Raw genomic sequence first — 131,677 nt, 5'->3', positions numbered from 1 at the left:
TGCTCTGGAGGGTTCCATGAACATTGTGCTTGAACTGATCATTAACCACAAAATAGGTTCCATGGAGTGCATCCTTCATCGGGCCAAAAAGGTGATAGTCAGAAGGTGCAAGATCTGGGCTATGAGAGGGGTGAGGAAGAACAGTGCACTCCAGTTTTGCAGTGGCCTCCATCATGTGCAGACTGGTGTGGGGTCGTGCATTATCATGAAGAAGAACCCCATTAAGATTTTTGTCTGGTCAACCTCTAAAGATGCAGGCTTTCAACTTTTTCAATGTTTCCACATAGCTATCTGAGTTGAGTGTGGTACCATGCTCCAAGGAGTCCACAAGCAAGACCCCATCTTTGTCCCAAAACACTGTCACCATGACTTTACTGACAGAAGGCTGTCTTTTGAACTTCTTGCAAGGTGAATTTTGATGGTGCCACACCATCAACTGTCTCTTTGTTTCAAGATCATAATGGTGGACCCCAATTTCGTCACCTGTGATTATGCATGAAAGAAAAACTCTCCTTCACCCTCGTAGTGCTGGAGAAGTTCCGTAAGATGACTTTCTGAGCTTCTTTGTGCTTACGTGACAGCATTTTTTGGACCCACTGGAAGAAGAAAATTAAATGAACATACATTATCTGACATATATGTATCACAGTTTGTAAGGCATTTGTTCAGTTATTACTGTTTTTAATAAAAATTATGTTTTCGATAGTTATAAAAAAAATAGTGTATTTTTTGTTAGCTTTTGGAACATAACCCCCTTTTTTGTGCTGGTTCTTAGTTCCGTATAACAGAATTTCGCACTACACAAGATTTTATAGAAACCTAACTACTGTGTTATACGAGGGTTACCTGTGTATGCTGTTTCCCTTATTATAATATACTTTATTTGCAACTATAAGTGAGTTTTAACTATCTACCAGTAGATTCAATAAAATGAAATCCATCAGTAGCATTAAAATTATTCAGCCACTCTTAATAAGTACCTTTCACTGAAAATGGCTGCATGGGGTTAGAATTTAGACAAAAGGTTAATAATTAGTAAAACTATTGTAATTTAATGATTCCTTAAATCACCAGTGTGGAATTTCTCTAAAGTGAACAAGAAAAATGTAACCCAGAAAGAGATCTGGCTGTTTTTAAGCAGTTTTGGTAGTTTCCAAGAAAGGTTAATTTTTGAATGAATGAAATTATTTATTTGCATATCAGTCCTGTACAGCCATCTGGCTAGAAGAATAGTTCTAGAATAGAAGAATAGAAGGAAAGGTTACAGAGCAATAAAAAGTACTGAAGCCTATAACAGCTACAAGGTGATATGTAATAGAGCCACAGAAAAGGTTCGACAGGCAAAGGCAGTTTATGAGAAATCACTAGCAAACAGAGCAAAGAGGGGGGATAAAGAAATTCTTCACATATATAAATGCCAAGAAGAGCAGGACAAACCAGATCGGCCCTTTACGTAAGGGAAAGGGGATAGTAATAAATACACCAGCTGCCGTTGCAGATGAATTCAACAGTTATTTTGCATCGATATTTACAAATGAAAAGCCTTTTGTGGCAATGGGAAATTGTGGGAGCGAAGTTAAAAAATATGTAATTAATGATATTGAAATTTCGCAAGATTATTTAATGAAAAAGCTTTCGAGCCTACAGACCAGTAAGGCTCCTGGAGTTGATGGAATATACCCTATAATCTTAAGGGAAGCCTATGATAGCCTATGATAGATACCAGTTGATCTGTAACCAAGTTACAAAGGAGGTTAGGCAGGCGAAGGCAGATTACGAGAAATCTTTGGCAAGGGATGCAAAGAAAAACAGCAAAGAGTTCTTTACTTATGTAAACTCTAGAAGGAAGGGGATGAATCAGATTGGTCCACTTATTATATCGATGGGTCAACTGTTGATGATCCTGCTCAGGTAGCTAACAAACTAAATGAATATTTTGCATCGACATTCACACATGAGGAATTATTTAGCGAGGGGAAAGCCAGAGGTGTATTCAACTCTAGCAGTAAGCTAGAGAATCTTGTAATAACTGAGAGTAAAGTGGAGGAGAAATTGTTGAAGATAAACACAAGAAAGGCACCCGGGGTGGATGGGATCTATCCAGTTATATTAAAGGAGGCAGCAAAGGAAGTAAGCAAACCCTTAGCCACAATTATGAGAGCTTCCTTGGACTCAGGGGAGGTACCCACAGACTGGAGATGTGCAAATGTCACCCCAATTCACAAAGGAGGATCAAAGGCTGACACAAGTAATTATAGACCTGTGAGTTTAACTTCTGTTCCAGGAAAATTAATAGAGGCACTAGTTAAAGAAGCACTGCAAGATCATTTAGACAAGACTTCATCTATAGCTCGGACACAGCATGGTTTTGTTAAGGGGAAGTCTTGACTGACCAATTTGATTGGATACTATGATGCAGTCACAAAGGAACTGGATGCAGGGAATAACTTTGATATTATATACTTGGATCTTAGAAAGGCTTTTGATACTGTTGCACATGGAAGACTGCTGCACAAATTTGAGCAGTGTGGCATTGGAGGCAAATTGCTGCTGTGGATAAAGGGGTGGCTGAGGGGGAGAAGACAGAGAGTGGTAATCAATGGACACTGCTCGTCGTGGACTAATGTTATTATGGGGTCCCTCAGGGCTCAGTGTTGGGTCCATTATTGTTTTCTGTATTCATAAATGATATTGATGAGGGTATATCAAGCTTAATGTCGAAGTTTGCAGACGATACAAAGGTAGGCAGGGTTGTCAAGGACACTACTGACACTATGCTGCTGCAACAGGATCTGGAAAGGTTGAGCAGATGGGCTGAGAGGTGGCAAATGAAGTTTAACATTGACAAATGTAAAGTACTACAAATGGGAAACAGAAGCAACCCCAGAGCAACGTATCAACTCTGTGGTAGTACACTGACAGTGGTAGAGAATGAAAGTGACTTGCGGGTGGTTGTGCAGGCAAATATGAAGTTCTCTGAGCAGTGCAGACGGGCTGCAAGAGTAGCTCATGGTGTATTGTCAATGATATATAGGAATTTTTCTAGCAGGGATAAGGAGGTGATTATTCCCTTGTATAAAGCAATGGTCAGGCCACACCTAGAGAGAGAGGCGGCAAGCAAGTGCATTGAACCATTGAGGCTAATTATGCGAGCATCACTGGACTCTGGGGAGATTCCCTTGGATTGGAAAAGTGCAAATGTATCTCCCATACATAAGGGTGGCTCTAAAAGTGAAGGTGGAAATTATCGACCTGTCAGTCTGACTTCAGTAGTAGGGAAAATCATGGAGGCAATGATCAAGGGTGGAATTCAGGATCATTTGGATCGAATTGAAATTCTCAAGTATACTCAGCATGGTTTTGTAAAGGGAAAATCATGTTTAACAAATCTGGTTCGCTATTTCGAAAGGGTCACTCACAAGCTGGATTTAGGGAATAATTTCGACATTGTTTATTTAGATTTCAGCAAAGATTTTGACTCAGTCCCACATGAGCGGTTGCTTTATAAGCTGGAACAGGTTGGAATCACTGGGAAAATCCTTAGATGGATAGAAGGATGGCTTCAGGGCAGGAGGCAGAGGGTTGTGATAAATGGCTATTCCTCAGATTGGGTTGATGTAAGAAGTGGGGTTCCCCAAGGATCGGTATTAGGACCACTGTTGTTTTTAATTTTCATAAACGACATTGATGAAGGGATAGAGGGCGTGATGTCTAAATTTGCAGATGATGTTAAAATTGGTAGAGTAGTTAATGATCACTGTCAAGCTGAGCTTCTTCAGAGAGACCTAGATAGACTTCAAGAATGGTCAGAAAAATGGCAGCTGTGCTTTAATCCAACAAAGTGTAAGGTATTACACCTGGGAAACAGTAATCCCAAAATAACTTATTCACTTGGTGGAGTTCAACTAAACCCAGTACTGGAGGAAAGGGACTTGGGTGTTACGATACGGTCAGACATGAAATTCTCTGAGCATTGTAAACAGGTTGCAAGGAAGGCCCATGGTGTCCTATCGATGATCTATCGAACTTTTGCAAGTAGAGATAGGGACGTGATAATCCCATTATATAAGGCTTATGTTAGACCACACTTGGAATACTGTGTTCAAGTATGGAGATCGCACCTAAAGAAAGACATCGAGCTTCTTGAAAGGGTGCAAAGACGAGTAACTCGCCTGGTGAGATCGGCAAAAGGGCGTCCTTATGAAGAAAGGCTTTGAATATGTGGGTTGCAGAGTTTGGAAACTAGACACCTTAGAGGAGATTTGATTGAGGTGTTTAAGGCTTTGAGAGGCATCAGTAAAATGAATGAGGACAAAATTTTCATGATTATAAATGATGCTAGAACTAGGGGACATAAATTCAACTTACAGGGGAAAATGTTTAGATTGGTCTGCAGGAAGTTTTATTTTAGCCAGCGAGTTATAAATTACTGGAATAAGTTGCCTTCGTGGGTGGTAGAGGCCGACAGTTTGGGGAAATTCAAAGGTCATCTGGATAGTACTTTCGGGTAAGGGAAGCGCATAGGATGATAGGTTGAATTTCCTTTTTTTTTTTTTTTTATTAATTATTATTATTTAGTATTATTTATTTTATTTATTTTTTTTTTTTGTTTTTATCATTGTTTTGTTCGGATTTTTTTTTTGGGTGGTGCAGCATAAGCCATAGGCTTTCTTGCACCATGCAGCCGTTACTACTACTAATACTAATACTAATAGTTGATACATTGTTATACATTTTGGATATCTTTACTATTATTTACAAATAATATGGACAATACAGATAATCAATGCAGATTGGTGTTGTAGATGGTTAATTCTTTAACAGTATATTGGTTATAACTTTGTGCTTCTTACCAATATTGTGTATCTTATGTGGTCACTTGAAGGTCAACCTAGTAATTGGGTCATTACATTGGTCCATGTCATGTCATACACTTTTGTTAAATTACTTATATTTTGATTTTTTTTCTTACACTGTGTGTTACATTGTTATAAATTTATTAACATTTCTGTTTTAATTTACATATCAGATCTTATATTTCACATCTGTATTTGTAGTTTTGCCTATCTATATTTACCACAAATAGTAAATTAACTTGGTGTCACCAGGCAGATATGTATCAGCCAGTACTTCTTGCATGCATATTCTGTCATTGCAATATTTTTCTGGATCGGAATATTGAAAATTTTCACAGCATTCACTTGGAACATCCATTGCAGGCATTCTGGGTTGATCATCGTATCTTATTAGAGACACTTTGAATCGCTTGGTTGACAATCTGCAGTATGTGTGCAGTACGAACTGCAAGCGACTTGATACCAAGTCTTCTTTTGTTGGGCATGTATACTTTCTGTTATTGCCACTACTAACACTAGCAGAGGCATGGGTGCCAGCAGGATATTTTTCAAGGTGGTACATGTGGGAATAAATTTTTTTTTCACCAAATTTTCGAATACATGGAATATTTTAGTTAAGACAAATTTGATTTATGTGTACAGCCGAGCCAACGTTTCATGATCAGTGGGAGAAAGTAGTTTTATTTTGAAAGAGAGAATTTGTATTGTTTTAATGTTTCAATAAATTAATGAAAATATTATGAATTGTGTATTACTTCAAAATCCAAAAGTAGCAGTAGCATCTTGCACCATGCTGCTGGTGCCCATGATCACAGGCTGTTATTGCCTGTGCTAGTATTAGTAGTGGCAGATTTATTGAGACAATTTGTTTTCTCCTTAGGTAAAAAATGAATGTGGATAGTGAACCTTATGTGAAAACTATTCAGAGTTGTATAATAATGGTACAACTAAATATTAGGAAAACAATAAAAGGAAGTTATGGAACCAATAGTAAAAATTATGGAGGTAAAGGATATTGGTGTTGTGATATTCCATATTGGAATATAATGGTATTGTAATATTCCAAGAGTGCTATATCTTTAAAAGGTAAAGTTTAAGGTAAAGTTTATTCCCTCTGATACAGAATTATTTAGACAGGTGGATTCATTAATAATTTATCATATTTAATTGAATTACAATTTTGTTATCTTAAGTATTTAAAAGTAGGAAAACTGTTAATGAAAAGTTTTTGAATAAGGATAATTTTACAGGTCACTCGTAGAGTTACCTTTTTACGGCAAACAAAAGTATATTTTTAGTGTGATTCACTGTAAATTATTGGTGTTTATCAGCCAGGAAAATCGACCACAGAATACATGAAGTTACAAACACAATATACTGACGCCTCATAGCCTGATTTTCTTTGATGCTAAATATAATTTAAAAGTTTAGTTTTCATGGCTTCTGTTTGAAATGGATGTTACTGTTCATTTCCATTTACAAGGTCACCTGTTTAATGCAAAATCCGAAGTTCATTTTTTAAATCATGAAATTTATTTCTTGTTTTAAAATTGGGTAACCTAGCAAAATGAATTTCAGTGAACATGAGGACATGTGTTGTGTCTTAGGTAGGATGGCACCTAAATGTTACTTTAAATCCACCATGGTACACTGTGATGAATACAGAACTCTTTTAAATGGCCAGAAATGAGTATGGTATTATGGTATTATGTGAAGCATGTGTCTTGTGTGTTTTGTTGTGGCTGGCCATTTAGCTACTGGGCAACAGTGATTAGCAGGAAGGCTGCTCCTTAGTGCCCATCGAAGCCACGAGGAGATGGGCCACAACGATATGCATACTGTCAAAAGAAAGTGACATGGCAAGAATCCTGCATGCACTGAAGGAAAAATCAATTAGTATTAGTAGTGGCAAATGATGCAAGAAAGCAAGCTTATATAGCATGCGACACAAAGTAAACCCTTCCTATTTTACTAATCCATCTCCTCTACCTATTCTGCAGGCAACCACATATTCCAACTTGTGAAGGATCACAAGTTGGAATTTATGTCCCCTCATGTGCGTAATCTGAGGAAGAGGAAGAAACCCATCAGCACTGAGCTTGCTCAATCTATTCAAAGCTTTAAACACCTCAATCAGAATGCCCCATAAATCCCTAGTCTCCAGACAATGCACTTTGCAGAACTGAAGCCTTTCTTGGTAAGAGCACTCTGTTTCCCTCACCAATCCCATTACCCTTCTCAAATAGACTATAAAATTACATTTAGCATTAGCATTAGCATTAGTAGAGGCATTTGATGCAAGAAAGCAAACTTATGCAGCATCAGCCAAAAAAAAAAAAAAAAACCCACTTCCACTTCACCCCTCTGTTCGTTCAAAATACCTGTCCAGCTTAGCCTTAAACTTATTTAGGCTATCAACCTCCACCACAAGGGATGGAAGTCTGTTCCACCAACCAACCAACCAACCACCCGCTGGCTAAAGGCAAATTTCCGCACGTCTATCCTACATCTGTCTTTCCTCAATTTGAATTTATGCCCTCTCAGGTGATTTTTCTGAGCTAGAGGAAGAATCCCATCAGCATTGAGCATGCTTAAACCATTCAAGGCTTTATACACCTCTATCAGATCACCTCGCTGGTGCCTAGTCTCCAGACACTGTAATTTGCAAAACTTAAGCCTTTCTTCATAAGAGCACCCCTTTGTTCCATTCACTAATCTTGTTTCCCTTCTCTGTACTCGTTCCAGCAGCTCTACATCCTTCTTGAAATGAGGCCTCCAGACCTGTATACAGTACTCTAGGTGTGGCCTGACCATTGCCTTATACAATGGAATAATCACCTCCTTATCCCTGCTGGAAAAATTCCTGGATATCATTGACAATACTCCATGAGCTACTCTTGCAGCCCGTCTGCACTGCGCAGAGAACTTCATATCTGCCTGCACAACCACCCCCAAGTCCCTTTCATTCTCTACCACTGTCAGTGTAGTACCACAGAGTTGATACGTTGCTCTGGGGTTGCTGTTTCTCATGTGTAGTACTTTACATTTGTCAATGTTAAACTTCATTTGCCACCTCTCAGCCCATCTGTTCAACCTTTCCAGATCCTGTTGCAGCACATAGTGTCAGTAGTGTCCTTGACAACCCTGCCAACCTTTGTATCATCTGCAAACTTGGACATTAAGCTTGATATACCATCATCAACATCATTTATAAATACTGAAAACAATAATGGACCCAACACTGAGCCCTGAGGGACTCCACTAATAACATTAGTCCACGATGAGCAGTGTCCATTGATTACCACTCTCTGTCTTCTCCCCCTCAACCACCCCTTTATCCATAGCAGCAATTTGCCTCCAATGTCACACTGCTCCAATTTGTGTAGCAGTCTTCCATGTGCAACAGTATCAAAAACCTTTCTAAGATCCAAGTATATAATATCATAGTTATTCATGGCATCCAGTTCTTTTGTGACTGCATCATAGTATCCAATCAAGTTGGTCAGGCAAGACTTCCCCTTAACAAAACCATGCTGTGTCTGAGCTATAACTGAAGTCTTGTCTAAATGATCCTGCAGTGCTTCTTTAAACAGTGCCTCCATTAATTTTCTTGGAACAGAAGTTAAGCTCACAGGTCTATAATTACTTGTGTCAGCCTTTGATCCTCCTTTGTGAATTGGGGTCACATTTGCACATTTCCAGTCTATGGGTACCTCCCCTGAGTCCAAGGAAGCTCTCATAATTATGGCTAAGGGTTTGCTTACTTCCTTTGCTGCCTCCTTTAATATAACTGGATAGATCCCATCCACCCCGGGTGCCTTTCTTGTGTTTATCTTCAACAGTTTCTCCTCCACTTTACTCCCAGTTATTTCAAGATTCTGTAGCTTACTGCTAGAGTTGAATACACCTCTGGCATTCCCCTCGCTGAATAACTCCTCATGTGTGAATGTTGATGCAAAATATTCATTTAGTTTGTTGGCTACCTGAGCAGGATCATCAACACTTGACCCATCAATATCAAGTGGACCAATCTGATTCATCCCCTTCCTTCTAGAGTTTACATAAGTAAAGAACTCTTTGCTGTTTTTCTTTGCATCCCTTGCCAAGGATTTCTCGTAATCTGCCTTCGCCTGCCTAACCTCCTTTGTAACTTGGTTGCATATCAACTTGTATCTATCATAGGCTTCTGTGTCATGTGTTAATTTGTATGTATCCCATGCATTTTTCTTCTCTGCCATATGCCTCATTAGTTCATCCGATATCCATTTTGGCCTAAACCTTGAACAATATTTCTTAGTTGGTATGTAAAGCCTAGTAGCTTCCAAGATAAGTTCTTTGAATGCTTCCCATTTTGAATTTGCTGTTGGTAACATCATCAGTTGGTCCCACTGTATAGAATTTAAATACTGTCTCAGTCCATCGTAGTCGCCTTTACGGAAGCAATAACCCTTCCCTTTACCCCTAATGGTAGTTACCTCTTTGAGTAAATCCCACTTCAGCACACTGTGATCACTGCCATCTAGTGGTTCATTTATCTGCAGATTCTTAATGCATGAAGAATCACTGCTGATAATCAAATCAAGAGTATTACTCCCTCTAGTTGCCTCCCGAACATGCTGATGTAGAAAACAATCATCCAATAAATCCACAAAAGTCCTGCTAGTGTGTGAGTAACCAGCCCCCAAATTCCAGTCAATATCTGGGAAATTAAAATCTCCCATTATAAGACACTCTGATTTACTGGCCCACTCTATTTCCTTGTACAGTTCCTTATTATACTCATCAGAGTCATTAGGCCTATAGCACACTCCTACTCTCAATTTTGATCTCCCAATGTTTATGTCACACCAAACTGACTCCACACTGCACTGTCCAGCGATGTCGACTGGCTTCACTTCCTTGGTTTTTATGTGTTTCTTAACTAAATAGCATAACCCCTCCCCCCTTCTTATCCTGTCTATCCTTTCTGTAGACGTTGTACTCCCCAAATTGCAGTTCTGCATCCCTTATATCTGTGTGACACCACGTCTCTGATATCCCAACAATATCTGCCTTTGATGTTTTGAGCAATACCTCAAATTCATCAAATTTATTTACTAAACTCCTAGCATTGGTGTACACGCAAGTATACCTGCACCTGTTTCTATTCTTAGCTACCCTAACACAACCCATGTGTTTACTTGTACCGCAATGGCTCCCAGCAGTCTCTGAAATACCATGCATCTTGTTTTTCAGGCTTCTGCTCATTCTAATAGAAGCAGTGCAAGAATCTCTTTCACCTCTGCCAGTGGCTACTGTCAATCTATTGGTCTTTGTCTCCCCCCAAGCTAGCAGTTTTCCGACCCACCTAACACTGCCTCGATAGCATCAGCAAATATTCTTGCACCCTTTCTGTTTAAGTGTATCCCATCCCTGTAGAAGCAATCTCTCCTGTTAACAAGTACAGTCCAGGCTGAAAAAAATTCTACCCCTTGAGCCTTGCACAATCTTTCCAGGGCCGAATTGATCGACAAGGCTCTCATCATATACTCCCTCCTATCGTGTCTGGGCATTTAAACCATTTTAATGATTTTAAAAAAGTGAAGGCTTTTAAACATCTCATTTGGAAACTATTCTGCATAAAAACTGTTTTATTGCTGCTAAATTCTCTTTCATACAGTCTGCAAAAGGTACCTCATATTGCAGCTGTCAGAAAAGACAACTGTTTTTGGAACTAAGTAAAATTAGTCCAAAAATTGGTGGACGAAGTCCAAAACTCAGGGGTTTTGTATGAGGAATGAATATTTAATATATATATATATATATATATATATATATATATGGTGGAGAAGTTATTTCAAAAAAAGTGATATTTTTGCATCAATGTAAATTATTTTGTAACTTTACAAATTAATTGCTAAAATATGTAATGATTTTTCAACTTTGTTGACCACCTCCCTCATCACTGTATTCTGCAAATATGGAATTTAGGAGAGTAAACTTACAATAAACAATGTTTGCAGATTGATATATGTCCATATGTTTTGAAAGCTTTATAAATAATTTAACTAGTTTTGTGATATATAAGGTGTTATTCAGTTATCTTTAAGATGACCATCAATTATATTTGGCAGCATTTCATGGTCTTCCCTCTGACAGTATATTAGGGTACCAATGCCCTTCTATGAAATTAAAGACAGATTTTATTCTCTACAGATTTAAGCGCATAATTTTTAACCGTCTTCATTTTGATTTACTCATGCCCCATACCACTAAAAGAGAAACTTAGATGCTTGGTTATTAAGTTGTTCTTTTTGAATTTTGTATTCCAATACACGTAGTTTCAAAAGGAAACTGTTGCCTAAAGTGGCAAATAAGCTCAAACCCTACTTTAATTAGATGCACTTCATTCTAGGGATAGACTGTCTTATTATCTCATTACAGTTGGGTATAGAAGATACTGCATACTGCTGCAGAGGGGAACAGGTATCCTGTGTGTTATCAGACACTCAGTCTAAAATACTGATGGATCCAATATCTTTATATTACAGAAAATTTAGGAGACGTCCGTTGGCCTGCCTCCCTAAAATCCACTCATGCACACCTTCTCGATGGTAAGCCCTGTTACGTCACTTAGGTGGCAACGAATGTGTAGAGTGATTCTCTTCAAGACGCCTGGTCAGCGTGAAGAGGAAAAGACCATACCCTCCAGCATATGACAGCACGACAAAACAAATGGCCCTCAGTCCCCAGCGGCTTTCACTCCCCCTCTTACGGCAGCGAGAGGATCAGAGTGGAAACAGAGGGTGTTAAGAATCTCTGGGTACGACCAGACGGCCATGCACACAAATTGAACTTGGCCTGTCACAACGTAAGATCACTCATCGCTGAAGACAGGATATTAGATCTGGAAAAGGAATTAGAAAATGTGAATTGGAATATCATCAGTTTGGCTGAAACAAGAAGAAGAAATGAATCACTTTTAAGTTTATCAAGTGGAAATCTGCAGTACACCAATGGAAACAGTGAAAGGGGTGAAGGTGGAGTTGGGTTTCTGGTCCATAAAGATTTAAAAAACAACATTTTGGAATTCAAAAATACATCACCAAGGGTGTCAAGACTAATACTTAAGATTTCTAAGAGGTACAAGCTAAAGGTTATAACGATTTATGCACCAACATTGAGCCATGATGATGAAGAGGTTGAAGAAATGTACACCGAAATTGAGAGTCTTCTAGATGAGCAGAAAACCCACTACACTATTATTATGGGGACTTCAATGCTAAGGTTGGAAAAAGACAAAACAGCGCAGAAAGGGGAACTATAGGAAATTTTGGAATTGGTGAAAGAAATGAAAGAGGCAAAAGACTTGTGGAATTTGCAGAATCTCAAGGATTGTCAGTAATGAACACTTTTTTCAAGAAAAGGGTGAACAGAAAGTGGACATGGAAGAGTCCAAATGGATTAACAACCAATGAAATCGACTTCATCCTCACTAACAGAAGGTATATTGTGAATAATGTTACTGTCCTGAATAAGGTAAATGTTGGAAGTCATCACAGAATGGTAAGATGTACACTTGATATAGATGTAGGAAAGGAAAGGTAAAAACTGACTCGAGTAAATAATACAAAGGTCTTTGAGATAACAGAAGAGGAGAAAAAGCAGTATGTACTGGAACTTAAGAACAAGTTTGAGCTTCTGCAGACTGCTCAGGACCAAGATATCGATGAGGAATATTACAACTTTCTGAAAGTGATAAAGCCCATGAAACCTATAGGGAAAAAGAAATCCAAAGAAGAAAAAATTAGTCAAGAAACACTTGTTATGATGAACCGAAGGTGAAAAATGAAGAGCAAGATAAACAGTGACAAGGAAAAAATTGAGTATACTGAGTTATGCAAAGCCATTAGAAAGAGACTCAGAGAGGACATAAGAAGATTTAACACAAGAAAAGTAGAACAAGCATTAAGGGAAAACAAAGGATTTAAATCAGCAGCCATGAGCAGTAATACAGAAAGACAAATGATACTGAAACCAAAGAATAGCGATGGTGTATTTATAAATAGCAGAGAAGGCATAATTCAAATAGAAGAAGACTACTATAGAGAATTATACAAAGAGCGAGAGAATGAAGCCAGCAGTGGGGAAGATGGATTGCAAATTAGCAACACATACGACATATCCGATATTCTTCCTGATGAGGTTTTTTTTTTTTTTTTTATGAAAACCCCAAACACGAAAGGTATCAAAACCTATAGTACTTAGTACCGTGCATGGGTTGAAGGAGAAGTATGGGGGGAGGGGGGTGCCGGAAACATGGGTTTCACCACTTCAAGCCTCCAATAAGCAAAGTGGTGGTATTTCACCGGTTGATGAAAGTCATGCACTGAAGAAAATGAAGAATCAGAAAACCCCGGGGGAAGATGAAGTTACTGTAGAGTTGTTAAAATTTGAAGGAAGAGACATAACACAAAAACTGGCAAGGCTCTTCACAAAGTGCATTAGAAAAGGTGTGACGCCTAAGCAGTGGAATAATGCAATCATAGTTTTGCTGCATAAGAAAGAAGATAATCAGAAATTGGAAATTATAGACGAATTAGCTTGTTATCCCACATCTACAAGTTGTTCACAAGGGTCATTACTAACAGATTAGAAAGAATACTTGATGAGAATCAACCAAAAGAGCAAGCTGGCTTTAGGACAGGATTCTCAACAATGGATCACCTTCATGTAATATCACAGCTAATGGAGAAAGCAAATGAATATAAAACACCATTATGCGTGGCATTTGTGGATTATGAAAAGGCATAGATACCCCACATATTATGATTTTGAAGAAAATATATGAGAATGCTACCTCCTTTATTAGACTAGACAAAGACAGTAGGAAATTTAAAATGGAGAAAGGAGTTCGACAAGGGGACACAATATCTCCGATGCTGTTTACTGCTGCCCTTGAGGAAGCTTTCAGAAGATTAGACTGGTTGCAGAAAGGAGTCAATGTGAACGGAGAGTACCTAAACCATTTACGATTTGCAGATGACATTGTGGTCATAAGCCACTATCCCAAAGAATTAGAGGAAAATCTTAATCAGTTATGCACAGTTAGTAAGGATTTTGGACTAAAGATGAATATGGCTAAAACAAAAGTAATGATGAACAAGTATGCCACAGAAAGGGAAATAACGATTGAAGGAGCAGTAATTGAAAAGGTGGAGTCATATACTTATCTGGGATAAGTTAATAGCTGTAATAATGATAAATGGCTGGAAGTCAAGAGAAGAATAAATTTTGGATGGATAGCATTCAGGAAATATAGTCATGAAGAGCAATATCCCAGTTTGTCTGAAACTTAAAATAATGAACCAATGTATATTCCCCACCATGACTTATGGAAGTGAAACTCGGGCACTCACCAAAAGAATGGAAGAGAAGCTGAGAACTACACAGCGAAGAATGGAATGAATTATATTGGGAATCAGACTGTTAGATAAGAAGAGAAACACGTGGATTAGGCAGCAAACTCAAGTAAAGGACATTCTTATCAAAACTAAAGAACTAAAATGGTCTTGGGCAGGACACATAGCTCGAAGACATGATGACAGATGGACTAAGAAAATAACAGAATGGTACCCAAGAGGAGCTAGAAGAAAACCTGGAAGACAAAGGCAGAGATGGATAGATGAAATTCATGAGTTTGTGGCTAGTAAATGAATGGCCAGGCCTCTCCAGCAACTTTCCAGAAGGAACTGGAAAGTTGCTGGAGAGGCCTTCATCCTGCAGTGGATTGAAAATGGCTGATGATGATGATGACTGCTGCAGAATATTTCCTCTCCCCTCATCACATGACACCGCACATCCTACATGGTATAATGTGCTGGTCCCACAAGATGTAGTTATTGTCGATGACACAGGAAATATATTTTATAAGAAGGTTAGTTGGGATAAGTCCGTGGTATGTCTGCCAGGGGAAAGAGTTGATCATGCAACTATCACCTTTTAAGAGCACAAAATTGTTATATAGTTGTTCACATTGGTACTAATGATATTAAGAATTGATGTATGGACTTAACAAGTGCAAGCAATATTGAGGAAAAGTTTTGAGTTAGGATTAAATTTGAAAGCATCTACAATTCTGAACAAACATGACAGAAGGGAGTATGTGATGAGAGCTGTGAATTTCATCATGGGGTAAAATAATTTTTTTCAGCATGATCTGTGCTTGTTAGCAGGAGAAAATACAGGAGCAGAATACACTTAAAGTAGAAGGGGGTTCAAGAGTATTTTTGCTGATGCTATTGGGGCAGTGTTAGTTGGGTCAGAAAACTGTTAGCCATAGACTTAGAGATTAATAGCAGCTGCAGGTAGAGGTGACAGTAATTCTTTCACTGCTTCTGTGGAATGTATAGTAGCCTGGAGCATGAGGTTTCATTGATTGTGACTGTTGGTGGGGGCGGGTCAATAAGCAAGTGGGCTGTTTCAGAATAACTGAGAATAAAAACAGGTGCTTGTATTCTTGCATGTACTCTAATGCTAGGATTATAGTGAACAAATTTGAAGTACTGGTTAAGTCGTTAAATTTAGATTTTGTAGGGATATTGTAGACATGGTGCGACTCAGACATAAAATATGCAGAATTTTAATATTGGAATATGAGTAAGAAAGGAGACAGGACAGGAGTGAGAGGAGTATGCTCTTAGCTACAGAATGCATATAATCTGGTACTCCCAGTCAACAGAGGTAGCCAGTACTTTGGTGTGACGTAGGCACTGGTAAAACAAAGATGAGAATAAGAGTGTGCTATTGACCAGTTGACTGTGATAAGTATAAAACAGCACTATACAGACAAATAGAGTGGGGCAGTAAGCCACAGTGCTATAATGGATTTTAGCTTTCTGGATATTGACTGGAAATTGTGGATTATTATTTAAACAGTAGTAAGATTTTCTTGATTTCTTTGATGGCTGTTTTCTGCATCAGCATGTTAGAGAGACAATGACAGAAAGCAGTACTCTTGGCAGAAAAGTACTCTTGATATGATTATCAGTAGTCACTTCATGCATTAAGAATCTGTATATAAAGGAGCCACTGCATGGCACTAATCAGAGTGCATACCAACAGAAAGATACTCTTGAAGGTGTTGTTAGTACTAGTAGCAGTCAATGACACAAGAAAGAAAGTTATACAGCATCAGCCAAAAAAAAAAAAAAAAAACACACCCACACACACTTCCCACATCATGTGTCCATCCCCTCTAATAGTTTGTCTAGTTCTTTGAATTTATTCAAAGTATCCACTTACACAATAATATATGCTAGTTTATTATAACAATCAATCATCTGCTGGCTGAAGTCAAACTTCTGTACATCTATTCTGTAACTATCCTCCTTCGATTTGAATTTCTGCCCTCTTATTTGCATAGTCTGAGCAAGAGGAAGAATCGCATCAGAAATGAGCATGCTGAATCCATTCAAAGTCCTAAACACTTCAGTTAGATCACCTTGTAAGTGCCTAGTCTCCAGATGCTGCAATTTGCAGAACTGAAGCTTTTCTTGGTAAGAGCACTACTGCTCACTAATCTCATTGAACTTCTCTGCACTCATTCCAGCTGCTCCACATCTTTCCCAAAATGAGGCCTCCAGACCTGTATGCAGTACTCAAGATGTGGCGTGACAATTCCTCTATAAAATGGTATAATCTACTCCTTTTTCCTGCTAGCAAAGTTCCTGTATATCATTGATAAAACCACATGAGCTGTCTTGGCAGTCTGTCTGCACTGCTCAGAAAACTTCATATCTCACTGCACAGTGAGATATGAAGTTTTCTGAGCCCCAGGTCCTTTTCATTTTCCACTACACTGAATGTAGTAATTCACAGTTGGTAAGTTTCTCTGGGTTACTGTTACCAATGTGCAGTATTTTTCATTTGTCAGTGTTAAATTTCAATTACCATTCTCAGCTATATGCATAATTTTTATAGATCTTGTTGCAGTAGAATAGTATCATTGCTGTCGTTAACTAACCTGCCAACCTTGTATCATCTACAAACTTAGATATTAAGCCTGATACACCTTCATAAATATCATTAATAAATACAGAAAACATCAATCGACCCAGGACCAAACCTTTGGGGATTCCACTAATAACATTAGTTCACGAATAAAGAAGAGCAGTGTCCATTGATAACCACTCTCTCTTCACCCACTCAACTATCCCTTTCATAACAGCAACTTGCCATTAATGCCACACTTCTCCACTTGTAGAGCAGTCTTTTATGTGCAACACTATCAAATTCTTTCCCGAAATCCAAGTATATGATATCAAAATTAGTTTTTTGCAACCAGTTCCTTTGTGTTTGCATCATAGATTTCCCCTTAACAAATCCATGCTGTGATGATAGTATAACTGCACACCTGGTTATGCATTACTTCTTAAACCAGTGGCTCCATTATTTTCCTTGGAATGGCAGTTAAGCTGACAGGTCCATAATTACTTGTGTCACCCTTTGTTCCCCCTTTGTGAATTGGAGATACCATCACACATCTCCAGTCTATGGTGACATTCTGTGAATTTGGGGATGCTCACATAATTATAGGTGAGGGTTTGCTTACCTCCTTTGATGCCCCCCTTAATATAATTTTATAGATTCCACCACCCCACATTCCTTTCTTACATTTAACTTCAACAATTCTCATATACTTTCCTCTCAGTTATATAAAATCACATAGCTCACTGTTAGAGTTTGGTAAACTTCTGGCATCCACTTTCCTAAAGAATTCCTCACATGTAAATGTACAGTGGCAGACAAAAACACTGCATGACTTGTGAATTTTCAAATAATTTGTTTTGTGCTGCATTGTGGGTTGCAGAAATGTTCAAAATGCATTTGTTATATGGGATATATGTATATCTCTGTGAAAGAAATCCAATAAAAAGACTCCACCTGATATACCTAATTGCCATAAATATCTTTCCAAAGGGTCAATGCATAATTAATGGAAATATGAGAAATCATGCAAATGGCAATCATGACAACCAAACATACATTTTATTGCATTTACATGTACAAACTGAAATGACAAGTTAACATAATAGTATTATGTACTGTAAATCAGAAAAATAAATCCCCAATATTTTGTTGTTTCCTCCTCAAGCTGCAATTACAGTATTGCAATGATCTGGGATAGAGTTAATCAACTTCTGGATATACAGTTGCCCAATTTCGTGGTACCACACCCTTACAATGCTCTCCTGTAGCTGAATCTTACTTGTTGGTTTCTTCTGAGCAATTTTCAGTAGGGTTCAAATCTGAACTGTTGCTGGGCCAGTCCAACACTGTAATGCCAGCATTTCTGAGGTATGACCAATGCCGGATTAAGGCATGAGCTAGCAGGGCCCTTGCCCAGGGCACCATTCTTTAAGGGGTGCCAATTTTTACAAATCATGAAAAATATATATATATCCTTAGTAAAGGGGGCACTGAAAAATCTTTCAGCCCAGGGCACAAAAATACTTTGGTTCATACCAAAAATACTGGGTGTGACTGCACCCTTAAGGGAGAAAATGAGGGAAAACATTCGTGTATGTTTTAAGCCTTGTGAGACGAGAAGACAAACTTATCATTAAATCTAAATAGCATAAAACTTACCAATTTTGCTGTGTGACAAGGTGCTGAGTCCTGTTGAAAAATGCAGTTTTGGACATCTGTGTGGTGATTCTTAATAACGGGTTTTAGGCACTCTTCCAAGATAGCAGTGTAAGTTTCTGCATTCACCGTTCCGTTAATAAACTTCATTTGCCCCACCCCTTTGCTTGTTATGCATCCCCAGACCATCTGACCAGCGAGGGACTTTATAGTCGGTGTTATGCATTCAGGATGGTATGCCTCCGATTTTCGTCTTCAGACATATCACTTCCCATCCAAGCAATGCAGGTTGAATTTCGATTCATCAGAAAAGATGAGTGTCCCATTGCTCTTTTGTCCATGAAACATGCATTTTAGCCAAGCAAGTCGCTTCTTCCTCATTTGTTGGGTCAACAAAGACTTCTTGGGCCGATAGGCAAGAATACCACATTCCGAAAGCTGTCTTTGGATAGTTTGTGCACTTGTTTCAAACACCAGAGGCCATCTCAAAGTCCAGTTTTAGATCAGGAGCACTAGCATGGCAATTACGAAGGCATAGCCATTTCAAATATCGATCTTGGGAAGGCGTAGTCACTCTCCTGTAGCCTGATCCAGGTCTTCTCTTCACATCACCAGTTTCACGCTTTAATTTCAGCACCCGGGATACTGTTGACTGGTGGCAGCCTATTTTATCAGTGATAGCATGCGTAGAAAGCCCTTCCTAGGATAGAGCAACAGCTACACTTTTTTTCTTGGTGTCAACTGAACATATGGAGCCATGCTTAAACCTCTGCAAAACAGGATAATAATGAGTGTGCATACCCCTTCCAATGTCGTCTTTATAGAAACAGCTGATACAGTACCTTGCAATTACTGACTGATGCAATAGAAGCATTATCTGATGCAATACCTTTGCTTTGCAACAAACAAAATGAATGTAATCAAACAATATCTTATACGTTTCACTGCAAATGTTACTTTTTTTAAGGTGATGCAGTTTTTTTGTCTGCCACTGTAGATGCAAAATATTTATTCAGTTTGTCAGCAACCTGAGCAGGATTAACAACAGTTGAACCAGCAATACCAAGTGGACCAATGTGATCCATCCCCTTCTTTTTAGAGTTTATATAAGTAAAGAAGACTATTTTTCTTTGCATCCTTTGCCAGAGATTTCTCATAATCTGCTTTAGCTTGTGTAACTTCCTTTGTGACTTTATTACAGACTATTTTATATCTGCCATAGGCTTCTGGATCACTTGATAATTTATGTGTCCCATGCATTTTTTCTTCTCTGCCACAAGTATCCTTAGTTCACCTGACATCCATTTAGATCCAAGCCTTGAACAGCATTTCTTAGTTGGTATGAAGAGCCTAATGGCTTCTATGATTTTTTCCTTGAATGTTTCTGATTTAGAATTTGCTGATGGTAACATCATCAGTTCGTCCCACTGCATAGAATTTAAAGATCATCTGAGACTACCGTAGTCACCTTTACGAAAGCAAAAACTCGAGTCTTTACCGCTTGTTGGTAGTTTCATCTTTAAGTAAATCTCATATCAATACACTGTGATTACTGGAACTTTTTAGTTTTTTTTTATATGCAGAAGGATTAATGCATGTAGAATGACTGCTGATAAGCAGATTGCGAGTATCACTCTCTCTCTCTTGTTGCCTCTCAAACGTGCTGCTGTAGCAAACAGTCATCCAGTGAATCCACAAAAGTCTTGCTAGTGTGTGAATGAATAAGCAATCCATAAGTCCTATTTAATATCCTATTATAAGACATTGTGATTTACTGGTACACTCTATTTCTCAGTACAGTTATTTATTGTACTCATCAGAGTCATTAGGCCTATAACACACTCCTATTCTCATTTTTGCTTTCCCAGTGCTTTTCGCACTAAACTAACTCAACATTGCACTGCCCACCCATGTCACTTGAATGCCCTGCCTTAGTTTTTATGTGCTAATTAGCTAAGAGCACAACCTCCCCTCATATTCTGTCTGTCCTTTCTGTATGCATTATATTCCCTATATTCAAATTCTGCATACTTTATATCTGGGTGACACCACATCTTTGATATCCCTATAATGTCTTTGTTTGATGACTTGACTAGTACTTCAAATTCAACAAATTTGTTTACTAAGTTCTCAGCATCCGTGTATGTGCAAGTATTCATGCATCTGTTCTTACTCTTAGTTACCCTAAACAGCCCATGTTGAGATGAATATTATCTTATGTAGGGCAGCTCCCAATCACTAATTCAACTCTGCTGTGGTACACTGTGATGATACATGCTAGCAGTTTTCCAACCCACCTAACACTGTCTCAATAGCATCAGCAAATATTCTTGCACCCTTTCTATTTAAGTGTATCTTATCCCTCCAGAAGTAGTCTTTCCTATTAACAAGCACACGGCATGCTGAGAAAAATTCTACTCCATGAGCCTTGCTTAGTCTCTCCAGGGTCGAATTGAATGACAAGGCTCTCATCACATACTCCCTCCTATCTTGTCTGCTCCAATTTGCAGACATTTTCAAATTTAATGCTAACTTGGAATTACCAAGATATAATTGATTTTTTTCAATATTGACCTGAACTTGTTAAGTGAGTCTGCAGATCTACTGTTCTTAATGTGATTATTGCCAATGTGTACAATAATATCACCTTTTGTGCCCTTAAAAGATATCTGCTCTACAATGTCATCAACTTTTGTCACTGGTAAACATACCCTGGTCCTATTCCACCTTAATGTGTGTTTGAATGGCATAAAAGATTTTTAGGAGGAAGCAAGAACAGTCTCTCTGGAACATTCTCTGGAAGACACTGAACAACCAGGCCATCCATTATCCCTGAAATGGGATAATGGATGGCCTGGTTAACTGTTTCTTTGTCCCTGAGTAGGGACAAAGAAACAGTTAAGCAAATTTTAGCTGAAAATTTAGGCATAAGAAAAGTGTGTCAGAAATTGTGAATGAAGATTAAAGAATGAGAAAACTCCAAGTTTGTGAAGATGTTTTTAATAAAAATTGAAGAAGATGCAGACTTTCTGAGTACTGTAATTACTTGCGATTAAAGTTGGCTGTTTCAGTAGGACCTAGAAACTAAGACAGTCAAAGCAAGGGAAAACAAAACACTCCCCTAGACCAAAACAAGCAAGAACGTTAAAATCAAAAATGAAAACCGTGCCTTTTGTTTTCTTTGATATTAAAGAAATTATATAATGGCTTAATACATCCTACCAAATTGGACTTACCACATTGCAATTCTGACAAGGATGAGTGAAAAAATTTGAAGGAAGAAACCTGAATTGTGGAAGGATGGTGGATTCTCCATCAAGACAATGCTTCAGCACACAGTGCACTTTCTAGCCAAAAAGCAAATCCCTGTTTGTGGACATGCACCCTGCTGCTAGACCCAGCCCCACCATTTTGTGCCTTGTTTGTGTACAAACAAGGCACCAAATGGTGCCCTCCTTTAATTTTTTCTGGATCTTCCAGTGTGTACATATATAACACAAATAAAAATGTCATTTTTTTCATGTTATTTGTTAGCATCAGCTGGGCAGGTCAACTTATAATTAAGTCTAGTCATCTATTATTTTGTATCTTGCATAAGAAGGTGGTAGTTGACTCTCATCAACCGGTGCAATACCACCACTTTGCTTATTGGAGGCTTGAAGTGGCGAAACCCATGTTTAGTCTCTAGAGCAAAGTTTCTGGCATTCCCTCCAATACTTCTCCTCCAACCCATGCATGGTACTAAGTGCTATAAGTTTTGATACCTTTCGTGTTTGGGGTTTTCGTAAAAAAAAAAAAAGCATAATAAGCGGGGGGGGGAAAGATTATAGTGCCGCTGATGATGTTAGGTAACTTACGTCGACTATTTTAGATTTGATCCACAGTATCAATATCTTTAAAATAAATATTATTGACCTAGACGATAGGAATTTAGCCAGAAATGAAAGGCTTAGTTCGTTTGGAAAACACGTAGAACAACTTAAAGTGATATGCGTTTTTGGCAATGAGTATTTTACATTCTAAGCTATCACTATGGGTTTGAAAACCAGTTCCGTTTAGGTGACAGCGTAATGCAGTGATGGCGAGCCTTCTCTGTCCTGCGAGCCAAAAACAAGCTGAAACAAAAATATAACAAGTTTCGTGTGCATGGGGGTAAAAAAAGCTGAATGAAATTAGTAATAACTTTTTACTGATATTATAAAATAGTAAAGATAATTGAATTTCTTATGAGAACTTTGTGCTGCATAATTTTATGGTATAGATAAAGTTTGTTTTATGATATACTATAAAGCAAACTTTATCTTCAAATAATACAAAATATTTATGAGTGATCACGTTCCGTTATATTTTCCATTGCTTGTCACTCGCGACACGCGTGCCACTGGTTCGCCATCACCGGTTTAATATATATCATTCAGGGTTGAGAAACACACACATACATTGTAAAATAAAAATACATTCTTTTCATTATGACATTCTTTAAAATGAGTGACATTAACATAAAAACAGAAATGCTGTTTATAGTGTGTTCGCTATATGTGCATCATCAACTGGCATTCTCCTTTTTTAAAAATTACGTATGATCTATGAAATACTCTGAACTGCCAAAATTCAACTTCTTTGGGCCTTTCGACCATACGGTTTAAAGCATCAGATGTTAATGATTCTTCATTCTTTGCTCTGCAAGCAACAAGCGATGCAGCAGGTGGCGCAGATGCAGACTAATATGAATATCGCTACAATGATGAAAGATGAGGTGAGCAACCAGAAGGCAAACAGGTAGACAGTTTTCTGACAGTACTTTTCACTGCTAATATCGTAATAGTTTGGCTTGTAAATTCCGTAAATCCACACGCATCCTGCAAGGCAAACAAACAAACTATTAGAATTTAGGAACTGAGCATAGCAGTTCATTAGGAAAAATATATATACATATGCAGTAGACTGTCAAAATACAGCACCCCAAATAACGACACATCGGACGTATACACACAGCGCAGATGTCTTGCAGTGCCGAAAAAAAAAAAAAAAAAAAAAAAAGAAAAAAGAAAACGGCAAGTCGTGTGATTACTGTACTTGTTTTCGTTTGCCATTTTCAAAGTGCTGTACTGATATCACGGATTATACCACTATTTTACATTTATTTTAAATTAAAAACCCCTCACTACAGCTCCTAAGGTTAATAAACTGCATACAGAGAAGAAGAGAGAATTAAAGCTTATTGACAAACTTGATATAATCCCAACTATTACACCCGGAATGTTAATTCATATACCCATGTGTATTGTATCTGTAAATTGCATGTGTTCTCTGCTCGATTTGCCTGTTTTGCTGGACGAAAAAAGCTTACTATCTACGCCTGAAACCCACTAATTCAGCCACTGAGTGAAAAAAGCCTATAAAAATTCCTCGCGTCATCGACGGGATTTGAACCCGGGCCTTTCCCACCCTGCGTGGGGGAGGACGGCGATAATACCACTGCGCTACACGCCAGACTAAACTTGCTATCATAAATAAAATAGAACGGGCATAAGAAGTGTATTAATGGCAGAATATAACACTGGATCGTCAACGTGTTTATGTTTTTTTATGTGCAGTTAATAAAATTGCATTCTTAATTTCTCTATTTCTTATTTGGCCTCATTATTTCTACATTAAGCACATTCAAAATATGTGTTTAATGTTTTATACATATGTTTTATGTATGAACATCCTTGACGAAACCTAAATTTCGAACAGCTAGAACTGAAATCATGAACGATGTAATTCAGCGATTTCCAAACTGGGAGGCGCGGACTACTGCAAAAGGAGGCGCGAAAAGTTTAACAGAAATGTAATTTTCATAATATAACATATATAAAAAAAAATATATATATACATATAAATAAACTTTCATAACATAACATTAAATTTTATAACCTATTTTTTAAAGCATTTACCGCCACCTATCTCACTCTAACTTCGATATAAACATGAGATAAACATTTATTTGGAAAAAAATATTATATTTTGCTGAAATGGATTGATGAATTATGATTGATATGATGTAATGTAATATATATATAATTTAGTGTGTACTATGTATGACATATATAGGTAGATCGCATAGTATAGCATTAGCTGCATGATTGAAAATATGGTTTCAGCGGTGTGCGATTGTGTTTTTTATTGTTTTTGGCGTGATTACTTACTGATAATAACCGTGAGTAATTTAGAACTACAGATGCTTATTATTTCATGTAGTATTAATAATTATTGTATTAACATATTAAAAATAAGAAATTGCACAATTATAGATGCTTTACTTCAAGGGTGGCACCGGGAAAATTTTACAGGTCAAGGGGGGCGTGGGCTCAGAAAGTTTGAGAACCGCTGATGTAATTTATGCTTATGCCTGCTACTTACTCTACCGAATCAATGTAGTGATAAATAGGATACACACACCCGCTGCTTACTCTACCGAATCAACATTTGGAAGAGGTTAGGCCAATAGCCTGATTACCCATTTGATTGTAACCATTTGTTGAATAGTATGATTGCAACAATACAAGTACGGTATTCGTATTGTTACAATCAACTATCATGTTGAATCATGTTACTCTGTCATGCTTTGTCGCAAATTACACATGCAACGCTACGAAATCTGCAAGAAACGACAGTATCCACGCGTAATACGCTATCGAACCTATATGGCTTAGCTCAGCATCTCAACGAGTACAAGCGCGAGATGGTTACGCTGCACATTCCATTTCGCAATGAGGAAACAGAGATACTGTCAGAGATGAAATATGTCAAGATCTTCCACGGCAATGAAGAGCTTATACTAGATCGTAAATTGTATGAATCGGACTTGGACATCCGCAAAACGGTTGAAATATGTAAGACGATTTGTCAAGACAACGACGACGTTGACCCTGACGAAGCCTGGGGCAATCACCTGTATTGCTTTGTAACGTGAATGCGAGAAGACCCCCCCCCCCCCTTTCGAAACTTTTACAATCATCCAAAGAGCGAGATGAATGAGGATCTAAAGCTCGCCACGCTCAACCGAAAGCGCAAACGCAAAAACTTGATCAACGAGGACTTCTGAAACTTAATGAGAATGTCCAATGGCAAGCAAAAAATTCTACTCATACATGTAATTTGGAGTTTGTTATCTCCCAATCGCGAACCGATTCAAATATTCTTGACCGGCCCAGCTGGTTGCAGAAAAACGTTCATGATTCGCTTCTTGATGGAAATATACAACCGCTTCAGTAATACAGACGGGTATTGAAACCCTACATTATATGTACTTCAACTGGTAAGGCTGAAGCACATGCAATGTAATGATCTTGAATGTATTCAGTGCTGGTTTATTCCCTCAAGATATCCATTTCTCTGGTTACCAAAAGGTTTCTGCCACGGGTGGCAATGTTTAGCCCAAAGCCACCTAAGTGGTATGCCCCGAATCATAAGCGTTTTTCCGCCACCAGCTAGTTTATGCCAGCTCTAAGCACATCCAAGATCATTTCCCATGATCCTTTACGTGATCTCCTCTCCCGACTCCATTTTTTGTTATGAAAAGGAAATGACGTCAGTGACATTTCCGCGTCGCAAAATCTTGACAAATTGATTTTACTACCTTCCAAAATTTAGTAGGTGCCGCCAAAAATGTTTACACATCAATAAAACTTTCCAGATAACGGAAAAATCGAAATAACGACACCTTGAATCCCCGAAGGTGCCGTTATTTCGAAAGTCTACTGTATATGTACCCACACACACACACTATATATATATATATATATATATATATATATATATATATAGTGAATAAAATACAGGCTCCAGCAAAAGAAAACAGGATCCAAAAAATTTAAAATGAAAGTATACTCAGACTTTTGGCTTACCCTGTATATTTCTATTTTATGTAAGTATTGCAAAATTCTTATTAATACACTTGTTTCATATATTTTTAATACAGTTTGCATTTCTGTTATTTCTTCCTATATTCATAATTTGTTTCCCATTAAAAATTCATTGAAACTTATTTTATTGTTGCGAGCCTTGATTTCTTGGTTTACCAAGAAAAGTATATATATATAGTATAAAAAAATATTCGCTTTTGTTGTTGTGGAGCTTCACAGTGCATCCGCATCTTAAACATTACGTATTGTGATATGTGTATTTTGTTCTCTGAAAATGTATGTTCACAGGTCTATTGCATGTTATGCGGGTTCAAATATCCGGTGATGGCGAAACTCTAGGCCTAAGGTTTTAAATTTTTTTCTTTAAAAATTTGGTCTCGATTCGAATTTCAGTCTGTGACAGGTTTTGAATCCAGACCTCCAAACCAGCGACAAGTGGCGAATTGCTTTACTGTCACAGAGAACTAATTAGTGGCCTTAGTCTCTGTACTCATTCTAAGTTACACAACTAATCTTCTTTAAGCGATATAGAGTAGAATCTCATAAATCCCATTTGCTTTGGACCGAGCACACCGTTTTTGAAAATTTACGTTTTTTTCAAGGTTATGCAGAAAGCCGAAGTATTCATGAATAATTCATTATTTTTATTAGATAATGTAAAATAGTTCTGATCCACAGAATGATAGTAATCAGTATTAAGTCAAACTGTTAACCCATACTGTTGGAATGGTCTATTGAGTAACTACTTGCTTAAAAAATGATGCGAGTCTTGTGATTGTGCAATATTTTTAATATGAAGTATTTTAAACAGAAAGAAATTGATGTTTCGAAATTTTTACGTATAATATTTGGCAAATTTCACCAGAAGCTTAGAGACTTGAAATTTCGATGTGAGCTTCTGGTCTTGATTCGGTCCTTGTCTTTCGCTTTTCTCGATGTAAAATCCCTGGGCATTGGCCGTTAAGAGTCGTGTTATTGCACTGCAATGGATTTATTAATTGAATGCAGCACATGCGGCGCTTTTTTCTTTCAGTCCGGCTGCCTATTTCTCCTCTGTCCTTTACGGTCGACTACCCTCGGTCTAATACTGTATATAAAAAGTGTCAGATTTTTGAATGCCGAATGTTTGAGGTTCTACTGTACAAAAAAATTTAGAAATCGGGTTTTTACCTGCAATGAACCATGCAGTGTTGAAAAGAGATACAAATCCAAATCCTGCAACTTTCTTCTTTTCTTCTATTTCAACTCCTTCTTTATGTTTAACAGCTCGATGGCCAGAGTCTAATAGAATTTGCACGATACCAAAAACTCCACCTACTATGAGATATATAGGAACATACTTCTGAGCTGGACAGTCATTGATGTATATAGCACCTGTCAAAGAGAGGCATTTAATGAATTTTAGTGCAAATGAAAACAATTAAGTTTTTTGATTCGAAAAATTATTCCGATTAATAATTCTACACAACATGTACAAAGTGTCACTAGGTATATTTAAATGAAAGTACTCCGCTGTGTCAATTCATATGAACTTAGCGTACTGTGTACGCGCCTTCTCTGAAGCTGTACCCGGGGCAGCCTCGATAAGCTTTACGTAGTTGACCTCTCGCAGAATATTTATTTACAGCATTTTTTTCTGTTTATAGTAGGTCAGGAGAGTTTTATAACTGGTAATTTCTACAAGAATACAATCAAGTGAGCTCGAACAACGATCAACTCAAACGCGTGTGCTACTGCATTTGAGCACTAACCGATTGGCTGCGTATGCCAAAATCGTTAATAAACATTTAAAAATAGATTGTAAATCCATAGTAAATAGATCGTACCAGATCTTAAATAACCATTTAAAAAAAGATAGAGAATATGAAGATTTGAAATAAACTTTAAAAGGATAGAAAAGATTGTAAATAAATAAATATTTAATATTCTCTTTACTTCAGAAAATTTAATTCATTTTCTTAATAAAGAAAATATGTATTTATTTTTTCTTTTTATACTAGATTAGAGGAGTTTTTCAACTAATAATTTTGAAAATAATCAGTCACCGTATTTAGCATTATCGTGACTACTAAATACGGTAAAAATAATACAATTACAGCTTGTGCAAGTTTTTATTTTATTATTATTACTTTTTTATTTTCAGAAATTCCATAAAAATTTCAGACAGCTTATGCAGTTTAAAATTTCTTAACCCTGCATTAGTCCTCAAGTCCTGATGACGAGGTTGATTAGTGTTTTGTGTTAACTTGAAATGCGTCGCGTGTTTCGAAAAATACCCCGAAAAACACAAATGACGTACATTCATACGAAAACGTGTATTTCGAATTTCCTTAACCCGCGGGGTACCTATACTTTTTACTAAATAAATAAATAATCTTTAATATATTGTTAAAGGCCATTGCCTGGAATATATAAACACACAACGATCAAAATGTGTGAAAAGCATATGTGAGATATTCTATATCACTAAATCAAAATTACAAAGTTCCACGTAAAGTTTGAGCTTAAATTGTGAGATACCGAGCATTTTCTTTTGCGCTTAATGACTAATGACCAAATAGTAAGTATTCTGGAGTCTTTACTACAGCGGAGAGAGTTAATTATAGAAAATGTATCCCACCAAAAAGCTATCTATGCAACGAGGGGATGCCTCAGGGTGTGGTGATGTCGACCACCCTCTTTGCAATTCTATTTGAACCATTCCTTGCAGCAAATCCAAATTTCTGCTCCTTCGCCGATGATTTAAATTTTTTTATTATTTGAAAGGACCCCAAACAGATTCAAGAAATTAATAATCAAACCTACAATCAAATTCAAGAAGTATTAGGTTATTTACAGCTAGCGAGACTCCAACTAAACAATGCGAAGTCAGCCTAGATGACAATTAGGAAGAGGAAGTTCAGGAGTGACATCCGAGTTATAGTTAATGGCGAGACAATTCAAAAGTTTCATCGCATGCTGACCTTGGGCTAACGTGGGATGAAGACTTAAATTTCAATGTCACTTCCCCAAGACAAAGAAGAAGACTTATGCTGCATTCTGGGTTATCCGCCAGGAGCTCATAGGCTGTCACAACACCAATTTGATTTGTCAGTACATTGATAGGTGTCTCACTCCTATACCTTTATACACCGATGAGCCAAAACATTATGACCACCTACCTAATGTGATGTTGGTCCTCCACGTGCAGCCAAAACAGCTCGTACCCGGCGAGGCATGGACGCTACAAGATTTCTAAATGTGTCTTGTGGTATCTGGTACCAACACGTAACCAGCAGATCCTTTAACTCCTGTAAGGTCCGTGGTTGAGACTCCGCAGATCGGTGTTGCTGTTCCAACCCAAACCACAGATGCTCGATGGGATTGATGTCTGGGGATTTTGGAGGCTAGGGCGATACCTGGACGTCTTCCTCATGTTCCGCGAACCAGTCTCGAACAACCCGGGCGGTGTGGCATGGTGCATTATTCTGCTGAAAGACGGCACTGCCAGAGGGGAAGACCGTTGCCATGAAAGGGTGTACCTAGTCAGCAATGATGTTTAGGTAAGGTGTAAGGCGTATTTAGTGTCAGACGGGACCAGGGGTTTCCCCATCTCCGCGTAGTTTACTTTGTGTGGTGATACAGTTCGCTGTAGAGGCCAGAGATTTAAAAGTGTATGGATCTTGAAATGTATAGTGTCGTGTACCGTTGTTCATCTGGTCGTTTAGCCGCTGGACCCCTGCTGAGGCCCAACGTTGCCCCACCTTCGCCCCGTGGAGGCAGACCAGGAACCCAGTAGTTTTAGTTTTACTCTGGCAGGTCCTGCCACCTAACTTCCTGAGATTTCAGTGTCTAGGACCTAAAAAAAAAAAAAAGTATTCTTATATTGTATTATACATATATATACAAAGGGTACTAGGAAAGTTTTGCAATATGACGCAACAATGAATCACAGGAAGCTGCTTGTTGCTGCATGTTGAGACATGTTCATACGTGCATAGTAGCCGCCGCGCCAAGTCGATGGGCTCAGTTATTCATTAGTAGTGAGAGTGTAAAGTGCTTGCGATGGCATCGTGGTCACGAAATGAGATAAGGACAGTTTTGCGGTATAATTTCGTGCGTGGTTTAACCATAGACCAGTGCTTAGAAGAAATGACTCTTGCACTAGATGATGATTGTCCACATCGTACAATGATATTCAGGTGGTATAGAGAATTCCAAAGGGGAAATTTCACTCTGGAGGATTCTGAGAGGCCGGGAAGGCCACGAATGTCAGTTACGGAGGAAAACGTTACTGCTGTGAGGAAAATGCTTGACAAAAACAGGCGAGTGACCTACCAACAGATAGAGGATACTTTGGGCCTAAATGCACCAGCAATTCATTCGATTCTGCAAGATCATTTGCAAGTGAAGAAACTTTGTTCTCTCTGGGTGCCGCATCAACTGACTGAAGAGCAGATGACACGACGTGTGACTTGGTGCCGGGAGATGTTAAAAAAGTTTGATAAGGGACAATCTCGGTATGTGAACAACATTGTGACAGGTGACGAGCCTTGGCTGTACTATTACGATCTGCCGACCAAGGCTCAAAACAAAGTTTGGGTCTTTGATGATGACGACACACCCGTAATTGTCAGAAAATCCCGATCTGTAAAGAAGAAAATGATAGCTGTATTTTTCAAATCGAGTGGAATTGTGGAACGTGTCGTTTTGGACACGCAGAAGACAGTCACAGCTAAGTGGTATACTGAACAATGCCTGCCTAAAGTCATTGGATCTATGAAGAACCTGCGGCCAAAGTCAAGAATGGACACCTGGTACCTCCATCACGATAATGCTCCAGCTCACCGCGCCAAAGCCTGCACCGAATATTTGACCACGACAGGACTGAAACTTCTCGAGCACCCTCCCTACAGTCCAGACCTTGCTCCCTGCGACTTTGCACTGTTCCCGCATGTGAAAATGAAGCTAAAAGGGAGGCGGTTTTCCAGTGATGAGGACCTTCTACGGGCTTGGGACAACAAGTGTGCTTTACTCCCTAGTGAAACTTGGCAGAACTGGTTTAAAGATTGGTTTCGGAGGATGGAGAGGTGTATTGAATGTAGAGGAAATTACTTTGAAAAAAATTAAATAAACAAAGCTGTATTTCAAAACTTTCCTAGTACCCTTTGTATATACATACACATACGCACACGCACATATATACACACAACGTGCATACACATACCAGCTTAAATCGTGAGGGTTGATGTCGCTTGAATTGATAGGCTGGAACGTGGGCGAAGATATTTTGGATGTGTTTAAATTTAGGTGTGTGGGGGCATCGCTGGCGTGAAGATAGAGAGAGGGAGGCTGACGACTGGGAAGGGAAGAAAGACAGAAGTATGGGGCCAATAGGGAAGACGTGGACGTAAGCGTGCCCTGCACGTGGATGACTGGACCCAGCAGAACATCGCCCAAGGCATGACACCGCCACCACCGGCTTGTGTTCATCCCACGGTGCATCCAGGCGCCATCACTTCCCTAGGTAAACAACACACACGTACCTGGCCACCACATGGTGCAACAGGAAACGTGATTCATCGGACCAGACGACCTTCTTCCAATCACTCAAGGTCCAGTTTCGATGCTCGCATGGCCATTGTAGGCGCTGTCGCCGGTGAACTGTGGTTATCATGAGCACTCGAAGTGGCCTGCGGCTACGCAGACCCATTTTCAGCAGGGTTCGATGTATTGTGTGTTGTGACACATTACTCCCGTCACCAGCATTCCAATTACCGGCGAGTCGCCCTTCTGTTGCCACGTACCATTCGGGTGAGCCATCGCTCACCTCGAGCATCGATGAGCCGTGGTCGTCCAACACCTCGCCGGCGGTTCGTGGGTTTCCCCTCCTCGGACCACTTTCGGTAGGTACTAATCACGGCTGACCGTGAGCATCCCACCAGCCGTGCTGTTTCGGATATGCTCTGACCCAGTCGTCTGGCCATTACAATTTGACCTTAGTTAAACTCACTTAAGTCCGTTGCCTTTCCCATGTGAAGAACAAGAGTAACACTGATTAACGGAGCTCTGTATCAGGTGTTTTTTTATACCGTGTCCCGACCTGCGCACGCGCCGTAGTTCACCTGCAGTTGCTTCGATTTGCATAACGACCCGCTGGTCATAATGTTTTGGCTAATCGGTATGTGCATCTGAAATCTGGTCCTCAGCACCTGCCTCTCTGCATAACAGATTACTGACGATGGAATCCTGGATTCTGCGGTTGCTGAACCGTCTGGGATTGAACCCGTTCACCATCTCCAGATCTATTCTTCTGGTCAATCCAGGCATGACCCCCCCTGTTCTCAAAAAAAAAAAAAAAAAATCCGTCCTCATTCTCTAAGCTGCTAACCAGTCAGATTGATGCCCCATCGATAAAAGATATTATCTTATTTCCAAAAGCAAGCAATAGAAACCACCAGAGCGGGAAACGTCCACTTAGGATGAAGCTCACTACTCTGGACTCCTTAAAGGGAATGTTCCCGTGTAACATGATTCTACACTTCTACACCTCCGTAGATCCAAATAAGTTTGGAGAAAACAGAACATACAGAAGCCAAATTATGGACAAAATTTGGACCAAACCACCAGAACTACTATAAAATCTGAGCTTTATTTATATCAGAATTAGGCGCCTCCGTAGCCAGGTGGGAAGGAGCAGCAGTGCGTAGCACACGCTTCTCGATTTTTTTTTTTTTTTTTTTTTATGAAAACCCCAAACACGAAAGGTATCAAAACCTATAGTACTTAGTACCGTGCATGGGTTGAAGGAGAAGTATGGGGGGAGGGGAGGGGTATGCCGGAAACTTTGCTCTATAGACTAAACATGGGTTTCACCACTTCAAGCCTCCAATAAGCAGAGTGGTGGTATTTCACCGGTTGATGAAAGTCATCTACCACCGGGGTTCGAGCCCGTCACCACCAAATACGGAGGATGCGGAAAGGTCAGGGAATGACCACCGCATATCCCGGAGCAATATGGCCATAGTTGCTAATACTCCTAAAAACCAAATAACAAACAAACATATATCAGAAATGTAAAAATATATTGTAAAAGAAAAGCCAATTGTAATAACAGAAGAAATAATACGTAGAACAACCTGTATATATAATATTAATTTAATATCAATCTTATTTTAAAGTTAATCGTTACTGCTATTAAGTAAATTTTTCTAAACAATGTCATTTTAAATATGGAAAATTTGTATTAAATTGTATGCTGTATATAAAAAAGATATATATTTTTTTACACCCTCCTAGCCCACTGGCTGTTCAGGGGGTGAACCTAAGGTGAATAAACAGATGATAATAATAAAATTAATAATAATGAACAAATAAAGTACAGTAGACTCGTGGTTATCCGAGATGGATTGGAAATAATTTCTCGGATAACTGACGCCTAGAATATATCATCCGCAATATACGTTTCTGTCACATTTACAAGAAAAACTTGCAAATGTGACAGAAACGTATATTTATTTTCTTAAATACTGCATTCGTATTTATAAAAGTATATTAAACGTAAGAAGATTTAACAATACGAAATATTTTTTTGGAAAAAGAAAGCAGTGGAAGTTCAATTTTTAAAAAATTTTTTTTTTTTTTTTGATTTACATTCCTGCAGATGGTATTTGCCAATTTTAAAACAAAATCACAATATCAGCAGAACGATGTCTTTTCCTCAGCAGAAGATTTCCTCTTATAAAAATGCGAAAGATTATTTTTCTCAAAATATTTTGCGTTGAATTTCTTAACAATTTATAATGACTAAGAGTGAATCCATATTACATTAATACTTACCTATGATGATCATAGCTATTGGAATTGCGATGGAAACAGCTATGAATATTGCACACACCACTGCAAAGATAAAAATAAGTTAAGTAGCAATTTCGCAAAGATGGAGGAGAAACATGAGTAAATACTAAACATAATAACTAATAAATATTAATAGTCTGATGTTGCAGAAACAAACTTCAATACAGAAAGATACTTTCGTGAAATAAATGAATAAAAAAGATAAGCAGCTATAGCTCTGTGGGCCCATGTGGAGAAAGATTCGTTAGATTATGCGCGGTGTTTAATAACTGAGTGTCAACGAAAATTTGTCCTTTCCGTTTATAACTTGAACTATTTCTTCAAAAAGAACTCAAGTAAAACCTAGGTCTATATTTAGAAAGGCAGAGAAAGTTTTAGTCATTAATCTTCAACCAAAAAAATGGGCAAAATTCTCGCGAATTGTGTTCTCGTGAGTCACTCAACAACCACTGTATCGTTATATTTGTTTAAGTTACACAATTCCATAACAGTAGGAGGAAGTTTGCTCCAACAATCACTCTCTTCTGAATGCAAATTTCCACATCTATTTATTCTGCAGCCATCTTTTTCAATTTAAATTTTTAATCATTTGCGCGCGTGTGTGTGTGTGTATGAAGCCGAGTGGTCAGACGTGTGGGCACATAAATACACGTGACCACCTAACTAAGGTGCTGTTTTCTTGTATTCTCTCTACATTGTGAACTCCTTTGACCGTGTGTTTTCCTTGGGGTATAAACAGAATATTTATTTCTTTATTATAATGAGATCTGCACAGCTTCCAGTTAAACGGAGTGCAAATTTTTAAAGTTTATCTTTCGTTCTTTCGTATTATCATGGATTATTTTGGATTGTATCACATTTAAAAACAATTTTTGACTACCTGTAGAATTATGAATGAAAACCCAATTTAAGAAAAACTTTAGTTTAAAAAATATAAGAGATTACCTCATTCAGCTTCATAGGATACCTTCGATACGACACTCTCCAAATATAACTGACTAAAAACGACTTAAAATAATTTTAATGAATTCTTCCACTTTATTTATTTATTTATTTCGCATGATGTGATCAATACACGAAGGAACCAGTTTTTTCTTGCTTCCTTCGTGTATCGTGGCCGGGATATCCAACCAACCGGTTGGTTCGGCACCATCGTGATATCCAGCGCGAGGCGGGAATCGAATCCGCGACCTTTGGGTTGCCAGGCAGGCACTTTACCTACCCGGCTAGCCCGGTCGGCAATTCTTCCACTCATTGCTCATTAATGATTCGACAGCCCAGGGATCGCAGATGGAGACCTCACCCGACTCCAAACATATCAAACCCCCACGAAACTCTGAGTGATAGAAGACATTGTGTCAAATTCATTAAAACATAAGATCTGGACAATGATATAACTCGATGGGGAAATGAAACTATTTTTTCTAATGATTTCCTTTCCTTAAGCGGACAAACGTCTTGTTCACACGTTGGAAAATGACGCGAGGAGTGTGTGTGTGTGTGTGTGTGTGTGTGTGTTAAGATATTAATAGGAGATTATTTGTGCTCGCGCATGGGTGTAAACGACCATGAATCGGAAATGAGGAAGGGATGTCGAATGTTGATAGAATTACCATCAACTTCATTTCCAAGGCTTCCGCGATTAATAACTTAGTATACTTAAATAAATAAATAAATTTTCTGTTTATACTCCGGCACGACAACCAAGTCAGTAGAGTTTACAATAAATCGTCAATACAAATATTTATCGTATTTAGTAGTCACGGGCTTGAACCCCGGTCCACTCAAGGAAGTTAGTTATGCTGGGTGTTTATAATTTTTATTTATTAAATAGGAATGTATGATTTTCATTTATTGCATGAAAAGCCAATTCTGATGCCATAGCGCGTGAAGCACGAACTGACGCAGCATGTTGCTTCAATCTCAAGTTTGGAGTAAATTGGGTCGACCCTCGGTAAGTGGAGTCACAATCGCCACACGAAATGTTATATACAAGGTCTTTTATTTATACAGAAAAGGAAGAAAGGACAGTACGATTTCTTAGTATGGAGTGTAATTTTTGCATAGGTTTTGCTACCATTTTAAATTCCGTGTTCCTAAACAGTCTACTAAGTTGCTTATGCCACTGTTCGATGTATGGTATGGAAATAAAGTATTTTTTTATTAATTTTATTGCTAAATATGGTATTTTCTGACTTTTCCTTTGCCTGTAATTTTATTCGGTTAATAGCAGTGAGAAGGTAACCTCTGTTCAAAAACCTGTTGGTTAATTCTTCAATCTCTAAGTAAATGTAAAGCGGCCTGTGTAGTGGAATATTTATAGGCGTTGAGGAATAGGTTAAGTATGATAGATCTCTTATACGCGAACGGATGTTAACTGTTATAGTGGAGAAACATAACTGGTATTGGTCGGTTTGCCATAACTATTGAATTGTATTTTGTTAGCGTCCCGTGCGAGTGTAAAATTTAAGAAATTAAAGAGATTTTACCTCCATGTTCCTTTTTGCAGTGTAAAATGCAACCTCGTGTGGACATTATTAAATGTCTGTAAAACGTCATTAGTGGTATTATCATCAGTGATAATAAGAACATCGTTCAGATACCTCGCGTAATATGTGATCGGGGGAGAAACAATGTTAAGTGTATATGCTCAATATTAGTCAAATAAATTTCTGCTATAAGGCCACTAAGGCTTAAGCCCATCGGCAGTCCGAAAATTTGTTTATATATATATATATATATATATATATATATAGAGAGAGAGAGAGAGAGAGAGAGAGAGAGAGAGAGAGAGAGAGACTTTGTAAGAGAACGCTCAGTGTGATGCAGAGACAATAATTTATGATGTGCTTATGCAAAGAGAGAGATTAGAAGTCGGTAATCATGTCTAGAAATTTGAGTGTCAACATAGGAGCAGCATACGTTTTTAGCGAGTGATAAGACAGGACTGAGTTTTAGAACGGCTGAAGTTAACTAAACTTTCTTCGACCCCCTTGAAGAATTATGTGGAGATCAACATTTAAGAAACTGGTAGGTATATTCGAGACGTTGAGGTTGTTTGTGTAGGGCAAGGTTCCTAAAACTAGAAGGTGGAATGTGTGTTATCATCAGCACACCTATGGCTGGAGGGTGCTCATTAGTATACAACATAAAAAGAATGGGGGAAAGAACTGAACTTTGGAGAAGGCCAGCATTAGACCAGAATTTAGAAGACAGTGCCTTCTGCCGTCACTCCCAGTGAGCGTTCCGAGAGAACACTGAATGTCCAATTACAAAAAACAGTAGGCAGTATAAGGTGGGAGTTTGTTTAGACCTTTCTAATGGGCCTTTTTCACAACGTGGTTGAGTTGGTCTTAGGCGAGGAGTGCATTATTTCTGTGAAAACAAGAATGCTTTACGCCAAACACATTGAAAAGCGTCAGAAATATCAAGAACAACCGCTATAGTTTCACCAAAAATTTTTCCATCTAATTTGTCAAAAGATGAGTATCTATCAGTATCGATACTGATAAATACGGTAGATACTCATTCCATGTTCATGGAACGAACTTTTCTCCTTCCTCTTCCTCATGTGTCCTCTAGTCTAGTACAATTTTCCTTCACATGTATTTTCCGAAAATGACAATTTATGCATGACAATTGAATGTCAGTAAGTATATTCTCTTCTCAGCCCTTAATCTATGCACAGTACCAAGGACGGTGTCTAGGTTTTCGATGATAAACTTTTCGATGTTTTTGTGGTTATACTAGTTATGGCATTAAATTTCCTATAGTTTTTTATTTTTTTTTAATTTTTACTTTACTTAAATGACTCTTTATGCTGGTTAAACTATCACCCAAATAATTAATTTTATTTCAGTTTCTTAATCTATTCTTCAAATAGGCCTCTGGGGTTGGAAATGTTCTGATACATAATAACTGCAATAATACACCAACCATATAACTGAAACTTTATTAAAATGAGAATAATATAGTACTATGGGGCTTCGCCCACTGCTCGCTTTCCTCGCCAACCCCCGCGCACGCTTTTCTATGTAAAATGTAGAGGTATGACGGAGTAAGTGAAATCTTTTCTATGTAAAAGACACACCTGTCGAAACGCACTGATCGATATCTAAGCAGGAAATGACCTATGTAATTATTTACCTGTGCATTTGTAGTGAACGTTCCCCCCACCCACTTGTAGCACGTGACCTGAATCCCTCTTCTCTTATTGGCTACCCAACCCCACCACGCGGCCTTCCCAAGGTCGGATAAATATCACTATGTAATTATTTATCTGCATATACATAGGTCACTTAGGAAAAGGCCTTTTGCTTCAGGTTTCATTATGCAAGAGGAATATTGTTACATCTGAAAGAGCAAGACTAAAATATTTACAAACTATACAAATATGTATTTAAAATATTTACAAAATACCAAACTATTTCAAATATACAAACTATATCAGGTCCCTTCATCAGCTGACATTAAAATGGAACATCAAATGATGCCGATCGTGGTCATGTATTAGACATGAAGCACGTGCAAGAGGTTGGTGAACATTATGGAGGCATTTGTCTAAATGCAATGAATGTTGGCATGCGTGGCCCACGTACGTGCTCTAGATTGTCAACAGCAAGTGTCTCATTTAATGTTCCTTCCATTTAATGTTCACCAGCCTCGTGCACGTGCTTCACTTGTCTAATACATGACCATGCCGGGCATTATTTGATATTCCGTTATAACTTATTTGTATATTAACGTTAGTTGATGAAGGGACCCATCGTCCCGATATAGTAGAGGTATGATTGTAAATATTTGTAGTTTTTTTATTGTATAGTGTTATTATTTGTATAATAATATTATACTAATACACTAACATTATAATGCACTGGTCGAAATCTAATCAAGAAATGACATATGTAATTATTTACCTGCGAATTTGTAGTGATGTAATTTCCCCGCGCCCTCTTCTCCCATTCGGTCGAATAAATATCATTAGGGGGAAACGTATAGAGAGATAAGACCGGATCAAATTAAAATGATAAAATAAAATGATAATATAAAATACACTGATTGTAAAATAAAAGCAATAGGATAAAATAAAAAAATATATAAAGAATAGCAGTTACACTATACGGAATAAAAGCGATGAAAACAACCGTTGCTTTCAGAGGCGATTGTCTCCTTTATCAACAGTAAGACTTAACTTGTCATCGTACGTCCTTAAATAAGTGTAGGATCACAGCTCACAGCACGTGTTACCGTAGGAGCATGGGCCGTATCTTCCACGTGTGCACTGAAACCGGATCTGGAGCAGCACTAATTGGAGAGCCCATCGCTATGCCATGAACATAGTGTTTTGAAATAACATGGTAGTACTGGAGAGACATAGTTTTACCCCACTACAAATATCTTTTATGCCCAAGGGAGTCCTATCCCTTAAGGTGTCAGTAGTGCTGTTATGGCAAGCCTAGCCATGTAGGAGCTCGACTCTTAAGATGTTTGATGGGTCTGTTTTCCCCATGCGTGCATGGAAACGAAACGTTGACGATACGTTCGCCATTGTAAGGAGGGGAGAGAGGATGAGGTTCTCAGTTTTCTTAATAGCTTTACACCTTTTATTCAGTTTACCTCTGAGGTGGAAATGGATGGTACACTCCCCTTTCTTGATGTGTTGGTGTATAGAGATGACCTCAGAATAAAAACGAGTGTATATGGAAAACCCATGTGCTGGGGGAAATATACGCATTATAACGCAATAACGCGGCACAAGCCAACAATCACAAGAATAGTGTTATTAGGGTCTTGTTGGATAGAGCTGGATTCCACTGTAGCCCCTTCGAGGATAGAAAGGAGATTAAACGTGTCACAGCAAATCTCAGGAAATGCAGGTACTCCCAGAAGATCTTGAATAAATATGTTCGGGAAGCGGAACACGGACGAATTAAGCCGTTCGCACCCATTGCAACCGCGTACATCCCCTACTATCCGGGCTTAACCGAGCGAATCGCTCGAGTATTACGTGCTTGTCAGACACGCTGTGGCAACTACCGTGGTGAAGCTTGCACACAGTCGTGTCAAAAGTTAAAGATCTCGTAACCATGGAAGGTACAAGTGGGGTCATATATGAGATTAAATACCCGGATTTTGGGGAGTGCTACGTTGGTGAGACAAAACGCCGTTTCAAACATCGTATGGGGTTGCATATTAACGCAATAAAGGCCGCAGATTAGGAGAAATCTGCTGTGGCCGCATATTTTTGGGAGGAGAACCACCACTAAATTTTACCTGGCGATGCCGTTATAGTCGACCGTTCGCACGGATTTTTGAACCGTAAATGGTTCGAGAGTTTGCGGATTTGCTCTTCTGAGCATAACACCATTACCTCAGCAGAGGCCTGGCGGCTAAATGGCCAGAAGAACAACGGTACACAACACTAATCATGTACAATATCCATACACTTTTAAATCTCTGGCCTTTACAGCGTACTGTATCACACGACAATGTAAACTACGCGGAGATGGGGGGAACCCCTGGTGCCGTTTGACCCCAAACACACTTTACACTTTACACCATTAATAGATACAGGAGAATCCGTATTCATCCCGTCTTTGAAACCGTAATTCTGGGATGGGGTGAACGGTTCCGCCTGGCAGGCTCCCGAGCCATTTCCTGTTTCAGTGCACGTGTGGACGATACGGCCCATACTCCTACGGTAACACGTGCTGCTAACTGTGATCTTGCACTTTTTTTAAGGATGTACCCTGACAAGTTCAGCCTTACTGTTGATAAAGGAGGCAGTCGCCTTTGAAAGCTACGGTTATTTTTATCGCTTTTATTCCGTATAGTGTAATTGCCATTCTGTATATTTTATTTTTATTTTATCTTATTGCTTTTATTGTACAACCAGTGTATTTTATTTTATTATATCATTTTAATTCGATCCGGGTCTTATATTATATTATTCCTATTTTAATAAATAATAATAATAATAACTAGGGGACTCGCCCACTCCCGCGCACCCTTTCTACGTAAAATGTAGAGGTATACGGAGTAAGTCAAATCTTTTCTACGTAAAAGACACACCTGTCGAAACGCACTGGTCAATATCTAATCAGGAAATGAGCTATGTAATTATTTACCTGTGCATTTGTAGTACGCGGCATTCTCAAGGTCGAATAAATATCACGGTAAAAGCCAGAACGGTGTACACCCTACAACGTGTCGGCAAGCAAAACAGTGGGAAAGCCGTGATTGACAAGTTGTGACTCCCATATTTCGACAAACGGGCAGGAACAAAGCAGTGATTGGCAGACACCTCTGCTTTCCCTGCCCACTGTCCTAGGTTGATATGCCTAGGGTGTTTTTCACCAAATTTGCCGCTGTTTTTAAATCGGGAACTCGTTTTCCCATTTTAAAACAGCCAGATGGAGGGATAAACACTCTACCTAAGCTAAGCCCCCCTCCTCGACGACACAAAACAGTCAGAAAAGGGAGGTGCCTTCACCTGTCAATTATTATTCGGGCCGCCTCCGTAGCCAGGTGGGCAGGAGCAGCAGTGCGTAACACACGCTTCTTGATTAGACCGGGGTTCAAGCCCGTGACCACCAAATACGGAGGATGCGGAAAGGTCAGGGAATGACCACCGCATATCCCCGGAGCAATGTGGCCTTAGTTGCTAATGTTCCTAAAAACCAAAATAACAACAACAACAACCTGTCAATTATCGCCGTCTTCCTCGCTTTCATCGAAGTATCTGGCAGCAGGTACTATGCCTCTTGATGGTGGCTTTTACCGGGTTACGTTATTGTATTCGGAAACATACCAGCAGAAATTTTTGGAATTACTATTAACACTGAAGCTGATATTAAAAAAGAAAAAGTGAGATGCTATAATGAATTGATACATGTTTGCCAAACCAGATGGGATATACAACCACTACAGATTTAGTTACTAAAATATTTATCACTGCAGTGACGTGTATAATGGATTAAAAGAACCAGAGATGGTTTTTTATGGGGTTATATTTATCTATTATCTATTTATATTTATTTAATTTATATATTTATCTATCTATATATATATATATATATATATATATATTTATTTATTTATATATTTATCTATTTATATTTAGAGAAAAGGCCTTTTGCTTCGGGTTCTATATAATATATGAGGAATATTGTTGAATCCGAAAGAGCAGGACTAAAATATTTTGAAACTATACAAATATTTAAAATATTTACAAAATACTAAACTACAATATTTACAAAAATTTACAAAATACTAAACTACAATATTTACAAATATACAATATTCATTACTATACAAAAAAGGTTACAATGGAACATCAAATGTTAGACAGAGAATCAGATGCACGAGGTTAGTGAGCGTTATGGAGGCAGTTGTCAATAATTAATTGCATTTGTAGTCACGTAATCTCCCATTGGCTCGAATAAATATCACTAGGAGGAGAACTTTTTTAATGTACAGATAGATAATACCGGAATTAGAATACTGTCATCGTGAGGGATTGCCCTTATCACTTAATCCAGTTTCGGATAAACAATTACTTAGTTTATAATATACATTTAACTAATGTGAAGTGTAGTTTAACCTTAATAAGCTTCTTAAATTGATCAGTTGAATATCTCAAACTTGTGAGAAATTCAACTGATCAGTTTTCAAAAATAATTGCATTTTTATTATTTTTGTTGTGATCAGTTCAGCTTTTATTATAATATGTCGTTATATTTTTTCTAAATATATTTTTCCCTTTTTTAATAAAAGCTTCAATCATTACTTTATCCCATCTCTGTTGTTGTCTCCTGTTGCCCCTTCGATCCAGACACCATTTAATACAAGTCAAGTGAACCACAGAATAAATTTGTATACATTGGGTGGCTGTTTTATTTAGGTAAGCCTATTCTTTTCATGAAACGGAGTGTTCCTCTAGCATCACGTATTCGTGCCATTGCCATGCGTATAACGAGGTGGACAGATATTCTGTGTATGCAGTTCAGCGCGAAAAAGGGCTAGATGAAAGGTATGACGAATTTCTTCAGCACAAGATCTGCTATCGTGAGTGTCTCGGAAACTACAACCCTTTGTTTCGTTCAGTAAACAAATAAAATGCGGCCACAGGCAAACCTGTGGTTGCAAGAAGCTCGCTGATGCTTGAGGCAAACGTAAGGGTTCTTACGCATAGAACGCAGGTAGCCGCTTACCGGAAACCAGCAGCGACATGCATGTGAAGCTTCTCACTGGCTATGAACACATAGAAAGCAGTTGACCAGTGCAAAACTTTACCCCATCGCATACCAAGAAGTACTCACCCTAAGACAGGCCTCTCGCATCTGATGAGACTGCAGGTTAGGAGAAAAGTTACCGTCATAGTGGATACAGTGGGTTTGTAACGCGGTGCCAGTGGTTTTCTTTAGTGGAACTGTGGAGCTGCAAGACTGCAAAGCCAGACGAGTGACTTGTGTTGGGTACCGCGAGTTGTATGTTGGCATGTTGTTTGTGTTGTTTATGTGGCCACTTAGTTACTGGGAAGCGCAATATGTTAGCGCAGTCACCAAGGAATGCACCTCCCAGCATCTGTCCACCGCACGAGGAGCTGAGCCAGGACAGAAGCGGGACATTTACGAGACTGGCTCTGCTCTTGTCCAGAGCAGAGCCGGCCTAAACAGAATGATAAAACATATATTGGAGAGAGAAAAGTGGGGTTGGGATGATGCTGTTGTTGTAGTAGGGTTTTAGGAGCACCACTGACTAAAGCCATATTGCTCCGTGTTTATTGTCTGTAAATTCCATGTGTCTGAGGTCGATTTTCTGTTTACTGGACGAAAAACGCGAGTTTCCGCGAGTAAAAATCATGCCTTACCTGAGACCGACTAACCCAGACACGTTGTGAAAAAGAGCCATAAAAATTCCTCACATCATCAACGGGGCACGAACTCAGGTCTTGTCCACCCAGTGTTGGGAAGACGGCGATCGTATCAACTGTGCTGCCCACGAGAGTTGAGAATGATGACAGAGAAAGCATCCCCTGGAGAGTGCGGAGAGTGACTCTGAAGTAGGTGGGAACCGTGAAGAAGGGTGAGATAGGATGCCAATAAAGTAAAAAGCCATAGTGTTTAGAGAAAGCTATAATGTTTGCAGGCGATCATCCAACACCTACACAGGAAGGGCCCAAGGGACCTGAGCGGAGCGGAAAACTCACAGAGGGCAGTATACCGTTAGCACAGAGGTCAGGACAGCAGAGGTGTATGGCACGAGCACCGGCAGAGCAAAGCATCAGGGGTGCCAGGCACAATAGACCAATCCGGGCCACTCGGATTGGTCTCCTGTGCTTCTTGTTAGAAGCAAAGCCAAGAGACGGTGGTGAGAGCACAAGAGCCTGTGATAAGATGCATGGGCTGCAGGTGGAATACTGCACCCGGAGTAGTGCAAGCAGGCGCTAAGCGTCCAAAGTAGTTGCGTTCACGGTGGACGTAGTCTTTGCCTTTGAAAGGTGTGGCGTTGGAAGATAGCTTTAGCGTAGGAGGTAAAGGCTTGGAAGGCATTCTTTGAATGCGATAAGCTGATGTTCAAGCTGAAATGTTGTGATACCTAGCGCTTGCAGTAGGTTAAGTCTAAGGTCAAGATAGATTAGACAAATGTTCATGACGTGTTGCCAAGTTTACTCATCGCTAGTAGAACAGAGCGCATCTTCCTGGGTTCCGAGATTCCACAATTTACTGTTAAAGGCTCCACGAGAAGAAAAGCTGTCTGTAGGTTTGGATTCAGCTATGAAGTGGTTATCTTATTCATGATAGTCGCGTTGGGGAAAACATTTTCTGGAAATTTCACCTTATGGGCTAGCGGTCCACCTGTTCTGCCACGGCTGACAAGAGCCTCCGAGATACGTTTGTTCTCGTGACGGTTATTGGTGCCTGTCTTGGTTCTGATAGTGAAGAACTCTGCAGTTCGATTGTGTTTAACAGCATGAGAGAGCCCGCAATAGGGAACGTCGAGGTCAGTGGGGACTTTCCCCGTAAGGACTTGAAGTTCGACGGTGGCAGTTGTCTAACACGCTATGAAAAGTTGAAGGATAGTTCTCTGCATGTAAAGAAGTTGTTTAGCCACAGGTGTTTTATCTGTGTGGTGGAACCAAATCGCCGCCCCATACGTGACAATAACGATGGAAATAGCGTTATACATCAAGTGAAGAGCTTTGCCCTTCAAACCCCAATATCTTCTTGTAATTCTGTCAAGAAGAGTAGTGTACGTCTTCAATTTTTCTCTGGGGTGCTGGACATGTGGCATGAAGATGAGCTTGTTATCCAAGATAATGCCAATATGTTTGACAGAGTGGTAGTTTTGGAGAAAATTGTCTTGGAAGCGAATCGTGGGAGATCTGTGCACTTGTAGCTTACCTTCCAGCATTAATGTGCAACATTTGTTTGAAGAAAATGTAAGTTGTGAGTGCAGGCCCAGGTCAGAAGCTCCTTTAAGATGTTGGCAGTAGTTACCAAGGCCGCTCTTGAAGGTCCATCCACAACAATGACCAGGTCATCTGCCAGGGTGGCCGAGTGGTTAAAGCCCCAGAACCTGCCAAACCAGAATTCAAATACCTTCCCAGAGACTTAATAACAGGACATGGCAATATTAGGGAATGAGCGAGCCATCCACTCATCAAGGACCACGTTCCATGCTAATGGGCCAACAATCGAAACTTGGGGGCAACCCCTGGTGACGGGTCTGGAAACGCTGTGAAACTGCATTTTTTTGATGATGGTCATTTTCCTGTTGGAGAAATAACTCTGGAAACAGTGATATATCTCTGTAGAGTAGCTAGCATCACGTGTCCTCCGGATAGAAAGGTCACAGTCAGTCAAATAATAATCCAGTACGAAGAGTGAAACAGAGGCATCTCAGAACGCGCAACTTTTACCTTTTTACGGAATGGGTATCGCAGCCAACATCCGAACCAGGTACCACTCTTGTTTGAGTGGTACCTGGTTTAAGTGGTATCTTGTTTACCACACTTTAGTGGTAAACAAGAGTGGTACCAAAAAACTACATACCAACGGTGTTGGTGGCGGTGTAATAGTAGGGGAAGTGTTTCGTGGTGCAGCTTGGGTCTCTTAATACCAGTGGAGCAACATTTGAATGCCACGGGTTATCTGGGAATCGTTTCTCATCAGACGCATCCTTTAATGGCTAGAGTACGATGAGTTCTTTCAGTAGGATAATTCACTATCTCACAAGGATAGAATTGTACAGAATTGGCTCCAGGAACATGCGAGCTAGTGTATATAATTACTGGCTTCCCCACACTGGATGGAAAACGCCCAGGTTCGAATCCCATCAGTAAATCGAGGAATTTTTGTGAGCTTTTTTCACTACGTCGCTGAGTTAGTCTGTCTCAGGCGAAGGTTGCTTGGTTTTTCTATTGGAAACTTGGGCGTTTTTTTTTGTCCGGGAAACAGACAAATCAACCACAAAATAAAGCAGTTTACAGACACAATGTACTGTCGCCTGATTGTCTTAGTTGCTTTGGCGCTTAACACACACACACACACACACACACTACTCATGGCCTCCCTATTCATCAGATTACAGTCCAGTTTAATATCTGTGGAATGAGATGGAAACGTGCTCTTAGGCGAAGAGATCCGAACTCATCCGTTTGACGCAATTCAGTTAATGTGGACCAACATCCCTGTGACACGCTTTCGACACTCGTTGAGCCCATGCAAAGAAATCCAGGGTGTTCTGAGGATTAAAGAGGGAGGGACACTGGCTATTAGACAAAAAAGGTAAACTGCAGCCATTATCAACCCACTGCAGGATGGAAGCCTCCTCAATAATTCTTGTTGAGGGAAATGGACCATAATCTGCCACGCTGGTCCAGTGCGGATTGGCAGATTGGCCGTATTTAGCAGTTAGGGGCTTGAACCCCGGTCTACTCAAGGGGCGTGTGCTACTGCACTCCCGCTCTTGACCACTCGGCTACGGAGGCCTCTCTATTAGACAGATGTACTTAATAAAGTGGTCACTTAGTGTAGATCACATACTAAACGTCTCCCTCACAGTATAATAATTTCGTCGCAACACTTGATTGGAGAAATCTGGTTCGAATTTTGTCTGAGGTCGGTAAATTCTTAAAGGCCTCTTTAATCGGGGCTGTAGTTAGCTGATTTCAGGAGACGGGATTAGAGATTCGCTCCTCCCATCCTGTGAGTTGGCTTGACTTACCTAGTGTTCAACTTAGGAGTGCAGTCACATATTTGCTTGAGTTGAACATGGTTCAATCCTCAGTAACTAAATAAGATTTATGATAATATTCATGTTCAAAATGATTGGCGATATTGCCTTAGTATAAACAGAGCATTTTTTGGCGTGATGTAGCCGAGTGGCCAAGTGCGTGTCTAGCAGTAGACGGGTTTGAGTTGACCGTAATTTCGAGTTCACGTGAGTGCTAAATGTGGTTAATGATTGTGTTCATTGTCAAAATAATTTGCTATGAACTCCTGTAATTTATGTGATCGTGCCGGAGTGTAAACAGAACAGAACTTTTTTTTTTTTTTTTTTTCGGTGTTTTCAGCTTGCGCCGTATTCCAATCTGTCCGACCGGATTGAAAGAAAAAGAAAGTCGTATCAACTGGAATACCAAAGACCTGGTGCAGTGTAGACAGTTTATGGTAGTCTACTTCAACCATTCTTAACCTTTTTTTGGCCATGCCCCCCTCAGGGGTCTTCTCAAATTCTATGCCCCCCCCCCCTCTGTGAAGCAGTCAAGTTTGGTTGGTAAGTTTCTTCCGTACTTCTCTCCTACGGACTACAATACGTTCCAGTTTTTTTTTTTTTTTTTTTAAAGATTATTGATGTAATCACTTCGTGATAAGGTTTTAAGGTTTTAATCGAAACAAGTTTTGCATAAAAATCAAGGAAGTTCTGTTCAAGAATTTTGAAAAGTTAACTAATAAGAAGCAAGAAGTCATTAATATTATCCGTGAATATTTTATTTTTTACCGAAAATTTAATGGATATGTTTGCTGTGGCTTGTAAGTGTTTCCAATACAAACAGACAAATAGGAAATCATTTTTATTGAACATGTAGAAAAGAAGAAAACACGAACATACGTATTACAAAAAATTAAAAAAGATTTTTATTAAATGAAAATTTTAATGAGCTCCTTGAGCTTGATGTTCCTGTACAAGTTTTTTGATGTCTGGCTCCAAATTGGATAGTGATAGTCGAAGGTCACCTCTTGTGATATGTTGTAAGTCTGTTCCTCGATTTTGTCAAGGAAAACCTTGCTGAATCCGCATTTAACCAAATACGTTGAGGAAAAGGCAATGAAAAATATTTGGGCCTTTTCCCATAGTTTTGGGAATCTATTCGGCAGATCACTCTTGACCTAAAATTCTTTTTTAAATTGATTGAACTTATGGCGAATAATATTGGATTTCTGCCTCAACATCGGGTTGTTTCTCAAATGGATCTAAAATCCAATATGGGATATTGAGGTGTAACAGGTCATTAAATCTTTTCTGCAGATCTGTGTGTATTTGCTTTAGATGTTTCACATGAACAGTAATGTCATCGTCCTTCAGTGCCTCTGCGATTATGTACAGGTTTGGAAATTGTAAAAATTCCCGATCGGTTTGGAAATTGTAAAAATCCCCTCCGATATTGTTCCAATAGACTTTAAGCTTTTTAAGGAAAGAAACCATGTCTTCCTTACTACCTGTGAGGTTACTGTGTTTACCGCTGTTAAGGTTTTGTTTAATGAATTAAGATTGTCAAACATATCTGCTAGATAAAATATGTCCGCCTAAGCACCAACGAGTTTTTCTCCATGCTCGTTAAGAAAGACAGAGGAAACGATGGTGTCCCAAAGTGCCCCCTACCTAAAATTGGGAGAAGGAAAATATTACCCTAGCAGCAAAGACCTTTTCCTCCCTCTAAAAATGTTTAATCCGTTCAGTTTCCATGTCCTCCCCTTATTACAGTTTTCAGTCTGTGCCCCCCCGGGAAGGCCCTATGGCTCCCGCCCCCCTGGGAGACACAGAATGGCTGGTCTACTTGATATGACCAGTGGAAGCACCAAAGTTTCTGTAGTCATAATAGCACCAGCTTAGAATTGTTGCAATTTCATTCTCAAGATTTTATATTATCAGATTTTAGCAGTTGTAGATGAAAAACCAAAAGAGAAAAGTAGGAAGACCTGTTTATGCTAATACATAGAGTTACATACTCTTATAGGTGCAGTAATAAATTAAATAACATACATACATATACGGAATTTTAATTAAATGGCACTGGGTATTTCAATTAAATACGGTATTAAATGTCTTACTTATTTTTAGGTTTAGGTTATGTGTAAGGACCATTTTTTCTCATCTGGGGCGAAACTTTTGAATTTATGTTAAAATTGGACCAGGTATTACGGTTTAGATCCTACGTTCCCTCCACCAGCTGTTTTTTTCTGTGAGAAGGTTGTGGTTGTTACTTTTCCTTGTTTTAGTCATCGATTTGCTTCAGAAATGAACGTAAAGGAGCTTTATTTGAAAAATAATAATAAATAAATAAAGAAAGAAAACTATGCACACAACTGTTGTTATGTTTGTGTTCACGCCTTAATATGCTTGTTTTGCTATGTGCAACAGCCAGCTATAGAAAGTCATTTTGTGTTACTTGTCCTCTCGCTGCAACTGTTGCTCTATTTAATTTAATTTTTTTTTTTATTGAAATAAAATCGGCTTGCTTTCGTTTCAGAAGTAAACCGTTGACTTTTTTTAGAGGAACCGAGAACAGGTACAACTTTTCCATTGAGAAAACATCTGTTGATTAGACCAAATTTAAATTTAGAAATCGTAAAAATCTAAATGGTAATATTTAGTTTAATTCCAATGTAAACTACAAATTTTTCTGCTTAAATAAGACAAGAAAGGGCTGGCCCACATGACAAATATCCTTAACCTAACAATAAACGAGGTAGACCCCGGTGCCTTTTAACTGCAAAACCCTTAGTTAATACGAAGTTAAAATAATAACTAATAAAATAACAGCTAAGTTAAACTAATAATAATTAATAAAACAATAACTAAGTTACTAACAAAATTAGTTAAAAATCCTATCTATATAATTAGTTAAAACCCTATAGGAGCAGGGTATCTCCCCTTGAATTGTTTAGGTTTATCAGCCCTCAGATCATGCGGATAGGTCTATGAACGCACAGACATAATACTTGCACATATTAAAGATCATAGTGTCAAACGGCAACAGGGGTTTTCCCCATCTCCGCATATTAAAGATCATATGAAACTACGACACTATATGAACTGTTGGCATGCTATGGACAAAGTAGTCGATCTGCCACCCACACACAAACTTATTTCACGCCTGTACTATGCTCGTTTTAATTTGATAATGCTCTTTCACCAGTATGGTTAATCACCATTATTGTTACTGAATTGGTATGACCAGTTTTATATATATATATGTAACTGTTTATATCAATATCTTTATTTCGAAAGGACATTACGTTTGTCATTAGTGCTTTTCATTTTGTTTATAAATAAGCTATATATTTCTCGGACATTCACCTTTCCTCTCCAGTCGATATCGGACGCACGAAAGATTAAACCATGCTGTGAACGATCGATGACATTTAATCGTTTTGATAAGTTTTGTATTCCCCTCTTAGGCTAAAGACTTCGCCCTGAACTACACGAGTTCTCTAAAAATTGATTGCATAATGCTGGCTGAATCAATGCTGCAATGTTTTAAAACTGGAGGTATCGTATTATCGTATCTTTGCGTCTTAGCCGATCACGTTATTTCCATGTGGTCATAAGGTACGTTCCTGTGCTATTATGTCCCCCGCCCCCTCCTCCATAAGCGCCTCCGTAGCCAGGTGGGCAGGAGCAGCAGTGCGCAGCACACGCTTCTTGATTAGACTGGGGTTCGAGCCCGTGCCCACCAAATACGGAGGATGCGGAAAGGTCAGGGAATGACCTGGGCTCCTAAAAAAACAAACAAACAAACTCTCCTCCATGAGTAGTTTTATCTCAGTCAGCCCACAGAAACTCATTTAATTTGCCTGTACTTAAGTATCGATTTTAGATTTTTAGCATGGGGGTGGCTTCCAAATTCAGTCGAAAATATGCATTTAGAAACAGAAAGGAGAGAGTGTGGGGCGAATGCCTTCAGTTAAACCGATAGTCCGGGGCTGAGCTGAAGTGTATATCACATTAGTCATTTTTATCAGTTTCCCGGATAATTTGAAGTAGTCTTCAAGAAAAGCCATCACTACTCACTAAAATGCGTACGAAGCTTAATGATTAGAAAATTGTTGAACGATTTAAAATATTGCCCTCCATAACAATGTAGTGGGTTCACCCGAGTTACTCGAGTAAACGAGTTTGGGGTTAAATCCTATGGAGACTAGAGGATTTCTTAAAGACTTGTGTGGTGGCGATGGTTAGCTGATCTCAGGTGAAGGAAGTACGATTGTCACCGTCAGATATTCTAAGTTTTTCAGCTGCACAACATGCAAATTGATCCTTGAACACACATACACTTGTACAAACCATCGCACTATGATCGAAGAATTCGATGCGTTAAGAAATGGCCAAACGACCAACCAATCCAAAATACTTTGTCACTGTTATGTAAAAAGGCGTTTTGTAACTTTACATAGTCGCATATCCTTAAGGCTGCCTCTTCATAGATGTTTTTAAAACTAAGCAGAGCAGCTGTATCTGTGATAATAATTTAAATAACTGTCAAGAGTTGTGGTTTCCAAATGCATTCCAGACTACAAAATTTCTCTGAAAATATACAGTCAAAAGTGTTATATTAAATATAAACATTTATTTTAAGTATTTAATTAAATTTGGTATTTCTATTGCACTAATAATATGTTTCTTGTGTTTCAGTTACTGTATTTGCTTCTTGTTTTTATAAGTAGCCCTCCAAGGGCGATGTAACTTTTCCTCGTTGTTGAAAAGGGTGAAGATCCCTGTTTTAGATTATATGAGTTGTCTTCTTCTTAATGTCTGAGTACGAGGTTATTTAACCAGGTAAGTGATATTTATAAATCGTGTATCCAAATTTCAGGCCTGTGGTAGATGAGTCGTTAGTGAGAGAGTGCAGTAATATACGCTTTTAAATAATAAATTTTCTGTTTATACTCCGGCACGACAACCAAGTCAGTAGAGTTTACAATAAACCGTCAATACAAATATTTATCGTATTTAGTAGTCACGGGCTTGAACCCCGGTCCACTCAAGGAACGCGTGCTATGCACTCTGGTTCCTGACCACTGGGCTACGTCAGGCCTTAGTTGACCGGGTCCGGCCCACTTTAACCCTGAATACAGTTAATGATTACATTTTTGTCAAAATGGCTACGTGAACCGAAATATGCAATATCAGAAAATTGTGGGTAATTTTAATATTACGAGTGGTATTAAAAAAGGATAATATTTAAAAAAAAAGGATAAAAAAGATACCAATGAAAATAAAGGATAAAAAAAGATAATATTAAAAAAGATAAAAAGGATAATATGTATAGAAATATTTCATAAAAATATTTAATACTTTATTGAATATGCTTTATTTATAAGAATTCTATATTTCATAATCAAAACAGCACTGGATCGTAAATATTCTGTTAGTGGCATGGTGCGCAGGTTTATTAAGAAATGAAAATTGATGAAATAATGAGCACTTCAACTTATGTGGGTGTGGTGTTTCAGACTTCTCGTGGTACTTCCTGTACCACTTCTTCAGTGACTGTAAAGAACAGCAGAACTGGTAAATTATGGTGATTTCATTATAGTGATTTCATTAATAAGTAAGAAATGTTTAATCTAATTTGATTACACATTTCTTACTTATTAATTAATATTTAGTCTTTAGTAATTATATTCCTAATAGATACTGAAGTAGTCAACAGATAGCTAAAAGTAAACATCAGGTAAAGATTCATTTTAGCAGTTTAAATAAAGTTTTAAATCAGTTAATAATTTTGTTAGTGAGATTAAGTTTAATAAAATGAAATTGCCCGAAAGTAAACTTCATGAGATCCAGGCTGCTGTTATTACCTGTTTTGTGTCCCTAGTTCTTTCTCTCTTCTACTTCTGATTTGAAAATATACTTCTTTCTTCTAGAGATAACGTACCTTTAAGACCAAATATGTCTCTATCAGTATTCCCTTAAATATCTATTTACCAAGCTTTGTAGTCCCCAGCTTCTATACCGTTATTCGTATAGATATCGATTAGCACCCCTTATCAAGCTTGTTGCTCTTCTTTGAGTCGTTTTTAGAAGTTCTGTATCTTACTTCAATTGTAGCCTCCAGACCTGAATAAAATATTCTAAATGTGGTCTAGCTGTCGACTTGATATAAAGGATAATGATATCCTTTTTTTTCCCCAACTTTCGAAGGTCCTATATATCATATATAGGATATCTCTTCCTAATCTAGTTTACACTGTATGGAAAAAAAAATTCATCTCTTACTGATTCCTAACGCCTATAACATTTTTGTATTGAATCACTTTGAAGCAAAATGGACTGGTTCTGGTGGTTAACCACACTTCCTGCCTTAAAATTATCAGGCTTCTCCTGCATTCCCTCATTAAAGTGTTTAACGGAGATAAGAAACAAAAGCGGCCTGAACACCGATTCCTGAGTGACTCCACTTGGTACACCGGTTTACCGTGAGGAATTTCCATTTTTGACTACGCTCTGTCTCCTATCTTTTAGCCAGCTGTAGAACCAATGAAGGATCATACCGACCTTACCCAGTTTCCTCCATTTTATAAAACTGCCTCTCACGTCAGGATAATAGCCTGTGGTAAGAATACAATATAGGACCATTTCGACAGGAATGTCCGTTATTCTTAATGAATTATAGCAGAGGTTCGTGAAGGGAAGGTTTGTCTGACAAATCTAATTGTTTTGACAAAGTCATAAAACACTTTGTCGAGAGACATTATTTACCTTGATATTTTACATTATTTACCTTGACCAGCTTTTCGTTTCGTATAATTCTCCAATTGGAATCCCGTCCTAGTAGAAACTTATATTCGCTATAGAAAACTAGGAAATTGACAGCGTTTCTCTAGTGTGTCTAGAAATATACTCAATTTCCACTTCTTACCTATATCATGGTTTCTTGAGGAATTTGATCAAGAAAAATTGAATGAATGGTGAAACAAATCACTGGAGGAATAGACCACGTTAACATCTATGATTTCGTAGGTATTAAAGTTTCACCAACCCGTTTCGGAACTAAGTTAATTTCAAGCCTGGACAGACTGCTAAAATTTCATCACTATTCATCAGATTACTCGCAATAAAGAAAATCAGTAAGTAACCTTGATCTTGATGTAGACCAGTGGTCACAAACACACAAATAGCGCAGAAAAATTAATTTTTTAAAATTTGCTCATATAAAAATGTAAATTATGCTTTATGTAAACTTTATGATTAATGATTTAAACTATTAAGTTAAACCTTGTTTTGTTTTGTTACGTCTTCCCATTTGTAAAGACTCCGTCGGTCTCTTTTCTGGATTCCCCCGATGAGATTATTATTTTTCAAAATGATGGGATTATTTCTGATTAAATTTATTACTTTGATTTGATAATATGAATAGTAATATAATAAATATAAAATTATATAGAATCGGGAACAGTTTTATGGCCTACCTGTTCCGAAAAGCAGCGCAATCACTGCACTTAGGAAGCCCAAAGTTCCAGTGGATGTCTCTCTTGCATTTTTAACCTTCTGGAAAACTGTTTGTTTAGGTGCATCAGATGACGATGATACTGAAGAGAATTAAGAAGAAATGTTGTAAGTGCGTGAGTCTGTTACAAATTAAGTTTAATTCTGATACAGGGACAAAAAGATAGTGAATAATGGCACATTTGTCAGCGTTACATAGTTTTCATACATACAAAACAAATGAAGCTCTTCGGAATCGCAACAATTTGTGTGCAGCACGATTTTTTCTTTTTATTTAATTTCATTACTTTGTATACGACTTCATTTGTTTTGTATCTTTTAAACTCAAATCCTTTTTTTTGTGGTCAGTTAAAAGTCTTAAAAATAGAAGCAAGTTTATATTTCGAATACACGCTTACAATGGGGACACTCAGCTTCAGCGTAATACAGTACAACCTTAAAAATCCAGCATTGAAAATGCAGAAAAATGAAAAATCCAGCATTTTTTTTTGACTATTTCTATTAATAATTTCCAAACACCAATTTCTTACTGTTTTATACCTACCACATGTCATTTTTACTACGTATTTACCAGCTATAAAATGAAACGCGACATTCCATATTAGTTCACCTTATAGTATTTAATAGAACAATAATATACACTGTGCTGCCACTTTATTGGGTACACCCCCTGTTGTGCACACAAATGGTTTGTCCCACAACACTGCAAGTTACATGACCACAGTAGTGGATATAAATACAGCAGAACAACCTTTCTAGTATCAGTTAAGCGTACAAACCATAGCAACAATGGGGAAAAGGAGTGATCTAGCGGCCTTCGAACGTGGCATGGTAGTAGGTGCAAGACGTGCTGGACAAAGCATCTCTGAAACGGCAGTTCTCCTGAATTTTTCACGCACCACAGTTTCAAGGGTGTATCGAGAATGGTGCAACGAACAGAAACCATACTCTCAATGGCACTCCTGTGGAAGAAAATCGCTTGTTGATGAGAGAGTTCAGAGGAGGATGGCTAGAATTGTGCAAGCAAAGAGACGGGCCACATTGTCGCACATCACGTCAGAATACAACTATGGTGCTCAGAACAAAATATCGCAACGGCCCACTAGTCGCACCTTGTCGCGAATGAGCTACAACAGCCGACGGCCACATCGCGTACCTTTGTTATCGATGAAGAACAAGAGAGCACGCTTCCTGTGAGCACAGCAACACCAGCACTGTACTATCTAGGATTGGGAAACAGTTGCTTGGTTTGACGAGTCGAAGTTTCTGTTGCATCATGTTGATGGAAGGCTCAGAATTTGGCGAAAACAACATGAATCCATAGACCCGTCATGTCTGACGGCTACTGTGCAAGGTGGTGGGGCCAGTGTTATGGTGTGGGGAATGTTTTCTTGGCACACGTTGGGTCCATTGATACCCATAGATTCACGTCTGAATGCCACATCGTACCTAAACATCGTTGCTGACCAAGTGCATCCGTTCATGTTGACAGTTTATCCTCAGTCAGATGGTTACTTACAGCAGCATAATGCGCCGGTGCACAAAGTCCGAATCACTATGGAATGGTTCCAGGAACATGTCAATGACTTTTCTTTGCTGCAGTGGTCCGCTCAGTCTATGGATCTCAATCCTTTTGAACATCTTTGGGATGAGCTGGAAAGGGCTGTTCGCTGCAGGCTACACCTCTGTCGAATCTCATCTCAAGGATCGTCGAATCTCTTCAGTTGCTACACCTCCGTCGAATCTCTTCTCAAGAATCGTCGAATTTCATCTCAAGAATCGTCGAATCTCTTCAGTTGCTACACCTCCGTCGAATCTCAAGGAACTGCGTGACACACTCATGTCTACATGGTACATGTCTACATGGTACTCCATTCCTGCACAACGTTTTCAGCATCTTGTTCAATCCATGCCTAGACGAATTCAGGCTGTTTTGAAGGCTAAAGGAGGCTCAACACGCTACTTATTTAGTTTTTAAGGCGATTCGATTACTGAAATCATATCACATTATTTATACCTCATCTTATAAAAAATATATTGGATAAACGCAACACCAATACTGAAGTTAGCATGCGAACCGCCACTGTTATTTCTTGGGCAACATACCGTAGGACCAATTCGGCATTATACGGATTAACATTTTAACTTAATCGTTCTGTAGATATATAGCAATCAGTGTTGCTGATAATGAATAAAATAATGAATTACCTCTGAATATTTAGGTTATGGTGCCATAACTCAAAAATACCAGAATTTTCAAAAATCCGGCATATGCTTAGACGTAGGATGCCATATTTATGAGGTTCTACTGTACATGCAAAGTATATTGAATATATCCCACTCCTTTACTATTCCCACTGTACTAGTCCCTCTCGGCTAGTATAGTGGTTACGGTTGCAGTCTTCTGCACCATGTGAAAAAAAGGCGTGTATTGTAGTAGTCTCTTCAAGATGGGCAGAATTTTCGTAGGCTTTTCTTTTCTTTTTTTTACCATTTAGTATTCGATTTAGTCGGTTTTTGGCGAAGATTGCTTGGTTCTGTCATTCGGGAATTTCATTTCTTCGTTCAGCAAAGAGGCAAACCGACTGTATTGGAGACTTTACTGTATACTTATGGCAACTGGCTGCTCTTTGGCGTTTCACACACACACACACGCTCTTTTGTGATCGATGGAGTTTAGTTAAAATTCTCGAATTCAGTTAAAATTCAGTTTTCATAAATCCGTCTATATTCCTGCAAAAGGGATGCTGCGTTAACCATAGAACTGCCTCGTTTGATTCTGAAAAGACTGTGAAACTCGGATCCCACAAAAATTTTTCACTCTATTCAGCCAAGTTACGAACAGTCCTCCATCCACGTCGTTAAAAATGACCCTGTGCATTTTAATCTCAGTTGCTGATGCACTAACAAATCTAACAACAAATTACGCCCATTTTGAACCCACGAGATCCGGCAGTATTTGACTTCAATGCAGACTAATTGCTCTGAGGTGCTTACGATGTGCTGCCGGCTAAGTAGGTCGAATTGTGCACTTTGGCCATTTAACTGTACACATATTATTGCGTGAAAAGAGAAGTTACAATTGTTTACAGAAAAATTATTTCTCTAGGTTGTTGGTAGATAAAGGTAGCAGCTCGTTAGTTTCCCTGAGGACAATCAATAAATGTATTGAGATAAATTTACACCACTACTATTTTAATTTGCCTTGTGCTTTATTTTAAATATACAGTATTGTTTAATTATAGCAAAATTGATTTAGTACAATATGGGCAAAAGTTTCGTACTCACTTGGCAGAGTTACTGTGCAGCTCTCTGGAGTTGTTACTGCCATTGGAGACGTCTCCTGTAACAGCAAAATTAGAGTCAGCATCATAAATATGCTCTATAGAGGATATTTAAATCTAGTACAGGCCCGAGCACCGGGCGATCGCAGGGGAGCCGATTTTTTTCGGGGGTGGGGCACCATATGACTGATTCTTCGGCTAAAAATTAACCCATGAGCGGGTGTGCTCTGTCATAGAGTACGCCAGGTGTGGTACTTCTCGGAAAACTCCGAAACGCGGTGCATAAAAGTCTTTCCACCCAGAACGCCTAAATGCTTCGGGCCCACACTGTTTAATTCAGTAAAGTATTGAGAGTTATTTTTGATTTTTGATGCTATGGCCTTTAGGAGAGTAATAATAATAGTGATCCAAGATAATTATAGAACTTTCTAGAGCAGCGGTTTCAAAGTGTTTCGAAGAAACCCATCGGTTCCACGGAATATACTTTCTGCAGAGGGATTGCAGAGGTTCTGGAAATGTTCTAACAATTTTTTATTATTGCTTTTTTATTTAATTTATGCATATATGTATTACTGTTTTAAATTTGATCTCAATAGTAAACATATGTACTATCTTACGTAGGGCGGCACCTGAACGTCAGTTCAGCTCCGCCTTGGTACACTGTGATGAATACAGAACTCTGTAAAAATACAGAAGTGTATGTAATGTTATGTTTGTGGAATGCATGTGTGATGTCGTCTTGTTTAGTTGTTTATGGCCACTTTGCCACCAGAAGGCCTGCCCAGTATTCGTCAACACTACGAGGAGTCTAGCCACAACTGCGCAGGTACCATGGTCAACTTTTACTATGACGTGCTGAATACCCAGAGCGAGTTTGGAATCATTCAAAAGAATTCCGTGCCGGCAGGTCGGCACCAGCGCAGCACACGTACAATCATCCCCTTTCACTCAGAAGACAGGACAGCATAAAACAAAGAAAGAAGAAAACAGCATAAAGGGAGAAAAAAAAAGTGGAATACGATAAAGGATACTGCACGATCATTTATTTATCTAGTGCTTCAATTAAACAACAGCAGTAAAGTTATATCCAAAAACAAGTAGAGTAGTAAAGCAGACAGAAGTTCAAAATTTAAATCTGTTAATCCCGAGTGGTATCAGACGTCACTAGTTGTGGATGACAGTATCACTGTGCAGAGGGACGATTGCATTGCGAATACGCTTAAAATGAACAGCCAGAGAAATAGAACATCTGTTAAAAACTTTGGGTGTTTTTTAAAAAAAAACAGCAAATATTTTGTATTATTGATGACCTAATGAGAGGTCATCAATACGGCGCTGTCGAGGGTAAAACAGTTGTATAATCACCGTCCTCCCAACACTAGGTGGAAAAAAAAGACCTCAGTTCCTATCCCGTCAATGATGCGAGGAATTGTTATGGGCCTTTTTCAGAACGTGGCCGAGTTAGTCGGTTCCTGGCGAAGGTAGCATGGTTTTACCTACCGGGAACTCGATTTTTTCGTCCAGCAAACAGAAAATCGACCAAGAATATAAGAATATACGCAATTTACAGACATTATATACGGCGCAATAGTCTGATGCGCCTAAAACCCTTCAACAACCATCAATATAACAGACGAAGCAACAGGATGTATTTACATTTATGACGCGTTTAAAATTTGATTGTTTGCATTAACAGTGGGGTTGAAGGTCTTTCTGCGATTTAAAACAGCATTGTAAAAGTCTGAAGGGCCTGGAAATTATTGATAGAACAAATGAGTAAATCCACATCCAGGAGACAAGTTTGCAGCTTGCCTTTAGAGACGACCTTAAGTCTTCATAAAGATGACATTTAAAAAAAAGTACGTGAGAAGAGTCTTGAGATAGTCTGCATCGGCAGAGGACAGTATGAGGTGTAAATTGGCAAAGTTTCGCAATAAGCGAACCATGCCTAGTCAGTGTATAAGAGGTAAAGAGCGAGGGTAAAAACTGAAAAGTTTTCACCATGGTAATAATAATTTTTTTCATGATGGCTCATTTTTCTATATGTTCCATCTATGCTGCCGCATGCCCAGTGATAAATTTCAGCATTTGGTTCGTTCGGTTTTGGAATCAGTTTGAGGATTAACAAGATTCCGAAATTCCGTAGAAATGCCTCGGCAAATGTAAAAACAAAGGCCATAAAAATGCAACCTGCAGGTCTAGCGGTAAAGTACTCGCAAGAATCTGTGGAGCTGGTGTTGATACTATTCAGCAAACGCCCAACTGGTGGCATAGGTTGTAATTGCCCTTTTACAACACCTGATTTAAATTTATCTGCATAAGAAACTGTCTGTTGTTCTCCAGTTGTTGACAGCTTGGGCTGATCTCTAATGAGATCATCGAATAGATTGGCTCTTAATTGTAGCTCATCAACCCTAGCTTCAAATGCCCATTATCAATGAGCAAAGCTGTAGTGGTTATCTCCAAGTCAACCCATTTATCTAGTATAAAATTTGATGCTGTCTTTTAGCATTAGCATTAGTAGAGGCATTTGATGCAAGAAAGCAAGCTTATGCAGCATCAGCCAAAAAAAAAATAAAAATAAAAATAAAATAAAAATAAATAAATAAAAAATAACTACTTCCACTTCACCCCTCTGTTCGTTCGAAATACCTGTCCAGCTGAGCCTTAAACTTATTTAGGCTATTAACTTCCACGACAAGGGATGTAAGTCTGTTCCACCAACCAACCACCCGCTGGCTAAAGGCAAATTTCCTCACGTCTATCCTACATCTGTCTTTCCTCAATTTGAATTTATGCACTCTCAGGTGATTATTCTGAGCAACAGGAAGAATCCCATCAGCACTGAGCATGCTCAAACCATTCAAGGCTTTATACACATCTATCAGATCACCTCGCTGGTGCCTAGTCTCCAGACACTGAAATTTGCAAAACTTAAGCCTTTCTTCGTAAGAGCACCCCTTTGTTCCATTCACTAATCTTGTTGCCCTTCTCTGTACTCGTTCCAGGAGCTCTACATTCTTCTTGAAATGAGGCCTCCAGACCTGTATACAGTACTCTAGGTGTGATTATTCCCTTATACAAGGGAATAATCACGTCCTCCTCCTTATCCCTGCTAGAAAAATTCCTATATATCATTGACAATACACCATGAGCTACTCTTGCAGCCCGTCTGCACTGCTCAGAAAACTTCATATCTGCTTGCACAACCACCCCCAGGTCCCTTTCATTCTCTACTACTGTCAGTGTAGTACCACAGAGTTGATATGTTGCTCTGGGGGTTGCTGTTTCCCATATGTAGTACTTTACATTTGTCAATGTTAAACTTCATTTGCCACCTCTCAGCCCATCTACTCAACCTTTCCAGATCCTGTTGCAGTAGCATAGTGTCAGTAGTTTCTTTGACAAACCTGCCAACCTTCGTATCATCTGCAAACTTGGACATTAAGCTTGATATACCATCATCAATATCATTTAGAAATACAGAAAACAATAATGGACCCTATACTGAGCCCTGAGGGACTCCACTAATAACATTAGTCCACGATGAGCAGTGTCCTTTGATTACCACTCTCTGTCTTCTCCTCTTCAACCACCCCTTTATCCATAGCAGCAATTTGCCTCCAATGCCACACTGCTCCAATTTGTGCAGCAGTCTTCCATGTGCAACAGTATCAAAAGCCTTTCTAAGATCCAAGTATATAATATCAAAGTTATTCCCTGCATCCAGTTCTTTTGTGACTGCATCATAGTATCCAATCAAATTGGTCAGGCAAGACTTCCCATTAACAAAACCATGCTGTGTCTGAGCTATAACTGAAATCTTGTCTAGATGATCCTGCAGTGCTTCTTTAACCAGTGCCTCCATTAATTTTCCGGGAACAGAAGTTAAACTAACAGGTCTATAATTACTTGTGTCGCCCTTTGATCCTCCTTTGTCAATTGCAGTCACATTTGCACATCTCCAGTCCATGGGTACTTCCCCCGAGTCCAAGGAAACTCTCATAATTATGGCTAAGGGTTTGCTTACTTCCTTTGCTGCCTCCTTTAATGCAAATGTATAACTGGATAATTTGTATAACTGGATAGATCCCATCCACCCCAGGTGCCTTTATTGTATTTATCCTCAACAATTCCCCTCTACTTTACTCTCAGTTATTACAGGATTCTCGTGCTTACTGCCAGAGTTGAATACACCTCTGGCATTCCCCTCGCTGAATAACTCCTCATGTGTGAATGTCGTTGCAAAATATTCATTTAGTTTGTTAGGTACCTGAGCAGGATCATCAACAGTTGAACCATCGATATCAAGTGGACCAATCTGATTCATCCCCTTCCTTCTAGAGTTTACATAAGTAAAGAACTCTTTGCTGTTTTTGTTTGCATCCCTTGCCAAAGATTTCTCGTAATCTGCCTTCGCCTGATTAACCTCCTTTGTAACTTAGTTACAGATCAACGTGTATCTATCATAGGCTTCTGTGTCACGTGTTAATTTGTATGTATCCCATGCATTTTTCTTCTCTGCCATATGTCTCATTAGTTAATTTGACCTCCACTTAGGCCTAAACCTTGAACAATATTTCTTAGTTGATATGTAAAGCCTAGTAGCTTCCAAGATAAGTTCTTTGAATGCTTCCCATTTTGAATTTGCTGTTGGTAACATCATCAGTTGGTCACACTGTATAGAATTTAAATACTGTCTCAGTCCATCGTAGTCGCCTTTACGAAAGCAATAACCCTTCCCTTTACCCCTAATGGTAGTTACCTCTTTGATAAATCCAACTTCAGCACACTGTGATCACTGCCACCTAGTGGTTCATTTACCTGCAGATTCTTAATGCATGAAGAATCACTACTGATAATCAAATCAAGAGTATTACTCCCTCTAGTTGCCTCCCAAACATGGTGATGTAGAAAACAATCATCCAATAAATTCACAAAAAGCCTTGCTAGTGTGTGAGTGACCAGCCCCCAAATTCCAGTCAATATCTGGGAAATTAAAATCCCCCATTATAAGATTCTCTGATTTACTGGCCCACTCTATTTCCCTGTACAGTTTCTTATTATACTCATCAGAGTCATTAGGCCTATAGCACACTCCTACTCTCAATTTTGATCTCCCAAAGCTTATGTCACACCAAACTGACTCGACACTGCACTGTCCAGCAATGTCGACTGGCTTCACGTCCTTGCATTTTATGTATTTCTTAACTAATAGCATAACCCCTCCTCCCTTCCTATCCTGTCTATCCTTTCTGTAGACATCGTAATCCCAAAATTCCAGTTCTGCATTCCTTATATCTGTGTGACACCACGTCTCTGAAATCCCCACAATATCTGCCTTTGATGTTTTTAGCAATACCTCAAATTCATCAAATTTATTTACTAAACTCCTGGCATAGGTGTGCACGCAAGTATACATGCACCTGTTCTTTTTCTTAACTACCCTAACAAAACCCATGTGTTTACTTGTACCCCAACGATTCCCAGCAGTCTCTGAAATATCCTGCATCTTGTTTTACAGGCTGCTGCTCATTCCAATAGAAGCAGTGCAAGAATCACTTTCACCTCTGCCACTGGCTACTGTTAATCTATTAGTCCTTGTATCCCCCCAATCTAGCAGTTTTCCGACCCATCTGACACTGCCTCGATAGCATCAGCAAACATTCTTGCACCCTTTCTATTCAAGTGTATCCCATCCCTGTAGAAGCAGTCTCTCCTGTTAACAAGTACAGACCAGGCTGAAAAAAATTCTACCCCTTGAGCCTTGCACAATCTTTCCAGGGCCGAATTGTTCGACAGGGCTCTCATCATATACTCCCTCCTATCCTGTCTGGGCAGAATTGCAGACACTTTCAAATTCAACCCTAATTCACGGCTTTTTTTCAACAGTGACCTGTACTTGTTAAGTAATTCCGGCGGTCTCCTACTCTTAATATCATTAGTGCCACCGTGTACAACTATATCACCCTTTGTGCCCTTAAAAGATGATATCCGCTCTACAACGTCATCAACCTTTGCCTCTGGCAGACATACTCTGGTCCTGTTCCCCCTATTCTTTTTAGAAAGCATGTTTCCCGTTTCCCTGACAATAGAGTCACCAACAACTACTAGTTCCTTTGGGACCAGCGCATTCTGCCTATATTTATAACCTTATTGGCTTTGTTCGTGGTGTAAACAACCACAATCTTCTTTAACTTTGTAATCAACTCATATATTGTATTTACATCCTCATTCCTGCGTCTTTGCTTATATATATATTGTTGACTATTATGTCACTCTCTCTGACATTGGTACCTATGCTTCATCTGCTAATATCCCCAAAAAATTGTTAACATCAACATTAAGAAATTCTGAATGAGCCTCTGAAGCATCTGCTATCTTTGGCTCTGATGTTAACTGTGTATCCTGTATACCCTCTCTGATCTCTTCAATCTGTATTCCCTGATCCATAACACCATGCTGAACCTCAGCAGCTGTCATGGAACCTACATCATCATCCTCATTCCTTGTACCACTAACTCCTGGATTAGAACTGAAAGTTGCACCTTGAATTGAAGATGAACTAGCTTTAACACTCTTAATTTTATGTTTTGGATCTGTTGACTTTTAGCCACCTCTCCGTGTAGCCGAGGAACTCGCGAGGGCGGGAAGTGCCAGGCTCTTCTCTTCCTCCCCACCTCTAGGATTTTTCTTCTTAAAATTTATCCATATTTTAAACCAGATAATTGATCAACCCAGTAACTCAGAAACACCAGAATACAGTGACTTTCTTGATCTATCAGCAGGAAAACTTGATTACGTTTCTCGCCAAATTCACTCAGACGTATGGGATGCCACAACGGACGACCCAAGAGACTCCCTCTCCTCACCGCTGATCATCGTTGACGTCCAATGCTGTGGTATCAACAACTCGCTGGTTGGATACCGGATGACACAGAGGAGACTCTAAAGAGTTTGCTGCTGGCGTAAATGCCTGTAAACACCTCGCGTAAATGCCTGGTGCAACACGCCTGTGGACGCCTTAGTGTGTGGTACAAGCAACACGAGTTCATGGATCCATCATGCTTGGTGTTCACTATCTAGGCAGGTGGCGGTGGTTGCTTAATATGTTTCATGTTTTGCTGGCAAGAACTAGACCTCACCAATGAAACGTCTACGGCGGCTCTTAGGAAGCTGTGTGCATCCTGCCATGTTGCATTTTTTTCTTAGAACAGAAACGGGATCTTCCGAGTCATTGGAACGCGATGCGCCGAGTCATCGTGCCGCACGGTGCACGAGTACTTCTATCAACGCAATGGAGATAATTCCAATTTTAATTATCATCCAAATTCGCCTGGTCTCAATCCTGTTGAACACTTGTGGAAAGTCTTGGAACAAGAAGTGAGGCATATGGATACAATAACCGTCATCTATTCCGACACTGTGGAAAGCCTTGCAGGCATCATGGCTGCAGATCCCTACAGACTGTAATCGAAGCACTAGTGAGGCTTTTTCAGACATATGGTGGAGTCATTGCCTAGGCGAAAGCGGCTCTTATCCGTGCGAACATGGCCGTTTGAAATAAAAGGAGGCCCTTTAACCTATTTTTTTACAATAACATGATTTTATCTCTATTCATATATACTGAAATAGTTTCATTATTATGTAATATACAAGTATATATGGATAGTGCACAAGGTTATTGGGCTGTTGTCTATTTATATACTTTAAAGTAGATAAATAAATAAGATGCATTTAAAAATTTGGCACTGCCGGATTTTTTTGGACTTTGATTTTTGCTTCGTGGACCTAGTGAGTTTTCTTACCATGCGTACTCTTACTTTGCACAAATTTTCGTTCCACTCAAACACAGAGGATCTACTAATACGATTCGTATTGAAATGTGTACGAAGGCTGCACTTACGTTGCTGACTTTCGTATTTTTGCATCTGTGAAACTGCCATCCTACAGCAGTACTGATAATTACAAACACAATTGCAAACCGATTAGAAACAATTCTTTTCTTGGGAGAATCTCGCGGGTAGTATTAGGCCTTCTCAAATGCTCAACTAATTTAAGTTTTGGTCTAGCCATAAAAAAAATTTAAAAAAAAGACACAAAAAGCGAGACATAATTTGAATATATTTTTTATTTAACAAAAGCTTTTCTAGCTTTTTCTGCCCAAATTATTATTATTATTATTATTATTATTATTATTATTATTATCAATTTATTTATCTAACACCCCTGCACAGACATTATCTAGGAGGATGGCTAATAAAGACATCCTACAACAAATTAGACGGCAACATACATTGAAAATCAGAATATTCATAAGAATAAATGCATCAATAAATACATCAACAGTCACTTGATGCAAGCAACATAAATACAAGCAACAGTCGTCACTATGAATGAATCTCATAGAATTTCTGCAGTACTCACAGAGTCTTTTGAAGACACAAAAATTGTTCATTACAGATGATCAACAGTTCAAATTCCACAGAAATGTACACTTTCCTCTTCATTAAATTTGTAGTGTAGTGTACAAGTCCGCTGCTATCAGCTTCCTGTAGGTTTTGTCATGGCAGTACCTGTTCGGGTCCATTTTGAAGACTCTAAAGAACTCCAGAGTGTTGGCAGGAAACAGCCGCCTTAATTCCTCCGTGTGATGGAGAGCGCTTCGGAGACTATGAGGGTAGTAGAGCCTTGCTCCAGGGCGTGCCTGACTACAGGATTATCAATTTGAGGGGTATCTAAACTCCCTGTCAGAAGTTATATATGTATATTTTATTACTTTCTTATCCTTCTGTTTTGATCTTAAATATTTGTTATTCTTTATTTGGCATCTAGGCTGTCTTCGATTGCCATTGCAAAACTTTGTTACTCCTTCAAGTTTTTGATAAAGAATTAAGTTCGACTTAGTCATTTAAATGTTTAGTGACTTTCTTGAGTTTTTTGATTATTTCCAGCACCATTAGATCTCGTCTGGATTTCATTTTAAAGGGTATTTTTTGAAAAGAATTACATAATTTTATTTATTTATTTGGTATTTGGCATGTTGAGAGTCTAGCAGCTCCTGGGATTTCTCCCATCTCCGCGGTGTTCTCTGTATCGAGTGACAGTACCCTGTCAAGCCAGAGATTTAGTATGTGGATCGTGTATAGTGTAGTCTGTTGTGTCCATCGTTCGTTTTTTTTTTTATTTTATTGTGAAAATTTGGAGTCCTTGAATAGGGAAACACAATTAAAGAGAATGAGAACACACACAAAAAAAGTATGTATACGTACTCGCGGGAGAAAGAATTAAAAGATCAGAATAGTTAAATTAAGATCGGAATAGTCGACAAGGGGAATTAAACCTGACCGAAACCGCGGTAGAATCAGATTGTTTTGACGTACAGATCGTGTTGTTTCTGCCCGGTTAAGAAATGACAATAAGCAGTTGGGAAGCATATTTGTGACCAAAAATGCTATACAAAAACAGGAAAAAGAGCGTACTTTTGACCAAAAAAAAAAAAAAAAAACGTAAAAAAAATGTCCCCCAAAATTTCTTCCCTCTCAATAGGTTTAGTTTGAAGATTGCTGTCTTCACTGAATCGAAGGTGTAGCGGATTCCGCCCTAGTTATTTTGTATGTTGCCAAGTGTGTTATTGTTAGCAGTGACACCACGTGTCATTTTGAGTAGTCACGCAGCTAGATTCGTGGAGGCAGATACATGCACTCCATTAGAATCGTTAGCGGCAAGATTATTTAACCACGTGTAGCAGTGAAACGCTACTTTTAGGTATTTGGCATCCTGCCACATCCTTGAGGGTTCAAGTGATCGCGATACTTGAGGTTTCCCGCAACACGACAGTAGTGAAACATCTTGTGTTTTCTGTTGCCTTCTTCGTTTTCCACAATTCATTAATTGCGATCGCCAAAAATTCATTCGTTAATGAACTATAACGGCGGTCTTCTGCTTCCTGCACGAATTACAGTTCGTGCAGGAAGCAGAAATAACTATAAATATTAAAATAATTTGAATGATATTCAAGCATTCTTTCATGGTTGTTAAAATCGAGAAATGGATGCAAATTTATTTATTATAAGAAGTCATCTTGTTAACTTTTATGTCGTGTATCAGCATCTTAGATTCTGTTGTGCGAGTGTTTGTGTGGTCATGTTGTGCATTCTGAAAGGACCTTTTCTCGACTGAAGAGACCTTTAAGAATTTCTCCAGTCTCCAACGGAATCCGAATACAGGCCCCCGTCAAACGAGTAATAAGAGGCGAAACCATCATACTGTCACGGAGAACATATATGCCATATTACTTTAATAATTACTTTATGCGGGGGGGGGTTCAAAAAAGATTTGTATTCACCCAGAAGTAATTGTGATAGAAGGCTGATCAATCACCATGTATTACACTTTTTCGACATAGTCACCAGACAAAAATATTTGCCACTTCTCAGTGCACTTCCGTAGGCCAGTTTTATAGAAGTCATCTGATTGTCCTTCAAACCACAACTCGGCAGTACAAATCATTTCATCATCAGCAGCAAAGCGTTTTCTACGAAGAAAGGACTTCAGGGCGAGAAAGAGATCCGAGGGTGCAAAGTCTGGGGAAATAAGCAGAATGCGTCAATATTTCAAACCTATATTCGTGGGCACGCCTCACTGCAGCATGCGAGGAATGCGCAGGGGCATTATCGTATAGCAGGCGAACGCCTTTTGACACCTTTCCTTGTATTTTTTCTTTTACAGCAACATCAAGCTTTATGAGGAAGTTGGAATAATACTTCGTCGTCACAGTACAGCCCTTTTTAAGGTAATCTGTTAGTATTACACCATGCTGATTCCAAAAAAAGACAGCATCACCTTGCCAGAACTTGATTGCACCTTTGCCTTTTTTGGAGGGGGTGATGATTCTGCATGCTTCCATTGTTTTGACATTTGTTTAGTTTCGGGATCATAGTGATGAATCCAAGTTTCATCGATGTTGACTAGCCGGAAAAAAACTCCTCTTGCGTTTCCTGGCAGCATCGACAACATTTCATGTTGTTGATGTTGCCTTTCCTTCTTCTGGTAAGGGGTCGGAAGTCTGGGAACCCATAATAGCAGACACTTTACTCATATGAAACTGTTGATGAATGATGTTTCTCCATAGATCCTACACTAATTTGGAGCTGTGAAATTAGTTCTTTGACGCTAATAGAGTGATCTTCCAGGATTAATGCCTCAATTTCTGGAAACCCTCTCTTCTGTTATAGCAGTTGCTCTGGGTCTTGGGATTTCTTCATTATGCACTGAGGTTCCACATTTGAATTGTTTATACTAGTGTGCAAAACGCTGTAACCTGGGCAGTCTTCTCACCCATAGTTACTGAAGCTACCATTCTTGGAGTGGTAATTGACCACAAACTGAGCTTCCTGCCACACCTCACCCATCTTAGACCAAAAGTCAAGGAGCTCTCTGGTTCCATTATTCGTATGTCCAGGAACGACTGGGGCCTTTCCAAGAGGACGCTTCGTCTCTACTATAAAGCAGTCTTCCTGCCAATCATCACATATGCAGCCGGTGCCTAGTTTCACCGAGTTGGCTTGGTCAAGATGAGAGACAGATTGAGTTCCATCCAACGTACAATGCTACTGGCTACCATTAGAGTTTGCAGAACAGTTTCTACAGCAGCCATCCAGGTCATAGCTGGAACTCTTCCTCTGGATTTGTATGCTGCTTACAGAGGACTAGTATTTAGAATTAAAAACAACATCCCCACTAAGTTCCTTGACATCGAGCTTGATCTTGACACCGACCCAAAAGCTGAGAAGGCCAGATGCTACAACGAGTTAGTGAACATCTGGCAGTCCCGCTGGGATACATCCCAGGTTGGAGTGGTTACTAGAAGATTCCTTCCTGATGTAACCTTTAAATCCTCTAATTTGGTCCAATCCTGGCTTTCCATCACCATGGAGACTTCCTTCCTAGTTATTGGACATGGCTCTCTTAATGAAAAACTGCACCAACTAGGCCTCTGCACGACTGACCTGTGCTACTGTGGAGCCAAGGAAAACTGGAGGCACCTCCTTTTTGACTGTATTCTGTACGAAGATTTGAGACAAGGTTTAGTGAACACCATCCCAATATCGGAAAACCAATTAGACCAGTTACTCCAAACCCCTGAACGTTTATTTGCTCTTCACAACTTTGCTACGGAAGTCTTTGCTCGAAGGAGGAGATCATATAGAGTGGTCTTCACCCCTGGCATTGGGCCTGAAGTGGATTAGACAATGGGGTTTTTTTTTTTTTTTTTTCTTTTCTTCTCCTCCTTGCATTCTGTTTGGAGTCAGCCACTCCACACTTACTTTTAATTATTATATTTATATATACAGGGTGATTCATTACCAGTGCGACAAACTTGCAGGAGGTGTAGGGGGCACAAAGACGAATCGGAATCACATAGCATTGCAGGGTGCGAAACGCCTTCGTCATGCGGTAGAGGACGTTGAACGGGAGGTCGCGTGAACAGCGATCCGGCTGGAAGTCAGCATTTGCGAACCGGTTCCCGAGGCAGTAGGATGGACAAGTATTCAAACCTTGAACTGGCCGACATGCACCTCGCGTATGGAGCTGCGGACTGTAATCGGCGCTCCGCTCTGCGCTTGTACCAGGAACGTTTCCCGTACAGGCATGCTCCTCATCATACGATTTTAATCGTATGATGAGGAGCATGCCTCATTTTAATACGATTTTAATCGTATGATGAGGAGCCTCCTCATCATACGATTTTAATCGTATGATGAGAAGGATACGTTAGACTGGTTGTTTCACGAGAGGTACCATGAATCGAGAGCGAACAACGAGGACGCCAGACAATGAGGAGAATGTCCTACGTCTTGCAGAAGGCAATCCGAGAGCGATAGGCCAACGATAGGGTATTTCCCAGTCCACTGTATGGAGGATACTGTCAACAAACCAAATGAGTTCATACCATCTGCAACGCGTCCAATCATTGGAGCCTGCGGATTATCCACTCCGGAGGACTTTTGCTACTTGGTTTCTTCAACAGAAACGGTTCGCAAATGCTGACTTCCAGCGGGATCGCTGTTCACGCGACCTCCCGTTCAACGTCCTCTACCGCATGACGAAGGCATTTCGGACCCTGCAATGCTATGTGATTCCAATTAGTCTTTGTGGCCCCTACAACTCCTGCAAGTTTGTCGCACTGGTAGTGAATCACCCTGTGTACAGAAGGCACATTGCTGTATACAATTCCCTTCACGGCTACAAGCCAGGGGTTATGTCCCTTTCTTTTTTTTTTGGAAATACATAACTTTATTGATTTATTACTTCAGTATGTGGTTAACTGCACATGGCTCTCTTCTTCTTCTTCTTCTTCTTCTTCTTCTTCTTCTTCTTCTTCTACTACAGAGTGGTCTTTATAGATAAGAATACTGTATTATATTAATTATGAAATTATTTAATTCTCTTCAAGTAGAGAAGCGTGTAAGCGATAACTGAGGTTATTAGAGTTATTTTTATTATTAGAAGTAAATATCATAATCATATGCCTAGTGCGCGGAGTTGAACTGGTGTTCTGAAACAGTCCTAAATAAGATACTATACATGTCTACTATGAAGACCTCACCAGTGAAACGTTGGTCCATACGCAACAGGGATGCTAGTTGTTGTCAGCAAAACGTAGTAGTAGTAGTAGTGGCATGTGATGCAAGAAAGCAAATGTATGAGCTTATGCAGCATGAGCCAAAAAAAAAATCACACCATTCCCTCCAAATGCCTGTCCAGTTCCTCCTTAAATTTATTTAACCTATCAACTTCCAGAACGAAAGATGGAAGTTTGTTCCAGCAATTAACTACCCGCTGGCTAAAGGCAAATTTCCGCACATCTATTCTACATCTGTCTTTTCTTAATTTGAATTTATGCCCCCTTAAGTTTGTAATCTGAACAAGTGGAAGGATCCCATCAGAATTCAGCGTGCTCAATCCATTCAAGGCCTTATACACCTCAATCAGATCACCGTGCAGGTGCCTAGTCTCCAGCCACTGCAATTTACAGAACTTAAGCCTCTCTTGGTACGAGGATCCCTGCATTCCCCTCACCAGTCTTGTTTCCCTTCTCTGTACACGCTCAACAAATCTACATCCTTCCTAACGTGCCACATATTAAGCAAGCGCCGCCACCTGCTTGGATAGTTGGCACCATGCACGATGGTCTATGGACTCGTGTTGCTTGCGCTACATACGAAGGCATCCGTAGTCATGTTGCATCAGGTGTTTGGACTCATCCGACCAGCATACTCGTTTCTGCTCCTGCGGTAGGCGCCTCCGTAGCCTGGTGGGAAGGAGCAGCAGTGCGTAGCACACGCTTCTTGATTAGACCGGGGTTCGAGCCCGTCACCACCAAATACGGAGAATGCGGAAAGGTCAGGGACTGACCACCGCATATCTCGGAGCAATATGGCCTTAGTTGCTAATGCTCCTAAAAACCAAACAACAACAACAACAGCTCGTGCGGTATCCAACCAGCTTGTTGTTGACACCAGAGCATTCGCCGTCGACGATTATCAGCGGTGACGAAAGGGTTGTCTCTTGAGTTTATTCTGGAACCCCATTTGCCTGTGTGCCACTCATCGTCACTGTTCTTGCATTCCCCATATTGTATTGCAATATCAGCGGTCGCACCCGTCGCTCACTAGGAATCTCCCCCCCCTTGCATAATCCATTACAGTTCTGTCGGCGGGACGTCCGATATGGATGCACCTGACACACGAACCCCAATATGCATGCCCTTTTGAAACTCGTAGATTTCTTTACTTCGTCCCGTCACTGCTATATAATCACTTTGACTTGCGCGACCAAATGCACATTATCACTGATCTAGCGTACGAAGCTGTTCAGCTTTTTATATATTGTGAGCTGTGCAGCATAGTATTTAACGAATGGGTGGTCATAATACAGTGATCACATGAGACAAAACATTATGACCACCCCTATCTCCATGAGTAGACATCACTGGGTGGCGCAGCATATGTAGTTACGGGGTGGGTAGTGCCTGTGAGTTCTTCATTAAAGGGTAGGACATGATAAAAGTTTGAACGGAGAATGATTTGCAACATCTCAGCAACCACAGGCATTGTTGGCTGTTACATGTTAGAGGGACAGACAACCACTCAACGTGCCGAGACGGGGAGACCACTATTGGTTGACAGTCGAAGTGAACAGCCGTCCGTCTTCCCGGATGGAGACGGACGACTCACGAACCCTTAATTTACAGCAGTCTGCAACTGGAGCGCAGAGAGAAACGTTTCCGAGCATACCATCTTATGGATAGGCCGATAGAGTAGGTGACCGTTCACGTGTCCATGTTGACCGACTGTCATCGACACTTACCTACAGTGGGCACGGAAGCACCGTTCCTAGACATTGGAAGACTGGAAAAGAGTCGCCTGGTCTGTTGAATCAAGGTTCCAGGTCTATCATGCCAATAGACGGGTCCGTGTTGGACAGCGAGGCAGGTGAACAGCTGCAACCAGACTGCACGTTTGGACGAAAACAGGTCGATGGCGGAGTTATCGCGGTTTTGGGAATGTTTTCATGGACATCACTGGGTACCTTCATAGGGTAACCTACCCTCACTGCCATATCCTACCTCAAAATTTCCATGCTAGAAACTTCCGCTACTCGTGCCATTGACACCTTACAGAAGTGGACCGATGAAAACAGTCTCCGCATATCCTCAACCAAGACCAACTCAGTACTGCTAAGAGGTATCCTGGACATCAGGAGACTACCCCAAATCCGCATCCAAGGCACTACAATTAAACTCACAAAGGAGCTAAAACATCTCGGGGTTATCCTAGATAATAACCTCTCATTCACCCCTCATCTGACCTACATACAGAAAAAGATCAGAAGATACTCTACTCTGTTCATGAGGGTCTCCCGCAAGGATTGGGGCCTGGTGCCGTTTGACCCTAAACACACTTTACACTTGACCTCAGCATTCCTTCAGGGCAAGTTTTGCCATACACGGTGACCTTGTATCCAGATGGCGCTGAGCTCTTTCAACAATACAACACCCCCATGTTACAAAGCCCGCATTGCGCAGGAATGGTTCGAGGATCATGTCCGAGTATTTCGCGTGCTCACCTGTCCGCTAAGTTCCTCCGACATCAATCCTATGGAACATTTGTGGGATACGGTGGAACACAGCTTTTGCCAGCACACGCCAGTGCTTCGCTCCGTTGCAGAACTCCAGAACGGCCGTCTGTCCAACTGTTCCTGGATTCCTGAGGCCACCATCCCCGGTTTCATCGAGCACGCTGTGCGCAAGTGGTTTTTACAGCGAACGGTGGCCCAGCACGCTATTAGGTAGACGGTCATAAGATTTTGGCTCCTGTGTGTATGTGTGTAAGTAAAGTTAGAACAATTAAGTGAAAGAAAGAACGAACTGAGGAATCTAAAGATGTGAGAACTAACAGAGGAAATGTAAAGAGCACAAGGTGCCAAACAAGTAGGGAAAGAGTAGAAAGAAAGAGAAGTATTAGGGTTGGATGGCAGGGAAAGAAGGTGAAAAACCTAAGTGACACATTAAATTATAAGAAATTAAAAGGCTGAATTAAAAAGCCAATAAGATGGATGAAGCTGAAAGGAAAAGTACGTATAAATAAATGATTAATATTAATGATTACAATAAAATAGCATGCACCATAATAGGGGGAGGGATTTTGATATAAAAGTGAATATAAAGTTGTGAAGAGCAATGCAATGCAATATGATGCGTGCTATAAATAATTAATACATAAATCAGGTATTTCTTCGGGATACTACACCTGGCTGTTATCAGTAAACTTCGTTTCTATGCCTACGTAACGTTATAGATGAAAAAGTATTAACTATAGGTATATTCTAAAGCAGGGGTCGGCAGCCTTTTTTGAGCGAAGAGCCATTTTTGATCTAATAAAAAAAAAAAAAAAAAAAAAAAAATGAATCCGAAGAGCCGCACCTCAGCTCAAGTTGGTGGGGGGTTAGTTTTTTAAGAAATGGACTAGAGTGGGAAGGTGTTTTATTAAAAAAGATATTTTTTAAATATTTATTAATACTGAAAAAAAAATGTAACAAACATCCAATCATATACGAATTAATGTGAATTTTGCTGAACTTCTTGAGCGAGTCTCTCAACATCAGGCGAGTATGCCGTAATTTTCATCTTTAAATATGCTGAGAGACTCGCAGTGTTCAGACAGTTTCTAGATTTATTTTTAATATACAGTAGGTCATGTTTCGAAAATATTGGCTCACAGAAATACGTCGCTTGTCGTACTTGTGGGCTAAAAGTTAAAGAGTCACAATTCACATGTTCAAAGAGCCGCAGGTTGCCGACCCCTGTTCTAAAATAATGTAAATAAAATGTAAAATAGAAATTATTAATTTTTTTGTAATAGGAAGGGTAAAGGCTACAAATTCATCGACAAAGATAGGGAGGGTAGTCCAGTGTGGTGTTCGTGACAAAATTAAGGTAAAATTAAATAAGTAGTATAATAAAATAAAATTAAAATAATAAAAAGTCAGTGTATGCGGCGATAAGTGGATTTGAAGGGATATTAAAGATGAATAAGGCGTATCTGAAGAAAGGTAAGTTGATAAAATAAAACAGGATTTTATATGTGATGTGACAAAGGCTCATGAGCTTACTTCAGAAGAAATAATCGTCCAACTTGGTTCGCTTCCTGCTGATATGCAGGTTTCTAGAGTTCAAGAGATTCTAACCACCGTCTGTGAGTCCACTCTAAAAAAGAAAAAACGAAAAATGAATAGTGTTTCATGGTGGACCCCAAATCTCACAATTCTCAGAAGAAACTTACAAAATGCTCGTCGTAATTTTCAGAGAGCAAAGAGAGCTAACAGGCCCAGAGATGAGATTGACAGACTTGGCGAGTTGTATAAATCCAATAGAAGGAGTTATTTCAATACCATTTTCCAAGAGAAGAAACATGCCTGGGCAAGGTTTGTTCAGCATAACATAAATGAAGATCCGTGGGGATTACCCTACAAACTTGTTACTAACAAGGTTCATCCCGGCGATGTTCTTTCTTCTATTATTGTAAATGGTAACGAAACCCTGGACTGGAGTTTGTCCATAAATGCTATCTTGGACGGCTTGCTCCATGAGGACACTGCTTCTTGTGAAAACACCATACAAACTACAATGAGATTAGCTCATTTATCTTACCAGGGGCCCCGAACCGAAGCTCCATTTACGGATACGGAGTTGGAATCTGCTATCTCAACCTTAAGGGATGGTAAATGTCCTGGACAGGATCTCCTTGAGGTTTCTGTACTTAAAAGATTTTGGAAAAATTGTCCATTAATTATATTAAATCTTTTGAATGCTTGTCTGTCTTCAGGATTATTCCCGCTGGCTTGGAAACAGGCTAGACTTAAACTCCTGCTTAAGTCCTTTGACAAACCCTCCAATGATCCGGCCTCTTACAGGCCCATTGCACTACTGCCCATCCTTGGCAAAGTCTTGGAAAAATTAATTGTTTCTCGTCTTCTAAATTATTATTTAGACAGAAACCTAAGTTCCCCACTTCAGTTTGGCTTTACACGTGGAAGGTCTTCTGTTGATGCTATTTGTCAGATCTTGAGTTCTGTTCAAAATTCCAATTCTAAATATGTCCTCGGTCTCTTTGTTGATTTCCAAGGGGCATTTGACACTATTTGGTGGCCAAGTGTCCTGGCGAGGTCCAGAGAGGCTGGGGTATCTGCTCCTATTTACCGTCTCCTTTCGAATTACTTTGATTCTCGTAGCATCACAGTTTCCTCAGGATTCTGCTCTGTCTCCAGATCTGTTTCTAGGGGCTGCCCTCAGGGCTCTGTTCTTGGCCCTGTGTGCTGGAACATGGTCCTTGATGGGTGGCTCGCGGTTGATCGAGACAACATCCTTCAGATAGCTTACGCAGACGACCTTGCTATTCTGATTTTTGGTAATTCCCGCCGGGAGCTAGAGTGCAGAGCAAATGAAGTTCTAGAGGACTTGGATATCTGGTGTCAAACACATAAACTTCAAATCTCGACTAATAAAACAAAACAAATGCTGCTAAAGGGCTCTCTTGATGTGAATAGACCACCTGTTATTAAGTTGAATGGAGTAATGATTAGGAGTACTCGGCAGCATAAATACTTAGGAATTTATCTTGACGACCGTCTTAATTTTAATTACCACGCAAAATATGTACTTCAGAAAATAAAAGCTATGACCTATAAAATTATTAAGATTACCAGGAGTACTTTTGGTGTAAAGAAATCTTCCATTAAATTATACTACTCTTGTATATTTATACCAATTGTGTGTTATGCGGCTGGGGCCTGGGGATACAGAATCGGTAACTCCCTTGTTCAAAAATATCTTACACAAGCACAAAGATTCTTTCTTCTCGCTGTAAGTAGAGCTTGTCGAACTGTCTCTACAGCTGCTCTCCAGGTCCTCAGTCATCGACTGCCAATCCAATATGAAGTAACGTTACACTATCTTTTATATTGTAGAAGAAAAAATGTTCCTGCGATTGTAAATGGTATAACGTATAATACTGACTTGCAAGAAAAGGTAGACATTAAAAGAATGAGAAATGGATGTTGTAGAGCATGGCAAAATACCTGGTCTACCTCTACTTTGGGTAGGGAGACCTTTAAGTTTTTTCCCGAGGTTGTTGATTACGACAAGAAAATGGACTGGTTCAATCCTGGTTTATATGTCACGTTTTTATATACCGGTCATGGAAGTCTCAACTTTAAATTGTTCTCACTAGGAATAAGTAACACTCCTCTCTGTAGTTGTGGTGCTCAAGAAACTGTCGAGCACCTCGTGTTTCATTGTCCTCTGTACGATGATTTAAGACTGGACTTTCAAATTCTCACAAATGTATTTGACTGCTCCGAACTGCCAAGATTGGTTAACTGTTCCGAATATTATACTGCCTTCTCCACCTATGCAGAGAAATTGTTTAAACGGAGGAAACGAATTCTTGCTCCTGAGGTTCAGTAAAATGCTAGACTGTCTCTTTGAATTACTCTTACCTGATGTATTGATCAGTCTGCTGGACTCCGAAGCCCAGTATTTATTTATGTATCATCATTGTATATAGTCTTTTTATGTACCACCATTGTATATAGTCTTTTTATGTACCACCATTGTATATAGAATTTTTATGTACCACCATTGTATATAGTCTTTTTATGTATAATTAACCATTGTACTCTTTATGTATAACTAATCATTGTACTTGTATGTACAATTAATCACTATAAATTGTACCCAATGTATAGATTACTTTCAGCGGTGAATAGGGGAAACCCTGGAGCCCGCCAAAAAAATATAATAAAATACTTTGAATACTTGTGATGTGACAAACAAGTTGAAAAGAAGATGAATTGAAGATGCAATATAAGTAATCTTCCTGTGAGTATCATAGACTATAAGAATAGAAAAAGGAAACATGATTAAACTATAAAGAAAAATGGATACATACGGAGGAAAAGTAAGTAAAGGCAAATGGTATTGGACAAGGAAATTGAAGTGTGGTAAAAGGAGGTGTAATGTAATACATAAAAAGGAGGCGAAGATAACGTAGAGAAAAGGATAGTAATAGCATCTACATATCCATCGTGTTACATCAATAGCTCAGTGGATAGAGAACGAAGTATAGAAAGCAAAAAGATAAAAGAAAAGAATGGAAATATAAAATATTAGGGCAAGCTAGGAGCGTAACTTCTCAACCTCTTAGAGAGGGCCCTGGCTAAGAAAGCATTAATAGAAAAAGATGTCAGTATCATATACCTACAAAAAAAGCACTGTAAAGGATATGAGGGTAAAAAATTTGAGTATAAATTACGTTAGTAAAGGTAGAAATATTTACTGTTGGAACTATTAGGAAAAGCCCAGTGAGGCAAAGCAATCCAAGTAAAATATAAAAAGAAAAAGTAAACATTAGTGAAATGAGATAAAAAAATAATAAATGATAGTGGAAATAGATAAAAATGAAAGGAAGGTGTAAGCTGATTGAAAGGTGAGAGCAAAGTAAATATGTCAAAGTCATAATAAACTAAAAGATGGTAGGGACATAGAAGTATTTAAATAGGAAAAAAACATCAGTATATGGAAAACGAAAGTATCGTAGCTACGTGAATATTTCCGATTGAAAACTAAAGACTAGAGTAAACACTTCATATTTCCAACAATTGATGTCCATATAGTAGTAGTAGAGGCATGTGATGCAAGAAAGCGTATGAGATGTAGCATCAGAAAAAAAAAAAAAAAAAAAAAAAAAAACACAATTTCACGCATCCCTTCCCTCTAAAAGTTTGCCCAGTTCCTCCTTGAATTTATTTGAGCTATCATCTTCTCCAACAAGAGATGGAAGTTTTTTCCAGCAATTAACCACCCGCTGGCTAAAGGCAAATTTCTGCACATCTATTCTACAACTGTCTTTCCTCAATTTGAATTTATACTCCCTCATGTTCTTAATCTGAGCAAGCGGAAGAATCCCATCAGAATTGAGCTTGCTCAACCCATTCAAGACCTTATACACCTCGATCAGATCACCTCGCAGACGCCTAGTCTCCAGACGCAGCATTTTGCAGAACTTAAGCCTTTCTTGGTAAGAGGACCCTCTTCGTTCCCCTCACCAATCTTGTTGCCCTGCTCTATACTCGCTCAAGAAACTCTACATCTTTCCTAAAATGAATCCTCCAGACCTGTTCCCCTCACCAATCTTGTTGCCCTGCTCTATACTCGCTCAAGAAACTCTACATCTTTCCTAAAATGAATCCTCCAGACCTGTACGCAGTACTCAAGGCGTGGCCTGACCATTGCCTTATACAAATGGATAATCACCTCCCTCCTTTTCCCTACTATCAAAATTCCTGTATATTATTGACAGTACCCCATGTTCTGGCAGCCTGTCTGCACTGCTCAGAAAACTTCATATCAGACTGTAAAATTACTCCCAGGTCTTTTTCATTTTCTACCACCCTAAGTGTAGTACCACACAGTTAGTACGTTTCTCTGGGGTTACTTCTACCCATGGCTCCTCCGTAGCCAGGTGAGAAGGAGCAGCAGTGCGTAGCACACGCTTCTTGATTAGACCGTGGTTCGAGCCCGTCACCACCAAATACGGAGGATGCGGAAAAGTCAGGGAATGACCACCGCATATTCCCGGAGCAATATGGCCTTAGTTGCTAATGCTCCTAAAAACCAAACAACAACAATAACTTCTACCCATATGCAGTATTTGCATTTGCCAATGTTAAACTTCAGTTGGCCTTGAATGGGTTGAGCACGCTGAATTCTGATGGGATCCTTCCACTTGTTCAGATTACGAACCTAAGGGGGCATAAATTAAAATTAAGAAAAGACAGATGTAGATTAGATGTGCGGAAATTTGCCTTTAGCCAGCGGGTGGTTAATTGCTGGAACAAACTTCCATCTGTCGTTGTGGAAGTTAATAGGTTGAATAAATTTAAGGAGGAACTGGACAGGCATTTGGAGGGAATGGTGTGATTTTTTTTTTTTTTTTTTTTTGGCTGATGCTGCATAAGCTCATACACTTGCTTTCTTGTATCAAATGACACTACTACTACTACTACTACTTCTCAGTCCATCTACCCAACTTTTCTAGATCCTATTGCAGTAGCACTGTCATTACTGTCATTAACAACCCTGCCAACCTTTGTATTATCTGCATACTTGGACATTATATTCCATGTAAAATTCGTTTGAAGGCGGGAAATGTTCAGAAACGTTAATTCCTGTGTTAAGGAAGTATGTTGTTTGTGCTTATTAAGCAGAGATGACCAAGGTCTCTTATCGTACCAGCTATGTGCATCATAGCTGTGTAATTTCAAATTTGCACGTAACTGGTACCTTGGTCATCTCTGCTTAATAAGCACAACAACCTACTTTCTTTACACAGGAACTATAACGTTAATATACGTTACTGTTTTATTTATGAAACACCCGTAGGTCTTAAAATTTGTAACTACGAAAAGCTGGCTACCAATTTAGGTAATATACAACTCACAGATTTACCTTGCCATTGTGATAATCAATGCTTTACACCATATGTTAACTAGTATCACGGTCACATTGTCACAGGCGATCTCAATATCATTAGTAATAATACACTCAGAATTGCTATGGAGAAAGCTTTAAGTTCAGACCCAAACATATGGCCTATCTAAGTAATATTAATAAAGATTTAAATATCTTTATTGCAGGCAGTGATTGGTTACATGATTGCCTGATGCAATAATACCCACAACAGCGACAATGCTCTCAATCTCCTACATTTCTCTAATAAATTAGTTTATAAATATATGATACCTCATAAAGCTTTCCAACATTGCATTAACACTGTCCACGCCGACATTTCTAATGAAATCTCTAAAGCTTTTAGACTTTTCAGTAAGCCATCCTGTCATCCATTCCTAATACTTCTTTTTCTTCTGTCTTTTCCCTACTTGTGTGGCAACTTGTGCTATTTACATTTCCTCTGTAAGTTTTTTCTTTCACTTAATTGTTCTAACTTTGCTTATTATTATTATTATTTTTTTTTTTTGGTAGTTGTTGGCGCATCGGCTTCTGTGGCCATAATGCACCTCCCAAGGTTTTTGCAGTACTTTGATCCAAGCATGAGGCGGGATTCGAACCCGCGACCTTTGGGTTGCCAGGCAGGCACTTTACCCACCTGGCTAGCCCGGTCGGCAACTTTGCTTATATACTTTTGTATCCTTTTTTGCTGCTTAGGAACACTGTTTCCATATTATATTTTTCTGCTTTAAACTTAAATATCTAAACTTATATATATCGAAACCTTTCACTGTCGTTTTTTCCCTTCAGTTTTCTTGTTATTGATTTCATGATCAACTAATTTATATATAATTGATTATTTCGATTATGCCCATCATTGTAATATCCACTGCTTCAGCCTGAACCACTGACTACTATAATTCGTGCTTGAAAGTAGTTGCATTTTGTTTGTTTTTTGTTATTAATCATGAACTATTTTTTAAGGCGTCAGAAATGTTACTATTTGTTAAGGCGTCAGAAATGTAATGTACCTCTTACGTTACCTAAATTAAGTTTACAGGCAAGCATATATAAATCTAGGAACGGTCCTTAAGGAATAAAGATGAAATTTTCACGGTATTAAAGATTTTAGAACCTGCACCATAAATTATGGGGAAAGTGTTCCCCCCTTCCCTTATTTTCTGTGTGAAGGCGGGATTGAGCCAGACTATGGCAATCCTGTCGTGTGTATGTGAAGGTTCTGTTCACAGAAAAGCCGATCTGTGATGTGGTGAAGGTGTCTGCGTAGTGTGGTGTTGGGTTGTGTAGTCTGTGTTAAATGATAGGCCTCTTAGACCACTAGGTTTCGTTTCTGCCCCGTGGAGTCAGACCTACAACGGTGGTACTACCATTATTCTAAGCGTTTTAGTACTGAAAGAAGAATTCTACTCCGTCTCACACGGCGACAGGATAATAATAATGATGTTTCCCAGTCAGGGAGAAATAATATAAAGCAACAATAATAATAAATCAGGTTCGTAATATAGGCGAGGTCTTAGGAAAATTCATGAGGTAGCTCGATTCAGGAAAAACACTTCTCTTGCGTTTTTTTTAAAGCCATATAACAAAAGTTTGGTTTCCTTGCACGATACTAAGGACAAGTTGAATACTATAAATTAATTAATTAATTAATCATAGTTTTCAAATCATTATGCAGTCAATTTAATTATTACACAATAATTTAATAATAAAATAAATCAACCTAAGTTACTTTAGTTATTAAATGCTTATTCATAAAAATAATGAAAAGCAAAGGATTTATGATATTTGCCCATAGCTGACAAAAATTCTAGTTATGCCACTAAAGCTGATGCTTTTTTATTCGGTCGGTGTTTCTCACTCTCCAAGAGGTAAGAACTTCTAAAAAACGTTTCAGTTGTGTGGAGCATTTCGTGTAGTAGCTGAAATGGTTTTTGAAGTGTTGTGTGCATAATACGACAACCGTCTGTTATGTTTGGTCTGAGTTCGATTCCTGTCATCAGCTTGCGGAGAAATTCTTCCGGTATTGAAGTCCTCTTCAATCACGACTATAGTTAGACGATCTCAGGAGGCTGGAGGAGGGCTCCCCAGCGAGTTATTTCGCGTTCTTCGGCCGCGCAACATACAAATCGCCCATGAACACACACACACAAAGTTCCAGTGTGCTGTAGTCGCTGTGCGCCTAAAATTCAACAATAACAACCGTCCCGCTTTTCGATTACCCCCTGCCCATTTCTATCGCAAAGGTACCACTTTATATAAAATTCTGTCCCACAGTCACGAAAACAGAATTGATTTGAATTTCTCGCTTTTTACTGAAGTTCATATCATTCCACTTCAGTGCTGTTGTTTAATGCGGTAAAACTGTGTGTATGTGTGTGTTTATGTAGGTGGAGAATACCATCGGGCTCCCCCGATGGTATTCTCCACTTTGTCGCGGTGGGGGGCTTGCGTGTCCCGATGACCCGGAGAGCTAAGTCGGCGGTTGCTTAGCTACTAGTAGGGCCTCCCAAGCCGGACAGGTCAAAGGGTAGGGGCCAGACTAAGAGAGATACCCCGGCCCTCCAGGTTGGGGGTTGCTGCAACGGGCTAGCTCCTCGTTCAGTGTTAAAAATACACAAATGCTAAAAGACTACAAGTGAAAATGAAAATGGACTGCACTTTCGGGAACGACTCGGCAAACGGAAAAGGACTATGATTTTGGGATGCTGGAATATTCAAGGCCTTTCAACTAAAAGAAACTTTCTTTCGGATGAACTGCACAAATTCAAGTTAGACATCGTCGTGTTATCAGAGACAAAGAAAAATGGATGTGGAGAGGAAATACTACCATTTTTGGAGTGGAGTTGATAAGAGTGAAAGAGCAAGAGCAGGAGTTTCTGTTGCTGTTAAAAAGAAATTGAGACACAACATCAAAAACTGGCAATTTATTAATGAAAGAATGATCTCATTGGAACTGAAAATATACGGGAGAGAAATATGTATTTTGGGAATATATGCCCCGACTAATGACACCGCCGATACCTTGAAGGATGAATTTTGGGAGGATCTGAGAGAACTAATAGAAAAAATTCCTAAGAACAAAGAGATATTTCTAATGGGAGATTTCAATGCAAGAGTAGGAACTGAACAAAATAGCAAAGTTATTGGAAGATTTGGAGAGAAAGAGAGGAATGACAATGGAGATAGACTATGCAATCTTTGTGAACAGTTCGACTTGAGAATAAACAACACATTTTTCCAACACAAGGATATCCATAAATATACTTGGTCACAGGAGACAAGACAAATTAGATCAGTTATAGATTACATTATTTCAAAACATTCAGGGACATATGTATTGAAAGATGTCAGAGTTTATAGAGGAGCTGAATGTGGATCTGACCATTTTCTTGTTAAAACAACACTGAGTTGGAACTGGATTAAGAAAATATGTGTGGACAACCAACAATGCAGGGAAGGAGAAATGCTACAAGTGGATCAATTTAACATTGACCTACTCCAGGACGACAGCATTAGAAACAACTTCACCCAAAGACTGGATGCTGCAATTAACATAGAGATAAAAGGTAATACTAAAGAAATCTACGAATATTTAAAAAATACTGTTAAAAAATAGCTCATGAAATCCTAGGCAAAAAGAAGAGACAAGGACCAAAAAAAACCTGGATTACAGAGAAAGTAAGAGCTGCTGTAGAGGAAAAGAAACTTGCATATCAGAAATGGCTGGGTGATAGAAATGATGCATATAGGAACATTTATGTTGAAAAAAAGAAAATAGCCAATCGGTTGGTAGTAGAAGCGAAAAATTAAGAATGGGAAAGGAAATGCGCAACTATTAATAGCAAATTGGGCTTCAAGCAATCAGCGGAATCGTGGAAGGTTCTTAAAGACTTGAGAAAACAGAATAAACACAATGCTGGTTTGCAATTAATACCTTTGAAAGACTGGACGGAGTACTATGAAGGACTTTTAAAAGAAGATCGGGAAGAGTTCAAGACGATGGAGGATTTTGGTGTAGAAGACTCGGGCTTAAAAGTTTCTGTTAGGGAAGTGGAATTCCTGCTAAATGGCAAATCACCAGCTGTTCAAATTACAGAGGAATATGCGTCCTGAACCCGCTGTTAAAGATCCTTGGAAAATGGATCAGGAACCATTTAGAAGCCCGAATCGAGGTATCAGAAGAACAAAGTGATTTTTCAGCTGAGTGGTCATGTATAGATCATATCTCAACAGTACGACAGATCCTTGAAAAATGCCAATCAAAAGGGAAAAAAATCTTTATGATTTTCATTGACCTTGAAAAGGCATATGACAGTGTACCAAGAAAACTCTTATGGGAAGCACTGAAAGAGGCAAATATTGATGGACAACTGATTAACATTATTAAGGCAATTTACAGGAATAATAGATGCAGAATAAAAGGCTTATTACCACACTTCAAAAGGCTTATTACAAGGCTGTTGCATGTCACCAACACTTTTCAAAATTTATATTGACATCTGCCTAAGATCCTGGTCAAAAAAATGTAATAAAATATGATTGCCGATTAATAAGAACACCTATATTCACAATTTACTTTTTGCAGATAATCAGGTGGTGATAGCACAAGACTTAGAAGATGCAAAGTATGCATGTCGTCAATTGTTTGAGGAATATAAACAATGGAGTCTAAAAATCAATTTTAGCAAGACTGAAATGTTGTCTTCAGGGCCAGGACACGTTCTAAATATTGCAGGTTTTAAAATCGAACAAGTCGATCAATTCAAATATTTGGGATCAATCTTACAGAGTGATGGAGCATCCCAAGCAGAGATCAATAAGAGAATTACAGACGGCAGAAAGGCTATCGGCATGTTAAACTCTGTTCTGTGGAGCAAAAATATCCTAAATAAAACAAAGAAACTTATATTTCAAACGATTGTACAAAGTGTTCTATTGTATGGAGCGGAAACCTGGACATTGAATAGGCGAGCGGAAAACAAATTGCTCTCCACAGAAATGGATTTTTGGAGACGCTCAGCAGGAACTTCTAGAAGAGACAGAAAACGGAATGAAGACATAAGGGAAAAAAATGGAAGTGAAAAAGACTATTATTGACACCATCAAAGAAAAGCCTAGGAGGACATGGATGGATGGAGTACGGGAGTGCATGACAGCCCGAGGCTTAACCGACCAAGACACCTTGAACCGCACTTTATGGCGGGAAAAAAATTCCTAACAAGAAATAACTTGTAGGCTGAGGAAACCCATTGTAAATGGAAACACTCCTCTTGAAGAAGTATTTTTTTTTATTTGTGGTTCGGCTATCCGTCGCGTTGCTGGTTGGTGAAGTTTACATGGTATTCTATGGTATTATTCTTGTTTTAGACAATTATTAATTTTTAGTATATAAAATTTTATAGATTTCAGAATGGAACATCCACATCAACAAAATCGATCGATGTATAATGGATGGATGCAATTTCGTATTTCCTGAAAAACGAAGTCCCTCATAAAAATTTAAAAGAAATAGCAGAGTACGCAATATGCTTGCCAGCAGGGGTGTAGCTGCCACGTTGCAAGAATTAGCAAAGCATAAAGCCCAAAAATTCTAGCTACGCCACTGCTTACCATAAACTGATGAAACTGTTGAACCCACTTTTTTTATGGTGAATAAAATTTGAGCTACTGAAACGATGCAGTTAAATGGGAATGATAATAAGCTGCATCCCTCTTCTTTTTTTTTTTTTTTTTTTTTAACAGCCGTCCCGATTTATGCAATACATGTATTTACAAAATTGTACACCCCATTATAATGCGATCGCATTAGCAAGGCATCCCGTTTTGGACACGAGACGATCTCGCCACTTTAGTATACAAAAATGTATTGCTATTTTCACCACAGGAAGTTCGTACTAAATGAAATGAATCCTTTCTCTAAATTAGTTTGATATGATTTTTCTGGAGTAGTTTAATAAAAAGATGGTTTAGCGACACGATTACGCTCTTATGTTAAGCTGTGTAGATAAATTATAACATCAATTACTGGGTCATGAATAAATTAAAATAATAAATATATTTAATCATAGAAACATTAATGTTTGTTAAAATGGTGTTTTATCCTTACACATTGCATTACCACGTTCATATCGAGTTTCCTCGTTATTTCAACATTAAACATATATATATATATATTTTTGCATACGCATAGTTTATTTTAACCGAATGGGTAACATTAATGGGCTTTTATATTAACTAATAACATTAACAAATATACGAACTCAATTATTGTTTCTCGCCACGTTCACAACGAGTTTAGGTAATATTCCAGCAAAACAAACGATTTTAAGATTACAGTATCTGTGTGTAGTACTCTTCTAGAATATTAAACTCTTCTAGAATATAAAATGTTAGCCTTGAATCCTCGTTTATTCAGAACACAACACGTTTCATACAAAAAATATCAATGAAAATATTTCTTTATATCAATCAATGTCAATAATAGTGAAATAGATAAAATTAAAGAATGAAAAGGGAATTTCCACATAAGTGTTAGTAATGTTACTTTTTTGCTAGCCTCCTAACTCAGATTTGAAATGTTTGGATAATTTCCAAAAATGCCAGAACTAATGCATTGAATTAACTGATAACAAATTTTAAACTCACTAAACCAAGGTATCTTCCCCCTTCTCTTTTCGCTGGCCAGACTGGAAAACCTAAACAGTCTAAAGTGGATATTCCCAGCAAACACCATACTGATAACAAACAGATTGATAATAAATCGACTTGGATAAATTTCGCGATACAGGGTGCGGCAGATGCTTGGGGGAACCTATTCACTAATAGAGCTTAGCTGCTGATTGCTACACTGGCGCTTGCGAGTAGCACATTTGGTATAATCATCATCATACCCATACCGGGCGGAAAAAGCCCGTGTTCGAATCCCGTTAATGATGCGATGAATTTTTATGGTCTTTTTCACAACATGGCTGAGTTAGTTGGTCTCAAGCTAGGGAAGCATTATTTTATCTTCTTGGAAGCTCGGTTTTTTATTTCCCAGCAAAAAAGGCAAATCGACCACAGCATACATCCAATTTACAGACAAAATATATTGATGCCTCATAGTCTTAGTTGCTTTGGCACTTAACATATATATACATACGTACATGCTGCATTCTGGCCGGGCGGCAGATTGTTAGAACTCCAGAAAGGATCTGGTTTAAGACAGACAGACAGGGGGATGGAACTCTTGGATTCTTACCATCTGGTTTGGTGATCACAGTGCCTTCATTAGAAAAATTGCCCTTTTTTGATCCAGTCTTTGGTGAAAATGAGTCTGTCATTTAAAACTACTTTAATCAAACATAAAATGTACAATATACTTTCTATTTCCTTAGAAATGTTTTTATTTCTGAATGAACAATAAAAAAAAAATCTCAGAGAGTTTTTCTTATAGTACCTTGATACCACTTTTCCATCGTTGATATGTCCTGATGAAAGCAGATGTAAGTGACGCGCAAGTTCTCTTTGCTCATCACTTACATCTCCCAAATTTTGAGGTAAAAAAAACTCAAATAGGAATGAAAATAATAAATAATTTTCAAAGATATTCAGGAGCTCACATCTTTATAATATTGCAGTAAAATTGACACCAGAAATTCATAATTGTCTTCTTTCTTCCTCCTCCTCCTCCTCCTCCTAAGAAATCCATGTATGTACAACTGCTTTAAACGATCGTCAAGTTGCTGGCTAAGTATCAGCTTTGTTTCAAATACATAATATTTGGGGATTTTCTTTATTTGAAGTCCAATGAAAACTTCCTTTCAGCTTTGCATCTGTTAAATTGGGAAACACTTCCCTTAGGGAACGGAATCCACTTCCTTCTTTTTACAATCCTTAACAAAATTCTTCATTAATCGAAGCTTTATATGCGAAGTTGAAGAAAAACTTTTGTTTTGATTTATTGCACTGATAGTTGCTATTATCTGGTCTTTTGTAAATTTAATGATGATTAATCCATGTTATTGAATCTCATTAGTGAGAATAGGAGATGTCACGAAGACGGAAGCTTGAAATCTTGTAATATAATGAAGCCATGCTTCCGACTATAAATTTGTAGAAAGGTTGAGCGTTCTGAAAGAGATGCTCTTCATCTGTCAAGGGTGCACTGGATGTAAGTTTTGATAACTAGTGACTTAGCTCTGTTGAAGGTTGCTCTGACTTTGAAGCCGTGTCATCGTGGCTCTAACCTTTGAAACAGTGCCGCCATGTGGATCCGGTGTGCTTTCCAAGTTTTGTAAAGTTCCTCTTTGTTTCCCACGAACACCTTAGAACTGTGCAGCGTGCCACATCTCGTTATACTTGCTATTCAAAACCTATGTAATGATAATTACAGGAATAATCTGATTATAGAAGTCTATGAGAAACTAGAAACTTCTACAACAGAGCTTGGCAATAATACTTCTGTAGAAGATAAACTGATAATTTAATATTATTATTAAAATTAGCCTACTTTAGTTCTTCAGTGTGAAAGGAGCATAAGCTGTCATTTGATATATTTCTGGTAATAGTTAATGAAATCCACATCTACTGTATTTTAAAACGTGTTAAGATCACCCTTCAGATTTATAGTTTGTAAAATAACCTATACTCTCCACCTCCTAGCCATTCTGGCCGTCGGGGTGAGTTAGGTAATTAAACTGACTTAAAATAGAAATAATACACCTTAAAAATTGATAAACCGAAAAGATATTTTCTGTTTATATTTTTATTATTTTGTTTATAAAGCCTATAAAGAGAAAAGTTTTTCATATTCCTATGAAGAAGTGAAGAAAGGTAGAAACTGATTGGAAAATGAAGATGATTATCAATGAATGAAAATGATATGATTAATTTAGAAAACTGTTTAAAAATATTAGGATATATTCACAAATTAGACTATGTACATGGATATTTTATATAAAATAAACTTGGTTAAGATTATCTCATAATTATTATTAGTTTGGTTATTCCATCGTAATTTATGAAAATCATTAAGAGACATTTTCAGAGGATTCCATCAAAATCCTGTAGGCATCATAAATCGCCTACTTCTGGGGGGGGGAGATTTTTAATTTATTAATTAAAGCGGTCCCAGCCAACCTATGGCAACACCGCCGTCATTTACTGATAATTTAGCAGTACTCTAATATACCCCCTCTCTTGTTTGCCTGGTAACAGGGAGGGAAAGACTGCCACGACCAAAACAAATACAAATGAAAATAATTACACAAAATAAATATAATTAAATATCAGACAGAGCCCAAACTCCTGTTTCAACAGCTCATCGCAAAGAGCAGAGCTACATCTGTTCAGAGTCTATCGGTACCAGGAACTCCGTTTAGGAAAGCCAGCAGCTGCCGAGAACAGAAATGCCAGCACAAGAAGCCGGAGCTGCAGTAGATAAGGAAAAATACCATAAGGAGCTGTGTTACCAAAAGCAGCTGTGTCTGAACAGCACAAAGAGATGTCGTGGCTATTTCTTCCAGTCTTGGCAGCACCATAAACTGCCAAAGAATGTCCGGTATTAACAGAAAACATTAATGATATGAAAGTTGAATTTGTATAATAAGTTGAAGTTGCCACAATGGCAACTAGATCTTTCAGTGATTCCTAAATCGTGCAACTTTGCATTAATCGAGCCATGACCAGTCAATAAGAACATAGTTTGTAAGTTTGGCGCAAACCATTTAAACTTCATCGATGCTACATTTCTTATATCTAGGAAAAAAAATTGTGTAATCTGTCCTTTATCACAAACACTCCAACTCTCCTGCCAAACATTTACCAGAGTCCCAGATTCTCCCCTTTTTCTTCCTGGGATCTGCCAAGATGTCCACCTCTATATTCAAAAAAGAACTGGTAATGCCACGCATGTAAAAAAATTTTCCATTTTTTCCCCCTCTTCCAAATTGACAAGCAGGAAACACTGAGGGACGAAGGGAAACTATTATGGTAATTAACAAAAAAAAAAAAAAAGGGTAGGAATTCAGGGCTTTGTCAATAGAAAAATTAAGCAGCAGAGAGAGAAGCAAACCGTCGTGACCTCGTTAAACAAGGAAGACCGGGAAGACAAAAAGAAATTATTATTATATTGAAGTCAATTAGTTGGTTGATTTGTATATGTGTATTCGCGTTCACCACATCCTGCGTCATTTCTTTCTGGTTAACAGTGAAAGACTTAAATTGATGAAGCAAGTATTAAAATTATTACTATTAATGAAGATATCACATTTCATTGGGCGGCCGTCTTATCAACTGTTATAATGAAGGCGGGAATTTCGTTCCTGAAAAACGTAAAGAGAGGCCCGATCTTAGACATCTTACTCATGCTACCTTCGCATGAGACCGACTAAGTCAGCCACGTTCTGAAAAAGGCCCACAAAAATTCCTCATGTCATTGATAGGATTTGAACTGGGGTATTTTCTACCTAGTGTGGGGAGGACGATGATTAACCAACTGTGCTAACCATGAGGACGAGAGAGGGACAAATGGCGTTGAAAAAGGTGGGTTAAGGGTTTTTGAAATGTTAACAATATTTTTATACGAATAAAGAAACATCCCAATATTGAACAATGTCATGTCTAAAGCAATGGTTTTCAGCGTATTTGACAGGGCCGTGAAGTTTCGCAAAGGGATCAGAGGTTCTGAAAACGTTCCATTAATTGTTATTGATTAATTTTTCCTATTTATTTGTAAACATATACTACTGTTTTCATTTCATTGTTATTTAGCATTAGCAGAGCCATATGATGCAAGAAAGCAAGCTTATACAGCATCAGCCAAAAAAAAAAAAAAAAAAAAAAACCCTTCCCAATTCATCCATTCGCTCCAAAAGTTAGTCCAGTTCTTCCTTGAATTTATTTAAGCTATCAACTCCCACAACGGCAGATGGAAGTTGTTCCAGCAATCAACTACGATCTAGCTAAAGACAAATTTCTGCACATCTATTTTACAACTGTCTTTCCTCAATTTGGTTTATGCCCTCTCAGATTCGTAATCTGAGCAAGAGGAAGAATCCCATCAGCATTGAGTCTGCTCAAACCATTCAAGGCCTTATACACCTCAGTCAGATCACCTCGCAGGTGCCTAGTCTGCAGATGTTGCAATTTGCAAAACTTAAACCTTTTTTTGGTAAGAGCACCCTTTTATTCCTCTCACCAATCTTGTTGCTCTTCTTTGTACTCATTCTAGCAACGCTACATCCTTCCTAAAATGAGGCCTGCTGCAGGCCTCATTTTAGGAAGTAATTTTAATAACATTTTAGTACTCATTTTAGTAACACAGTACTCAAGGTGTGGCCTGACCATTGCCTTATACAAAGTGTTAATCACCTCCTTATCCCTGCTAGCAAAATTCCTGTATATCGCTGACAAAACTCCATGACCTGCTCTGGTAACCTGTGTGCACTGCTCAGAAAATTTCATATCTGACTGCACAATTACCCCCAAGTATTTTTCATTCTCCACTACCCTGAGTGTTGTACTACACAGTTGGTACGTTTCTCTGGGGTTACTGCTACCCATATGTAGTGCTTTGCATTTGTCAATGTTAACCTTCAGTACCACCAATTAGGCCATCTGCTCAATTTTTCTAGATCCTCTTGCAGTAGCATACTGTCATCAACAACCCTGCCAATCTTTATATCGTCGGCAAACTTGGAAATTAAGCCTGATATACCATTGGCCTCCAGTGTTAACCATTATTTTCAACTTTAATATTGACAACCAAGGACGAAGACGTGCACTTCTACTTTCTTGCGCATATTTTAACTTCTGTTTTTAAAGGGGCCGCCTCCGTAGCCAGGTGGGCAGGAGCAGCAGTGGGTAGCACATGCTTCTTGATTAGACCGGGGTTCGAGCCCGTGAGCCACCAAAATACGGAGGATGCGGAAAGTTCAGGGAATGACCACTGCATACCCCCGGAGCAATATGGCCTTAGTTGCTAATGCTCCTAAAAACCAAATAACAACAACAACAACAACTGTTTTTAAACCCCAACTTACTTCCAATTAAAATTAAAATTATCATCTATCCTATTCAAACATAAATTGCAGATTATAAAAAAAAGGTGTGTACCATAATAAATTAGCTATGCTATGCTATCATATTAAGCCTGATATACCTTTATCAATATCATTAATAAATACAGAAAACAACAATGGGCCTAACATCCAACCCTTGGGGACTCTACTAATAACAGTAGTCTACGAAGAGTAGGGTCCATTGATTACCATTCTCTGTCATCTCCCACTCACCAATCCCTTTATCCATAGCAGCAACTTTCCCTTAATGCTATACTGCTTCAATTTGTACAGCAGCCTTTTATGTGCAAAATTATCAAAAGCTTTCCTGAAATCCAAGTATATGATAGCAAAAAAATTTTTTGTACCCAGTTCCTTTGTGATCACATCATAATATCCATGCAAATTGGTCAGAGAAGATTTCCCCCTAACAAACTTATGTTGTGTCTGAATTATTACTGCAGTCTTGTCTAGCAGATCCTGCAATACTTTTTTAACTAGTGACTCCATTATTTTCCCCGGAACAGAAGTTAAAATAACAGGTCTGTACTCGTGTTACCCTTTGATTCCGCTTTGTGAATTGGGAATGCATTTGCACATTTCCAGTCCGTGGGGACATACCCTGATTACAAGGATGCTCTCATAATTATGGCTAAAAGTTTGCTTACTTCCTTTACCGCCTCCATTAATATAACTGGATAGATCCCATCCACTCCAGGTGCCTTTTCTTATATTTAACTTCAACAATTTCTCTTTCACTTTGCTCTCAGTTATTACAAAATCATTTAGCTCACTGTTAGAGTTTGATAAGCTTCTGGCCTCCACTTCTCTGCAGAATTCCTCTTGTGTGAATGTAGATGCATAATACTCATTCAGATTGTGTCAGCAGGATCATCAATAGTTGAACCATTGATATCAAGTGGACCAATCGGATTCATCCGTTTCCCTCGAGAGTTTATATAAGTAAAGAAGTCTTTGATGTTTTTCTTTGCATTCTTTGTCAAAGATTTCTCGTAATCTGCCTTCGCTTGCCTAACTTGCTTTGTGACTTGATTACAGACTAGCTTATATCTACCATAGGCTTCTGTGTCGCCGATAACTTATATGCATCCCATGCATTTTTTTTCTCTGCCACAAGTCTCATTAGCTCATCTGACATCCTAAACTTTGAACAGTTTTTATTAGTTGGTATGAAAAGCTTAATAGCTTCCAAGATTAATTCCTTGAATGCCTCCCATTTAGAATTTGCTGTTGGTAACACCATCAGTTGGTCCCACTGTATGGAATTTAAAAATTGTCTGAGACCACTGTAGTCACCTTTACGAAAGCAAAAACCGTTCCCTTTACCCTTGTTGGTAGTTACATCTTTAAATAAATCCCACATCAGCGCACTGTGATCTCTGCCACTCTAGTGGTTCCTCTATCTGCAAATTCTTAATGCATGAATAACCATTACTGATAATCACATCAAGAGTATTACTCCCGCTGGTTGCCTCTCGAACATGCTGCTGTAGAAAACAATCATCAAGTAAATCCCAAAAGTCTTGCTAGTGTGCGAGTGACCAAGCCACAAGTTTCAATCAATATCCGGGAAGTTAAAATCCCCCATTATAAGACGTTGCGGCCCCCTATTTCTCTGTATAGTTGTCCATTGTACTCGTCAGAGTCATTAGGCCTATAAGACACTCCTACCCTCATTTTTTTCTGTCCTTATTTCACACCACACTGACTCAACATTGCACTGTCCACTAGTGTCAACTGGATTCACTGGCTTAGAGTTTATGTGCTTCTTAACTGACAGCATAACCCCCTCCTCCCTTCCTATCCTGTCTATCCTTTTAGTACACATTGTACTCCCCAAATTCCAATTCCATTTCTTATAATATGTGTGACACCACGTCTCCGATATTCCAACAATATTCGCCTTTGATGTCTTCGCCAGTACTTCATATTGTTTCTGTTTAATTTATTAGGGTTCCGCAGGAGATTTCGATTTGTAAAAGGGATCCGCTGCCAAAAAAAAAAGTTTGAAAAGGCCTGTCCTTTGACCTTCTACTTGCGACTTTTTATTTGTTTGGACCTCTCAAGAAAGCTGTACTGAACGCAGTTTCAATTTCTTGTTGACGTAAAGCCAACAGTTTGCTGCTTGTTACCAGGTCGGATTTAAGTTGCCACCCGTATACAACCGAAAAAATCAGGACATGACTGTCAACGGAAACTTTCATTTGCCATACCATTCATTCTGCGTTGGCATAAATAAATTCGTGGATCGTAATAGAAACTATATAGAAAAACAAGCGGTGGATATTTTTCACACATCTTAGCTGTTACTGTAATTATTGTTTTCATTTTCATTCACAAAAAAAAAAAAATTCTCATAAAAAATGGGATGGAATCATTACTTTTAAAATGATCCGTATAATGTGCTTTTTCCGGAAATTATACAAGTGAGCTTAATTAATTTATCCCAATTCTGATAAATTTCCAAAAAGGGTTTTCTTGTCGTCAGAAACCAAACTTTGCTGTTTGGCACTTTATAAATAAAATAAAATAAATAAAACAATAAATAAAACTGATCTTCACTTCTGAGCCTTTCGTAGGCTTCTGAGCCTCTGTAAGTTTTTGATGATACTACAAGTTTTGGACGGGGTAGTTTGGTTTGAGATTTGCTTTTGCGTTTCATTCTGACAGTAGATCTTGATTAAAAAAAATAATAATAATAAACGAAAAATGGATGCCGTTAAAGAGGTAACAGTACTTTGGTGCTGTGATGAAGACGCAGTTTGCGAATCTGGGACATAAGTGAATTACAACAGCTACAATACGAGTACGTAGCTGTCGTTCCATATGCGTCACTTTATGGTGTGCGGTGTAGCGTGTACTGTATTCAGGTATTTAAAAAGCCATTTCGTCTGTTACAGGGCACTCATGCAGAGAAACAGATGTTTGCAAATGCCAAAATATATTGAATATAGGATGTGATAAGCAGAAAATTTTAGACACAAAACATCAGTTTATATTCCGAAAATATTTCCCAAATGATACGACTGTTGATAAATTAATCTTTGCATCCACTGTCACCATATTGTTTCTGTGAATCCGTTTGCTAATGTTAAAAATATGAAGAGCTGCTTAATTGTTATAGGTATCTTTCATGCTTTGATATTCATTGTGTCTTTATTGTGCTGTTGCACAGGAAAGGCAATGACCTGATAACAGTAACTAGTTTTACCTCTTACCTGCAATACCAACTTCCTTGATATACTTCTGTTTCGTTTCTGACACACTTGAGACGTTGAAGTCTATCACGCATGCATGACACTGCTAAGTGTTACTAGAATATTCAGTACCGGTATAGCAAATTTTGGAGCTGAAGCCAGCGCTTAAATTTAAATATATTTGCAACCGAAATGCCAATATTTGGTAGCAAAATCAAAATTAAAACACTTTTGTTTCAAAAAGTTTATCCAAATGGAATGGAATTATTACTTTTAAGAATGCAAAAATTATACATCAGTTCTGATTGGTTTCAGTATTGGGATACCACGATTAATTTACGAATGGACTTGAACTAGTCCATCTTAAAAAAATAAGATGGACTAATTCATCTTATTTTTTTAAAGATGAACTGGTTCAAGTGGGTGCCAGCAAATCCCGTATCCACAGTTGCCCAAACTGGGGGCACCAACAAAAAAAAAAAAAAAAGAAAAAAAAGAAAGAAAAATAGAGTAGAGGGGAAAAAAAAAAAGAATAGAAGAATAAATAATAAAATTTAAAATAAAATAATAATAAATAAATGTAAAAAAAGTAGAAGGTGAGTAAAAGGTCCATGTGAGCTACAGTGCTGTCGGATTAATTCCAGTACGAACCCTAGCAGTCCATTTTGGAATGGTTTTTTTAGATTTAAAACGTCAAGGGTGTAGAAGATAAGATGACAGGGAAAGTCAGTCTCTAGAGGTAATGACAGACATTGCAGGAGAGTGGCTGATTCCATGGTGTTGTTGAGATGATCAACTCGAGAAAAGTTGCTTTGTTTGTTGTTATTTGGTTTTTAGGAGCATTAGCAACTAAGGCCATATTGCTCCGGGATATGCAGTGGTCATTCCTTGACCTTTCCGCATCCTCCATATTTGGTGGTGACGGGCTCGAACCCCGGTCTAATCAAGAAGCGTGTGCTACGCACTGCTGCTCCTTCCCACCTGGCTACGGAGGCGCCCGTCAAAAAAGTTGCTTTCTTTTAGTGAAAACAGCAAAGTTGAATTGTAAATTGTAGCGCTGTGAGGGATAAAGAATTTTCAGTCAGAGTTATTTTATTTCCTCAGAAAAATTTGCTAACAGCAGTTTACAAAGGTAGGAATACAAGAAGGTTATCACAATTATCGGACACCTGGGCTCATAACACGATTAGCTCATATTCGTACTGCTGTACTCTTGCTCTGACCACTCGGCTGCGTTAGGCCATTAAAAATTTAACAAGTTGAACGCATTTAGCATGATATTTTAAAGCAGACTGATCAACTGGAATTCCGGTACAATTTCAGTAGTAATTGAAGTGAAGTACGTGTCGTTACTTAAAATAGGGCCTTGTCAAAATAAAAGGTGATCCACTCAATTAATAACGGAGATTATTAAAAAATAAATGTTTAAAAATATAATAAATAAAACACTGAATCTTTATTACATTAAAATTTTTACTGTATTTAAAAATAAAGTTTAGTATTAGTGTTAATGGTGGCAGATGATACCAGAAACCAAGAAAGCAAGCTTATCATCAGCCAAAACAAAAACTTCCCACATCATCTGTCAATCCTCTCCAATACTTTGTATAGTTCTTCTTTGAATTTATTCAAACGACCCACTTCTATAACAGCAGATTGAAGTTTGTTCCAACATTTATGCTATTGGCTGAAGGCAAACGTCTGCACATCTGTTCTGCAACCATTCTTATATATTGACAAAATTCTTGTATATCACTGACAGAACTCCATGTGCTGTTCTGCAGCACCACTCAGAGAACTTCATGTCGGACTGTACAATTATCCATAGGCCTCTTTCATTCTCCATTACCTCGAATTTTGTACCGCCTAATTGGTATGTTATTCTGGAATTATTGCTGTCCATATGCAGTATCTTGCATTTACCAATGTTAAGCCTCAATTGCCACTCCTTAGCCTATATACCTAATTTATCTAGGTCTTGCTAGGTCTAGCAGTATGCCATGATTACTTTTATTAATCACCTACTAACTTTTGTATCTTTTGAAAATTTAGACATTAAGCTTGATATGTCATAATTAGTATCATTAATGAATACAGAAAACAACAGTGGGCCCAGCACTGAACGCTGAAGGACTCCGCTAATAACATAAAGAGTGGTGTTCATTAATAACCACTCTCTGTTTTCTCCCCCTAAACCATCCCTTTATCCTTAGGAATAACTTCCCTTTAATGCAACACTGCTCCAATTTGTACAGCAGTCATTTGTGTGCAACAGTATCAAAAGCTTTCGTGAAATCCAAGTGTATGATATCAAAGTTATGTTTTGCATCCAGTTCCTTTCTTACTATACCACAGTATCCAATCAGATTGGTCAGACGAGATCTTCCCTAAAAAACACCATGCTGTGACAGAAGTATAACTGCACTCCTGTCTAGATGGTTCTGCATTACTTCTTTAACCAATGACTCCTGTATTTTCCCTGGAATGGAAGTTAAGCTAACGGATCTGTAATTACTCATGTCACCATTTGTCACAGTTGGGGATACATTCGGACAACACCAGTTCATTGAGACCTCTGCTGAATCCAAAGACCCAAGATGCTCTCATAATTATGACTATGGATTTACTTACCTCTTTTGCTGCTTCCATTAATATAATTGGATAGATCCTATCCACCATAGGTGCTTTTTTTATGTTTAGCTTCGTTAACAGATGGCCTCCATAGCCAAGTTGTCAGGCACGAGGGTTCATAAGTACACGTGCTTTGAGTGACCGTGGTTGACGTCTGCGTGAGTACTGAATACAGCGATGTTTCTTGTATTCTCTCTGTACTGTGAATTCCTCTGGCTGTGTGGTCGTGCTGGGTATAAACAGAAACATTTATTTATTTATTAAAAGTACTTCTTCCTCCTCCTTTTGCCTCTCTGCTGCTGTAGAAAACAGTTATACAATAAATACACAAAATTTTTGCTAGTGTGCGAGTGACCAACCCACAAGATCCAGTCAATATGTGGAAAGTTAAAATCCCACATTATAAGACAATCTGATTTACTGGCCCACTCTGTACAGTTTTTCGTCGTACTTATTAGTCATTCGGCCTATAACACACTCCTATTCTAATTTTCATTTTCCCAATGCTTATTTCACACCAAACTGACAGCAGTGCACGGTCCACCTATGTCAACTGAATACACTGCAGTGTTGAATCCCGGGGTGACCGGGGGTGGGGGAGTTTCACCCCCGGTGGTATAAAATCTTCGCCTCTGCGAAAATAGTAATTTTTGTTTTAATATTCGTTCAGAGACCTCGGATGTTGAAATATTTGCCACATTTTTAAATTTTAATTAAAAATTAAATTTTTTTTCTTACTGCGCTCTTTAGGGGTCATATTATTAGATTATACAATGTTGTAATTATAAAACACGAATTCAATAAATTTATATCAAATAACACAACACAAAACATCCCATCAACTAAGTGTTGTACTTGTTAGATGGTTTACGGCAAAAATAAATCACTAAAATTTAAAAGACACGAAATTTTCAAAATAATTAAATGGCCAGTATTTCTGGCATCACAAATTGTAACTAAAAGCCACTTCAAGTGTCGGCATTTTCGTTTTATGGTTTTTCAGGTTCCCTTTATTTTCACATAAACCATCTCTTGATAGTGTTTCACACAAACGGCCTACTGGCGACTAATTCTTTGTTAGTACTGTATATCGCAAACAAGATAACGACTAGATCGCAGGTTCTTGGATAGGTTGGCCTGTATTGGTCACTCATTGACGGATGCCATTGTAATTATAAAGTGTCCCATGACTTTCAGAGGAAGGGCTAAACGATGTCTGGGCAGAAGAGAGTATTGCAGCCACTATTTCAACCGCCGGCAGTTTCGCTTTATGGTTTTCAAATTTCCTTTATTTGTTTTTTTCACAGAAGAATCTACTTGTGGCTAATTCTTCCCTTGTATACCGCAAACAAGACGGTTTTGTCGCAACAATACATTTTATAATCTTTTTATTATACAGTATATGTATCTATACTGTAATATTGCAAGATTGCATAAAGATACGCTTAGAAGGCCCGAATGAGTTATCGGAAAAATTAATAAATTAAGTGATTGATACATATTCAAAGAAAGAGAAAAGAAGAATAAGATTATTATAATACTTGCATGTTTGATTATAATTTGTATGATTTTTTTTGCGAATTTTAATCGGTAATTTTCATATTATTAAACTGTGATTATTGTCAGTAATGTGGTTTTTGTGAACTGGCTATTAGTATTTAGATGTTAAATAATAAATATTTCCTTTTGTTTTCTCATATTCTCTTATTGTAATATTCATAAATATACAGATTTGTTTGTAACATATACATACGTTGTAAATATTAAATAATAATAAAAATATACACATATGCTACATGTACCCCTGAAGTTTACATCCCTTCCCCCGGTGCAAACACTCTAAATTCAACATTGATGTACTGCCTTAGATTTTATGTGGTTCTTAACTAAGAGCATAATCCCTCCTCCTGCTCTGCCTGTCCTTTCGGAGTTACAGTGTCAGCATTTGATGACTAATCAGCACTTCGAATAAATTTACTATGTTCCTAGCATTAGTGTACATGCAAAAAAGTATACATGCATCTGTTACCCTAACACAGCTCATGTACTCACTTGTTCCATGTTGATCCACAGCAGTGTTTGAAATCCACTGCACCTTGCTTTTCAGGCTGCTGCATGTTCCAATAAAAACAGTGCAAGAATCGCTTTCACCTCTGCCTTCGACTCTAGTTAATCTATTAGTCTTTGTATCCCCCAAGTTAGCAGTTTTCTGACTCACTTAACACTGTTTAGATAGCATCAGCAAATATTCTTGTAACCATTCTATTTAAGTGTATCCATGCCTGTAAAAACAGTCTCTCCTGTTAACGAGCACCGAACATGCTGGTAAAAATTCTACCCATTGAGCCTTTGCATAGTCTCTCCACGGCCGAATTGATTGACAAGGTTCTCATCATATACTCCCCCCCCCTATCGTGTATGGGCGGAATTGTAGACACTATCAAATTTAATCCCAACTTGCAACTTTTTCCCAACGTTCCCCTGTACTTAAGTAATTCCTCAGACATGCTCTTAATATAATTAGTGTCAATATGTACAACAACATCACCTTTCGTACCCTTAAAAGATATCTCTCTACAATGTCATCTACTTTTGTCCCTGACAGACATAACCCTGGGTCTATTCCACCTGTAATTTTTTGCACAATGTATTTCCAAAAGTATCTCTATGCACGTACATATCCATTTTTAAAAACAGACAGAACAGAGAAACAGAAAGCAAAAAAAAATATTTCTTTCAAAGTGGTGAAGCGTTTCGAGTCTCTTAGTTCACTTTCAACCAAGTGGAGATTTTTTTTATACTGTAATTTAGTATATAAATTACTAATAATGTATTTTTTTAAAATAAAACTGATCGTTATAATCAGTGTGTAATTATTTCACTATATATAATGTCTCTAAACTTCCACGTCTGCTTTCAGTATTATTGAGGCATCCTTAGTACTTTTGAGCTGTGGTTGAATAGAAATCCTTTATATTAATGAAAATAGTTAGGAATATTTAAACGAGGTTTTGGATATAACAATGCTATAAAATTGTTGCTGAATATCCTAAAAGCAAATTTAAACTAGAACAAAGAGGAAACAAAATTTCACTTCGAGTACTTTATAAAATTGCCAATAGTACAAACGTCTCTAGAAATACCTAGGTATATCAAATTTAATTTATTTTAACCTATAAATTATTAAGAACTCACTTTATTTATTTAACCTCTCGCACTAACTACGGGAATAAACAGGCCTTTATACATTATGCGAACTGATATACGTGACCTTGACCATTCATTAAAGTCTCCGACTTCTCGAAATTAGATAATATCGTCACTTATTAAGGAGTTGTTCCTGCTTATATTTCTTTATCTGCAACTTGTGTTTCGAATTGCCATGTTAGATGCATTATGCGGTCGGTAAATATTTTCTTCGTACGTAAACGATCTGATTATGCAATCAGTGGTCTAGACGCATTTGGCTTTTGACCTTCCGAAATAATGTCTCCTTGCAGATTTCAAATGATCTTTCTGGCTAAGAGGAACTTAGATTTTTAGGAATAGTTTCGTGACACGAAAAATTGTATAGATATCGAAGTAAACCTTTTTTTACAACAATAATATCAGTACGAAATTAATTCGAATCTTAACAACTGGATCACACTTCATTTTTTCATTATTTAAAATTGGTATAAAAGTATCTTTAGAAGTACATTGCTTCTACCTAAAAGTCCTCCATGACAGTATAGCGGTTTCGCCACTTGTCAGCCGTTTGGAGAGGTTTACGTTCAAGTCTCAGCAAGAATTTCTCAACTCCTCTTCAATCGAGAATGTAGTTAGCTGATCTCAGGCAGAGGTTGCAGGTTTTTTCCATTTTGAATATTTCGGGTTTTTTCGTACGTACACCATGCAAATCGGCCCGTGAACTCACTTTTGTACAGACATGACATAACACACAATGGCACAATATGATCTAAGTGGCTGATACGCCTAAAACGTAACAAATCTAACAAAATGATGAAGTTATAGTCTTATTCACCACTTCGACATTAACACGTTATCTGACACTTCTAAAAAATATAATTCTTTTAATTAAGTGAATTTAATAAATAAATAAATTATTTATTATTAATTTTAATTTAATAATAATAATGCTCCAGTTGCCATTCAGTAAAAATCACAAAAGTAAGTACGTCGCTACAATGAGAAGTAAGAAAAAATATTTCACAAATTAATAGTGAAATACAAAAGCAGCTTAAAAAGAATATTCATTCTATAGTAAAACCAGTTTTATGTCCAACCTTGATTTTACATCATAGAGCTCTTAGTATTACGTAATTGCCCCATCTTCAAGATAAAATTTACTTTCGCAAGATCTAAGAAAGATATACGTTTTTCCCTATCTTGTGCGTGGACCATGCCGCTGGAAAATTACTACAACAAGCGCCTTGAATTAGCTGACACTTTTTGAAAGAGAACTTAGATTTGGTTTTTTTGATCTTCCGATTATTACACTATTGCCTTGGTTTTTAATTTGTGACTTATTCAGTTGGTTTCCACAAAAATATCTATGTCTTGTAACGCGCAGTCCATTTCTTGTAGTTTTCTGATATTGAGGAGGTCCCCTCTTTATATGCCATGGTATTCTTAGTAAAAGAATTTTTCTGAATGGCTACATAGGTTAGGAGAAGTTCAAACTACCCATTTGCTCAAGAATAAAATTATTATTCTGTTTATTTCACATTGTCTTCGAGCACGATCTCAAACGCATTTGTTACTTCACTTCGTGCTAATCATTAGGATAAGTCAGCCATTTTTCATTTAATTTCCCCCCTGAAAACCTAGCCAATAATTCTACAACTGCGGCAGCTGCCTTGCAACAAAAGTTTTAGCAAAGATCCATTGTGTGGACTTAGGAATAGTAATGTGTACAGGTCCATTTCAAATACTGGTCTCCTTTGCACGTATTAGTGACTGCAGCTTGTGACCTTCATTAATTAAAACTGTATATCTGATCTTAGTCTTTTTATATGATTCACTGGCTAATTATAAAGGAGAAATTATCCTTAGAAATGGTAAGAAAGTATATTTGATTAAGTGGATAATTTTAGCGGAAGCTGAACACAATTTATATATACACTGAGTGATTACTGAATTATGACCACCCCTACGAAAACCGAATGCGACCACGTGAAGTACGGAAGTGCGCAGTCAGTCGACCTACGTAGCATAGATAAAGGGTCAGTGGTTCAGTAGGTAGTAACATTCCGAACGTGATGGGTAAAAGGAAGGATTTATCGGACTTTGATAAAGGACAGATTGTGGGAGCTCGACGAGCTGTCCTCGATTTCCCAAACTATTGAACTGGTGGGGGTGTTCGAGAGCCGCCGTTGTTAAAGTGTACCAGAACTGGAGTCAAAATGGGCAAACAGTGACCCGCCAGCAACGCTGCAAAGGTCAGCGGAAGGTTTGTGTTAGAGGTGGGCGCCGTGTGCGGCTACTCGTACAGACGAACAGGCCCAGCACTGTTGAAGAGTTGACTACCCAATACAACATGGGCCAACCCGGAACAATATCTGGCACGACCATGCGTCGCACGCTCGCACGTACGGGCTATATCAGCAGACGACCCCTACGGCATCCTCTCCTAACCAAGGTTCATCGGCGTAAAAGACTCGCCTGGTGCAAAGAGCATGCAAGTTTAGAAGACTGGAAGAAGGTGTGCTGGTCGGATGAGTCACGTTATTTACTACGTACTGTGGATGGTCGTGGACGGATTTGCCGTCAACAACATGTGACTCTTCATCCATTATGCATGCTATCAAAATGCAGGGCGGTGGAGGCGATTGTATGGTATGCGGCATGTTTCACTGGCAGGAACTTGGACCCCTGGTGCATGTGGAACAACATATCAGTGGTCTCCGCTATCGTCAACTGCTTGCTTACTGTGTACACCCCGCTATGTTACACTTTTTCCCGAATGGCAATGGTGTCTTCCAAGATGACAATGCGCCGAGCCATTGGACACTTGTACAGGAATGGTTTGAGGAACACAGTTATGACTTCCAGCATATCGATTGGCTTCCGATCTCCACCGATATCAATCCCATAGAGCATTTGTGGGACACTATGGAAAGGCATATCAGGCGTCTGGATACACCAATCACCTCCATACCTGCATTGCTGACCGCATTACACACAGCTTGGTTGGCCATAGCTCCCGAACGCTTCCAACACCTTGTTGAATCAGTGCCACTTTCGGATAGCTGCTGTACTGAGGGCAAAAGGAGGACCTACGAAGTATTATGTAGGTGGTCATAATTCAGTGATCACTTAGTGTATGCTATAGCGGTTTTATGCTGCAGCATAAAATTTGTATGTGGGTTTTCTTGGGTCCAAGTTTGAGTGTTTCAAGTGTTATAAAGTCCATTTCTTGTGAAATATGTTTCTGTATAACCAGAACGTGGTGGAGAAATTGAGTCACGTGTATATTTTAAATTGAGCCACTGGCAAAAGTTTCTCTGCGGTATTTAAATGAGTACCGCGAGAGAGTACCTACAAAAACCTACAGTTTTTGTAGGTACTCTCGCGGGTATCACAGTCATGATGGAAAATGTCACGGTTCGAATCCCTTCAGTGATGGAGATTTTTTTCCCCACTCCGTGACTGAGTTAGTTGATCTCAGACGAGAGTAGTAGGATTTCCCTGTTTCTTGGAAACTCGGGTTTTCTGTCCAGCAAAACAGGCAAACCGACCAGAGGATACACGTAGTTTACGGACTTAATAGACATGAATGGATGGGGTTGTTCTCGGGTAATTTCCTAATATGATTTTTTTTTTCCTTCTATGGGCGCACTGTGAAGGCCTAATTGCAGTTCATGTAATATCCTCCATACGCTTGCTGATTAAACATTTTGCGCGCCCTGACATTCATATATCTCCTACCACATCTGGTAGATGTGGTAGGAGATATATGAACAGCACGAAATATTTTCTCTTCAGCATTTTTGCAGTTCAGAGAAATATATCTCCCTTGGTCAGCTTTTTCTCTTAATGGTTTCAATATACTTGTTTCTCTAAGTCGTCTCTCCACAGTTACAAATATTTTACTAATTGGTGCTTGTCGAGTTGGAAATTTTCTGCATATTGCGAACAGCAGCTAAGGAATCGTGCCATAAATTAAAATCATATCAGTTAACTCTGCAGAAGCCTGACGTAGCCCAGTGGTCAGGGGCGAGAGTGCGTAGCACGCGTTCCTTGAGGGGAGCGGGGTTCAAACCCGTGACTACTAAATACGATAAATATTTGTATTGACGATTTGCTGTAAACTCTACTGACTTGGTTGTCGTGCCGGAGTATAAACAGAAAATTTATTTATTTTAAAGAGATTTGTAGTGTATCCCATAATACAGGGGATGTCGCTTATTATGATCACTTCAGCGCTCAGCTAAGCTGATTAACAATAAACGAAGGAAGAAAAATGCAGATATTCAGTTGTTTATTGATGTAGAGCGTAAATGTATACATACTAAAGTGCAAGTGGACAGAAAACTTTAAAATAAAGCAATATCAAATACTATAATTTGACTGTCTACTACTTCTTCGAGAAAGTCATGAATAAAACCGAAACTCAAATATTTCTGGAAATCCATACAAACCATTAAAAACAAATAAAGAAAACATTAAAGTGAAGAAAAGGATTAATAAAGGTAAACTACAGCCATTATCAATCCACTGCAGGATGGAAGCCTCCTCAACAATTCGTGTTGAGGGAAATGGACCATAATCTGCCACGCTGGTCCAGTGTGGTTTGGCAGATCGACCGTATATTTAGTAGTCAGGGGCTTGAACCCCGGTCTACTCAAGGAGCGTGTGCTACTGCACTTCCGCTCCTGACCACTCGGCTACGGAGGCCTCAAAGGATTAATACCCTACCGTAAACAGTCAGACTGGTAGGAGTACCGATATAGTATTTTATTTCACGGAGTAATGACACCAACAACTAGTACGAACTGTACAAAGCATCAGTAACTACCCAGGCAACATTTTGGAATTCAAGAACAGATTGGAACGTTACGTGATCACTTTTACTGCACATGCGTAAACCGCCATAAGACAAAAAAGTGTTAATGTGAACCGAAGCGCTGATTACAATAAACGACTTTTTTATGTGTATTAGAATCCATCTGATCGGGATTTCGTAAAAGTGATAACGTTATCCGTGATCACAAGAAGCAGCCTGCACTGTGTCAGTTTAACAAATGGCTTTCTGTAAAGTGTGGAACCTGAAACTCGAATAATAAACAAGTTGATATTACTAATATGTACTGTGTTGCCATTGATTACTCCCAACTGAGTAAAATAACTGGTAGTAAACAACACTACGAAACCTTGCTGTAGTGGCAACATTCCATCGTGTTGGTCAAACAGTACTTTAACAGGCATGTTTTTATGGTATAAATTGGAACATAATGTTTTGCCATTTTAATTTTTTTTTTAAATTTATGATTAAAGTTTAATACCCTGGAAATAAAAACTTTTGAGACCTGTTTATAGAAACAGCTTATTTTTAGCTGTAGGTGTACTCCTATATTTGTTCCGTGCAAATGCCATTCTTTTTTTTATACAGGGCTTTTCAAAACTGAAATTAGGAATCTTATTATTCATTTGATAGCATTTAAGCAGAAATAAGCTGAAAGTGACATAATCTGATAAACTGGCATATTAAATAATCGAACAAAATCATGATAAATACGAGTATGTATTGGCATTATTTATGATAAATTCTTTGTCACAGCTAAGTATTAAATCTGTAAGATTGCGAAGTGCTGGGGGAACTATGAATTTACCTTAGGGTTACGATTGTTACATGCTCGTTCCTTTAAAAAAAAAAACAGTGTACAGTTCCATAAAAAGGTCAGTTGACAATGGAGGGGACTCTCGATGTATTTATCCACGAACGCCTGCACCTATGCAATCGTTGCGTGTAGTTCCTGTTAATAAATAATGTTAATGGCGTTGATCACCTGAATGATCTCCTGTACTTCAGTTCGTATCGTTAAAATTGTTATTTTGGTAACTGATATAACTGCTTCAAGTATGTATTGAGCACCAACATAGTGCTTTCTGTTGAAAACACTACGTTGTTGCTGTATTTATATTTAAATACATGTTGGAAACACTATTAGAAAGAGCAGTGTGGTTAAAAGTCCACTAAATACCCACCTCTCATTTTAAAAACTTATCTACGATGGGTCAGATTTTCGTTTCTTTGATTTTCTTGCAGATTCTTTTACTTTATAGTCCCTCTTCAGCATACAGCCGTAATGTTGACATATCACCTCTCCTAATACCTCATATCCATCTATTAGATGTCCTGGTAAAACCTCTCACTCTGTTCTTCACTAACACTTCCTGGGTTTCCTGGGAAGTAGGCGATGTGGGAATGTAAAAAAAATGTGTCTGGACACTCATATTGCAGCCCAGTCTCTTGAATTTTGCCAATATATTTTAACTATATTCTTGTAGTCTGGATCCTTGTTGTTCCCTAAGAAGTTCTCGACAACAAACCCGAAGCTCATCCTTGCTTGTTTTCTCTTTTATTCATGGTTCTTTCAAAATCTCGATCCCTCATCAGTTTGTGAATTTGAGATCCACAAAAATAGCTTGTTTTAGCTTCTCTTTGGTGATCTACGGAAATTTAGTACTTTAGTACAAAGGTAGTTGAAGCAGGGACCTTCCTGAGGTAAAGAAGATTTCATAGACTGTTTCATTATATCCACTTGGATGTGCAAGGGAGTTTTGGTGTCCACCACCAGTGGTTTATGAACTATGTTCTTTGATCCAGGCAACAAACTGCTCCTCTTTGGTCAGACCTTGACATCCCAATGCTTACTCCTTGCCTGACTGTTTCACTCACACAAAATGCAAGGCATTTTTGTGTAGCCAGATTGCTGTCCAAGTAACCTGTCTATCACTTTAAAGACAGAACAGACCAACCATGTTCTTCATACTTGATATTTGTCAACAACTTCTTATATGTTTCTTTCAAATGCACAGAGTGAGCTACTGGAATTGCTTATATTTATTTCCATTGTGTGAAGCAACACACCTTTTAGAAATTACTGAGAATTACTGAAAAAAACCATAAAATCTTCCTCAGGAAAGTAGGGGACTAGTTCTCGTTCTCTGTACCATGTGAAAATGTCCCATGTGCTTAAAATATATTTTGATTTAAATCTAGAACCAAGGAGTTCTGCAGATTCCTTTGGTAAATTTAAATCTCTTACCAGATCATTCAATTCATGCTGTGAAATAGTTGAGGGCTATACTCAGTTTCCAGGCGTGTAGACTTCAGTTTCATCTTCAGATGTTTCATTTTAAGTACTCTCTGCTGCTATATTCTCCAATATAAGTGGGGCGCATGGAATCGGCAGGTTATCTCAATGTGGGACTGGTCACATGGCAGATGGAATATTAGGATACGCGATGCTCTTGCTCTTTGCATTGTATCCATCTAGCCGACCGGGCTAGCCGGGTGGGTAAAGTGCCTGCCTAGCAACCCAAAGGTCGCGGGTTCGAATCCCGCCTCGGGCTTGGATCAAAGTACTGCAAAAACCTTGGGAGGTGCATTATGGCCACAGAAGTCAATGCCCGAACAACTACAAAAAAAAAAAAAAAAAAGTATCCCTCCGCATTAACTAAGCAAATCATGAGAATTGCAAATGACAGCCTTCTTTTTACCATTTTCTCACAATCTTAATGTTTCAGCACAAGTTCGGCAAACTTTATGTGGAGCCCATTGTTTATCTTTGTCACCAAATTTCACTACAAAATAAGCACAATGCGCATTTTTTAAAATTCTTTAATATCTTGTCTTTGCTTGAGGACCACTTAACTATTCGACTAATAAAACAAAAATAAGTTCAGATTGTTCAAAAATTGTGAAGACATTTTATTCACTTTTCAACACAAGTTTGACTCGATAACCTCTAAAACAAATAGCGCTTACTCTGATAAATATCGCTGACTGGGGCCAGTGTTGCCAACATGTGAAGATTTAGTTTCGAAAATTTCAGCATTTACACCTAATTTAATACACTCAATAACACAACTCATGACAACTTAAGTACTGTAATTTGTGAAAAAACGGTACGTGGTAGAAAAAAATGAATAACGTTTTTGAAATCAGCGTAAAAAAAAACGTTAAAAACAGCTATTAGTTTAGAAACGTCGAAAACCATGCAGTGGTGTAATTGAACGCCCCCGAAGTGTCACTCAATGCGTTTGTTTATTAGTTAATTTGTTTTAAATTGGTTAGAATATTTAGAATAATTAATTAAATAATGCGCATTTGATGGCACGTCTATTGAATTGTTAGGAATGTTGTACTGTGCTGTACAAATGTTTATATGTTGTGCCTGAGTAATTCGTGATATTAATCTTCGTTTAAGAGGTAGCAATTTGATTTCTGGGAGGAAACTTAAGGTTTTAGTTTTCTGTGATTTTCCGATTATGCTTATCACGTGATAAGCAAAATTGGAAAATCATCGTCTCACATAGTGTAACTTATTCTCTCAGGGAGATTCCACATTTTGGCACAACTCAGCTTAGAATAGATATACAAGCATAACTAATATAAAATAAATTAATATAATACTATATGATATAACAAATAAAGCATCATAATTTGAAGAACTGGATGAAACTTGTTACTTCTTTCAGAGGAGAGATTCCACGTTTCGACATAAGCTACCTTAGAATTGATACACAAATAAAGAGGGAGGAATAGGAAAATAGTTTGTTGGGGAAGTGGTCCCAAACTAAATCAATATTTGTTATTTTAATCTATTGGTCATATATTTTTTATTTTAATCTATTGATTATATATTTGTTATTTTAATCTATTGGTTATATATTTGTTATTTTAATCTATTGGTTATATATTTGTTATTTTAATCTATCGGTAATATACTGTATTTGTTATTTTAGCTAGTTTTCTAATAATGGAGTAGTGGTACTGCTGTAGGCTATTCTGCGGAAAGCCAAGAATAGCACAGCATGAACGGGTAATTTCCAGCTTAAAAGTTAAAATGACCTCTTAATTTTTGCGTTACTTGTTTACTGTAGTGTACAAACACGGCTATTCTTTAAATTTCGTAAAATAGTGTCTCTAGATAACTAATGATAGGAATATTTCTCTACGGCTTCACGGTACAGTGACATCTAAATCATGGTTTATACATTCTCAGTGGATCGGATGCTTTCCCAACATTGATTTCATCACATCTGTGTTAATGTCTATTCGTTCTAAGAGAGATAAAGCGCTTGACAGTTTCGAACTACAAGTCACAGACGTCAGCCATTACTGTACAATATGTTTAAAGCACTTACCTTTTTGGTTTTTAATCCAGTTTGCACTTCTGAAAGTTTCTGTAGATTCCGTTGCCGCTACCGGCAAGCTACTTGTTCTCAGGCAACCCGGTCAGTTATGCAGAGCCACTTGACGCGCGTTTCTCTCCAGTGAATAACGTCAAAGCGCAAGCGCCATATATCTATCCTCTTTGGCAAATGAGTGATATCATGGCTGCGTTGTCAGGTCTTAACAGTCGACTAGGGGGAAGTTATTAAAAAAAAAAAAAAGGGAAAACGTCCATTATCAACGTCAGAACGTTTTTCGGAATTTTCGTTTTTGCCAAGAGATGTGTTTGCGAACAAGTTACTTAAAAACAAAACAAAACATCCATCCATTATCCATTTCAGAACGTTTTACTTGATTTTCGTTTTTGCCAAGAGAAGATGTGTTGGCGAACAATTCCTTCGTAATATGTCACGTATGCAGCACCACGATTTTATATTACTATAATTTTAATGATGTACCTAAATTTCAGCAATTTAGGTACATCATTAAAATGTATTGCATTAATTCTTATATACTGGTGTTCAAAACTTAAGGACCATTCAGGTTTTCACCTGTAGCTTTCCATTGGAGTGGCCTGGATATGGGAAAAGCATACCAAAGGAACCTCGTGAGGTACAGAAATGATGAAGGAAACAACACCAACACAACAACGGAAACAAAACGGTACAGAGGGACTTGATTCAAAAATAGCAACATAGCACTGGCTGCCATTATACAGATGCATTACTGGAAAAGATGGAACAAAGGGAAGAGGCGGTCCTCAGTAGGAGATATGGCCACCCCTAATGTCGATGCAGACTTCGCACCGTCTGTCCATACTTAGAACAATGTAGTTGATAAGTTCTTGCGGTAACATCGTCCATTCCTCTGTTAGCGCCGTCTTCAGCTGGTGAACATTTTCTTGTGGGTGTGGACGTGCCGCTAGGCGGCGTCTCCCCAGAGCGCCACATATGTATTCAATGGGATTTAGATCGGCTCGGAAGAACGGGCAGGCCAATCCATACGAACAATGTCTTCACTTTCCAAAAGCATATCAACAACTGCAGTGCGATGGGGTGTGGTGTTATCATCCATAAACACGAACTCGGGGCCAATGGCACCTCAGAACAGACGCACATGGGGTAGGATTACCTCAATACAGTAGCGTGCACCGGTTACAGTACCGCCTTCCATTATCTGGAGCTGTGTACGTCTATCCAAGATAACGCCTCCCCAGACGAGAACACCTCGACCGCTATATCGATCCCTTTCAGTGATGTTTGCGGGGTGGTACCGTGTGCCAACCTCTCGCCAGATTAGCTGACGTCCAGAATCGCTGCTGAGACTGAATTTACTCTCATCAGTAAAGAGTTAGTTAGTTATTTGGTTTTTAGGAGCATTAGCAACTAAGGCCATATTGTTCCGGGATATGCGGTGGTCATTCCCTGACCTTTCCACATCCTCCGTATTTGGTGGCGACGGGCTCGAACCCCGGTCTAATCAAGAAGCCTGTGCTATGCCCTGCTGCTCCTTCCCACCTGGCTACGGAGGCGCCCATCAGTAAAGAGTACCTTAAGTAAAGATTTTGTGGTTGTAACCTTTAGAAATAATGTTGGTACTTAAGTTTTGCACGCTAGTGTACTATGTATAAGAATTAATGCAAACAGCAGCAAGCAATACTGAAAATGTGCTAATTGCTAGTTGTATACAAGCAATAAATTGAAAATCAGATTCAAACTGCCTAATGAAAAAATAGATAAAAATAAATAATTGCACAATAGATAAGAAAGGACCTAAGCTCACCCAGGGAAGCACAGCGACATGATATTTTGCAATAAGTATGGCGCAACTTCTGCCTGAAAACACGCAAGGAATCCACTGCACCAACCTATTGGGGGAGGGGGTGGATTAAGAGTAGCTGAGAGCACAGCTCGGAAAAAAAAAGTGGGTTATAACTGCATTTAGTGGTGTTGACCTGGAAGGGAAACTTATTAATGAAATGAAAAAAAAAAAAAAGAAGGACAACGAAGGCAAATAACTTCGACTGTCTTTAAGTGAGGTTAACTGTCAGAAATTGAAGGAAATTATTTTTAAAGGTCAATGACTGTTGTATTGCATTTATTGTATTTAAATGTAATGTAATAGTCATTAACCTTTGAAACCGGTCACAGCAGTGTCTCGAGTTTTCAATGAATAACAGATTCGCCTAATGGGTGGTATTATCCGATTAAAAGCGGTATGAGGTACTTTCAATTGACTACATAGAGAGTTGTAGTGGTTTCTAAAGAGCACATGTCCGAAGGCTGTCACTGGAGAGACCACAGCATTCCCCGATGGTTGACTAAAAAAGTTAACGCAGTGAAGCGTTATATTTCAGCTGCTTAAAATTTTACTGATTTGTTTTTTTAGATTTTTAAAGTATATTTTGATTAAAGTAAATAAATAAAATGTAAAAAAAAAATGTCGGCGAAAGAACACGTCTCCGAAAACGTGTTTTGGATTCAGTGTATTTGTTTGCTGTTCACACCCTAGGCGTGTCAAGCTTCTTCAGCGCAGTGTTGGCTGCTGATGAGCCTGAGCTGAAAAGCTGTTGTTATTTGGTTTATAGGAGCATTAGCAACTAAGGCCATATTGCTCCAGAGATATGCGGCGGTAATTCCCCTGACCATTCGACATCTTCCGTATTTTGCGGTCACGGGCGCGAACCCCGGTGTAATCAAAAAGCGTGTGCTACTTTTTAAGGGCACAAAAGGTGATATAGTTGTACATGTTGGCACTAATGATATCAAGAGTAGGAGACCGGCAGAATTACTTAACAAGTACAGGTCACTGTTTAAAAAAAGCCGTGAAGTAGGGTTGAATTTGAAAGTGTCTGCAATTCTGCCCAGACACGATAGGAGGGAGTATATGATGAGAGCTTTGTCGGTCAATTCGGCCCTGGAAAGATTGTGCAAGGCTCAAGGGGTAGAATTTTTTTCAGCCTGGACTCTACTTGTTAACAGGAGAGACTGCTTCTACAGGGATGGGATACACTTAAATAGAAAGGGTGCAAGAATATTTGCTGATGCTATCAAGGCAGTGTTAGGTGGGTCGGAAAACTGCTAGCTTGGGGGGGATACAAGGACTAATAGATTAACAGTAGCCACTGGCAGAGGGGAAAGTGATTCTTGCACTGCTTCTATTGGATTGAGCAGAAGCCTGGAAAACAAGATGCAGGATATTTCAGAGACTGTTGGGAGTCATTGCGTTACAAGTAAACACGTGGGTTGTGTTAGGGTAGCTAAGAAAGAGAACAGGTGCATGTATACTTGCGTGTACACCAGTGCTAGGAGTTTGGTAAATAAATTTGATGAATTTGAGGTATTGCTGAAAGCATCAAAGGCGGATATTGTTGGGATATCAGAGACATGGTGTCACACAGAGATAAGGAATGCAGAACTGGAATTTGGGGAGTACAATGTGTACAGAAAGGATAGACAGGATAGGAAGGGAGGAGGGGTTATGCTATTACTTAAAGAAACACATAAAATCCAAGGAAGTGAAGCCAGTCGACATCGCTGGACAGTGCAGTGTCAAGTCAGTTTGGTGTGACATAAGCATTGGGAGATCAAAATTGAGAGTAGGAGTGTGCTGTAAGCCTAATGAGTCTGATGAGTATAATAAGAAACTATACAGGGAAATACAGTGGACCAGTAAATCAGAGAGTCTTATAATGGGGGATTTTAATTTTCCAGATATTGACTGGAATTTGTGGGTTGGTCACTCACACACTAGCAAGGCTTTTGTGGATTTATTGGATGATTATTTTCTACATCAGCATGTTCGAGAGGCAACTAGAGGGAGTAATACTCTTGATTTGATTATCAGTAGTGATTCTTCATGCATTAAGAATCTGCAGGTAGAGAACCACTAGGTGGCAGTGATCACAGCGTGCTGAAGTGGGATTTACTCAAAGAGGTAACTACCATTAGGGGTAAAGGGAAGGGTTATTGCTTTCGTAAAGGCGACTACGATAGTCTGTGACAGTATTTAAATACAGTGGGTCCAACTGATGATGTTACCAACAGCAAATTCAAAATTGGAAGCATTCAAAGAACTTATCTTGGAAGCTACTAGGCTTTACATAGCAACTAAGAAATATTGTTCAGGGTCTTGGCCTAAATGGATGTCAGATGAACTAATGAGACATATGGCAGAGAAGAAAAATGCTTGGGATACATATAAATTAACACGTGACACAGAAGCCTATGTGTACAGAAAGGATAGCAGCACACAGAAGCCTATGTGTACTTCGGCTACCTAACCTCCATTGTAACCAAGTTACAATGGAGGTTAGGTAGCCGAAGGCAGATTACGAGAAATCTTTGGCAAGGGATGCAAAGAAAAACTGCAAAGAGTTCTTTACTTATGTAAACTCTAGAAGGAAGGGGATGAATCAGATTGGTCCACTTGATATCAATGGTTCAACTGTTGATGATCCTGCTCAGGTAGCTAACAAACTAAATGAATATTTTGCAACGACATTCACACATGAGGAGTTATTCAGCGAGGGGAATGCCAGAGGTGTATTCAACTTTGGCAGTAAGCTAGATAATCTTGTAATAACTGAGAGTAAAGTGAAGGAGAAATTGTTGAAGATAAACACAAGAAAGGCACCTGGGGTGGATGGGATCTATCCAGTTATATTAAAGGAGGCAGCAAAGGAAGTAAGCAAACTCTTAGCCATAATTATAAGAGCTTCCTTGGACTCAGGGGAGGTACCCGTGGAGTGGAGATGTGCAATTTTGTGAGATGTCACCCCAATTCACAAAGGAGGATCAAAGGTTGACACAAGTAATTATAGACCTGTGAGTTTAACTGCTGTTCCAGTAAAATTAATGGAGGCACTGGTTAAAGAATCACTGCAGGATCATCTAGACAAGACTTCAGTTATAGCTCGCACACGGCATGGTTTTGTTAAGGGGAAATCTTGCCCGACAAATTTGATTGGATACTATGATGCAGTCACAAACGAACTGGATGCAGGGAATAACTTTGATATTATATACTTGGATCTTAGAAAGGCTTTTGATACTGTTGCACATGGAAGAATGCTGCACAAAATTGAGCAAATTGGAGGCAAATTGCTGCTATGGATAAAGGGGTGGTTGAGAGGAAGAAGACAGAGAGTGGTAATCAATGGACACTGCTCATCGTGGACTAATGTTATTAGTGGAGTCCCTCAGGGTTCAGTGTTGGGTCCATTATTGTTTTCTGTATTTATAAATGATATTGATGATGGTATATCAAATTTAAATTTGAATGTCCAAGTTTGCAGACGATACGGAGGTTGGCAGGGTTGTCAAGGACACTGCTGACACTATGCTGCTGCAACAGGATCTGGAAAGGTTGAGCAGATGGGCTGAGAGGTGGCAAATGAAGTTTAACATTGACAAATGTAAAGTACTACACATGGGAAACAGCAACCCCAGAGCAACGTATCAATTCTGTGGTACTACACTGACAGTGGTAGAGAATGAAAGGGACCTGGGGGTGGTTGTGCAGGCAGATATGAAGTTCTCTGAGCAGTGCAGACGGGCTGCAAGAGTAGCTCATGGTGTATTGTCATTGATATACAGGAATTTTTCTAGCAGGGATAAGGAGGTGATTATTCCCTTGTATAAGGCAATGGTTAGGCTACACCTTGAATACTGTATACAGGTCTGGAGGACTAATTTTAAGAAGGATGTAGAGCTGCTGGAACGAGTACAGAGAAGGGCAACACGATTAGTGAATGGAACAAAGGGGTGCTCTTACGAAGAAAAGCTTAAGTTTTGAAATTACAGTGTCTGGAGACTAGGCACCAGCGAGGTGATCTGATAGAGGTGTATAAAGCCTTGAATGGTTTGAGCATGCTCAATGCTGATGGGATTTTTCCTCTTGCTCAGAATAATCACCTGAGAGGGCATAAATTCAATTTGAAGAAAGACAGGTGTAGGATAGACGTGCGGAAATTTGCCTTTAGCCAGCGGGTGGTTGGTTGGTGGAACAGACTTCCATAATAAACTTTTATTACGAGTCAACCAAATTATATCTTATTTCAGCAAATACCAGTATTCCTATAACCGCATGTGTACGCAATTGTATTCGGCGACTTTAGAAACCCTATAGTAGCCCAGAATATAGTGAATTTATTAACTCAGAATATGGTGAGTAAAAGTTTTCCGGCGGATGCTTCGACGCTACTCGTACAAATTCCATTTTTAATTTAATCACTGCCTATACATTCCGTTGAGTCATTCTCGTACCACTATGTTATACAGCCATTCCACAATAAATATCGGCAGGTTTCCCTACTCCTCTTCACTTAAAATTTAAATAAATAAATAAAAATTCATCTTATGTGCTTAAGGATGCTAGATATCAGCAGATGGATAAGTATATATGTTCAGTGTTGCCAGAAGAATAAGAAAATAACGTGCCAAGAATTTCACAATTTCTTGCATTACTGAAATTTATGATATCAAGAAAACTAATATTGTTATTATATGTCAAATTAGTCCGATAGCAGATAACACACACACACTTTAATGTAGTTGACATAAACCTCTCTTTCGTCCACAGCTATTTTAAAGCTTAGCTTGAAGTTTTAGGTAGTTTTTAAGCGGATAGTAAATGCAAATCTTTATAATGTTCACATTTTCCGTTAATTTGTTTTAACGAAAGTTAATGACTTGTTTGTGACTCACCACATGTGCCTCATTGAGATATATTATCATTTGTTCATTATGACAGCTATTGTTACCTCAAAGACAAAAATCTAACGCTTCCAGCATTCCTAGCGCTGAGAGTGGATACTCTGTCGAGAAAAAGGAAGGGACTTATATTTTCAATTTCGTAAGGTTGTAATTTTCAGTTATATATATGAATGGTGATTTATGTTGAGAACAGAGTTGTTTGTTTGTTTGGCGGATTTGAAGTTCGACAGTGAAAGGGTATTTGATTAGTTAACGCGTTTGATTTTTAAATCAATTCGGAATAACAAAGCCCGTTTAAATTGTGGGGAGGGGGACCTAAGTTAGTTCATGTACGCGGTGTGTTACATTTCAGGCGTGTTGGATTTTTTTCCCCTTAAAATTAAATGAATTTTTTTCTTTATAGAACACGTAATAAAACTCTATAGTTTTACGGTATCTAAACTTAGCTATTGAGTTTAATTACAACTGTATGATGTTTATTACTCTCCTCCGTATAATCGGTTTTTTTTAACCTTATTCTATTTATAATAACGTTTATCTAATAATAAAACACTTATTTTGTCGTTTTTTGCTTTTTTATAATCGTCCATTAGTGTCTCCCGTACGAGATTCCAACAGTAGTCTGCCAAATAGGGTGACCAACCGTCCCGAATTTTGCGGAACATCCCGATTTTCGGCTGTCTATAGAGACGTCCCGAAAGAACCCTGGGCGGGACGCCATTTGTCCCGATTTATCACATAATGTAAAATAAATAATATATAATATAATAATAGATCGTACTAAAATTTATTAACTAGCATATCGTGAATGTGTATAGAAAGTTCAAATAAAATTAATCTCCATTTACTTTTTCGATGTTTTTTTGTCTTAGATTCCCAGACACGAACAAACCCAAGCTTCTAATTGGTATGCATGTGCGCTGCCACATCGCAATATATGTGAAACATGTTCGTTGGCATGTACGTATAGATAACGCGGTGGTCCAGGGTATTTTGTGATCTGATGTACCAATGAAAATATTCCGATTTTTTTTTTGGTTGTGTTCCGATTTTTTAAGGTCGATATCCCGAAATTGAGAGTTGGTCACCCTACTGCCAACATATTTGGACTCCACCTTCCCTGGTATCTTTTTTCCATTTGAGAAATACCTTGGTGAAATCTTTCACCGTGTTAATCGGAGACCGCTTCCAAGTTTTCAGGAATCAAGTCTAAATGGGAATGGTTTAGGTTAAAACGGTTTAGGAAATGAAACTTTAACGACAAGTCTGATTTTCGATCATTAACCTGCGATATATGACATAAAAATATGTGGAGGTCCTAAAGTCTCGAAACTTTATTAGACAGTTGGACAGACAACTTGAGTAGTCGAGACCCGCAATTAGCGGGTCTCGACTACTCAAGTTGTCTGTCCAACTAACCTACGATATTTGAAAACTGAGGGTGATGAGAACTTTTTAAGTACATATCTGAGTTTTTGAACATATTTCCTACGAGAATGTGTCGAAATTATTTCAGGGAGGAAATTGATGCCGACCAGTGTTATAATTTTTAGGTAAAACAGAATGAAGTTCGTTTTGATGCAGTATTAATAGCTTTAGACAAACTGTGCTGTTTTAGCGCGTATTGTAATGTAAGACTCGTGAACGTGGTATTTTCTCTCTATATATATCTTTTGTGAAGAGATACATATATATATAGAGAGAAAAGGCACTTAATAGACCCATTGTTCAATATTTAGTACTGTATGTAACATTTTCTTAAAATATATCAAATATTTTTTACTAGAAACCTTTTGATTTTAATCCCTTTTGCCTTAAAATTGGTGGGTGTTACAGCAATATGGTTGCCATATTTGAATTCAGCAACGTGAAATCTACAAGAATCACACTGAATTTTATATAAAATTTCACGAAAATCCATCCACTGTAATTCGCGTTGTTACTTGCGGAGGGACGGACGGATGGACAGACAGACAGATGGACTGATATGATAAAGGCAATAGGCGCATATATACAGAGTTATTCAAAATGAAGTCCGGGGTTTCAGTACAGGAATTGTTTGAAACCCCGGACTTGATTTTGAATAACCCTGTATATATATATATATATATCCCCTCTGTTAGATATGTTTTGTTAAACTATTAATCTTCTACAAATCATAAAATATATTCGACCATCCCGGATATATTTAGTGATTTATTAATAGTTTTTCAAAAATAAATAAATAAATAAATAAATAAATAAAATAAAATAACCCTCTTGGTGTGAAAGAGAAAAGCTTAGCTTTTCGGAGATATAATTGCGATGCGAATGGTAATAATGTTCAGGGCCGATTTATGCGTAGTCGACAACTGTCGCCCCAGATTCTGTTACTGTAATTACATTTTCTTTCGAAATTAGGTGTGAGCGATTACTTTAGAACGCAGTAACATGCTACAATCATTATATCATTTTTTAAAAATAATAAATGGCCTTAAATTAGACTTTTAAATATCATTTGAAAAATTTCCCCGTTCCTTTTATAGGGATCCGTGTACATTAGCCTAGGGCCTGCAGATTTCTAAATACGATCTTGGTAATAATGTTATGTGTTGTACAGAAATGAATACACTGTCAAAGATAAATTAAGTTAAGATTTTTTTTTCTTTTTTGCGCAAGTAAGAAGAGTTTCAGTTTAACCGTTGAAATTTAACAGAGATATAGTATTGGTGTTCACTGGACAGCAATTTGGTGATCGGCATTTATAAGAGAGGATACTCAAACATTTCGATCGATGCATAAAAAAAAGTTTTGATCAAACCAATAAACAAGAGGTGCAAGTGTGCACTAGCACACTGTAATTAATAGAAACCACATTGTCTTGCTATTTTATTTAGGATCGTGGACGTGTTGGATATATGTAACAACGTATGCAAAAATATGTAAATCTAAGAGGTTACATGGGTTTTAACTTGTGCAGGAAACCCACCTACTACCTAAATCAGTTCACCGTCAATGGGAGAACAGACAGGATCTCATAGGTTTGTCGTCGTGCGTTTAGCATATGATGCAGAGAGCACAACTGAACTTTGCGAGTTGTTGAAGATCAGTATCATTCGAGTCTTTAACTGATGGAAAGACATCCTGAAAACAATCTGTGAACAGACGTACCTGTGTGGACAGGGAAAGGTACTCGACGTGTGTAGCAAATTATTGAGGATCTATTGGACGGAACAATTGACCTCTGCATTTAATGAGGATGCGGGAACATCACAAGGTTTCAGTATCCGCACAGTGAAGAGCGATATAAAGAATGCATTATGGGAGTAGGAGACTTTCATGTAAGTCGCTGATTTTGGATGTCAATGGTTTCTGTAAAGCTGTTAGTATCCAAAATACGGCTGCATTGGTGCCAGGAAGCAAAGATAGACTCAGGCGGCCTAGAAGCAAGTCATGTAGTCCTGTGAGTCCTGATTTACTCTTTTCAGCACCGACGGAAGAGTATACATATGGAGGAAAAAACCACAAGAGGCGCTGGTACCGTCCTGTTGTGTATTGACAGTAAATAAATTAATGAAAGATCTTATTGTAAGGTACAAATACACGCGGTACCAGACTTGATAAACCCTTCACGCACCAAGCCAGCGGTGGCACCTAGCCATCCAGAAGTATTATACAGGGTTACACATGAGAGCTGTAATAAAATAAAAGTGAAACGAAAAGCGTATTAATAAAATAATGTATTAAAATGAAAATAGAACGTATTAAATTAATTAGGAAAAAAAAAAAACTGCAATGTCCAAACAGGTCCAGACTAGGACAGTTTCATTGAAAGGCTTTCTTTGACAAATTCTTGCCAAACCGTAAAGATTTCCAACTCAATTTACAGCTGTGGGGAATATGTAGAAGGAGGATGCGAAGCCTATACTTTTTGTTATCCGCGAATTTTCATAGGCCAGCATCCAAGGATCGAGCTACTTGAAGCTTTTGATATATTTTGATATTTGATACCTTATGTAAATACAGCACGCACCGTATTTAAGAGTCACGGAGGCTGAAACCACGGCTAGTTCTGACACATTTACTTCTTATTCTCGTGTTTGACTGTTATCTGTCTTGACACACACACACACACACACACACACACACACACACACACACACACACACACACACACACACACACACACACACGTGTGCGTAGTACATTCAAAAAGATTCCGGAAATCGCACGCTGGTATTTAAATGGTTTGCACTACAGCTGTAAGGTTTCGTGTGACGTTGACCTTGGTGCACGCGCATGCCAAGTGGGAAGGAACTTGTTCAGCACTTCATTCGCTTGCCGCAGCTAATTGATTGCTGAATGTTTAAATATCATGCTAACAAGAGATTTTTTGAACTTGGGTAAAGTGCTACAGAGACGTTACAAGCATTACAGAAAGTTTGTGGAGATGAAACTTTGAAGAAAACAGCAGTTTACGAGTGGTTTAATGGGTTTAAAACCGCATAGGAATCACTGGAAGATGAGCGTCACAATGGATGCCTTTCGACAACACGAAAAGTGTAGTAGGAACTCATGCAAAATCATACGCGAATGACTGTTGTTGAGATTGCTCATGAAGTTGGATTGTCTGTAGGCACAGTGCACACAATCCTGATGCAAGACTTAGGGATGCATCACGTATGTTTTTTTTTTTTTTTTTGTTAGTTGTTGGCGCATCGGCTTCTGTGGCCATAATGCACCTCCCAAAGTTTTTGAATTTACCCTGATCCAAGCCCGAGGCGGGATTCGAACCCGTGACCTTTGGATTGCCAGGCAGGCACTTTACCAACCTGGCTAGCCCAGTCGGCATCGCGTATGTGCAAAGTTTGTTTGTTCCATTCTCGCCTTCGGACAATCAAGTAGACTTCAGAAAAGCCATCGCAGGTGATTTGTTCGAAAACCTTCCCAGGATCCGAACTTCCCTAAGAAAAGTGGTCACTGGGAATCAGAGTTGGGTGCACGACTTTGAGACCAAGGTGGAATCATCCAAATGGTACTTACAAATGTCCCCGTAGCCCAAGAAGTTTCGCGCAACAAAATCCATCGTTAACGTCATGTTGATCGTTTTTTTTCGACGATGAGGGCATAATGTACTTTCAGGCTTTGACACGTTTGCGTGAGAATGTGAGGCGAAGATGACCTCAGAAATGGAAGAATGGCTGGATCGTGTACCATGACAACGTACCTGGCCCAGGGCGATGGCAGTTCAACAGTTCTTGGTTGCGAGAAAAGAGGGCGCCTCCGTAGACAGGTGGGCAGGAGCAGCAGTGCGTAGCACACGCTTCTTGATTAGCCCGGGGTTCGAGCCCGTGACCACCAAATATGGAGGATGCGGAAAGGTCAGGGAATGCCACCGCATAGCCCCGGAGCAATATGGCCTTAGTTGCTAATGCTCCTAAAAACCAAATAACAAACACCAGCAAGTGTGAGTGAGTGTGTGTAGAAAGAAGGTCCTTTAAATGTGATTAGTGTAGTAAGCCCAGCTGTTCACTCAATAAACTTTTATAGTAAAATTGCTGAACTTTTTTGAATGTACCTCGTATAAAATCCACGCGCGTGCCATTGTTCGCAGTTTGGTGTTGTGAGTTATTGGCAGACTGTTTTTAAGCGTTAGATGGAAAACCAGTGCAGCTTTCAATGCATTTTATTCGTCAGTGAAGCAGGGTTTTGTATTTTTTTTATTTTTACCTTCGGAATCTGCGTAAATATCCGTTTATTCAGTTCGGATTAAGAGTAAGGAAGTTTTCCGAATTCATTCACAGCTTACAAGCTTTGTTTTATTGAAACGAGTAGTATTTTATTATTGTTATAGACAAATTTTTCATGTTCACCGGCTGACAAACTGCTTTTCTGATGGCGAATATGATTGTTTGACGCTAAGCTTGAGATTAATATAAAATAATATAAAAAATAATAATATAAAATAATAATAATAAAACTACCCATTTCACCAATGATAAACTCAGTGAACTGAGTTTTTTATTCTCCCGAGTATCTTAATCCACTGGTACCATCTGGGTTTCCACACACACACAATCTGAAACCGAAGAATGGTGCTTTTGTAATGTTAGAATATGAACATTACTTCTGGACTCTGCACGAGGCATGTCCGAGTTCATCGCACTGCAGGATTATGTGTGAGTTGTTCATACGAGATATGAACGAGCCGGCTTTGTCTTCCATTATAGTTTTTAATGCTGTTGGCCTTACCTGGTAAGGCCAACAGCATTGAAAACAATCCGGAAAGCTAGACTTTCAACATCATGGGTGCAGTGGCTACTGAAAACTGCTTCCCGCATCGGCAGCTGTTGTAGCATTGTCAAGATGGTCATACAACGCATTAAAATTTCCAAAGACCATAAGAGCGTTAAAGGGCTTTCTGTTTAAAGAAGTTCTGTACGAGGGCGGAATGGTATTTACAAGTGGAGAGCGAGGAATGAGCTTTTTATTATTATTATTTTTTTAAACTGCAGGTACCCTCGCCGATTTGGGCGGGGGGGGGGGGGGGGGCGTTAGAGATCGGAAAACCGCAAACAGCAAATGCTTAACGCAGTGAGAAAAAGGAGTTGTTACGTTCCAGCCGATTTGAAAAATGCAGCAACGCATTTTTAATGAATAGAATTAGATAAAAAAGAGTAACGTAAATTTTAAGTATATAAAGTATGTACGTGGGCCGCTGTAGTCAAGTGGTCAGGTGTGAGGGGTGCATAGGTACCATTGTGAACTCTCACCGTGTGGTCGTCCCGGAGTATAAAGAGCAGAAAATTTCTTTATTTATTAAGTTTAAAAATTATCATTACGTGGCTTAACATTAGGAAATATAGAGGTAATTTATTGATGGAAGAGCTAGATGCAGATGAGGTAAACGCCGTGGAATTTGTTGCAGTGGATGTAGAAATCAGCCTGAGGGATTGTGGTTTAAAGTTGCTTATTTTTTATTTTATTTTATTTTATTTTATTTATTCTTAAAGCAATTTAGTTTCTGCTGTTTAATTTCTATATATTTGCATGGTTTGGGTTCTTCAGTTCCCAAAACATTTAGATAAGTTTATGAACACATTCGCTTCAACATAATACAGGATAAATCATGTGAATGAGCATATGACTAAACAGCCCGATGGATACAAAACATTTTGCTACAATGGGAATATCTGTAATAAATTTTTCTTTTTACTTGCGGTTTTTCATAAATTTAAGAATGACGTAAGATAAAGTTTGAAATGTGTGCGAATATATATATAGTGTTGCTTGGGCTGCACGATAGTCGGTGGCCCACCAGGAAGTTTTCAGCTCTTCCGGTGGGCCAATTTGCTTCCTCATTCTGTAGACTAGTTTGCAATGAATAGTGTATATGTGAATTAATCGCTTTATTTGTGTCATTGCGTTTTAATCGTTTCATTTCATATCTAACATTGTATGTGTAGGCAAGCAAATGAGAAAGTTCTAGTTATATTTAACAACAGTTCTCCGAAGGTCTGTCAGCAAAATGCTTTTCAGATTGGCCAAATTAATGATTTTTCCCTGTCAATTAGTGATCGACAGAGACAGAGAAAATTTAAGTTGCTATATAAGAAAATTTGCCTTTGTAAGCAGGCTGGATTTCTATTATTTATGATATATGTGATCGACAGACTAGTGAATTTGCTAAGATCTCATTAGGAGGATGTGAGTGATTACCATTTTAATAACTTCGTATGGTTGCAAGTATTATAACAGTATGACATTTTGTACAACATTCGTTCATTTTTGTATTTTTCTTTAGTGTAGTAATGTGTTAATAAAATTCTAAAGGGAAAAATTGGAGCCCTAGAAATAATGTTCCCCCCCTCCCCCAGGCGTGCTCCTGGTGCAGCTACGTATAAACGCACCATTAGACAATCTAGTGGTCAGTGGCGTTTGGCAATAATGAAAAGATATCTTGTCGACTGACCTGTTATATTTCAGGAAATTAAATCTCTCTATCTGCCAGTCAGTAAAACAAAATAAGTTCATCGTAAGAATCCATTCATTCATGATGAAAGTGAACGTCATCGTTATTTCTTTGAATTTCTTTGAGGATTATCTGAAGATATTTTCGTATTTGAATATTCAACAGTCAGATTTCTTATCTGCAATCATACTCAACCTTTGCTTCCACCCCTCTCACTCCTTAAAAATTGTTTGTATGTCATCTTAACTTGGATGGCTTAACGAAATGAAATTCTAATACATTACTCGCTTTTACCCACCAATCAGCCACAAACTATTGGTTTTGCATTTCTGAATACAGGTTGTACCAAGAAATAAGTCATAAATTATAAAAAATAATTTATCAATGACTTTATTATTTTCAAGCGTGGCAGAGCTATGAACATTTATAGTTATGCATATGGTTGTTCATAAGCATTTTTGATTTGTTTAATAGTTTACAGACAGTAGTAGGCAATCTTAATTTTTTGTTGTAGCACATAACTAGTGTAATTTTTAGATAAAATACTACCGAGATATATTATATTTTAGTTATCTTAGATATTTTTCAAAATGGTTGTCACCGTTCTCTAAGCGCCTAGCTTGTTTCCACAAAAATTTTAAAAGCTTTCGAATACTTATAGCGGCGCCTCCGTAGCCAGGTGGGAAGGAGCAGCAGTGCGTAGCACACGCTTCTTGATTAGACCGGGGTTCGAGCCCGTGACCACCAAATACGGAGTATGCGGAAAGGTCAAGGAATGACCACCGCATATCTCCAGAGCAATATGGCCTTAGTTGCTAATGCTCCTAAAAACCCAACAACACAACCAATACTTATAGCATTCTTCATATGTAATAGCGGTATCCAAGACACAAAACTCACGTTTCAGAGATAACCACGTATTCATTTTTGTTATCTTAAATACAGTGGCAATTACAATTTCTCTCGTATACCGTTCGAATACTTGTGTGTGAGCAAAACCGCAATTGTCATATCCTTAACGACACTTCCTTCTATTGATATTAATAGTAATAGCTGTTCAGAGCTATTTGTGCCAGCTGCTTCCGGTACGTTTTATCTCCCACCTCCTTTTTCTGTTCAGTGCAAACTCAAAGTAACTAATGACATCTACAGCAGTAGCATAGTGGAAAATTGAGGTACTCCTTTTGGAGGAAAAAAAAGTATATGCTTACCTTTAAGCAGAAACTACTGTGTATTATATTTCAGTATAGTTATATGAAATTTTCAAGATGCTTTGTTTATTATGATATTTATGAAATTATTCAGGACCCCAGCTAGATATGGCGCCATTGCAGTATAGTCTGACGGGATGCTTCCGCTAAACCACTGATCCATAACACGTCTTCCTTTCGTGTCCGTTGCCTGGATAAGGCGGAATCTGAACAGCTTGATTATTTTTATATGATTATATTATAACCAGAATGTTGTAGCATTCTGATTTTATTTGTTGTGCGCGCCTTTTGAATGGTGGAAAACAATAAACAAATAAAAGGTACACTATAGCAAGCATCATAATAGGACTTAAAGAAACGCACATATGGAATTAACCGTAGCTCATAGAATGATGTGTTGTATGCAGTAGATGCTAATAACTCAAGATTAGTCTCTAACAAAGGAATACTTACTTTTGCATTCTCTTCTTCCATTCTTGGTCGTTAAGCGAGACAAATACTAATATACGCGTGTACTTCTTTTCTCGAACCTCTGTTGTACTCCTAATTTCTCTGGAAAAACTCGGTGACGTAAGCGGGTACCACGTGGTACGTTACTGTTGCTGTCAAGACGCCGCCCTTAGCAACCAAGCGGCATGAAAACTGCAAAACGACATGCATGTACCGGCTTAGTAGTAAGTTATCACCTAACCACTGACAAGAAGTTTAGATAAATGAAGGATGGTCTAGAGATACTGCTATTCCTAAGGAATTTTTCTTAATAAATAGATCAGTATTAAACTGAAGTGATCTGATGAACTGCTTTTGGTGGGACAGCTCTAGAGCAGGCGTGAAAATATCCCTTCTGGGAAATATTCAACGTAACTCTCGACCAGGTGTTATTTTTTATCTATGCTAGTATATTGATAATACTGAGCAATAAGCACTGTAAAAATAAAATGTCGTAATAACTGTAGTCATTAAAATACATGAAAAACTTTTTAAAATAAAGTGGTGGTGGGCTATGTTTTTCACACTGGACCTTTTAGAAATTTATAACGTAGATACGTTAAAAGGGACAATTAAATTATAAGGTGCCGCTTTGGACTCCAGAAAATATGGCCACTTTATACTAAATAGGAGAGAATGCGGATCGTTGCTATATCGGTAGAACCTTGCGCTTCTGCTCGACATTGGCAAGCCGCCTTCCTGTTGACAGTAGATACGGTGAACAAGTTGACTGGGCGCGTCTCCAAGCGTCACAGTTTTAGTTCCTTCCAAGGTCTTGTGTATCTTTATCGATTAGAAATAAATATCTTAGGAAAATATTTAAAATCTGTATAAACGTATAAGCAGTTTGGGTTACATTTCTAAATTTGGTCTGAAATCTCTCTCTCTCTCTCTCTCTCTCTCTCTCTCTCTCTCTCTCTCTCTCTCTCTCTCTCTCTCTCTCTCCTTAAGAGTAAGCACCCCAACCCGTGTGTGTTGTGGGTGCGTACTCGTGCCAAGCGATAGTGGCATATTTCCGCACTGGATGCACTCACTGTATTCTCTCGTTGCATCGCGTTAGTTCAGGTTATCTCTGGATTTAGTTCTGTACTTGGCATAAGATTGCATTTTACGTATTTTACTAGAATGAATTATAAACTTTCATAGTGAATACAGTACTGTTTTTTATTAAATACATGATAGTTATTAGTAATTATTAAAATATCTGTAAAGTGTTTAATATTGTAGAAATGATTTTCATCAATTGTTCTGCCCATCGATGTGCAGTGCAAGTACAGTACGTAGTTATCAGATCTGGTTGCCAAATTTAGGTCCCTTAAAAGTATTAACTGCAATTGTATAATGTGTTGGTGCCCAGGCACTCTGCTAATTGACGATTTTACTTAATAAAAACGTTTGTCGAATTGCATTTCTAAATACTACAGTACTACTGCTGTTAATATATAGTTTGTCATAATATTAATCTCTGTTATAAAAATAGCTTGAAATTTATTTTTAAATAAAAGTGTCAGTCCACCTTACAGTTGAAAGAGCTTGTGAATTTACTTTTCATAATACATACTCTCGAGTATCTCCTGCGATTCTCTCAGAATCTATAATGCATCGTTAAATCTCTTTCTTTTGATTAATGAAATTAATCAAAGGAAAGAGATTTAATTTCAGAGCGTTAATTTCATCTTTAGAAACAAGAAGAATATCCGGCTAGCCTTTATGTATGTCCCAGAGTTAATGTGTTAAAGTTAAACTAATCAAATAAATATCGTAGGGAGCAAGGTCCAGAGTGTAAAGGGGTGGGATGGGGCAGGAGTTTTGCGCTTGGCTAGTAACTGTCGGACAGACCTGGCAGGATGGGACCCTCCCTCATACTGTTGCCACAGTGTCCAAAATATCAGTGTACCGCATGGCATTCATTTGTTCCTGGAACGACAACCAGTGGTTGCAACACAAACCACCAAAACCAACTACAGACAGTGACGGCAACAACACTTTCTCCAAAGTTGTCAGTTGAGACGATACACACTCTGGTAAAATAACGTGCTCTGGGAATCGGCTAGACTCAAACACGGCCATTTGATATATAACCGTTTGCTGTGATTTATAATTCTATTACACAGCTCTTCAAAGTCCCAGGGACTATGCAGAGGAGTGTATCTGCCATTGTCTCATTGATCTTTAGGTTACACCAGACTGATGTTACCTAACCAGTATTTAACCAGACTGATGTTACCTAACCAGTATTTAACCAGACTGATGTTACCTAACCAGTATTTAACCAGACTGATGTAACCTAACCAGATGTAACCAGTGATTAGTTTAGCCATTTTGTACTAAAGTTATCCAGAATTATTTCTTTTGAGATTGTAAAGGGATATCTGAGTCTGGCATTTAGCCACCTGTGTCCGATTTTACACCGTAGGTCAGATAGATAGATAGACTCTATGGATGACATGGTTTAGGATCATTTTATTTTTATATACTGAGATAGTTTTCTGCTTAATCATTCACAGTCTCTGAAGTTTATATATTTATTTATTATTGCTATATAGGAATGGTGCTGTTGAAAGCAGAAGTGTTTGCTAAAGATAATGCCGAATTCTGTGTGTGTGAGTAACTTGCAATATGACTTTAGTATGAATGAATATATCTATTTTTCTTGGTTTCTTTCTTTGAGAGATGTCAAATGAGCCGAGTTAACGATGTTTATTGATAGATTTAGACTCTAAGTATTTAACCAGGTTTGTAACTAGTCTGTTTGCATCTTGGGAAGTTGTCCGAATGTGTTCCTCCGGTTCAGTAATTAGAATAATTTTTAGGTCATCTCAGTATGAAATAATGTTCTCTTTACTATAACTTGAAATAGTTCATATTTTGAGCACTGCAATGGAACTAGTTAATTATTTTGGGGGATTTTCCAAGCATTGCAGGAACTAGAGTGAAACATAACCGCATGAGAAGGTCATTTTGTGTTCAGGAGTTGATTTATGCGACTTTTAAATTTGAAAATTTTTATCTAGATTTCTGAGGGACTGCTTTCTAGGCCTCCATATACAGTGATGTGAATGTCCAACACTTTCGACTGGAAAGCAGAATAGAGTCAATACTTTTAACGTAAACGTATTTGAGTCAAATCTTTCTACATGATTCTACATAATAATCTTTCTACAAGATTAGCGTTAAAATAAACCGTCCGCACTTATTGAATTTGAATTACAAAATTTAAGTTTTATATTTAATATTCAGTTAATAATGAACGTTGGAACAAAGATGACATGAAAATAAAAGTTTCGAAAGAGTTAATGCAAAAAAAAAAAAAAAAAAAAATATGTGAAGGACATATATTCCTGTGGTTAACGAACAAGTTAACAGTTTTGATTTTCTGGTCACAGGTAAAACAAAACGTAATTCAGAGTTATCATAATTACAATTAATTTCAAGCGAGAGCAAGGTGAATGAATTATTTTACTTTTACATGTATGTTGTCAGCTATTTTGTTCGGTGAGTAGTTGTCCTGCGATTAACGATTTAGGGAATAATACTGTATTTAGCTAGAAACCACAGGTCTTTGGGGTGCCATGGTTTTCCTACATCGTTCAATTAAAATGATGATAATTATTATCACGAAAGCAATCGCAAATAAACTGGACATCATAATACCAAAATAAAATAGA

The 131,677-nt window shown here is 38.5% G+C and overlaps 1 protein-coding gene across 2 annotated transcripts; it reads right to left on the bottom strand.

The window, feature by feature from the left end:
- Window positions 1-22,830: 22,830 nt before the first annotated feature.
- Window positions 22,831-128,416, bottom strand: LOC150082024 (transmembrane protein 272-like). Of its 2 annotated transcripts, none has more exons than XM_090379912.1 (6): window positions 127,974-128,416; window positions 58,256-58,310; window positions 54,931-55,050; window positions 34,211-34,270; window positions 27,563-27,766; window positions 22,831-23,341 (listed from the first exon to the last, which is right to left on the bottom strand). In XM_090379912.1, the coding sequence occupies exons 1-6, from the start codon at window positions 127,992-127,994 to the stop codon at window positions 23,151-23,153; spliced, it is 651 nt and encodes a 216-aa protein (XP_090236038.1). In that variant the 5' UTR covers window positions 127,995-128,416; the 3' UTR covers window positions 22,831-23,150. The 2 variants fall into 2 exon arrangements, with proteins under 2 accessions (XP_090236038.1, XP_090236039.1); XM_090379913.1 differs by lacking the exon at window positions 127,974-128,416 and adding an exon at window positions 111,615-111,770.
- Window positions 128,417-131,677: the final 3,261 nt, after the last annotated feature.

The sequence above is a fragment of the Mastigoproctus giganteus genome, chromosome 8, assembly GCF_048544385.1.
Source record: "Mastigoproctus giganteus isolate SK-2022 chromosome 8, ASM4854438v1, whole genome shotgun sequence".
Lineage (NCBI taxonomy): Eukaryota > Metazoa > Arthropoda > Arachnida > Uropygi > Thelyphonidae > Mastigoproctus > Mastigoproctus giganteus.
This window is presented reverse-complemented; position numbering and strand designations above follow the sequence as displayed.

What these genes read in the sequence shown, in the direction of transcription:
- LOC150082024 (XM_090379912.1), bottom strand. Translation starts at nt 127,994, where the DNA reads ATGGAAGAAGAGAATGCAAAA. An exon ending in TGGAAGAAGAGAATGCAAAA is followed by an intron (nt 58,311 to 127,973) that starts GTAAGTATTCCT and finishes TTGCTGTTACAG; the next exon opens with GAGACGTCTCCAATGGCAGT. An exon ending in CTGCACAGTAACTCTGCCAA is followed by an intron (nt 55,051 to 58,255) that starts GTGAGTACGAAA and finishes AATTCTCTTCAG; the next exon opens with TATCATCGTCATCTGATGCA.